We start from the raw sequence: 144179 nt of genomic DNA, 5'->3' as shown, positions 1-144179 counted from the left end.
AGCAGGGGCGGTTTGTTCTTTAGGGCGATTGGGCGCCCACATACACGACTGGGGAACGACTGGGGAATCGCCGACTCATCTGGCTGCCGTCCAAAAACACGAGAACACGAAAACGAAATTCTCCCAGAACCAGCAACACCACGTAGAAGAAAAAAACAATGTACATGTACTCCACATTTTCTTTATTGTTATTTTTTTACCGTTTATACACTCCATAGTCCCAAGTTGCCAGAATTATTGTGATGGGGTAACAGAGGCGGCCAGAGGCAATGGCTGTGCGTCATGTTCTTTATTATCCATGACCAGCAGCGATAACACACAGAAGCTTTTAGGCTCACGAAGAGCAGAGAACCATCAAAACAAAAGGAAAAACGAAGGACTCCTCTCGTGCGACGTGCAACTCGCGGAGGAAGCGCGTTGTCCTCAGGAATGTGCAGCACTGGACTGCACGCCCTGTGGGAAGATAAAGGGAGCACACCAACCATGCACAGGTGTTAGTAATCAGGTGATTGTGAGCGTGGTAGTGGCCTAGTGCTAGGGGGTGTGTGATGTGTCCGTGCACGAGCGGGTACACGCGCCCTCTGGTGGCCACTCGGCCGACCCACCGTAACAGAGCCCCCCCCCCAAGGACCCCTCCAGCCGACGAACCCTCGGTCTCCCAGGACCCCGAGGCGCAGGACGGTCAGGATGAGCCCGGTGGAAGGAGGCGATGAGGGAGGGGCCCAGCACCCGGGAGGCCGGAACCCAACTGCGCTCCTCAGGACCGTAGCCCACCCAGTCCACTAAGTACTCGAGCCCCCTGCCTCTGCGACGGGAGTCAACCAGCCGGTGTACACGATACGCAGGCCCATCCGGAAGCTGCAGAGGCGAGGGCGGCCGCGCGGTGTCGTCTTCGCTTAGGGGCCCCTCCCGCAGGGGCTTTATCGCAGACACATGGAAAGCTCGGGAGACACGGCGATCCCCTGGCAGGCCGATCCTGTAAGTCACCGGGTTGAGGCGCCGCGTGATGACGTATGGGCTGGTGTAGCGATCCCCCAGCTTACCTCTTGAACCCAGCCTGCCATCCCCAGTGGAGACCCAGACCTTGTCCCCGACCTGGTAGGAGGGCGCTTCACTCCTCTTGCGGTCTGCCTGCTGTTTGAAACGTCGGACGGCCTCCTTGAGCCGGAGGTGGGTGTCCGCCCACACACTCTCACTTCTCCTGCACCACTCCTCAACGGCGGGCTGATCCGATGCGGGGGCATTCCACGGGTACAAGGAAGGCTGCCGACCGAACACACACTCAAAGGGAGTCATACCTGTGCTGGCTTGCACGAGAGAGTTCTGAGCATACTCAGCCCAGGAAAGCAGGGAGCACCAGGTGTCAGGGTGTGCGCTGCCGTATGCTCTCAGGAACCTCCCTAGCTCCTGGTTGGTCCTCTCCACCTGTCCGTTAGCCTGCGGATGGTAACCAGACGTGAGGCTGACTGTGATGTTAAGTTTTGAGAGAAACTCCCTCCATACACGCGAAGTGAACTGCGGCCCTCTGTCCGACACGATGTCCTCAGGCAGGCCGAATTGCCGGAACACGTGCCGGAACAGCAGATCCGCAGTCTCCCACGCGGTTGGCAGGCCGGGCAGGGGCACGAAACGCACCATCTTCGAGAAGCGATCTATGACTGCCAGGATTGTGGTGTTGCCCTCTGAAGACGGGAGGTTCGTCACAAAATCCAGGGCTATGTGCGTCCAGGGCTGCGCCGGTACAGGCAGAGGGAGCAGCTTACCTGCAGGCGGAGTGCGGGGCACTTTGCTCCGTGCGCAGTCAGGGCAGGATGCTACATGCGCCAGCACGTCGCGGTGCAGCCCGGGCCACCAGTATCGGGCGCCCAGCAGCTGGGCAGTCTTGGTTGTTCCCGGATGCCCCGTGCCTACAGACGTGTGTGCCCAGCCGATCGGGGCGGTACGCTGGGCAGGAGGCACATACTTTCGGTGAGGTGGACATCTGGGGTGCGGGTTGGCGGCGGCGATGGCTCTGTCGATCTCCCAATCCACCGCACCCACGAAACAGTCGGGAGACAAAACCGGCTCGTCGCTAGTGGAATCCGCACTCCCGGGAAACGAGCGGGACAGGGCATCCGCTCGAGTGTTCTTCGGACCGGGCCGGTACGTCACCTGAAACTTGAAGCGCGAAAAGAAGAGAGACCATCTCGCCTGGCGTGCGTTCATGCGCTTCGTGCTCTTTAGGTATTCCAGGTTTTTGTGATCGGTGATCACTGCAAAGGGGTGTTTGGCTCCTTCTAGCCAGTGCCTCCACTCCTCAAAGGCTAGCCGCATCGCCAGTAACTCCCTGTCACCGACCCCGTAATTGCATTCCGCCGCTGTTAGCTTCTTGGAGTAGAAAGCTATAGGACGTAGCGAGCCGTGCTTCTTGAGGCGCTGCGACAGCACGGCTCCCACTCCGACGTTAGAAGCATCAACCTCGACAATGAACGGGCGTTTGGGATCAGGCTGCTGTAACACGGGAGCCGTAACGAAAGCCTGTTTGATACCGTCAAACGCTCGTGCAGCGGCTTCGGTCCAGTTAAGGTTTTTAGCTCCCCCGCGTAATAAGTCAGTCAGAGGTTTCGCTATCTGGCTAAACGAACGGATGAACCGCCTGTAAAAGCTCGCAAAGCCGATGAACCGCTGCAGCTCGCGCCGTGTGTGAGGCTGCGCCCATCCGACCACCGCCTCTACCTTGCCCGGTTGCATGTGTACGGAGCCTGGCCTGATGGTGTAGCCTAGGAAGTTCACTGCCCGTAGGTGGAACTCGCACTTCTCTAGCTTACAATACAGACGATTGCGCAAGAGAGTGCCCAGGACTGCTCGTACATCCTGCACATGTTGATCAAAGGAGTTTGAATAGATGAGGATGTCATCGATATAAGCGACGACGCATCTATTCAGGTACTCCCTTAGAACCTCGTTGATGAACGCCTGGAAGTACGACGGGGCAGAAGCCAAGCCATAAGGCAGGACCCGGTATTCGTAGTGCCCAGTGGTGGTACTGAACGCCGTCTTCCACTCATCCCCCTCGCGGATGCGGATGAGGTTATAGGCGCTGCGCAGATCCAGTTTAGTAAACCAATTCGCTGACCTCAACTGCTCCAGTGCCGAAGGCACCAAAGGCAGTGGGTAGGAATAGTTGACTAAGAGGGAATTGAGCCCTCGATAGTCTACGCATGGCCTCAAACCCCCGTCCTTCTTCTTTACGAAGAAGACGCTGGCCGAGGCGGGCGAGGTAGAGGGAGTGATGTAGCCCTGAGCTAGAGCCTCTTTAATGTACTGACTCATTATGCGTTCCTCTTCCTGGGAGAGAGGGTAGACTCTACCGCGAGGAGGAGTGGTGCCTTCCTTGAGCGTTACGCAACAGTCCCAGGGGCGATGAGGAGGAAGACGTGACGCTTTGGCCGTGCTGAACACCTCCCTCAAATCCCGATACTGCGAGGGTATGTTTTGCTGAGTCGCGATGTTGGGGCTCTCTATACTGGTTGATTGAGCCAGCACCTTGGGGGGGAGTCTATCCCTACGGAGGGGCGTGACCCACCTTATCAAACGGCCTGTGATCCAGTTTATTATCGGATTGTGCAATCTAAACCAAGGAAGCCCTAGAGTGATGGCGTGACGCGTGACGGGGAGGATGTAGAAGCTAATGTACTCGGTGCGACCCTGAATGCTGAGACGGACTGGTGCAGTGCGCTGTGAGATGACACCCCCACCCACAGGCCGGCCGTCCAGTGTGTGCACGCGCCTCGGCTGGTCTAATCTCCTCAGGGGAACTCCGAGCTCCTCCGCCAAGCTCCGCCGCATCAGGTTCCCCGACGATCCCGAGTCCACTAACGCAGAAACCCCAAGAGAGACATCCCCGTAAGTGATTTGAACACGCCAGGTAAGCAAATTACCAGTCAGGGATATACTGACCCGGGGGCCACCCCCCCGAGAGCCAGGGTCTCGGGCCGGGGCCGTCGTCTCTCCCACTTGCATAGGTTCGACCTGGTTTCTCTCCTGGGTGGGCTCCCGCGTCGGAACAGGCAGCGTAGGCGTAGGTGTGGAAGTCTTGGCTCTGTCCTGCAGGAGACGGTCGTAGGTGATCGCCAGTCTCACCACCTCATTGAGCGACTGTTCCTCGGGACGACAGGACAGTTCGGCTCTTAACTCAGACTTCAAACCGTACAAAAATACGTCCGTGAGGGCCGCGTCGTTCCATCCCGTCCCCGCGGCCAGGGTACGGAACTCCAGGGCGTGCTCGGCCGCAGATCTAGTGCCCTGTCGCAACCGCAGTAGGCTCTGCACGCATGCACGCCCCTGGCGCGGATGATGGAACACCTCACGGAGTCCTCGAATGAACGAGTCATAGTTTAGGGTGAGGGGCGAGTCCCCTGACATAAGCGCCGCACCCCATGTAAGCGCCTTGTCCTTGAGGCGAGAAATGACGTACGCCACCTTGGCCTGGTCCGTCATTTGTGGCTGATACGTGAAATAGAGCCGGCATTGTACCAGGAAGCCCTCACAGCCCTCTGGCTCTCCTCCGTATGCCTCAGGAGGGGAGATGGGCACTCTCTCTCTCTGGGCAGCCCGTGTGTTACGGTCTGCTTCTACTTGTGTAGAGAGAGCCTGGAGACAACCCGTTATGGAGGACATCACATTCCTCAGCTCGTTTAGTTCTTGCTGCTGCTTTCCTATGGCCTGGCCCTGAAAGGCCAGTACCTCTAGAGGCGACGTCTCGCTGCCTCCGGCCGCTCCAGGCTGCACATTCTGTGATGGGGTAACAGAGGCGGCCAGAGGCAATGGCTGTGCGTCATGTTCTTTATTATCCATGACCAGCAGCGATAACACACAGAAGCTTTTAGGCTCACGAAGAGCAGAGAACCATCAAAACAAAAGGAAAAACGAAGGACTCCTCTCGTGCGACGTGCAACTCGCGGAGGAAGCGCGTTGTCCTCAGGAATGTGCAGCACTGGACTGCACGCCCTGTGGGAAGATAAAGGGAGCACACCAACCATGCACAGGTGTTAGTAATCAGGTGATTGTGAGCGTGGTAGTGGCCTAGTGCTAGGGGGTGTGTGATGTGTCCGTGCACGAGCGGGTACACGCGCCCTCTGGTGGCCACTCGGCCGACCCACCGTAACAATTATTACAGTGAACATACAGTATAATCAATCGCACTATTTCTCCAGTGCTGTCACAATAACTTAAACACAGTGTTGTAGTAAAGTTGTAAGAAAGGTGAGGATTTTGTGTGTTTGCTGGGTTATGTTGTGGGCTGTAAACTTCTATCAACCACTATAGCCCAGCGTGTTCGTTTGATGGGAAGGAGATAGCAGGAACCACCATACCAAAATTATAGCAATAACAAAAAAGGCCTTTATTAAAACAGAGATATCTCTGGGGATCTCACATTCTAACATTTTACATCAGAGACCCAACAAGTGTTTGAGCATGCCGTCTTTATATATGATTTCTCCGCCCCCAAACGCTTAGATCTTCTTCTATACCTTACATGGTGTTGTTCTTCAAGCATACAATACTTCTCTTTCTTCTCTGCAATCCCAACATGGACATATGGTTCCTGTCTATGGACTGATAGGCCGGCAAGAGGCCACCATACATGAAGATGCTGTAGATTCATATTTCCTCAGTGTCGGCACAATCAGGCCTACGCCTTCTGCTTTTCAGGTCTCACTCTACAGTGTGGTTTGCTCAACATCCTCTCCCTAGGGTTCACCGCTCGGACACATCTTAGACAATGGTTACATTTTACTTCTACATGAAACAGTGGTTACATTTTACTTCTGTATTATGTTAAAAGAATAATGTTAAAAGAATACTGTATTATGTTAATATGTTAAGAGAATAAAAAAAGCATGTGTTAATTGCTAAGCAAAAAACCCCAAATCACAACAGACCCTCTCTTGATCTCTGAGAAAACAGAGATCACAAAATATCTTCCAATGTTACCCTCTCATCTGACTCCCCATGATACAACAGTGACATCATAGCTGCTTGTCCCTGAGTAAGTTTCTTACGCATGGAATACAACAACAATTTTACAGTTACTATTAAGATAATAAAGGCCTTGACCCACCATGGACCCACATACACAGGGGGCAGTCCCCTGAATGTCCTGGTGAGACAAACATTTTATGGCTTCACATTCAAATCAAAATCAAATCAAATATATTTGTATAGTGCTTTTCACAACACATGTTGTCACAAATCGCTTTACAGGATTTACAAGGTTAACAATCATACGGGTCCAGATCCCTAGTGAGCAAGCCAAAGGCGACAGTGGCAAGGAAAAACTCCCTATGATGGTGGGGAATAGGAAGAAACCTTGGGAGGTCCAAGACTCAAAAGGGAACCCATCCTCCATTGGGCGGCCCGTTAACATTCTGTTACATAGTAATCATCACATTAGTGCCAACTTTAATAATAATGCACAAACAAACAAAAAACAAATAACAATAAACAAAGTCAAATAAACAATGTTAAACTAGGCCTTTAACGTGCCCCAGCTCTAGTGTTATTTTAACTCGTTGTTTGAGAGCTCCGTATTTCTGCGCGCTCAATGGTTCTGATAGTCGGCACTGGCTGAAGTGATACCACATTTCTCCTTTGCCCTTCAATTGGATGGCGTGTGATGTCTTCTCAATGATTTGGTGACTGGTGGATCTGCTCATGGCGTTGATTCTCACTTCTCCTTGCGCCTGGACAGAATAAGCTTCACAGACAGCTTTTTAGTGCATTTTACCATTATTTGTACAACCTTGTGGTTTTCCTGTGGGATGTCGCAAGCGCGTTGGGGGGCCCCCGAAAACTTCTCACTGTCATATGAGTTCATACGGAGTGAATCCTGTAACAAAATTCACTGAAGATCTTCTGGCCAACAATACAAACACATACATTTGTGCACATATCTTTTCCTTTATCCTTTGTTACCATTTATCCTTTCCAATTTACCCTGAGATTGAGAATGATAAACCAACCCATATTTGTGTCTCAAACCCAAATTTTGTTCCACAAATTTTAGCTCCTAGGTAGTGAAGTGCATCCCATTATCTGAGTACACTTAATTTATTATACAATGGTGCAGTATCCAGTAATTTTATCAACATTTTGCAGACCAACTTGGAGTCCTCTGGCCTGGTAGGAAATGCTTCTACCCAACATAAGAATTTATCCACAGTCACTAACAAATACCTTAGTCCCCGTACTGGTATTAACATGTCAGTGTAGTCAGTCTGGATCTCCTCTCCTGGCTCCTATTGCCCAGGAAACTTGCTTAGACCTGGTCTTAAAACACAAGTTATGTGCATTACAGATATTCACATTTTCAGTCCAGTCTGCTATTAAGTCAGTTAGGTGTGGATGTGACCAGTAACACATTGTCCTTCATTTTTGCTACCTCGTGTGCTTCAGACAACACTGAATTAATCAATCGGTCTCACATTAGGTCCTTTCCAAACCTCCGTACCCCATTTACCACCTTTATTGAACCACAACATTTTTCCTGTAGTTAACGTAGCTCTGAATCCTATGGCAGAGGAGACCACTGTCCTCTGCCCTGCAAACCATCTGATGGGCTCCTGTAACATATCCTGCCTTTTTTTAGCACCCACGTCTGCAGCTGCATTAACTCTGTATTAAACTGCCCCCTTTTGATAACTTGAACATTTAATGATAGCAACTCTTACCAATAGTAACAACACCTTTTAAATCTTCTTAGCATTTAATGAATTTACCTCCTGAAGTGGTGTAACCTACTCTCTCTGTACAGAGTTCTACATAAACCACTCCTTCCACGTACGCAGAGTGTGTACAGATGTTAACTTTCTTGCCTTCCACCCACCTTAGTGCTACAATGACAGCCAAAAGCTCAGCCCTCTGTGCTGATTGTACTACCCAGTTTTACCTGAATGTGCTACCCAGAACTCGTCTGCATCTCCCTGAGCTTCCATTACCACCACAAATCCTGATTCAACACCACCATCTCGACTCCTGAATCTGTCCACATGTTCTCTACCCCAGGAATTGGTTCCATTTAGCTGCATATGCCACCTCAGTTACACACTCATGTGCCAGACCTGTAACATACCATGCCATATTAATTCCTTCAAGTGAAAACATTAAGTTTTAAAACACAAAACCTTCTGTAGTGTGAACATTTGTAATTTTACAAAAGCCATGACGCTGTGACTGGTTAGAATATATAATGAATCTCTTGTGACTATGTGTGCTGTTTTATTTATTTAAACAAGTCGATGTAATAAATCAGCACCTTCCTGTCCCCCCCCTTTTTTCTGAACCACAAAAGGGTGTTTCAGAAACATCTAGAGTAATCTGCCTGTGTCTCAAACGCAGCTGGTGGCTGTGAGATGAGGCCAACGTCATGAGGTCCCTCTGACCACAGAGAAGCTGTCATCTGATCTAAAATTAAATTATGGTCAAGATGATCGCAGCATTCTCTCTCCTGGAACCTGCTCAACATATCACATTAGAATAACTTTGACAAATGACATTGTTTTAATAAACCAAGTATTACAAGACTTATCATAGCTCACACATGGAATATTAGTTCTTACCCAATTCTTAGCTATAGTGGCTCTCCTAATCATAGCAGCGTCGCTAAGCAGGTGTCAGCCCCACAGGGACCACCACACCCTCAGGCTCCACCCATATGCCCCTGGTTGCAATCTCCCATACCTTATCCTGTAGCTCTTCCTCAAATTCCTCCCCATAATCTGGATCCCCTATTGGTCATAAAACAAAGTAACATGCAGTGGGTCGGGTGGCAGGACTCAAGGCTCAGAGTGATCCACAGCTCCCAGGCCATGAACACAGAGTGGACGCCTCTCGCAGTGCAGGAGTCTGACTCCAGAAGATGTGAACTGTGGGAGGCCATTCCGTGGAGATCACCAGTCCTAGAGGGCTACATAACACAGTAGCTCCTAGTTTAAAAAATGTCTCTTTTGCGGACGTTATCACATGCAGTCTCTGATATGAGGAAGTTGTGGTTAATGGGCTGCTGGCCACATTGCACAGTCATTGGAACAGCTTTATGCAGGCTTTGGTCCCAGAATCAGCATCAGGTAAAACACAGTTGATTGCTGAATGAGTTGCTCCTTTGTTTCAACCAGAAATGACAACCTTTTGAGTACAGACAGTGAGGGACAGCATGGGGTCTGCCGCAGCTTTGGTTTGGTGCTGGTACATACGGACTTCTGGACCTCCCTTGTCCAACGGCGTTCTGAGGACACTCCCTCGACCAGCAACACTCCTGCCCACAAAGAAACATCCACCCGACATGCCACAACCACAGTTGCCAGGACAACCCTGACCACCGTTGCCCCTTGCCCGACCCCTCCCTCTTAAACTTGAGTTAAATCTCATTGGTGGGTACTCCCACCCCTGTTGCAGATAGAGAACATATTGAGGAGTCTGGGGCGGGCCCCTGTACGCGTACACTGCCTGCGTACACTCTTTTCTAAACCAGTTAAGGTGTGAGCATTGGGACACCCGGATGTATGCTGCTTGGCTCTGATAACTTGTGGGAGTTGACTTATCCAACCATGTGACTTTAGAAATGGCGGATGCTGCATGTACTGGCCATTTAACAGAGGGCCTCACCTTAATGTTCCATTATGTCTAGTGAGGGGTACTTCATGTAGCAGGTGAGTTGTGCTTGCTGCATACTGAAAAGCACTTAACTTAAACAGTAACTTCACACTGTATTCCCTGACAGTGTGGTGAACTCATTAAAATTATTCTATTTGTAAGCAAAACTGCAAAACAGTTCAAACAGCTTAAAACATTAAAGTTCATACAATGATATTCAAGTTTTAATCTCAATAAGCTCAACATTTTAAAGTGAAGACAATCACTAAACTCATTGTTTTTCATTTAATATTTGCCGAGCGTCTGACACAATGCGCTCCTGCATGCCTATTGGTTAAAACCATCTAATTAACATACTGTGATTTTTGAACAAACATGGTGGACAGTGCGGCTGGTGCGGGAAAACTACACTGTAAACCCAGCATTAAGGTTTTGCACTGTCTTAACTTTTTGTTATGTTTTAAGTTTAGATTCCCAGACCTGAAGCCATGACTGAGGTGCCCCTGAGCAAGACCCCTAACCCTCAAGCATTGTAGTATGCAGTACTTAAATATATATATATCTTAAAAAATAATATTTTCCTAAACTTATATTTTATTTAAAGTTTTATTCTTTTTTATTCTTTTTTAAGTTAACTGTACTTAAAAATTATATTACATGAACTTAACATTTCTTAGGTAATCGGTTACAGCAAAACTTTTGAGTTCAGTGAACTTGTTGGGTTTTACAGTGCACTTTAACACTAAGAATATGAAGGTCCACCGTGACTATGCAAGGAAGAGAAATTTATATGTAAGGGAATGTTAACAGAACACAGGGCACAGGGAAAACACCATAAGAACTAAAGCAACTAGCGATACAGAAACAAAACAGAACCTTATTAACTAAACCAGACTGCTAAAAACATGTGTAGCAAGGGAGCATGTCAGTAACTTAAACCGAAGACAAAACTGCTAGACAGGCAGATTCAAACACTAATAATGCATGAACATCTATCATACTCTCAGTAATAACCAGACACCAAAACAAACTAAGGACAAGGAGGCTAGATGAACCAGTAAAAATCCAATACCAGCAAAGCTTTTAAACATTTACCTAAACAAACTTATGACCCAACTGACCAGAGTAACAGAGGGAAAAAACACAAGATCACAAACACAATAACCCACGATCAGAACATATAAAACCAGGAACTAAATCCCAGACAATAATGAGATATAAACTAGAAACAGCTGAGATGGCAAATGAAGGCAGAACTATACAATGAATGTATGACAGTGCATCAACGTGCTACCACACCTCTAACATCTCCCAAAGCCAATATCTTATCAAAACTTATCTAGTTTAACTTGCCAAATACATCACCGTTTCACTCTGGCATGTCTACGTCACTTACTCACTTCGCTTATCCCGGTGTGTGCGCCATCTATACCTATCTCCACCCAGTCCCTATTAATTTGCAGTTAACCCTTACCGCACGACCTGACTTACTTTTATTGTCTATTTGCCTTTTTCTTGGTCCCTTAACTCCCTTCTTGGTCTTTCCTAGTTTAATTCCTTTAGCAGGATTAGCACGTTTTTTATTTTATTTTATTTTATATTTATTTTTTTATTTATTTTACCTCTGCTCGCCTGCCTGTCTTCTGTGTGCAGCGTGTTCTAATGTTGTTCACCACTTCCTCTCTTTCAGTCTCTTCAGAGTGCTCAGATTCACTTCCTCATTGGTCGCAGTTCTCCCCCCCCTGCTTGCTCTCATCTTGTCGAATGACTGAATTTGCATGGGGTTTTTTACACTCTTTATTGGGGGTTTTAACTATTTGGACTGTTCTTGTTTCTACATTAACCACTGAATAGATTCCTTTTACTTCTCCCTGAGTTTTGGTGGCACTCTCCTGTGAGGAAGCTGTGGGCATTACCGAGCCTTGATCATAAGGTGGCACATTTTACTGCTATCTTCCTGGCCTGTTCCCCGATAGCCCAAGCCAACAAACTTATATTTTGCATTGCAATGCTAGTTCTCTTTCACAATTGATTATTTTACGGTTTAACTGCGCTCGCTTCAGTCTTCCTACATTCTCATGTTGCTCTTTCAGTTATTCTGATTTGCAGAGAGACTGTGATGATTTATGGTCAATGATGTCATCTAAAGACACACGGTCGTCGCCTGCCTGTCTTGGTCACCTCATACTTTTAATGTCTCATAACATTGGTTGTATGAATTACTTCACAAGTCACAGTCATTTGTTCCTATAAAATTCTCCACTCACATAAACCAACACCATAAACCAACCATTTTACATCAAACTTTTGCATACATTTCGCATTTCCTCACCAGCCATTGTTGTTGATAAAAAAACTGATACTCGCCTGCAGTCGTCTTCAACCTTACTTTAATAGATTGAGGGCTCTGTTGACACCGTAAGGTTTACCACCCTCAATCAATTCAGGTTCTTGGTCCGAAACCAGGCGATTTTGGGGGTACCTCAAGTCCCCGGGACGCCTGTGACCCAGCTGACTCGAGAACCCCGCTCGGTCTTACCGTCACCTCGTCAGGCAAACGGGAGGGTTTGCCACACCCCAGGAAACAAAGAAACACTTATTAGGCCATTAGGGACTCCAACCCTGTTTTCATAGGGACTCCAACCCTATATTTTCCTTTTAGGGACTGAAACCCTTTTTCCTTTTAAACCATATATTTTACCTTTTAAACCAAACCAAAAAATTTTAAAAAATTGCTATTTAATTTAGCATCGACCAAACACCATTAGTTCATCACAATTTGGTATTATCCAAAGTGCAGAAATTTTGTTGTAACAGGTATTCTGCTTTACCTTTAATTGAGCCGGCTCAGACGAACTAACGGTATTTTAGAAGACGTGTTCCAAAAAATCTATCTCTTCCCATCACGTCGGAAGGTCACCAACTGTTGTGGGCTGTAAACTTCTATCAACCACTATAGCCCAGCGTGTTCGTTTGATGGGAAGGAGATAGCAGGAACCACCATACCAAAATTATAGCAATAACAAAAAAGGCCTTTATTAAAACAGAGATATCTCTGGGGATCTCACATTCTAACATTTTACATCAGAGACCCAACAAGTGTTTGAGCATGCCGTCTTTATATATGATTTCTCCGCCCCCAAACGCTTAGATCTTCTTCTATACCTTACATGGTGTTGTTCTTCAAGCATACAATACTTCTCTTTCTTCTCTGCAATCCCAACATGGACATATGGTTCCTGTCTATGGACTGATAGGCCGGCAAGAGGCCACCATACATGAAGATGCTGTAGATTCATATTTCCTCAGTGTCGGCACAATCAGGCCTACGCCTTCTGCTTTTCAGGTCTCACTCTACAGTGTGGTTTGCTCAACATCCTCTCCCTAGGGTTCACCGCTCGGACACATCTTAGACAATGGTTACATTTTACTTCTACATGAAACAGTGGTTACATTTTACTTCTGTATTATGTTAAAAGAATAATGTTAAAAGAATACTGTATTATGTTAATATGTTAAGAGAATAAAAAAGCATGTGTTAATTGCTAAGCAAAAAACCCCAAATCACAACAGTTACTGTTTTGAAAGCATTCTTGAACGTTTTTTACATTCTTCAGAGGTATCTTCAGCGGTGCCGCGGTTCTCTCTCCGCGTTCCCATTGGCTGTAGCTAGACGCTGCTGCCGACTTTCAGTCGCCGACTGCTAGATATTAAACATGCTAGATATCTTCCAGTCGTCTGCGACCAGTCGGCGACGGCTCGGCGAGCGTCTTTCAGCATTTCACACTACACGACTGAGCGAGCGACGAGTGATCGCCGATTAGCCTCCGACCACAGTTTTTGTCGGCGATCAGTCGGCGACTGAAAGACCAGCCTAAAATCGTGTAGTGTGAACCGGGCTTTAGCGGATTCGGCCCGGGTTCACTGCGTGTTCGGGTCACGACTCTAAGATCCGTTTTACTGATAATAAATCCGCTTATCAGTCGCACTCATTTCACATCTTCAGTACGATTTCAGAGCGGAGTCAGATTCAATATGTAGTTTAGAGTCGTTATACGGATCCGGTCCAGATCCGCGGAGGAACACAGAACCGGCACTAATTCAAACTGAGCGCGAGGACCCAACTGACGGACGGACCAACGGACACTGGTACCACAGCGCTCCGACTCAGCAGTGGTAGGTTACATCTACGGACGTTTATTACACTTCAATGTGTTTTTGTAAAAGTTTAATTTGTGTATGCTGGCGATTTATTTGTGTTTTATGATTTTTCATCAAAATAGCTCCTCTTTAGCCTGTCAGTTCAGGCAGTAGTGTTAGTTAACGTTAGCTACCAAGACAAACAAATTCTGATAACTTCAACTGAGTCTAGCCGCTCAGGTTACTGAGGCACTCTGGCACTATTTAGGGTGAACTTGGACAATTCACACAAGAAGCTGTTGAATGCCCATATCAGAAAATGTTTCCAGCATTAAAAGAATGATTAGAATGTATTGATTGTCTAAATTAGCTATATGTAGCTAGCTATATGAGTTTGAACTTTAAGTTGAGAACTTTTAGCTTATTAGATAAAGCAGTAAATGTGCCAGGTACACACTTGCGTAAAATATATGTAAGATATGAAGAAGTTTGTTGGAAATGTATCACATGTACATTTTGAAGGAACGCTTTACACAGTGATAAATGCAGCTGTACAGTATTAAAAGTGATGTACACCAGGGTGTCCGCGGGATTGTAAAAAGTATTGTCGTGCTTGTGCTCCTCCGTAGGTGAGCTGCGGCACTTTTGTGGATGACGTGAGTGGAAAAACTTCGCACGACAAGGAATCTTACCGTTTTTACTGAAACCTCGGCAGGTCAATACAGAACATTTAGCATTACAGCAATAAGAACAGATTGTCAGATGTACGGGCTCTAGCTCGGGCACAGAACAGCAGTTTGCATGCGATGAGCCGTGAGCGCCGCCTGTTAAAATCATTACCATGGCAACATTTCTAACCGATCAGCATCCTACATGCGCTACACACACACCAACAAAGAGAGAGGAGGGAACAAATTCCTCAATGTGAACTGTCTTACAGTATTAAAAGGTAGTAAATTCAGTTCGCCAAAATTAAGGCCATTAAAAAGTATTAAAAAGTATTAAGCTTCATCTGACGAGGTATTAAATTTTCGAACGCTCATCCAGCTGCCTAGACGTTTTTGAATTTGTGTTAAGTGCAGTATAATTTCTCCTAAAATTCATTAAATTAGATTTATTTATATGTTGCTAGCAGTGATATGACGTGACGTGACCTGATGTTTGTCCGCGCACGCGCCAGTCACCTAAAAAAACTTTTTTTCTAAAAGTGCGGTTTGGCAGCGTTCGCAATTCACGCGCTGTGTTTGTTGGTAGCAACTTGTCAGGTGCTCTCTGGGTCTTTCGCTTTCTTAAAGCTTGTGTTGAGATGTTCAGAAATATTCCGCACTCATAGTGTAACGAGTAGCCCCTCCCTGGGTCTGCCTCTTTTGTTTTTCCTTGGTTTTCCATGCCTTTCATTTAATTTGGGTTGTTATTACTTTCACCTGTGTTGCATTTAATTCCGTGTCCTTCTTCTATTTAGTTCTCTCGCGTTTCTCCATTGTTGTCTGTTATTACGTCTTGGCCAGGTATGTACGTCTGTGTTCACGTAAGAGTTACTGATGAAAATCTGCTAAGATTAACCTGATCCTAGTCACGCTCTTGTCTAGTTATATTTGATGGTTTTGTCATTTGGTCTTTTATGTTTTGTCTCCTTGAAGTAATCAGTGTTCTTTTATGTCCTCTGTTTGAATTGTTTATGTGTATCGGAGTTGTTTTGAGTCGCGGTGTTTTATGTGATTGAGAAGTCTTCAGTTTACTCTCGTCCTGTTGTTCTTGTTTAAAGAGTGACTGTTTGTAATTGTTGTAAATATAAGTGTTCTGTGTGATCCCTATGTTGCTTAAGTAATCGTGTTGAGTGTTCTTTTGATAGTTGTCTCGCCTGATGCACTTGGTCAGATTGATTCAGTTATGTAGCCGTAGTATTCTTTGTGTCTAGTGTATTGTTCAATTGGTGTCCGTTCGTATTAGAATTGCTGTGATGTTGTACATGTGTATATTTTGATTGTGAGTTTTACGTGTGTGTGATTTCTAGGATTGTGTTTGTTGTTGTATATTGGGTTAATCATGCCTCGTCGATCCCGGAAGGGTTCGTCAAGTGTTCGTGTGGGTTATTCGTCTCTCTCCGTTGTTACGGAGAGTTTAACCCCTTGTGTACTGAATAAAAGTAAGCTCTCTTCGCAAATATGTTCGCTCTCCGGTTTTTGCGAGTCTCAGATGTTACACATAGCTTCACTGACCCGAGCTCTCGCCTCGCTGGAGCGGCGAGTAGTTTGTGCCAGCGTTAAACGCGAGGTCAGTGATGAGAGCAATGAATAACCATATAACCATATATATGACAATAAAACAGCTTTATTGTAATGTGCTGTTATGGTAACAGACTAGGAGGGTTTGGGTTAGCTAACGTTTATATTAACGCTTGTCAGAAAGCTCTCTGAAACGTAGTTACATTACTCTCTGGCCACGTCCCAAACTGCAGACTGCTACTACACTGAATGTTTAAAAAATAAAATATAATAAATAAATCAAATAAATAAAAGGACACCATGGTTTGAAGTGCTTTCAGTAGTGCAGTAGTATGTAATGTCCCAGAGTGTGCTGTTTGGGACACAGCCTTACTGTCCAACATTAATGTTAGTCTTGTCTAGTCAGGAAACTTTTAACATACATTTTTTGTTATTTCATTTCAGCATGCCACCAAAGAAAAAAATAAAACCACAGGACACAACACTCCGGAGTTTTTTTTTTTTTTTTTTTTTAAAGAGTGGAAATAGTTTAAGTATACAACAGAGTTTAGAAATAATAATAATAATAATAATCAAACCTGTTATATTATTTTAAATATTATGTATCACCTTATTAGGAGAGTACTGGTACAAAGATACAGTAACAGTGCAGAAGCTGCAGAGATCATTCGTGCTTTGCCTTCAGAGGTACATGGATTATTTGGGCAAGTGGAAGCTCTGGTTGCTTTTAGTAGTCCATGTTTCATCCTCTGAGGCAGAGGGAAGTTTTTTGGTTATATCTGAATATAATCCATACATTGCATGCATAATTTATTTAAAGTTTGTGGACAACAGTATCATGTTGTATTTTGTATATTATTTGCAATTTACCGTAATCCCACAAATGTTCTATGTCACTATACATACAGTGATTAACTACCTTACCTACAGTGGAATCAGTTTATATAAATATTTTAGAGGATAGGGTGGGCTTTGATTTGATAGCAAATGTGTCGTCGTCGTCCCCCCCATGTCAAACCCGCTCCTAACGCCCTTGCGTAATGGTACTCGCCGTATCCCCATGCCATCACCTGTCATAACCCCCCCCCCCCCCCCCCACCCACCAGTCTTCTCACCTTTTTAACCCCTGACCTATTTTCATGCCTGTTTAAAGACGGGTTTAGGCCAGTGGTTAGCAACAACCGAGAGGCCACTTTAGTCACCGCTTTAAGTCATGCTGGTATTAAAAAATATTTTGTAGGTATTAAAAAGGTATTAAATTCAACTTAAGAATCTCTGTATATACCCTGTACACATGCACCTTATGTTTTGCGCAGGTTGTATCTTGAATTGCAGGTGATTGCAGATTGAAGGTAAGGCTCATTATTCTCTTTTTCTGAAACTGCATTAACTATTTTCCTAAACATTGGAAATATAAGTAAGAAGTTTATATGTATGAAGTTTGTCATGGCACAAAAACCTCCATATTTCTGAAATATCTTTAACTGTCAAAAGTGGCAATGATAATAAAGATCTGTCTGTCTGTCTGTCTGTGGAAGTCAATAGCGTATGCATGCATGAGTGATATAGGTTTGTGTTTCAACCTAGTATGCATCATTTCAACAAGTAGTGAACAATATACACGTTCATTTTAAATTAAACATATACAAAAAAGAGATTGAAATGGACAAACACATCACATAAAAATATAAAATCAGTAAAATACAAAGTGAAGTTTAAGAATAAAAGGTAAATGATAAACTAACATTATATACAGTTTATATACACTCCAGGCTTTAGTCTTTTGTCTTACCAACTTCGATTTACCTGCATACTATGTAAATACTTTTAAGGAGCTCTCTTGTGAGTTTCTCAGTAATATTTTTTTCTTTTCTTATGTTTTTTTCAGGTCATCCACAGCTGGCCAAACCACAGACAGTTATTTCATTCTCGTAAAACAGAAAATGTTTAATGTTCAGTTTTCAACAAATGTTAGATTTTACACACTTTTGAATCATTCCTGTTTTTACCTGCTTTTTCATTTTCAATTTTCATGTTGTGTATGAATTCAAGTAAATAAATATATATATATATATATATATATATATATATATATATATATATTTAGTATTGGTACAGCTTATTAATTGACCTTTTTATTAAAGTGTTGACCTAAAATTGACCTGAACGTGTAACGCTTAGTATATTAAAATAAGTTAATAAATAAAAAATTATACAACTGAAGTGTAGACATTAAGTATAATCGCTGTTCGAAGAAATACAAGCGTCTCCAAAATAGTTACTTTACCGAAGACTACAAAAATGTCTTAACTTACAATGCAAGAAAATGTAAAAAAGGTTTTAAGTGATTTTGGTGCATTTCAATTCAACCCTTCATCATAATGGCTGCTTGTTAATATTGTGTGGAATAAAAATGTTAAAATGAAGTGTTAAAGGCTGTCACTTATAAATTATTTATTTTGTATATGCTTGTTTTAATTTAATTAATTGAAAAGTAACATTCATGTTTTAATCTATTTGGAAAGTACTGTGTTCATATATAAAGTGTAGTAGGTAAAATATTGTTGGCATACACGTGCTTCTAAACACCGGCCAAGATCCGTTTTATGGACCCAGCCCAGAAATTATTGTAGAGCTGGGCCAAATACTTTTTGCTATCAGGGCCAGAGGTATGCGCCTCCGGTCCGGAACCGATCCGAATGTGAAATAAGGATACAGAGGTGGGCCGGATGTGTGAAGAAATCGCTGAAACCCGGCCCAGTGTTGGGCCAGTGTTGGCCCAAATCCGGAAACCGGATCTGTACCGGTATTGGCCCACTATGCAAAAGGACAAAGGGCCAGATCCGTTTTACGGACCCGGGCCAGAACTTCTGGATGTTTTGCGCCGGATGCGGGCCAGATAATTTTTGCTGTGTGGGCGACGCACCACGAAATGATGAAAAGGAAGTTTTTTTTTCTCACACATTCTATCACGGTGTTTAACTAGCTATGTCTGTTCTGGACAGCGTCAACCCGGCCAGCGTTCCTTCAACTCAGAACAACTCAATCGTTTCATTAAGAGAAGTGCCATTCTGTCATCGTAATAATCAAGATAAACTAGCAACTAAGGAGTTAGGGCCACCGAGACCAAATTTAAACATCAAACAAGTGAAGTGTCCACAAAGGGAGGAAAAGAATATAACCGAGGATTTTCGCGAAACTGGTATGAAGGGAAAACATGGCTAGCAGGCTGTGAAGTAGCGAGCGCCCTGTTCTGCTTTCCCTGCATTCTGTTACATCCTTAATGCTGTTGCACATTTATATTATAAAACACAACACCTGAAATAAAATACTGTCTGAGGAATACAGAAATGATTGTGAGTGGGAAAGATTCACTTTTAATTAATGGTAAATCTGCGCCCAATCGCCCTAATGAACAAACCGCCCCTGCTAGAACGTGTGAAAAGAGACGGACATTAGCGTGGACTAGATAAAGTTAATTTGGCACATCCTTCGACATGAAGCACGGATAACCTGGTTATTACAAAGAAAGGCAAATTTACACGCGAAACCTTCCTTTTCTATTTCTAAGGACCTTTATTGCAAGTAAACAAAAGGTATACACAGCTTAATGCAGTAATGCAATAAATAAATGCAATATATAGGACACGCTGAAGTATGATGATATTTTACTGTCAAAAGTTTGCACGGCTTTTAAACGATGTTCTTTATACTCGTGTAAAACGCATATGCTCGCTTTTATTCCCTGATCCAAAACTTTACGAGAGTTATTAGCTATATCTTTTGTGCACGTGTGGTGTGGAATACCGAATATATTTTTATTACGGTTGTAGTTTAGTTTATACTCAAGTAAAATCCATTAAACACTATAGCCAACAACTACACCACCCTGGGAACTGCACCCACAGAATTTAACCGAATTTAACACACAATATACAGACCAGTGGCGTGCACAGACATTTTGGGGGGGGGGGCACTTTTTAGCGCACGTGGAACACTTCATTATTAAAATAATTACAAGCACATGTTGAATGAAATTTGACTTCTATTTGTAACATTCTCTAAACGTGAGTTTTCAATGGAAAAAGTCACACCGCCAACTGATAAAATCCATATCCAATATTAACTATATACAGTAGTCATTGTTAAGTCCTTCAGTTAACTTCTGTTTACCCTCCACTGTCTGCAGACCTTGTTGCATATATTTTGCAATTAGTAAATCAATATAGGTCTACAATTAAGACAGTAAAAAGACCGTAAAGTAGGAGAAGGAGTTATAGGCTACTGAGTGTTGTCATTACATGAATGCAGATGGGCATTTTTCACAGGTAATGGGGAACTTCCCGTTTCTTCTTTCACAAACGAATGTGTTAATTTATGTTGCCTAACAAAACCTATACAACAGAAAACGTTCAGCTTTACACACAGATTTGCAAACTCTACCTTAATTATTTGTATGTGGTCGTCATCGCGTTATCTATCATTGATTTGGGCTAGAGCGACTAGTTTATCAGGTGACCTGGCTAAAAATGCTTAGTAGTTTGGTGCTGTATGAGACATTTTACTGCACAAGAAAATGATTTCACGTTGGGCCCCTCAGGCCTGGGTAAATACTATGTTTCTAATTTAATATAATACATTTAATATAATATAATATTATATTATATATATTAATATGATATTAATTATAAGTCCAACAAGAAATGATTTCACTAATGTCACTAGTATTCAACTTTTAAAAATAAATTACTGCTAATATTTCAGTTTATCCAGCAATGTGACCTACTGGCCAAAATCCATTTATACAGAAAACAAACAGCTTGGTTTGCTTTGCTACTTTTAGAATAATACATGTATAGTTAAGGTCAAAATTATTTGGACTTCTGGACGTCCATTTTAAAACAATCCACGTGTGTTGCGTTGTTCCGGACAAATTCTAACTTTCACTTTTGATTTCTGGGCGGCAAGAAATATGAAATGGCGTTCAACAAAGGTAAGGAAACTTCTGTTAAAAGTACATCTGAACGAGATCAGACATTTTCGATGTCAAGATCTTGTAAATGAACGACATATCGAAATACATAGAACGTGTGAAAAGAGACGGACATTAGCGTGGACTAGATAAAGTTAATTTGGCACATCCTTCGACATGAAGCACGGATAACCTGGTTATTACAAAGAAAAGCAAATTTACACGCGAAACCTTCCTTTTCTATTTCTAAGGACCTTTATTGCAAGTAAACAAAAGGTATACACAGCTTAATGCAGTAATGCAATAAATAAATGCAATATATAGGACACGCTGAAGTATGATGATATTTTACTGTCAAAAGTTTGCACGGCTTTTAAACGATGTTCTTTATACTCGTGTAAAACGCATATGCTCGCTTTTATTCCCTGATCCAAAACTTTACGAGAGTTATTAGCTATATCTTTTGTGCACGTGTGGTGTGGAATACCGAATATATTTTTATTACGGTTGTAGTTTAGTTTATACTCAAGTAAAATCCATTAAACACTATAGCCAACAACTACACCACCCTGGGAACTGCACCCACAGAATATAACCGAATTTAACACATAATATACAGACCAGTGGCGTGCACAGACATTTTGGGGGGCAAGTGCGCGGGTGGGGGGGGCACTTTTTAGCGCACGTGGAACACTTCATTATTAAAATAATTACAAGCACATGTTGAATGAAATTTGACTTTTATTTGTAACATTCTCTAAACGTGAGTTTTCAATGGAAAAAGTCACACCGCCAACTGATAAAATCTATATCCAATATTAACTATATACAGTCATTGTTAAGTCCTTCAGTTAACTTCTATTTACCCTCCACTGTCTGCAGGCCTTGTTGCATATATTTTGCAATTAGTAAATCAATATAGGCCTACAATTAAGACAGTAAAAAGACCGTAAAGTAGGAGAAGGAGTTATAGGCTACTGAGTGTTGTCATTACATGAATGCAGATGGACATTTTTCACAGGTAATGGGGAACTTCCTGTTTCTTCTTTCACAAACGAATGTGTTAATTTATGTTGCCTAACAAAACCTATACTACAGAAAACGTTCAGCTTTACACACAGATTAGCAAACTCTACCTTAATTATTTGTATGTGGTCGTCATCGCGTTATCTATCATTGATTTGGGCTAGAGCAACTAGTTTATCAGGTGACCTGTCGGCTAAAAATGCTTAGTTTGGTGCTGTATGAGACATTTTACTGCACAAGAAAATGATTTCACGTTGGGCCCCTCAGGCCTGGGTAAATGCAATTTTTCTAATTTAATATAATACATTTAATATAATATAATATAATATTATATATATTAATATGATATTAATTATAAGTCCAACAAGAAATGATTTCATTAATGTCACTAGTATTCAACTTTTTAAAATAAATTACTGCTAATATTTCAGTTTATCCAGCAATGTGACCTACTGGCCAAAATCCATTTATACAGAAAACAAACAGCTTGGTTTGCTTTGCTACTTTTAGAATAATACATGTATAGTTAAGGTCAAAATTATTTGGACTTCTGGACGTCCATTTTAAAACAATCCACGTGTGCTGCGTTGTTCCGGACAAATTCTAACTTTCACTTTTGATTTCTGGGCGGCAAGAAATATGAAATGGCGTTCAACAAAGGTAAGGAAACTTCTGTTAAAAATACATCTGAACGAGATCAGACATTTTCGATGTCAAGATCTTGTAAATGAACGACATATCGAAATACATAGAACGTGTGAAAAGAGACGGACATTAGCGTGGACTAGATAAAGTTAATTTGGCACATCCTTCGACATGAAGCACGGAGAACCTGGTTATTACAAAGAAAAGCAAATTTACATGCGAAACCTTCCTTTTCTATTTCTAAGGACCTTTATTGCAAGTAAACAAAAGGTATACACAGCTTAATGCAGTAATGCAATAAATAAATGCAATAAATAGTACATGCTGAAGTATGATGTTATTTTACTGTCAAAAGTTTGCACGGCTTTTAAACGATGTTCTTTATACTCGTGTAAAACGCATATGCTCGCTTTTATTCCCTGATCCAAAACTTTACGAGAGTTATTAGCTATATCTTTTGTGCACGTGTGGTGTGGAATACCGAATATATTTTTATTACGGTTGTAGTTTAGTTTATACTCAAGTAAAATCCATTAAACACTATAGCCAACAACTACACCACCCTGGGAACTGCACCCACAGAATTTAACCGAATTTAACACATAATATACAGACCAGTGGCGTGCACAGATATTTTGGGGGGGGGGGGGCACTTTTTAGCGCACGTGGAACACTTCATTATTAAAATAATTACAAGCACATGTTGAATTAAATTTGACTTTTTTGTAACATTTGTAACATTCTCTAAACGTGAGTTTTCAATGGAAAAAGTCACACCGCAACTGATAAAATCCATACCCAATATTAACTATATACAGTAATTGTTAAGTCCTTCAGTTAACTTCTGTTTACCCTCCACTGTCTGCAGGCCTTGTTGCATATATTTTGCAGTTAGTAAATCAATATAGGCCTACAATTAAGACAGTAAAAATACCGTAAAGTAGGAGAAGGAGTTATAGGCTACTGAGTGTTGTCATTACACGAATGCAGATGGGCATTTTTCACAGGTAATGGGGAACTTAACGTTTCTTCTTTCACAAACGAATGTGTTAATTTATGTTGCCTAACAAAACCTATACAACAGAAAACGTTCAGCTTAACACATAGATTTGCAAACTCTACCTTAATTATTTGTATGTGGTCGTCCTCACGTTATCTATCATTGATGAGCGACTAGGTTATCAGGTGACCAGTCGGCTAAAAATGCTTAGCAGTTTGGTGCTGTTTGAGACATTTTACTGCACAAGAAAATGATTTCACGTTGGGCTTAGAGGGCAAACGCTACGATTTTACTTGATGTGTATGTTACCTGGCTGGTGGAGCACGGGAGAAGAAGTCTATCTGTGACCATGCGTACTGTGCTGAAGACGCTTCCTTCCACTCGCTGAACTGAACTGCTGCTGCAGCACATCTGGTGTGACAGGAAGAGAGAGGTCGGGCGTGTGTGAGGTGGGGGCTCATTTCAGGGCATTGTTTTTAATCAGGGTTTCAAAAGATCATTTCAAACCGACCTCAGTAAAATGATAATAATAATAATAATAATAATTTTTTTTTAAAAACCGAAGTTTCAAAAGGGCACTTTCGTTGATTAAGGGCAGAGTTGGTGGTGCTTGATGTCTATGTCTGCACGCCACTGATACAGACCCATTCCAAAAAATTGAATATCTTGCTTGTAATTCCACGCATGCTCCTCCCCTTAAGTGTGTGTTTGGGGGGGGGGGGGGGACGGACCGGCTGTGGTCCCGTGCCACGGGGAGTGGCACGCAGGGCGTCGCTCCTGCGGGAGGCCCTGACCAGGTAAGTGGGGGGGTTCTCCTGATTTGGGGGAGACCCTTCCCCCCTTTGTAGGGGGGGATCAGGGTAGTGCGCATTTATGTTTTGTGTTGGTGTGTGTGGGTGTGTGGGTGCATTTGTGTTTTCTGTGCAGGTGCTTCTCCCTGATGGTAGATTGTGGCGTTCCTGGGCCTTGTGGGGGTCTCCACCTGGCAGGAGCCCCCTTATGTTGTGGGGTGACCGGAGCCCGGTCTTAAAGAGCCCCTCCCTAGAGGGTTGGGGCCCCCGGATGTTTGGGGACCATGGGGCTCCGGTCTGATGAGCTCCTGCACAAGATGGAGACCCTTCCACGGGGTACAGGAGGTGACGTAGCCATGCCCCAGGGAGGTAACCTGCACACACATACACCCCGGACGGACAAGGAGCAGTAGCTCGTCGTCCTTGCACCTGTGGGGCTAAGCGGCTTAATGCCGGTGAGGGTGTGAGGGCCCTTTGACCGACCGGGGTGTGGTTTTGTCTTGTTGACGGCCCAGTCGGTCCAGGGTCCCGCCCAGGTTGGTGAGCTAACATGTGTTTGTTTTTGTGTTGCAGCTCCAGGACTACAGGGGGTGTGTCCCTTGTCCCTGCCTTCCTGCCCCTTTGTTTTGTGTGCTGCCGCTGTGTGCCGCACAGCCGGTGGAGGGGAGTGCGGCTTGGAGGGGGAATCTGTCACGGTACGGCGGGCCCCCTACTGGTCACCCCCGTCTACAGCGGCAGCTTGTCCTGTGGGTGTGGTGTTGTGTTCGTCCCTCAGGTGGGCGGAGCCCGCGATCCATCTCACCTGAGGGTCGTTTGTTTGTCTATATATGTCTTGTCTTTGTACCAGTTGACCGCTGGTTATTATATCCTTAATTCGGATCAGTTCACGGGTTTTGGTTTGCGCACTTTTCATATTAAACCATCCTTTTTCCCTGAGACTCGGCGTGATCGCTTCCATTTATGTTTGCTCACCCTGCCCGTCACAGTTATATAAGTCTAACTTATTATTATTATTATTATTATTATACATATATTTTATGTATAATATATATTTTATTGCACTATTGTCTACTCTGTACACGTATTTTATAATTTAATTTTTACTTAGTGTACTTTTGTGTTTTGTGCTGAAACTTATGAAGGAGAGTAACGTAAATTCGATTCTCTGTATGTCCTGTACATATACAGAATTGACAATAAAACTACTTGAACTTGAATTTGATGAATATATTAAGGAAGCGCTCAAGTGCAAGGCAAACCTTTCGAATTTCGTGGCAGACCGTTGCCTTACTAAGATGTTCTGCATCCGCAACACTGTAAAGAAATGTGCCACTGGCAAAGAAGCGCAAAGCGATACAGACCATTTGGGGTTTGGTAAGAGCTTTACTACGTCTAGTGGTCTTAATATATGGCCCTAATAATTTACAGAGATATATAATACTGTGTCTTCTGAAGCTGTAGCGCTCAAATAAGTAGTCATCCGGAAAGCCCAGTGGATCTGTCCTGTCCTGGAATGACCTTGGAGCTGGTAGCATGAATGCTCTGCGCACTACACACGCTCCCTCATCTACTGGATGTTCTACAAATGGGCATGCCATGGTCAATCAGCCTTCACTGTTAGCTGCTCTTTTATAGCCTACATTTTGGATTATTTGTATCACCTGTATGAAAATCTTGGTAAGGTAGTTGTCTGTATCCATTTCCTTTTTGCACCATTAACTTAACCACACATTTACATTATTTATACTGAACATATGTGAATTGCAGAGTGATATGATTTGCTTGTAATTTGAACACAAAAGAGGAAGTATGGGGATAAATATATACCTAAAAGTATCTTCACCTAAATAACTCAGTTATTATTAATACTCAGGTACAAAGAATTGTATTTTTGTGATATAGAGTTTATGCTAATGTATGTTTGTGGACCATAACTGCGATTAGACACTGTATTCAATTTTACACTGACCTGAATTTAAGATTAAACCAATACATTGAAATGTGCAGAAACCTCACTGAATAACAATGAATATGTACTCTGCAGATCGAAATATAAATTGCACTTGGAAATATAATTATTAAATTTTAATAACCTGCAATCATTCCAAACTAATAATTACAGTACTCAATTAAATGTATAAAGATATGATATGATATGCTACATCCACAGCAATTTAATGGATAGAACTGCAGCGGAACCTTGTTCCTCAATTTTGTTTCCTGGATGGTGTGACTGACATCACACTGCTCAGCCAATAGAAGTGGTCCCGCTAAGCTAAGCCTCAACTCTAGCCTGGTACAGAGCAGGTTTGTACAAACGTATATGTTGCTGTAGTAACTGAGCGAGGCTTAAGTCTAGCCTCTTTCGTGGAACCGAATTTGAGCAAAATGAGCCAGGCTTGTCTTAAAAAGCCTGGCTTACTGAGTTAGCTCGCTTCGTGGAATACCCCCCAGCTCATAAAACCCATGAAGTTAAAGTCAAATTTATTTATATAGCACTTTTCACAACACACGTTGTCACAGAGCAGCTTTACAATTGTATGGGTCCAGATCCCTAATGAGCAAGCCAAAGGCGACAGTGGTGAGGAAAAACTCCCTATGATGGTGGGGATTAGGAAGAAAACCTCGGGAGGACCAAGACTCCAAGGGGAACCCATCCTCCATTGGGCGGCCCGTTAACACAAGTCCGTGGTCACAGGGTGGTTCCACAGCAACAGTCTAGGCTCCTGTTCCCTGGCCAAGCAGCCTCAGTCCTCTCGGTGCAGGCCCCCGAGCCCCTACACCTTACAAGGGGAATATTAGCTGAAGGCTTCATTAAATAGGTGAGCCATAAGTCTAGATTTAAAGATTGGAACTGTGTCAGAATCTCGGATTGGAGCTGGAAGGCTATTCCATAATTGAGCCCTTCCAACGAAAAACCATATATCAGCCATTTCTCTTGTTTGGGAGGATTCCCTTTTTAAAATTTTTTGGACAACTTTCTTACATTAAAAAAACTAAAATGTGCTTCATGTAGACTTACAATTCTTTATTCATAGTGCTTTATATTATTGCTTTTATTTTATAGAATGTGGAAGAACAGTTTATCTCCACTGCCAAAATCAATGCATAGAAAAACAGTATATGTGACTAACAAATATTCAAATTGTTATAAACTTGTTATAAACAAGTAACAAGATAAACGCTGATTGTTTGTGCGTAAACTTAATGTATAAAGAAAGTCACTAGCGCTGTCCTGCATCATGAGGTACTTATATGGTTATTCCACGTACATCTTTCGGTGGATTTTTCCCTGTTTTTTCTTCGCCCTTTCTGGTAATATATGGTTTCCCTGCATTTCATAGCATCTTTCTTTCTTTGTCTTTCCATGTTTTCATTTTTAGCTTTCTTTTTTCCCTATATTTAACCTATTTTCGTCAGCCACACTCAGTACCACTGCTTGACCGGACATTTTTGTCAGCGGAGATAAACGGTTTTTCCGCATGAGCACAATTTAAAGTTTAAAATACGGCCCTAATTCAAACGGAATTGTTGTACGGACTGGATTATATTACATAAAGAACATCAAACAATGCCATGCCATGCCTAAATGATTTTTACAAAAAAATGTCACATATACTGTTTTTCGTTGGAAGGGCTCAATTGAGGGGCTTTAAAGGAGAAAGCTCTGCTTCCGGCTGTAGTCTTACAAATTTTTGGAACTAGGAGAAATACAGAATTTTGTGAGCACTCAGATATTGTGGGGCAAGACCATTTAACGCCTTATAGGCAAAAACAGGAAGTAAAAAATAGAGTACTGTAATTGACCTCCTTGCCTCTAGAGGGACTGTCACTCAGTATTTAAATACCCATGGTGAACACCGCAGACAAGGGCTGACAGGAAGCAACAGTTTTTGACTGTGTCTGTGTATCTTAAAATTGTAAGTGGTTCTGGTGAGGAACATTCATTCATATTCAATATTCATATTCACAGGAAATTGTTCAGCTCAAAATATTTTACACTACAAATGAATTGGTGTTTTTGAGTGTTGAGTGATAGTGTTGACTGAATAAGTAATTAAATACCAATTTTTTGCCAGCGGGTGGCAGCAGGTAGCACAATAATACAGACGGTAAGGATGGCAGGTGTCGTGAAAAAAAGTGATGAGAATGGGAGAATTTTGTGGTAAAACAAGACGTACAACAGCGATGGAAAAGCATTTGAAGAGGAAGACTTCTGATTCCAAACTGGGCCCTGTACAAAATCCCAACCCAGAAGAAGGGCCTAGTATGAGTTGTTATCCAAAAAAAGAAAAAAACAGTGAGGTTGAGGCAATACAGCCAAAGTTATCTTTAATTTGGGTTTACTTTTACCGGGAATACAGCAGCACCGATTCCGTTATGCTTAGTGTGTGGGGAGAAGTTATCTAATAGTGCCGTGGTGCCAAGAAAGCTTAAAAGGGATATCCAAACAAAACACCCTTCAATTCAAGACAAAAACACTGAGTATTTTGTCAGCCTGCGTGAACACTCCGAGAAACAGGTAGCTCTCATGAGAAAAACCACAAAGATTTCATTAATACTACCTACCTGTAAAGCCAACATGAACGAGATGCTCAGCCCTGATGCAGTTACAGAAATCATTGGAAATCGTTTTGTCTGAGAGAAGGATTTTAGACGTATTGATAAAAATTCAGACCCTCCAGAAAGTTGTGATGTTGCGATTTGCAACTTCAACGCAACTTCAAGCAAACCCCGCGAATTCAGGGCGGTGTTGCAACTTCAGCCAATCACCGCAACTTTCCCGCAAATTTGACCAATCACTGATGTCGTCTTGATGTGACGTCGACAAACTACCGCCTTACTTCCGTATATACGTTCAAAAGGAGCAGACTGAAAGCAGCATGTCCACATATCAGCTGTTAAACTGACAGCAACGGTGCTCTGGAGGTTCTTTTAATTTTCTCTTTTTCCTCCTGATATTTCTGGCTCACCAAGTCCTTGATGTCCTAAAAATAATCAAACACACACACATACACACACACATATATAAATAAATAATTATTTTATATTATATAATAATAATAAATACCTTCCTGCTTGGCAGAACATATGAGGGTAAAATAATCTTCAGGAGCTCCCTGAATCCCCCATGTTCAACAATAGAGAGGGGCTGACAGTCTTTGATGATAATGTTGATCACAGCCTCATCCACAGCTTGCTTATTACGAACTGTAAGGAAATATTTTTTGCCTTATTAAAGTACTGAAAAGTTTACAAACAATATTACATTGTTACACAAAGCATTTGGTGTTTAATAAACAATTTTAAATTAAAATATTTTAATTTTATTTGAGAATTTTAACACACCTGTGGTACTCACACCAGTATGCCATGCCGAGCTCTATAATGCCTCTGTGACGGGCAGGGAGTGCAAACAAAAAGGAAGCGATCACGCCAAGTCTCAGGGAAAAAGGATGGTTTAATGAAGAAGTGCGCAAACCAAAAACCCGTGAGTAGATCCGAATTAAGGATATAATGACCAGCGGTCAACTGGTACAAAGACAAGGCATATATAGGCAAACAAACGACCCTCAGGTGAGACGGATCACGGGCTCCGCCCACCTGATGTCAGTACGGGTGACGTAGGAGACGGAATCTTCGCGGATGTTTGTAAGTAAACAAACCCAAGCGCCTTGTCCGTGCACCGGGCGATAGAATACCCACGAGTGGACAGCCACAGCGCGCTGAGATGAAAGAGCTGATACGAGGGAGAAGCGAAAGTAAACGCGGAGAGACTCGCGCATAATAACAGGGGAGAACTGAAAAATAACAGCGGAAATACTCAACGCAAGTAACGGGGGAAAAACAGAAAACAATGGCGGAATAACAACGCTAGTAACGGGGAAAAACAGAAAACAATCGCGGAATAACTCAACGCTAGTGAACACACAGAAAACCAAAAAGGAAAAAACAAGGACACCAGGGGAGGTAGCTGGCTGGCTGGCAAACACCGACGGGCAGGTCCGGAGCCGCCGGGACCACGAGCCTCCGAGAGCCGCCACCCCCGACGGCGGGAACCGCCGCGAACAGCTCTAGCACACCCTACCTGGGATGACAGGGGAGAAAACATTAAACACGGGCACAAGCACAACCATGCACACCGGAACACTGAACATAAAGGGCACAAAAGGGAACGGGGTTCGGGAGAAACACGGGGGCTGACACACAAACAGGAACAGGCAACCACGACAGTGTTTGGGCTGCCTGCCAGAGCGCAAGCGGTGGCGCTATCCCTCCGGGGAAAGCAGGCTGGGCGGGCGCAGCAGGCGGAACAGGCGGCGGAGTCCCTCCGGGCCTCTGTGCCGCGCCTTCAGCGCGCGCTGCTTTTTCCGGTGCGCCCCTGGTCCTTGCGCCCGGGGGCTTCTCCCGAGGAGCGTCAACCCTCTTCTTGGGCGGCGCCGGAACCGAGACTTGGCGCTGGGCTCTGGCGGATTTCTGCCGCTTCTCTCTCGGTGCACAGAACCCCCACCCTGGACCGCTGACCGCGCCGGGTCCCTCTCGCGCTACCGGGGTCACCGACGCTTCAGCCCTCGACGTCTCCATCGGCTCTTCCTCCTCCTCCGAGACGCTCTGGTCCAGGGACATGGACTCCACTGAGGCGGGGGTAGTGTGCCCAGCTCATGCTGCTTCCCTCTGACAGGGCACGAGAGCCCTCCACGCCTAGCGGACACCCCTTCTCCTCTTGCACGGTGTCCACCGAGCCCACCGAGACGCTGTCCTCTCCCTCGCTCCCGCTGTTGAACCCGGAGGGGGTCGAACCCACGGATGGGGGTGGACTGGCGCTGTCCCTCTCCCCGTAACACACTGTCGTCTCAGAGTGTAGGGACGGAGGGGGACTAATGTCCTCCCCCTCTCCGTAGTACACCGTAGACTCGGGGCATACGGATGGGGGAGGGCTGACGTCGCCTTCTCGGGGTGCTCGTTGGCGTCGGAGCAGACCGATGGAGTGGGGCTGGTCTCTTTCTCCTCGTCCGACGTCAGGGGAGCCGCTGACGTGGAGGAAGGGCAGCTGGCTTCACCCTCGCTCTCCTCCTCTCCGGAGTCATCACTCCTGAACTCATCTTCGGGGGGAGTGAGGGCAAAGGCGCCTACCCCCACCATAAACGGCTCACTGGTCTCCTCCTCTTCGGGGAAGACCAGGAGAGGTGCGCTCCTCTCCTCGCAGTTGCACGGACGCGGGGGGGTGTCTCTCCTTCCACACGCGTGCCGCGGATTGGCGGAAGTGTTAAGCCATCTCTGCATCCTCCGTCTCCTGAGCCGCGCAGAGCATGTAAGCGCAGACTGGGTCCTGCTTCATGGTCTGCTCGGTGACGGGGGCTTCGCGGCGCTGGACCAGGAAAGAGCCGTGGTGACGCCGGCTTTTCTTCTTCCCCTTTGGTGCACGCTTGGCGTATCCGGGCATCTGAATGGCTCGTCTTTCTGTGACGGCGGGTGTAGGAGGCAGGCACCACGACGTCAACGTTGAACATACAGGGTTTATTCACTCAAACACGTGTAAGCTCCAGGTGGAGCGCAAGCAGTGAGCAACACACACTCGCGCAGACACGAAACTTTAGACAAAGACGAGCACAAGACACTGCGCGAACGCACATTAAATAGGTGAATTACAACAGACCCACGTGACCTCGAGACAAGGCACAGGTAAAACTAACGAACCTGCTCACAGACGACCCACACCCACGGAAATACAAACATGGACATAACGACACGCAGACAACGTAGCTGCACGCCCACAGGGAAGGGTCCGGAGCTGTTCCGTAACAGTACTTGAAGTAGGCAGGGAAATAAACAAAACAGCAGAAACAAGCAAATGGCAGGGTGGCGAAACACAGAGTCGAGACAACAAGAGAAAAAACGGGCTTGAGGTTGACAACATGAAAGCAGACAACTCAGCGGTGAGGCACTGCGTCTGTCATCCTTATAAACACAGGATGACAGGTGAATGCCATTACCCCTGATTTGTCTGAGGTCTGACTCGCGGGCTCCTCCTGGTGGCAACCGGAGGAGCCGCCCTGGGACCAGCCCTGACACCTGAGGGACGCACACGACGTAACAAAACAACAACAACAGCCGCTGTGGACGGCGGCGCCCGGTAGGGGCAGCCTCAGCATTGATGAAGTGCTCTTGTTGATGTAAGAAAGCTCCGTGGAGCAGAGTCGACACTTCACCTACAATAAAATCAAAAGTTACTTTTTCTGAATACAATTAAAAACTCTTACCAGAAAAGAGTACAAATATATATTAAGTTGTTGACAGGGGGGGTAGCGAACGTAAATTGTTACCGGGAGGATGTAAAATTAACACAAATTAAGTATTATATCGCCAGTGGTTGGCGCCAGAGCGAACTAGTAACTCATTGAAGATATGGATCAGAGGTAAATAAACTAGATTTTTTTTTGCCGTGAAAAAACGGATGTGTGGCGTGTGAAGACAGTCAAATGCGTGTGTCTCACGCTCAATGCGTGAGAGTTGGCAACCCTGCTCATTACTAGTGATGTGTCGTTCGCGAACGATCCGGCTCTAAGAGTCGGCTCTTTGAAGTGAACGATTGGAACCGGCTCCGCAATATGAGCCGTTTTAGGATCCTATTTGGGAGCCACTTTTTCCTTCAGTATTGCGCTTGTGCTCTGCAAGTGCCACAGTTTTTTTCAACATCGTTTTTATTTGTCCTTCGGTACCTCACTGTCTCTCCCTCTCATTGCACGTATTGCTCTGCTTCTGCCAGTGGTAGAGAACGGAGAGTTTATTTCCTCAGTCGGTGCCTAAGCTAAGTTTATACTTGGCGCGTCGCGACCAGCGCGAGGGTCCATGCGCCGAAAATGACACAATCGCGGTGGCTCCGCCCCTGCGTGAGGAGCCCGTGCGAAGCGAGGTCGTGCACCTCTTCAGCGAACAAAGTTATGTATGCGGGGGTTCATACACCTTTACAGGGTGGAATTCAAGCACTTGTACGTCACTTTAAATGTCCATTTTCAATATTTCCCAGCACCTTAAACTAATAAATAAATATTTATACATATACTCGAAATTATTCGAAATAATTTGCTTTTTTTATCACAACAATTCAGTCAGACAGCTGTTTGTTGTGAAACGAAATAGTTACATTTTCAAGCATTTTCAAATACTTTAGCCTACTTTAGCACTTTTCAAACCTGGAACATAATGCAACATTAATTTTCGTCAGGTAAATGTTCCTTCCCCTGTATTTGAGGGGTGTTTCTTTATACTACCACATATCTTTTCAGACAACACTGCAAAGAATGTCTCCACTGTCCGCATGTCAAGCGTGTGCTCCACACATCTGACCAATCACACGCAGCTTTCAGTTAACAATGTGGTGGGAAAACACTGAAAAAAAAGATTATCTCCACTTTTTTTCTGGAAACAGGCAAACAATTGGCCAAGCTGTATTGTGTTCTATTTTGGTGCTATTTTGTGATAATTTAATAATTTGGTTATAATAAAAGTTTTATTTATAAAGCATTGTTAAGCAACATTTTTACTCATCACAAGTGCTTAACAATGTCAATAATGAAACATGTTATATAATGTTGATGTAATGTTATAAAATTAGGTTTAAGCTATTTGTAGGGTATTCTAAACTAAAGTTGTTCGTAGTTCAGAGCTTTGTGGCTGACGCGTGATTCAGGATCCAAAAGAAACAATATCTTCAACCAAAGTCACATTTGTATTTTTATTTGAAACAAAAAATAAATAAATAAAAAATGAATACAAACGAAACTTTGCCTTTTAACTTCCACTAATGTTCCACAGTGTGACTACGTCCACGGTACGGTCAGAAAACCGTGAGGCTCCAACCTTCCTTCTCCCGTGTCACTCTAACAACAATGTCTACTGCCCTGGCCCACTTGTCACTTACGTCACTTCCTAACATTACTTTTAAATCCACATTTAACCTTTTGCGTATATTCTTACAAATAATTATTAAATATATCAAGCATAAATTTAAATCAGTATCAAATCTTATCATTATTACATTATAACATGAAACATGAATATTAAATACACATAATATGGGCAAACTCTGAACTAAGCATAAAATAGGCATCTGGCGCCTACATTACCGGCCCCTAATTGTTCTAACAACAAAGCAACATAGAACAATTACCAAACTTGATTAATATATATTACCCAAGTATGAATCATATCCACGTATAAGAAATGTGCAAATTTCTGTCCCATAACTAAGATACTATTAGTAAAGTATACTAAATGTCCATTGTATACTAACTGTCCAAACTTTCATGGATATAAATATGTAATTGCTCCATCTGCGATAAAGAGAGAAAAGAAAGAGAGAGAGATAAAGAAATAAAGAGAGAAAGTAGAACCAGAGGTTGCTTAGTCTTTACCACTAGCCCAGTCAGACTCCACAAGCAGACAGATCTTTGTAATGGGTTTGTCCAAGACATTAGTCTTTGTCTTTATTTTGACGCTGCGGACCAGACCGTTCTTGTCTGGAACTGCTTCAATGATCTTGCCCATAACCCAGGAGTTTCTAGGCACACAGTAATTCACAAGAAGAACAATGTCTCCTTCCGCAAAGTTCTTGGATGCTGTAGCCCAGCGCTGGTGCTCCTGTAGTTGCGGTAAGTACTCCTTAGTCCATCTCTTCCAAAACAAGTTGGACAGGTATTGCACCTGTTTCCATCTGCGCCTAGAATATAGGTCAGGGGTCGGCAACCTTTGAGACATGGAGTGCCAACTTTAACATGTATAGTCAATGAGTGTGCCGAGTAGCGAGCCAGTTTAAATTATAGAGGGGGGGGGGGGGGGGGGGGGGGGATGGCGGGGTGGCGAACATAAGTTGTTGAGCTTGGGTGTAAATGGACACAAATACAAATTAAGTATTATATCGCTATCGATCGCCAAGTATAAATGCCTCCGCTTAGCAGAGCGTTGAGGAGCGATTTCGATTGGAGGATCGTGTTCTCTGTCTGAGATTTTTTTATTACTAATTTTTTTTTTTGCTGATGCTGGTTCATCATGTCGCGTGCCACTGATTATGCCTCCGCGTGCCAACGGTGGCACACCTGCCATAGGTTGCCGACCCGATATAGGTCGTCCTGATCAAACAATCCTGGAGGCAATGAGGGCATTGTCTTCAGCGTTAGCAAATGATTAGGCGTCAAAGCCTCTAAATCATTTGGATCGTTGGATACCTTGGTGATCGGCCGGCTGTTGATGATCGACTCTGCCTCACAGAGGACCGTAAGAAGGCCCTCCTCATCAAGGATCTGTTTTCTCACAACTGAATTCAGCACCTTCCGGATTGATCATATCAACCTCCCATGCTCCACCGTGATGCGATGCGGCAGGAGGGTTGAATGTCCACTTGATCTCATGCTGATGGAACAGATGCTGAAATTCTGAGGAGTTCCAATCGGCAACAGCTGCCTTCAGCTCACGATTGGCAGCAACAAAATTTGTCCCGTTATCTGAGCGAACCTCTTTCACTTGTCCTCTTCGCGCTATGAATCGCCGAATCGCGGTAATGCACGAATCAGTGTCTAATGACGAGGCCAACTCAATGTGCACTGCGCGAATGGCTAAGCAAGTGAATATGACTCCATACTTTTTCAAGATGGTTCTTCCACGCTTGACCTCCAATGGTCCGAAATAATAGCAACTATTATTGTTGCTTTTAGTAGTTTCAATCCTAAAAAAACGGTAAATGACTGGCAGCAGCGGCTGCCAAACAAAAACTTAAATTAAGTGGAAAAACTATAAATTTACAGAAAAATTCATTAAACATTCTGCAAAGAAATGCTGTTATTTTACAGATTTTGCCTGAATTATTATAATTAAGCACTTTAAAAAAGTGACAGCACTAATATTTTTGCTGAGAAATATCGTTATTTTACAACTTTTCCCTGAACTATTACAATTACAATTATTACAATTACAATTAGATGTGTAGTAACCACGGAAAATCCTAACTCGGGGACCACCTGTATGATGTTTATGTCGATTGAATCGGAGCAATAATGTCTTCGGCACGACCAATCAAGTTGAAAACATAAACTGACCAAAACAAACTGGACTTAAGGCAGGAGCGAGGTAGCTTTTTTACGTAATGTCAGAAAATCAGAAGGCGGGATGACCCGCAAGTCAATCAAATTACACCGCCGTCATCCATCCAGCGCTGATGAGCGCCAGTGAGAGGATCATATTTCGGTCACAAAACAGATAGCACGCGCGTGTGTGGTTTATTATTATGATTTGACGGATTTTTCCCCCCAAAAAAATCAAATGATGGAAATCGTGGTGACAGAGAACTTTAACTCATGCACTAAGCAAACCTTTTTTTTCTCGCGGACATGTCGGTACGCCGGAATTCCGGCGTGGCGCCTGAAAACTATCAGGCCTGTTCAAGGATTCAAGGATTCAAAGCTTTATTGTCATGTGCACAGTAAGGAGCAAGCTTCCCTGTACAATGAAATTTCTACTTTGCTGTAATAAAGTAATAAGTAAGAAATAAAAAAAGAATAAATGAATAAAGGATTATGCAAATATAAAAACAAAGCTAAATACAAAATACAAATACAAAATTATTTACATTGTGCAATGTAGGTTACATTAGTAATAAATATATAAATATATTGCTGTAGCCCGTAGTGTAGTGCAAATGACAGTGCAAAAAAAAGAGTGTTTGTGGGGTAGAAATCAGCTCAGCTGTTCAAGAGTCTGATGGCAGTGGGAAAAAAAGAGTTATTTAATCTACTGGTTCTGCACTTCACACTCCTGTACCTCCGGCCTGACGGTAGAAGTGTGAAAAGTCCGTGTTGGGGGTGGGTGGGGTCTTTAATGATGGAGGCGGCTCTCCTGTGGACTCTGCGTTGATAGATGCTCTGCAGAGAAGGCTATTTAATTTTTTTGTGGCTGTTTTTACCACACTCTGCAGGCGTTTGCAGTCCTTTGCAGTAGTGCTGCCGTACCACACAGTTATGCCGTTGGTCAGGACGGACTCGATGACGCAGCTGTAGAAGTTGTTGAGGATTTGGGGTGACATGCCAAATTTCCTCAGTCTCCTCAAGAAATACAGCCGCTGCTGAGTCCTCTTTAGCACATGTGTGGTGTTCTGTGTCCAGGTGAGGTCATCGCTGATGTGGACCCCCAGGTATTTAAAAGAGCTGACCCTCTCCACTTCAAAGTCCCGGATGAATTTTGGCTGATGAGTTCTCTTTAGTTTCCTCATGTCAACTATCATCTCTTTGGCCTTGTCTGTGTTTAGGGCAAGATTGTACATACACCAGACTTTTCACCTCCTTCCTGTAGGCTACTTCGTTTCCACCGGTGATACGACCTATCACAGCAGTGTCGTCAGCAAACTTCAGGATTACGTTGTCGGGGTGGGAGGCGACACAGTCGTGGGTGTACAGGGTGTAGAGAATGGGGCTGAGGACACATCCCTGTGGTGTACCAATGTTGGTGGTAATACTGGCTGAGGTCCTGTTTCCAATTCTGACAGACTGAGGTCTGCCAGTCAGGAAGTTCAGAAGCCAGCCACAGAGGGTGGGATGTAGACCGAGGGATGAAAGTTTGAGGGTGAGTTTGTGAGGGATGACCGTGTTGAAGGCGGAACTGTAGTCAATGAACAGAATCCTGACGTAAGAGTCCTTATTTTCCAGGTGGGAGAAGGAGACATGAAGGGCAGTGGCAATAGCGTCTGAGGTAGACCTGTTGGCTCGGTAGGCGTATTGCAGGGGGTCTGTAGTATTTGGTATGCTGCTTTGAATGTGGGACAGCAACACTCTCTCAAAGCACTTCATAATGCTTGACGTCTGTAGTCATTCAAGCAGGATGGTGGGTTCTTCTTGGGGAGGGGGACAATGGTAGTGGTCTTATAGCAGGTGGGAGCAGTGGATTGTCTGAGGGAAAGGTTGAAGATGAAAGTGAGAACCTCAGCCAGCTCGTTGGCACACACTTTGAGGGCCCGCCCAGGAATGTTGTCCGGTCCTGCAGCTTTGCTGGGTTTGAATCCTCTCAGGGCTTTGTGTACCTGGGCTGATGAGATGACAGGTGGTGAGGAGTGGGGTTCAGTGGTGTGTGTGTGTTTTGTGGTGGAGATATTGGGGGGCGTTCATGTCTCGAAGCGGGTGTAGAACGCGTTGAGGTCATCTGGAAGGCTGTCTGGGGAGCTGATTGTGTTGGTGGGCCTGGACCTAAAGTCTGTGATTTGGTCCAGACATTGCCACATATGCCTGGGGTCAGCAGTAGAGTAGAATCCCTCCGTCTTCTCTATGTACTGTGTTTTGGCTGATCTTATGGGCTTCTTCAGACGGTACTGTGCAGATTTGAGCTCTACCTCATCACCGGATCTATGAGCAACAGAGCGTGCACGTAGCAATTGCAATACCTCACTGTTTACCCAGGGTTTCTGGTTGGGGAACTTCCTGACCTGTATGGTGGGCACAATGTTCTCAATGCAGGTGCTAATGTACCCAGACACATACTCAGCATAGTCATTGACGTTCACGGAAGTGTCCTCAGTGGTGGCTGCGACTTTAAACACATCCCAGTCAGTTGTTGCAAGACAGTCCTGTAGAGTGCTCTCAGCCTCAGGTGACCACAGTTGAACCTGTCTACAGATGGGATTTGACTGCTTGAGTCTTTGTCTGTAGGCAGGATACAGGAACAAAGAGATGTGGTCTGAGTCTCCAAATGGGCGGGGTGCGGCCTTAAGTCCACCATGCACGTTGCTGTAAACCTGGTCCAAGATGTTCTTGCCACGGGTGGGGATGTTCACATGCTGTTGATATTTTGTTAGTACAGTCCGTAAGTTGCACTTGTTGAAATCACCAGTGACAATGAAAACAGCATCAGGATGAGCCGTCTCCAACGCGCTGATGATGTCATAGAGCTTGCTGAGTGCCATTGTGTAGTTAGCCCGTGGTTGGATGTAGACCGCGCCTAAAAATACACACGTAAATTCCCGTGGAATGTAGAAAGGGCGACATCTCAGCAGTAAAAACTCTAGATCTGGAGAACAGTGCTTGTAAACAGTCTGTACATCTTTGCACCACGAGTTGTTGACATACACACACACGCCCCCTCCAGTTGTTTTACCGGAGGCTGCAGTCCGATCACACCGGTGTAGAGAATGAGTCTCCAGCTGAATGGCGGAGTCCGGGACGTTCTCTAAAAGCCAGGTCTCAGAGAAAATCAGAGTGCAGCACTCTCTTACTTCTCTCTGTGATATGATTCTGGCTCGTAGTTCATCCAACTTGTTTTCCAGAGACTGGACGTTTGCTAGTAATAGGCTGGGCAGCGGTGGTCGACTAGCGCGAGCTTTTAGCCTAGCATGTAGCCCGCTTCTCTTGCCTCGCTTGCGTCGCCGTCTCTGAAGCGCTATCCTGGGGTCCGCGATCTCACGCAAGGTCGATGCTTCGGGGCCTTGACGGGAGTAGCGGTGGTTGCTATAGGAGCGCACAATGAGTTGTAGCTCCGGTGGAATATGTCCAGTAAAGTCTGGTATGTCCAATAATGCCTGTCTGCTGTAAGTCCGTAGTGCATGGCATTTGTGTACTACGTTCAAAACAAGAAATAAAAACATACAAGAAAGGAAAAAAAAGCGAAATAAGTAAGATCCAGGAGCGGAGCAAAGCAAACACGTTTGCCACGGAGGGCGCCATGATGCAGATGCAGGTGGTGTTATATTGTCGATTTACGTTTCTATGCATAAATAAGAGCTAGACTTTTAATTATCCATCACAGCAAACAGCACGGAATTATCTATGTTCAAAGCCACACTGGCTCAAGGGTGTTCATTATTTTAAATAAAATACACACTGGCTATACCGAAGTTCACCTCTGACCACGACTTCGAAGTATTACAGCAGTATTATGTCTAAATATCTAGTTAGGACAAAACTAGAGTGCTCAATGAACTAAGTTATAATCACTGTAACTCCCGAATATCATCTGTAGGGTCTTTATGCGTGTGCAAACGAGGGGAGTCGCAATTTGGCATAACACGTTCATTTGAAATCAATTCTCTGTGCTTGCTACTTGCATGTACTAAATTAAAATGAGCACTTTCTTCTTTGATTTACAACTTTGTCCTACCACCTGATTAACTTTCTGTTCCACCCCTGACGGGTGAAGAAACATCTACAGAAAAGCCGCACATCATTATAAGTCGCATGGTTCAAAGCGTGAGGGAATAAGTAGCAGTTTATAATCTGGAAAATACGGGTAGCAATCGCAGGGGCTCCGCTGTGGCATGTCGAGGTCGCTTCGCTCTTCAGCGCTGTTTGCAGGGTTCATCCACCTTTACAAGGTGGAATTCAAGCACATGTACGGAACTTTCAAGGTCCATTTTCAATATTTTCCAGCACCTTCAGCTTAATTAAGTTAAGCACGTAGTCGTCTGTAACTGCACCAGCCTCAATTTGAGTGTTTATTTCCTCTTTTATTCTGTCGTGAAAAGACATTTCTGCTGCTTTCAAGTCCAACTACGAGCGATTGCTTCTGACTGGAGTCTAAACCCTGTCCCAAATTCAGGCGAGCGTTCCTATTGGACAGTGATTAGATTTAATTCTGGCATGAATACAGCGCTGAAACACACAGTGGAATACAATGACGTTCAGTTGATTGCATTTCAAGGTGGCTTTTACTTTTCATTGTGGCACGTTTTCATCACATCAGGGCTTAATGTGAAAATCTCGTGATCATTACATTTAAAGGAGACATTTATGTCTGAAATACCGTACGGTGAAAAGCAATACCTCTGTGCCGTGATTACATTTCGAGCTGTATTATATTCAATTCTGGCACAAATTCAGCGTTTTGAATGCAAATTCTTGAGTATTGTTTTTCAATAAAGAGATTGAGTGCAGTGAAATGTAATGTAATAGTTTTTTTGCATTTCATTTTGGCACGTATTCTGCATGTTTGTATGGAAAAGCAATGCATTTTGTGGAATGCATTTCCATTTTTGCCTAGTAGGGTTTACTTTTCAAATTGGCACTGTTTCCTCTCCATAGAAATTGTAATGTATTTAGTTTCACAACAAAGAGCTGTCTGACTGAACAGTTTGCTTGTATTACGTTAACAAATAAATTTACAAATAATACTATGCAGCAACACAAACGTAATGTCAGGAGATACTGTAGCGACTACTACTCCTCACGGTGAATTGCCTAAAGCAGGGGTTCTTAACCTTTTTCACTGTGCAACCCCCTTTTAGTCTCCAGTAAATTTAGCGACCCCACCCCCCCCAATTACGTTCGAAAAACTCCACAGCTTTTGATTGCAAACTCGAGTACTTTGTCTGCAAATGGCGTAGCAACTTGGAGGGCATGATACTTTCCGTGGCTAGAACTTTGCCACAAACAAGACACCAGGGTTGCCAACTCTCACGCATTGAGCGTGAGACACACGCATTTGACCGTCTTCACACGCTCTCACGCCACACTTCCGATATCTCACGCCGAAATAAAATCTAGTTTATTTACCTCTGATCCATATGTATGATTCAATGAGTTACTAGTTCGCTCTGGCGCCAACCACCGGCGATTGATCGATCGCGATATAATACTTAATTTGTGTCCATTTTACAGCCCCCGGTAACAATTTACACTCGACACCCCTCCAAGTTCAAATCTCACTCCAAGCGATCTTGAAAAGTTGGCAATCCAGCCTGGACGAGCGGAGCCACAACGTGCATGCGTGACCATGAATCAAGACTCAGAATGAGGCAGTCTGATTCAATAAACTTAATGAATGAAATTGTCTCATTCTGAGTCTTGATTCAGGTTCGCGCATGCACATTGTGGCTCCGCTTGTCCAGGCTGAGTAAAGAATAACAAAGTGTAGCTCCGAACTTGATTCGTCGCACATTTAACTCAGAAAACACCTTAATTTGTGTCACATTCGCGACCCCCCTGGAAGTACGTCGCGACCCCCAGGGGGGTCGCAACCCCCAGGTTAAGAACTCCTGGCCTAAAGGACACTTGGCCACTCAAGGAGTCTTAGCCCTTTAAGTGACACTGGGGGTGGAGCCTGCGTGCGCCAGGGTTGCGTTATCAATAAAGTTTCACTCCTCTGGATTTTTGGATTAAGCAGTTTCTGCCTCGGTTACCGAACCTGCTTCAATACATTGTTACTGTTAAAAATGCACTTCCAATAAAGTGAGTATTGAAAAAAAAAAATTTGCTACTGAATGTAACTACTAAAGTAACTTGTAATCTAACGTAGTTACTTTTAAAATCAAGTGTAACTAAGTAACTAAGTTACTTTTAAAAGGAGTAATCAGTAATCGGATTACTTTTTCAAGGTAACTAAGCCATCACTGCTCACGATCCAACACAGATTGAATAGACACAGTTGAATGATTTATTTGCATATACTTTTGTAAGTGTTTAGATGTCGATTGTCAAACTGTAAGTAGATATCCAATATAATTGGATAAATTATATTATATATTCATGTTTTAAGAATACATGGGTTAAAGTTCTTTTTTGGGGAAAAAATCCGTCAAATCATAATAAACCACACGCGTGTGCTATCTGTTTTGTGGTCGAAATATATTATTCTTATTGGCGCTCATCAGCGCTGGATGGATGACGGCGGTGTCGTTTGATTGATTTGCGGGTTATTCCACCTTCAGATTTTTGGACATTACGTAGAAAAGTGACCTCCCTCCTGCCTGGCTGGATTATACTTTCGCAAGTGACCATAGCGCGTGACTCCGCACACCTCGCGCAAACCTGCGCGAACGCCGGAGGCTAGTTGGCGCGTCATTCTTTGGTAGTATAAAGAAACACCCCTCAAAACAGGGGAATGAACATGTACCTGATGAATTTTAATGTTGCTTTGTGTTCCAGGTTTGAAAAGTGCTGGAATTTAGGCTAAAGTACTTGAAAATGCTTGAAATTGTAACTACTTAGTTTCACAACAAATATCTGTCTGACTGAACAGTTCTCTTTACGTTAATACGAACCTCTTGTAATTCCAGGACGAAACATGAGAGAACGTGAAGACGTTAAGATTGGACGTTTTGAAAATAAACAACCATTAAATAATGTGATAAAAAAGCGAATAATTTCGAATCATTTCGAGTATATGTGTAAATATTTAACTTAATTAACTTTAACGTTGATCCGTGCGTCGTAATCGGAACTTGGTGTTTGGTCTGCGTGGCGGAAGAATACACGGTTATGCGGCTCGGGACCGAGGAGGACGGCATCAGGATAGGATAACTGCGTACAGTACGTTATTCGCATAATCCTGAAAACTCCCCAGTTCTGAAGTCTTTATAAAAATAATGAGCAACATACCCGAATGAGACAGTAAATTGTTACTGATACAGGACTTTTATCTTTTCGTCTAATGAAGTACCTTATTGAACATGAGATCACCAAAACAGTATAGAAGTCAAGTGAGTTTATTTGGAAGCAGTTAGAAGACAGTGTGAACAGTTGTGAACATAGTTTCTCATAGTTTTTTTTCTCCGTCATACCTTTTAAAACTCACCAGGATTCACTAAATTTGACTTGATCTTTAAAAAATTTTCTGGAAGAGGACCCCCAGATAACTCCATTATATAAACATTTATGTACATTTATTGCTCAGGTGTTACATTTTGTCGCTCCTTATAATAATAACAATAATTTTAATAATCTTATTATTAATAAAAATGCAAAAATAATACAAAAAAACTACAAAAATAGAAATATTGTATATAAATATAAATTATAAATATAAAGAACTTGATCAAAGTTGTCTCATAAAGGAAATGGTGCAATGGTGTAACCCGGTTACTCCACAGGACATTTCAAATTGAAACCAAATTTTGCATGCATTATTGTGGACGACTATGTAAACAGTTGACCAGTGGCGGACTTAGCAATTTGGGGGCTCAAGGCAAATTTAGCTAGCATCAACATTAATATGCGAGAAATAAGTCAGCTAATCAGGGGGCCCCTACAGTGGGCTGCAGTGGGCAGGGCCCAAGGCAGTTGTCTAGCCACGCCTCTATGCAAAGACCGCCTCTGCACTATTTTTGAAATTAACTTGAATATTTTATGATGATTTATATTTATTAACATTTTACTGAGGTCATACCATTTGACATGTTCAAAATGGCTCCAAAAAAGGTGGTTACACCAGTAGACATACCAGATGTTTGACTTGGCAGACATTATTCCCCATGTTAATGGAAATATTCAGAACTGCAATGTTTCTCTATTATTATTTGATATTAAAAATTAGGGGTGTGACTAGATCTCGCGTCACGAGATCTTGCGAGATGTAACTCAGCGAGATTTCTCGTTGCGTTCTAAATCTGTCTCGTGGGATTTGTGATCCAGCAAGCAGCCAGAATGACGTTGGAAAATACAGGTATTACTATTGAAGATGCCCCCGCAACTTTCACATTGTTTGTTTGGCAGCATTTTGGGTACCCGGCGGAAATGATAAATGGCAAGAGAGTGACTGATAAGACACGGACCATATGCAAACATTGTATGAAAATAATGCCGTGCAATGCGGTTAATACGAGCACGATGCAGAGACATTTACAGCACCACCACAGCTCAGTACTCAAATAAACACATCTCACTTGAACAGAGGTAGCAGGGACAGAAAGGCGCTTTGGCAAGTTGTGACAGCAAAGGATATCGGGAGCAGTGTGGGGATGCTAATATGCTAATGTTGACATGCTAATATTCTTAACAATGAACATGGCAGTGTAGTTGCAGCAAATTCAGTGACATACTTGGTCAGGCTCTGTTTGCACTATTTGTACTCTGTATTGACAGAGAAGATCTTTTTGTTTTGCACATAATACAGTGAGTCCCCGCTTAACGACGGGTCTGGTTAATGACGGACCAGAGTTATGACCAGAGACCGTATATATAAAAATGCTTTCTGATGGACTTTTCAGTCTCTAACACCGTTGTTAAGTGGAGACTCACTGTAATATTGTTTGCGCTTGAAAAAAGGAGAAATATTTTATTTTATTTTAACTTTTATGAAATTTTACATTTATTTCAATTAATAGAGGAAGAAGTTTATTAAAAGTTCATGCTTACATCTTGCATGTTAAGAGTTATAATAAAACATTTCAAAATGCATGTGCAACTCGGTTAAATAAAAGTCTGTTGTCCAGTCATATAATTTGTCATTTTAGTTTTCTTAAAATCTCGTCTCGTCTTGTTCTCGTGAACCCAGTATCGTGTCTCGTCTCGCATCGTGAGCTGAGTGTATCGTCACACCCCTATTAAAAATATTTGTTTAAGATTATGCCAGTGTATTTCAGAGGCTGTTTAGAATGTCATTACACATTTTTTCAACAATTTATATTCTTGGTGCTGCATTTTTATGGTTACACCATTTAGACAATTTCGCCCTTTTTCTCTCTATTATCTCAGAACGTAATAGTGAGAGGGGGCGTATATAAATTAAAAACAAATAAAGCAGTCTTATTGCCCTTCTTTTATTTGAACATGAATTTTGCCCTAGCGTTCTTCAACACTAGAACTACCAAGCCCCCTGCTTTTGACAGAAATACCTTTCACTCCCAACTCATGTCAAATTACAGGAGTTGGCAGGTGTGAAAAGCCCTTCTTACCTCCAGTGTTATGTAAATGAGGCGTGTGTCAGCTGTGGGTGGTTGCTGTTGACACACCTTTCAATACACATCTTTGGCTACCTCATGAGACTGCAAGCTCTCTTGCAAGAAGTTTGCTCATCTCAGGACCATATGTATGAGATTTGATTTGTGAAAGGTTGAAATAATGTGAAATTGACACAAACATAATATTTGAATTATAGTGGTATATAGGTGGCATATTGATTATTCAAAATGGCTCTGTTTTTTTTTACCTTATTTTAAGTAGTTTTTGTCTTTTGAAAAACTGCCAATAGGTCAGTACTTCTCAAATGGTGAGGAGTGAGGGGGGCGCAAGACGCTGTCAGACTTCAGTATCCATCCATCCATCCATTATTTCTTTAGCCATCTCCTGCCACTAGGTGGCAGCAGTGATCAAACTAATTAACAGGCAGTGTATTTAATCTGGTAGAAGAAGTCAACATACTGCAGCCAGGTACGGACAGAGATGATGGAAGAGGAAAGGAGAGAAGAGATGGAGAACTATGTATTAACGAAAAGAAAAATGACGGAGATGCCAGAGGCACGTAGATCAAGTGATTGTAGCTCTCAGAAAAAGTCCCGAAAATATAATGAAACCCTACTGAAAACACTACTGAAAACACCAAGTGCGCATGCGTTAACTAAATTCCTTAGTACTGTTTACCATTAGCGTATATCAATAAAGAAAAATTAGTTTGTAATAAGTTACATCTGAACATCTGATCTGTGCCTGGAATGAAGGATTTCAATAAAATCTACAGCCACAGAATGAACGTATCTAATTAAGTGATCACTTAGTATAGGGTAGCCAGGAAAAGGTTTTTCAAAAACAATCTGACAGAAGTAGTCACACAACACACTGGGATACGATACTTTGCGTTGTTTATTCAGTTCAGTGTCCACGATGCTTCTCTCTGAGTGAGACATGGGGCAGAATCAGCACACACACACACACAGGCTCTGCTTCTCCCTCGCTCTCTCTCTCTCTCCCGCCAGTTCAGCATTCACGATGCAACTCCCGTTTTTTCTTTTAATACATACAGTATACAGCCGAAAGGAGAAAAGGCCAAATGTATAACTTACCAATATAAACCAGCAATGCTAATTCACTGTCACAATATAAACATATTTTAGTGCAAAGAAAAAAAAAATTCACATAGAAATGTGCATCCCAGCTACTAGCACTTGGCTAGCTAGATAACCATTAACACCGTTGTACGACTAAGCTACGAGCGAAAGCATAAATAAAATGAAATGAGAAAAAAATAAATTACAAGTCTTTCTAAGCGGCTTTTAGATTATAGAACTCCAAATAAACCACTTTTCCCAACAGGAAAACATTCCTGAGTGAGACATGGGGCAGAATCAGCACGCGCACACGCACACACACACACACACACACACACACACACACACACACACACACACAGGGTCTGCTTCTCCCTCGCTCTCTCTCCCGCCTGCACGAGGCATAAAACAATGGATGACTCGACTCCATTGGACGTGTAACGTTTTGCCTTACAAATTGATGAGGCCACTGACAGCAATAAAGACTGTTTATTTATTGCTTATGTCCATTTTGAGATGTCAGGGTCACTGTGTGAAGACCTGCTCTTCTGTAAATATGTACGAATGAGGGCAACAGCTGAAGAGCTCTTCAAGCTGCTGGAGGGTCACCTAAATGAGCACAGACTGAAGTGGGAACACTGTGTTGGTGTTTGCAGTGATGGAGCACAGACCATGGTGGGGACAAGAAGTGGGCCGCAAGCCCTCATCAGGAGGGTCTCGCCAAATGTAAAGTGAACCCACTGCGTCATACACAGGGAAGCACTTGCATAACGGCAGCTCAGCCCCGAACTAAATAAGGTTTTAACTGATGTCATCAGCATCATCAACTACACTAAAACAAGACCACTGAAAACACGACTCTTCTCTGTGAGGAAATGGGAGCAGACCATAAAGCTTTGCTGTTTCACAGTGAAGCACGGTGGTTGTCGCGAGGCAAAGTCTTGTCACGAGTGTATGAGCTCAGAGAGGAAATCAGAATGTTTTTGGAACAGGAGTGCATGTATGAGTATGCAAATAAGTTCAGTGATGAACAATTTCTGCTGAAACTGGCGTATCTCAGTGATATATTTGAAAAGCTAAATGAACTAAATGTGCAGCTTCAAGGCAGAGACAAACACCTCCCTGACCTCGCAGACAAAATCAGCGCTTTCACTCGAAAGTTGGAGACATGGGGCAAGCGACTTGACCAGGGAAATACTACTCCATTTTCAAACATGAGTGAGTTTCCAGGACTAAATGACTCTGATGTGACCACAGTGATTCCATGTCTAAAGCAGCACATCTCATCACTAAATGGACTTTCCTGTATAATTATTATTCTCAGTATAACAATAATAATAAATTTTATTTAAAGCGCCTTTCATAACACCCAAGGACACTGCACAGATAAAATGGGAGAAAGGTCAGGTACAGCAGTAAATAATATAAAACAATTAAGAGATATTAAAAGCAGTCCGAAACAGGAGTGTTTTCAGTGATGTGCAGGAACGAAGGGAAATGGGTAGCGAGTTCCAAAGCTTTGGGCCAACAACACTGAAGGCTCGTTCACCGAACCCTTGTAGCCGGACTGGAGGAGGAGTATGACTGGGTGAGGGATCCATTCAGTGCGACAGCAACTGAATTCAGCTCTGCAGAAGAGGACCAACTGATTGACCTGTCCTCCGACTCCACCCTAAGGCTGAGGTTTGCATCACAGACACTGAGTGAGTTCTGGCTGGGTGTGGAAAGGGAGTACCCTCTCATTGGAGAGAAAGCTGTGAACATCCTATCTCTGCAAGATTGGCTTTTCTGCTGTGGCTGCACTAAAAACAAAGTACAGATCCCAGCTTAACATTGAACAGGAGTTAAGAGTAGCAATATCAAGTTTGATGCCTAGATTTGAAAGGATGTGCAGTGCAAAAAAGTCTCACCCCAGCCATTAAAATACACTGAATGGACTCATCTCCTTACCAAATATTTGCATGTCTTTTATTTTGTTCTACTTGATTTACTGGGCATCTGACAGTGATTGTCAATTTTACTGAAGTTGAATGTGTTCATATAAAACAGAAAAATGCAGTGAAATAAGTTTGTGAAAGTTAATTGTGTTTTATATTTTTTAAAAGCCCAAACTGATGTATCTGACAGTTGTCAGAAATGTTAGATTAAAGGCTTTTTAATTGTTTTCCTCATGGATAAAATGTTCAGAGAAAGTTAATTCAAATTTAATAAATCTTTTTCTGTTCTGATAAGCTAAATAACAAGCAATGTTGTTGCAAATTTTGCACAAACAAATGTTACAAAAATATTGACTGTTTTCAAAAGATAAGGTTATATGCAACCAATGTCGATAGTTTAAAAACTTTTGAATGTTGTGTTAAGATAAAAAATGCACATCCCAGTGAATCATTTGCACTTTTAGTTTGTGTTTTCTTTTATTTGTGTCAGATTGAGCAGTTATACTTGAATAAATGTTATAAATTGAGTTAAACATACTGAAATTGGTAATTGTTTGAAGTTTGTAGCTAATTTTATTCTGTTTTGATAAACAGGTGAGATTATATGCAGAATGGTGGTGCCAGAAAGTAAAACTGCAGTTTGTACAGATAAATAGTTAATTATTATCAGGTTCTCAATAGTGTTTCAATTCAAGGGGGGTCGTGAAAATTTTTATGTTCCCTAGGGGGGGCATGACAGAAAATAATTGAGAACCACTGCATTAGGTAAAGATATTTTTACATAAATGTATACAAAAAACCCTCAGCTTGAGCAATTTTAACTTATTAAAATGGTACTTTTTGCAGTGTGTCTCTTCCAAAAACACAACACCCCCCATCTTTGGAGGACAACTTTATTTTTATGTAAGGATCAAAAGAACAAATAACAGACCGTGATGTATGTGTATGTGTGAGTGTGTGTTTATGTAAGTGCAACATAGGATAAATGTACAGAATGTACTTACCAGCAAGGGTAGAAAGTTGCGACAACATTCCCCCAGAGGTAGGCAGAGAAAGACCAGGGAATCCCACCCACCCACGGCCCCTCCAGGAGCAGTGGAGTCCCAGGGCCGCACTTCCTTGTGTGTAGGTGTTGGTGTATATGAATGTATGGTATGGAATTTTCTCTCATTTTGTAAGAGCTGCTGCTCCAGCCTGCTGATATTCAACATGAACCGAGTTATGTTGGAGGTTCACGCAAGGTGGGCAGAGTCGTGCGCTACGGTCACTCGCGAAAGTATAAACCAGCTTTAATGAACCGCAGCTGACTGACACTACCAACAAGAGTGGGTGTGTCCAACAAGAGTGGGGGTGTCCAACAAGAGTGGGTGTGTCCAGGGCGCAGAGAGCTGCGCCCCTGTAGAAATGCGCCCATGGTCATGGTTCATAAACTGTTGTTTAATTGTTTATTTGTTTATTTTTTTAATTCAAGTGTCTGATCTGAGAATTGTTCTGCTGGGGAAGAATGTTCTAGAGACCAGCAAAGTGGGAAACTTCATCCTGGGAAGAGACACGTTTGAGACTGAAGCTCCTCCTCCTTCAGTAGAACATCACAGTGAGAGAGTCAGAGGACACGTGGAGGGGAGATACATCACCATCATCAACTCACCCCTCCTGCTTCAGACTGAACTCACTCAAGAGGAACTGACTCAGAGAGTGAAAGAGTCTGTGTCTCTGTCTGATCCTGGACCTCATGTGTTTTTACTGGTGCTCCAGTCTGATAAATTCACACAGAAGGACCAGGACAGAATCAGAAGTGTCCTGGACTCTTGTGGTCCACTGGGTCTGAAACAGTCAGTAGTGGTGACTACAGGTGAAGACCAGGACACAAGAGGATGTTTATCTACATTCATCAGAGAATGTGGAGGGAGACATCACATATGTGAGGACACATCTACATCTAATGAAGATCAGGTTCTTCAGCTTCTGAAGAAGATAGATGAGGTGATGGAGCAGAACAGAAGACATTTGACCTATGAAGTGACTGAAGCACCTACACTGGAGGAGAAGCAGTCAGGACCATCTGGGAGAGGACCAGACCAGACCACTGAACCAGACCAGACCACTGAACCAGACCAGACCACTGGATCAGACCAGACCACTGGAACAGACCAGACCACTGGATCAGACCAGTCCACTGGAACAGACCAGTCCACTGGAACAGACCAGACCACTGGAACAGACCAGACCACTGGAACAGACCAGACCACTGGAAAAGACCAGGCAACTGGAAAAGCACAGGCACATGAAGATGGAGGTAGGGGAAGTGGGGAAAAAGGAAGGATTTAAGGGTTTAAATCCATCTTAAACACAGATCAGAGTACATTAAAGCCTTAACTGTTTTTGAAAAGAGTATTCAGTAAGCAGTGATGTCTAGTTGGTAAATTGAACATTCAATTTATTTAGCACCTTTTAGGGACCCAAGGTCGCTTTACAATTTATTAAACTGATTAGGTCAACTGATATTTTTATAGTATAATCCATATAATGATATCAACAAACACATGTACAATCGCTAAAAGAACATTTTAAACTGTGTATCTGCCTGTTGTATGTTGCATGATAAATGAGTTTCCATTTGATGTTGATCATCTGGAGATGTGTTGTGTTCTACGCCGGGACAAAGCCAGAACATACTCAGATTTGAAGCTGGTGTATGCTTCAGAAATACCCTTGAGAATTAGAAATTGAGTTTCCACAGCAAACACTGAATACCAAATATTACATGAGCAACAGATTGCAGATACCTGATACTTCTGAGTAGTTGTAGGTTTTTAGCCATTTATAGCTTGTTCATCACCATATGATGGTGAAATAAAAAAGTTTATGGTGAAATTCTTAGCTATGAAATATTTAAAATACATCACTGTTATTTAAACAGTATTCAGGTTATGAATCTCGAATACATACTGATACAAAAATATCTGAAATCAGAGTCTTTGTTTACTACATTATACACTTTTGTTACGTATGTATTGATCTCGGATAAGAAATTCCAATATGAAACATCAGGTGAAAGGTCTGTGGACATGTAAATAATAAAAATGTCAAAATGTTTTCCCCCTTGTTATATAATGCATGTTTCCTCCCATGATCTTGTAGTGTCTGATCTGAGGATTGTGGTTCTGGGGAACAATGTTCCAGAGACCAGCAGAGTGGGAAACTTCATCCTGGGAAGAGACGTGTTTGAGACTGAAGCTCCTCCACCTTCAGTAGAACATCACAGTGAGAGAGTCAGAGGACACGTGGAGGGGAGATACATCACCCTCATCAACTCACCCCACCTGCTTCAGACTGAACTCACTCAAGAGGAACTGACTCAGAGAGTGAAAGAGTCTGTGTCTCTGTCTGATCCTGGTCCTCATGTGTTTTTACTGGTGCTCCAGTCTGATAACTTCAAACAGGAGGACCAGGACAGAATCAGAAGTGTCCTGGACTCTTGTGGTCCACTGGGTCTGAAACAGTCAGTAGTGGTGACTACAGGTGAAGACCAGGACACAAGAGGATGTTTATCTACATTCATCAGAGAATGTGGAGGGAGACACCACATATGTGAGGACATATCTACATCTAATGAAGATCAGGTTCTTCAGCTTCTGAAGAAGATAGATGAGGTGATGGAGCAGAACAGAAGACATTTGACCTATGAAGTGACTGAAGCACCTACACTGGAGGAGAAGCAGTCAGGACCATCTGGGAGAGGACCAGACCAGACCACTGAACCAGACCAGACCACTGGACCAGACCAGACCACTGGATCAGACCAGACCACTGAACCAGACCAGACCACTGGAACAGACCAGACCACTGGATCAGACCAGTCCACTGGAACAGACCAGACCACTGGAACAGACCAAACCACTGGAACAGACAATTCCACTGGAACAGACCAGACCACTGGAAAAGACCAGGCAACTGGAAAAGCACAGGCACATGAAGATGGAGGTAGGGGAAGTGGGGGAAAAGGAAGGATTTAAGGGTTTAAATCCATCTTAAACACAGATCAGAGTACATTAAAGCCTTAACTGTTTTTGAAAAGAGTATTCAGTAAGCAGTGATGTCTAGTTGGTAAATTGAACATTCGATTTATTTAGCACCTTTTAGGGACCCAAGGTCGCTTTACAATTTATTAAACTGATTAGGTCAACTGATATTTTTATAGTATAATCCATATAATGATATCAACAAACACATGTACAATCGCTAAAAGAACATTTTAAACTGTGTATCTGCCTGTTGTATGTTGCATGATAAATGAGTTTCCATTTGATGTTGATCATCTGGAGATGTGTTGTGTTCTACGCCGGGACAAAGCCAGAACATACTCAGATTTGAAGCTGGTGTATGCTTCAGAAATACCCTTGAGAATTAGAAATTGAGTTTCCACAGCAAACACTGAATACCAAATATTACATGAGCAACAGATTGCAGATACCTGATACTTCTGAGTAGTTGTAGGTTTTTAGCCATTTATAGCTTGTTCATCACCATATGATGGTGAAATAAAAAAGTTTATGGTGAAATTCTTAGCTATGAAATATTTAAAATACATCACTGTTATTTAAACAGTATTCAGGTTATGAATCTAGAATACATACTGATACAAAAATATCTGAAATCAGAGTCTTTGTTTACTACATTATACACTTTTGTTACGTATGTATTGATCTCGGATAAGAAATTCAAATATGAAACATCGGGTGAAAGGTCTGTGGACATGTAAATAATAAAAATGTCAAAATGTTTTCCCCCTTGTTATATAATGCATGTTTCCTCCCATGATCTTGTAGTGTCTGATCTGAGGATTGTGGTTCTGGGGAACAATGTTCCAGAGACCAGCAGAGTGGGAAACTTCATCCTGGGAAGAGACGTGTTTGAGACTGAAGCTCCTCCTCCTTCAGTAGAAAATCACAGTGAGAGAGTCAGAGGACACGTGGAGGGGAGATACATCACCCTCATCAACTCACCCCACCTGCTTCACACTGAACTCACTCAAGAGGAACTGACTCAGAGAGTGAAAGAGTGTGTGTCTCTGTCTGATCCTGGACCTCATGTGTTTTTACTGGTGCTCCAGTCTGATAACTTCACACAGGAGGACCAGGACAGAATCAGAAGTGTCCTGGACTCTTATGGTCCACTGGGTCTGAAACAGTCAGTCGTGGTGACTACAGGTGAAGACCAGGACACAAGAGGATGTTTATCTACATTCATCAGAGAATGTGGAGGGAGACACCACATATGTGAGGACATATATACATCTAATGAAGATCAGGTTCTTCAGCTTCTGAAGAAGATAGATGAGGTGGTGGAGCAGAACAGAAGACATTTGACCTGTGAAGTGACTGAAGCACCTACAGTGGAGTTTAAGGAGGAGAAGCATTCAGGAACATCTGGGAGAGGAGCAGACCAGACCACTGGACCAGACCAGACCACTGGAACACACCAGACCACTGGACCAGACCAGACCACTGGACCAGACCAGTCCACAGGAACAGACCAAGCTCATGATGATAATGATGGAGGTAGGGGAAGAGGGAGAAAAGGAAAATTGAGTGATTACAACCTTTTGATCATAATATCTGAATTGAGACCTTTTAAATCTTTGAAAATTATAAATTCTGTAAACTGATTAAATGTTAAATAAAGAAATGAACATTTTCAAGTATGTTATATAATGTATAAAAATCTCAATATTAATAATAACAATATTAGTTTATTAAATCTTATCTTAAATATCAGAGTATCTTAATATCAGAGTATGTTGTATGTCAGAGTATTCATGCCTGTTGTTGTTGTGTTTAAGGTAACAATATGTGTTTATATTTTATGTTTTTGTCCATTAAAGTGGTCAGGATTCACAAACGAAGTCCAGATCTTCAACATCCCAATAGTAAGTAGTAAAACGTTTTTAGGTTTTCTAACGATTCTGTTGCGGACTTGGGTGAAGTAGGACACAAACGCGTAGAGACCAGGGTTGCACTTGCAGTAGACTGTATATTTAATTTAGAACCCAAAGACAGATGACCAATTGACAAACTCCCGACACGGTGACGAGACCGACGAGGCATTCTGGACAGACCACGTAACACTGGGATTACATCAACTCACTATAATACCTAGATATAACAATATTAAGACAGAACAATGACATCTCTTAACATGGTGACTTGATGAACGAGGCAGTACATAATACATGTAACATGGCCAGTAACACTCTTTACATGATGACCAGATCACCGACAGTACATAAAACACATGTAACATGGGCAGTAACACTCTTTACGTGACGACCAGATCGCCGACAGTACATAACACATGCAACATGGGCAGTAACACTCTTTACGTGACAACTAGATCACCGAGGCATTTAAATAAACCACATAACATTATGGGCGGTAACAACTCTTGAAACGGTGACCAGATCAACAAGACATTAGAAACAACCACGTCAGTAGTCTTTGATAATTCGCGAGTGAAAGGGAGAAAACACCTAGATTTAGAAAAGACAAACGAAACTTTAAGTATTCAACTACACAGGACTTTGCCCACGTAACTCAAAATTAGAACACACGCGGACATGAACCTTAATATAGAAACATTGACAGACAGGGAAATCAAAGGAACAAACACGGGGAACGACCAAATATAACAGGGTTGCGAACTAGAAGGACAACGTTTCACCAAAGGCAACGACCAACCCCGAAGGAGACAGACACACGATAACCATAACAACATCACTTGTAATAACCAGAGACAGAACAGACTGATAAAGACTGAAACGAAGACTAAAGTGAATCGACTAAAATCTAGAGCACTGACAGACGGCACTGGACTGGACTGGACTGGACTGGACTGGACTGGACAACCTGGAAACGCGGAGGGCATGAAACAACGATCGCCAAAGACCGTGTCCTAACTAAGGATTTAAATACCCACTTATTTAAACAACAATGAGGTACAGGTGAGACCCATAATACCAAGGGCTGGAACTAGGCGGTGCAAAACACTAAAACCGACGAATAAACGCAAGTAAATGGGGGGGGGGGGGGGGGGGGCGGAGTAACGCGTTACAGGTTTAATGTGATTTTATGACCAAGATATTAACAGCTTACAGTTCTTATGGATGGTGGCTTAAATATGCATCTATTATGAGAAACACGTACATGGGATATTCAAGGCAAAATTTACAATGGATGACTGTGTCCACTTTGTACAGTAACAGAAGATGAGGTAATGAGATGTATCCACATTGTCCAGTAGTAGTGAACCCTAATCTAGGGTTTAACCTACCTGAACCTGCACATTCAGATAACATGAAACAGCGAACGGATACTTTACAATCTGACAGACCAGTGCAAACACAGCTTATTCCTTTAAAATTATTAAACACTATCATTTCATGCTTTAATTTTATGGTTTTGTTTCTTTAATTTCAGTGTGTCCAAAGTTGAATCTGGTTCTGTGTGGGAGTGATGCAGCAGTGAAGACCTCCATATCAGACCTCATACTGGGCCAGAGAGAGCAGAGTCCAGATCCCAGATCAGTGTGTGTGAGGGAGGGAGAGGTGTGTGGACACCTGCTCACCCTGGTGGAGATGCCAGCTCTCTACAACACTCAGCTCTCAGAGGAGGAAGTGATGCGTGAGACTCTCCGCTGTGTCTCTCTCTGTCATCCTGGAGTCCACGCTTTCATCTTCATCACTACTGTTGGTCCCCTCAGCGATGAAGACAAAGGAGAAATTGAGAGAATACAGAGGATCTTCAGCTGTGAGATCAACAACCACACCATAGTCTTCATCACTACAGAGACCCCGTGTGACACTTCACAGCTGTCTGAAACATCTCAAGAGTTTATTGACACCTGTAGAGGACGCTACCATGTGATATCACCCAGATCAGATCCATCAGAGTTACTGCAGAGGGTTGAACAGATGGTGTTGGAGAATAAAGGAACCTGCTACACTACAGTGACGTACCTGAACACACAGATGGAGGCAGGACTGAAACACCAGACAGACATGAGGAGGCACATCTGTGAACTCAACAGTGAGATTCAGAGATTGTCTCAAGGTAACAACAATATTAACATATTCTATAAATGTGACTGAACAGTACTGGAAACTCTACGAAGCACTAATAATTCTAATACATCACTGTGAGTGGAGAATCTCATTTTAATGCAGTAAAATACTCTAAAAAGAACTGAAATTGTAATGTGTTCTTTTAACAGGCATTTTACAACCGACTTTGTTTTGATTAATTAATGCTCTTAGTATTTCTTTTTATGTATTGTGCCAACATTGGAGTGTTCTTTACAAATTCCTCACAGCATTAAGAGCCAGCAGTCATAATCTCCGCATCGTTCTACTGGGGAAGACTGGAACAGGGAAGAGTGCTACAGGAAACACCATCCTGGGGAGAGACGTCTTTAATGAGGACACAGGATATGAGTCAGTTACCAGAGTGTGTCAGAAAGAGACAGCTGAGGTTAATGGAAGACTGATCAGTGTGATTGACACTCCAGGACTGTTTGATACTGAGTTGGATAATGAGAATGTAAAGAGAGAGATCAGTACGTGTCTCTCTATGATATTACCAGGACCTCACGTCTTCCTTCTGGTGATGAAGTTTGGTCAGCGGTTCTCAAAAGAGGAGAGAGAGACTGTGAAAATAATCCAAGATATATTTGGTGAAGGATCTGTAAGTTACACCGTAGTGTTGTTTACCAGAGGAGATGATTTGAAGGACAGGAACATTGAACAGTATTTTAGAAAACCTGGATCTGAGATTCTGAACCTCATTGAACAGTGTGGGAACAGATACCATGTGTTCAACAACAACATCAACTACACCAGAGACCACTCACAGGTCACCACACTCCTGGAGAAGATAGACGCCATGGTAACAGAGAATGGAGGGAACTACTACACTAATGAGATGTTCCAGCAGGTAGAGAGAAAAATAAAAGAAGAACAGGAGAGAAAACTGAAGGAGAGAGAGAAGGAGAGAGAGAGAGAGAAAGAAGAACTGAAGATCAAATATGAAACAGAGATAGAGAGGATGAAGATAATCATACAAGAGGAGAAACAGAATCAGTATGATGAGAGAAAGAGAAGAGAGGATGAGTTTAGTGAGAAAGAAAAACGACTCAGAAGAGAAATGGAAGAAAAAGATGAACAGCAGAGACTTGCTGCTGTTAAAAAAGAAGAAGAATATGAAAAAAGAAGGAAGGATTATGAGAAAAAGACTGAAGAAAAGGAGAAAACATTGTACACAGAGATAGAAATGCAGAGGGAAGAGTTTAAAAGACAAACACATGAGGATCAATTAAGAAGAGAAAAGGAGGATGAGAAAAGGAGGGAGAGAGAAGAGAGAGAGAGGATAGAAAGAGAGAAGAGGGACAAGAGTCAGAGGAAGGAAAGAGAAGAACTGAACGATGAGATCCAGGAACACAAGAGAAATCTGAAGGAGATACAGGAACAGAGTGAGAGAGAGAAACAAGAACTGAAAGCTACATATGAAGAAGAAATTACAAGGTTAAAAAACACTTTACAAGATGAAAGACAGAATCAGTATGATGAGAGAAAGAGAAGAGAGGAGGAGTTTAGTGAGAAAGAAAAACAACTCAGGAGAGAAATGGAAGGAAAAGATGAACAGCAGAGACTTGCTGCTGTTAAAAAAGAAGAAGAATATGAAAAAAGAAGAAAGGATTATGAGAAAAAGACTGAAGAAAAGGAGAAAACATTGTACACAGAGATAGAAATGCAGAGAGAGGAGTTTAAAAGAAAAACACATGAGGATCAATTAAGAAGAGAAAAGAAGGATGAGAAAAGGAGGGAGAGAGAAGAGAGAGAAAGGATAGAAAGAGAGAAGAGGGACAAGAGTCAGAGGAAGGAAAGAGAAGAACTGAACGATGAGATCCAGGAACACAAGAGAAAACTGAAGGAGATGCAGGAACAGCGTGAGAGAGAGAAACAAGAACTGAAAGCTACACATGAAGAAGAAATTACAATGTTCAAAAACACTTTACAAGATGAAAGACAGAATCAGTATGATGAAAGAAAGAGAAGAGAGGATGAGTTTAGTGAGAAAGAAAAACGACTCAGAAGAGAAATGGAAGAAAAAGATGAACATCAGAGACTTGCTGAAGAAGAATATGAAAAATGGAGGAAGCATTATGAGAAAAAGACTGAAGAAAAGGAAAAAATGTTATTCACAGATATAGAAATGCAGAGAGAAGAGTTTGAGAGACAAAGACATGAGGATCAATTAAGGAGAGAACAGGAGGATGAGAAAAGGAGGGAGAGAGAAGAGAGAGAGAGGAGAGAACTGGATGAGACACACAGGAGGGAAAGAGAAGAATTGAAAGCTGAGATCCAGGAGCTGAAGAGAGGAGATCAGAGTAATGAGAGGAGGAGAGGAGAGGAGGAACAGAAGAGATCTGATCTAGAGGAGAAACTAAAACTTACAGAGGACTCACACAGGAAGGAGAAAGAATCAAATAATCAACTACTGAAAGAGCTGGAGGTGAAAGTTCAACAGGAAGTAAAATCTAGAGAAACACTCGTGATCAAACATCGGGAGGAAATGGAGGCAATGAGGAAGACTATAGAGAAGGAGAGACTGGAATCAGAGATGAACAGAGAACAAGAGAGAGAAACCATAGAGGAGGAATTTAGAGAGAAAGAACCACAACTGATCCAGCAGAAGGAGGAAAAGGAGCAAATCAGAGAACTTGAGACAGAAATAACCAACTCAAGAGCAGGTAATACTTATATATTATTATATTATAATAATAATAATAATCTCTTATTAGTCTTTGATACTTTATATCGCCACGTTAAGAGCAGGTAGTAATATGTAAGCACTAATGTTGGAGATCTTCTAATATCCTCCAACAGCTGGTTCCATTTAGAAACTGCGTAATATCTAAATGCTGTTGTGACGGTGCAGAAGCAGCAGGGGGCAGTAATGGTGTTGTCAAGGCTTTATTGTCCATAACAAGCAAAAGGCGTAGACACGCAGATCAACTAAGAGCAATAAACACAAGTGAAGCACTCGAGGTGACAGACTCACAGGGGGCAGCACTCACAGGTCAGGATGGAGGAATATGCAGCACTGGATGACAGGACCTGTAGGCACTTATAGGGAGGAGAGGAATGTGAAGAATGTGACACAGGTGTGCTGCATTAATACTCCAGTGACAGACAGCGGGAGTGGTGTAGAGGGGGTGTGTCGGGAAATGGGCATCAAAAATCCACCACCATCTCTGCAGTGTTTCCAGTGTTTAGCAGCAGGTGGTTGTTGATGCACCAGGACACCAGCTGCTGGACCTCGTCCCTGTAAGCAGACTCGTCCCTGTTGGAACTCAACCTTGTGGAACTCCAGTGCTGAGTTTTAAGAGGTCTGAAGTGTGTTTCCCCCAATGGCACCTGCTGTGTCCTGTCTGTCAGGAAATCCACTGACACATGGAATCTGGCACTGACAGCTGGGACAGTTTGGTTTGAAGTAGTTGCATCACAACGGTGTTGAAAGCCGAGCTAAAATCCACAAAAAGAACCCTAGTGTAGGTTCCAGGACTGTCCAGATGTCATATGAATTGAAAAGTCAAGTGTACCACGTCATCAACAGACCAGTTTGTACGCAAACTGCAGTCTGTAATAGCGTTCAAAGATCTTCATCACTACAGAGGTCAGGGCGACAGTCTGTAGTTATTGAGTCGAGTGATGGTGGGTTTCTTGGGGACTGGGATGATGGTAAGTTTTGATGGTGGAGGTTTTAAAACAGGCTGGTACGTAGCAGACATCCAGTGATCTGTTGAATATGCCAGTAAAGACTGGTGCTAGTTGGTCACAACAGTGTTTAAGGGTGGATGGAGAGATTGAGTCAGGCTCCTCACCTTCTGTCTGCTGAAGAGTCTGCGGACATCCTGCAGGCTGATGGAGAGACACGCAGAGGGTGTAGGTAAGAAACAGCATGGGAGAGGAGGGGGTGATGGGGCAAGAGACAGCATGTGTGTGTGCGGGGGGAGGGGTAATGGAGGGAGACAGTCTGCTGATTGTCTGTTGTGAGTTCAAATCTGCAGTAGGACTCATTCAGATGGTTGGTGAGCTGTCGTCATTCAGGAGGAGGGAGGTATTTCTCACCCTGGAGCATGTGAGAAGCTGAAGACTGTTCCAGGCTGAATATGGGTTGTTAGCTGTGATGTAGCTGTTCAGCTGCTCTTAATACTTTCTCTTCCCAACTGTAACAACTCTGTCCAGTCTGGACGTGGCCTTTTTGTAGGCAGTTCTGTCTCCACTCCTGAACACAGTCTCCTTTTTCCCTCCTAAGTTCTGCAGTAATCCAGGGTTCACTGTTGCTGTATTTAACTCGTGATGTTGTTGAGATACAGCTGTCTTCACAGAAACTTACGTATGACAACACATCTGTGTATTCATCCAGTCTGTCTGTCACTTCTTCAAACACTTTAAACAGCAGTTAAGTTGGCAAAGTTACATCTGCAGAAGATCTCTGCAGCTACACTGTAAAAAAAATCAGTCCATCTGGTCCCACAGTTATGGAAATATTATACAGTCATGCCTATCCCCAAGAAGATTACAGCCAAGTTACTCAATGACTTTTGACCTGTGGCTCTCACCTCCCTCATGAAGAAAGCCATAGAGAGGATTGTTAAATATCACATCATCGACATCCCCAACTCACAGATGGACCCTCTCCAGTTTGCTTATCGCACGAGCAGAGGCATTGATGATACCAAGGTATTCATTATGGATACAGTTCATAAGCACATGGAATGTCCCAACACTTCAGCCAGACTTCTGTTTGCAGATTTTTCTTTAGCTTTCAACACCTTTCAACGAAAGTTGTTGGGGGGGGGGGGGGGGGGGGGGGGGGGGTGTGCGAGTGTCAATTGCTAAGCAGGAAGACCGCTAGCAACCGCGGACAATCTCTAATGCTAGCTAAAACGATGAAGCGCTTTGGTGCGTGGCACCGTGGGCACCACGTTGGTGACCCCTGCACTAGAGGATCTGAAAAGTCGTGAAATATAGCGCCAAAGTCGCTAAGTTAGCAACACTGCAAAGACAGGGAAACCCCGTAGAAAACACTACTGAAAACACCAAGTGCACATGCGTTAACTAAATTCTTTAGTACTGTTTACCATTAACGTATATCAATAAAGAAAAATTAGTTTGTAATAACTTACATCTGAATTTCTTGAAATTACTCAATAAAATTGTATTGTTTACATTTTAGAATAATATGCCACCGAATAATTTATTTTAGTTTAATTATATTGATGGTGCCTGGAATGAAGGATTTCAATAAAATCTACAGCCACAGAATGAACGTATCTAATTAAGTGATCACTTAGTATAGGGTAGCCAGGAAAAGGTTTTTCAAAAACAATCTGACAGAAGTTTTGGTTTGCAAATGTAGCAGACATTAACCAGATGATGGACTCCGGGCGGATGAAGTAGTCACACAACACACTGGGATACGATACTCTGCGTTGTTTATTCAGTTCAGTGTCCACGATGCTTCTCTCTGAGTGAGACATGGGGCAGAATCAGCACACACACACACACACACACACACACACACACACACAGGCTCTGCTTCTCCCTCGCTCTCTCTCTCTATCCCGCCAGTTCAGCATTCACGATGCTACTCCCATTTTTTCTTTTAATACATATACAGCCGAAAGGAGAAAAGGCCAAATGTATAACTTACCAATATAAACCAGCAATGCTAATTCACCGTCATAATATAAACATATTTTAGTGCAAAGAAAATAAAAATTCACATAGAAATGTGCATCCCAGCTACTAGCACTTGGCTAGCTAGATAACCATTAACACAGTTGTACGACTAAGCTAAGAGCGAAAGCATAAATAAAATGAAATGAGAAAAAAATAAATTACTAGTCTTTCTAAACGGCTTTTAGATTATAGAACTCCAAATAAACCACTTTTCCCAACAGGAAAACATACCTGAGTGAGACATGGGGCAGAATCAGCACACGCGCACACACACACACACACACACACACACACACACACACACACACACACACACACACACACACACACACACACACACAGGGTCTGCTTCTCCCTCGCTCTCTCTCCCGCCTGCACGAGGCATAAAACAATGGATGACTCGACTCCAATGTTAAAAGCGTCGTCTAACTCAGTTTAACTTAAGAGTTTAGAAAGAGAGGTTCATATACATGTCAACTAGCGATGTAACTTCACACAGAGAAGTTTATATTTCCTAAACTTACTTAAAAGAAAAACTTCTACACCTTTAAAATGAGAAATTTACGGGACAGTGCAAAACACCTGCTTAAAAGTTCAGCATTCAGGATGCAACTTTTAATGAAATTATGTCCTAATAAAGCTGAACCATCTGTACATCTGGGAATGATAAAGGGTGCAGCGCAAGACAGACAGGGAGTTAGTTATTTGATCTCCTTGACAAACACAGACATGTGTATGTGTGTGGACATACTGGACTATATGGTGTGTGATGCTTATTGTAGACAACAAAACCAGGAAACAGAAAATGTCATTGTATAGTGAAAACATTTTAACCAATACAAAGGAGTCATTTTTCATTTCTCCTTAAAAAACATAATAGTTTAAATAACTTTTAAACATAAATTAAATCAAGTAGTAAATGGCTCCAACAGTTTATGTAATATGGGTATGTTGTGGATGTGTTGCTTATGTGTTGACAGACAGGGAGTTCGTTATATGATTTTATTTACAAACACACACACACACACACACACACACACACACACACACACACACACACACACACACACACACACACACACACAACCCAATCAACCAGGGTTCTAGTGTGTGAACATACTGTACTAGGCTATAGGCCTATTGTTTGTGATGCTTATTGTAGATAAGAAACCTGTAGAGCTGTGATGTAGTATAATGTGTGAGATTTAAAACCCTTGTGTGGTACTGTATTTTAGACCAGAAGCTCCCAGATCTCACTGTTGCGCTGTTTGGAATCACATCTGCAGTCCACTGTGGAGATGAAAACTTCCTACTTGGACAAGAGCGAGGACATCTAGAGAGCTGCAGTTCATCTGTGTTTGTTCCTGTACAGAGAAACATATCAGGACGTGATGTTACTGTTATCAGCATACTCAGTTTACAAGAGGCTGAACATGATCCAGACTTGGAACAGGTCACTCGACAACTTGTTGAAGAAAATAAAATTCATGCCTTCATCTTCGTTCTCCCACTGGACCAGTTAACAGATGCTGATAAGCTGGGGTTAGAGTGGCTACAGAGCAGGTTTGGTGAAGGTGTTCTACCGTATGTGATGATTCTGTTCACTTATGAGAGAGAGGAGGACTGTGACACCATCATAGACGACCTGAAGAACAACAGTGTTCTAGAAGAACTGCTGAAGAAGTGTGGAAACAGATATCACACCTGCAGCAAGAACATGAACAACCAATCAGAGATGAGGACGCTGCTGGAGAAGATTGATCATCTGGTTTCTGAGAAAAACCAACACGGCTACACTGCTGAGATGTACCACACAGGCCTGAAGCTAAATAGAAATATGCTGGACAAGGAGATTCAGGAAAAAGGTGATTTTTTTTTTATTTACTTTTACATTTTATATATATATATATATATATATATATATATATATATATATATGTAGGGGTTTCACCTACTAATCCTTTAAAGTAGATATAATTTGTTTTACCTTAATTATTAATCAGTCTCATATTCTAATTATACCAGAACCATAACATTTAGTTATTAACTAAGGGTAATTAATGGTTTGGTATCTGAAGGATTTAACTATGAATTCTTTGGAGGTTTTGGCAACAACCACTTTTGAATGACATCAACAGACAATTTGGTGAAAATAAAGGATACATTTATTTTAAACCAACTATTCTAAAACAAACAGCATCAACAAGGATCAGTATATTTACAGTGAAGACTCAGCATCTAGTGTGTGTGTGTGTGTGTAAAAAAAGGGGAGGAGTAAGTGTGCGCGCTTGTGCGCGTGTGAGGAGGCGGAGTTGTAATCTCAGTTCTCCTATGGAGAACAAAGCAACTAAAATGGCACCGACTTTAAACAGTAGAGCAGCGCGACTATGTTAATGAGCTCAGCTGATTTATTCCAACGTGGTCAGAACAAAGAGTAATGGCGCTGGCTTACTAACTAAAAATTAATGTAGTGTGTCTGAGAATGGGAACTACAAGTTGTCAAATATTCAGAAGATAAAACATGGAGATTGCATGCCAGGTGGAGAACTTGTGTCTACAAATCTTAACGAAGTTTATGAAAATAAAGTTAAACACAAACATTCAGAATGTATTAACAAAAAAACTTAGTTAACTCTGTAGTTCAAATAACTATGCCCTTTGATGAACTATGCCCAGCGGTAAGAGTCTCACGTGTTGAGGATTTGGGGTTTTGTCGTCCTCCCTGAATTCTCCTGGAATTAGGAGGGAATTTCCACCGCAGGCTCCTCGTTGATTAAACGACGTCGTCCAGGTGTGCTGGGGAATCGTCCAGGAACGCGAGTCTCGTTCACGGTTTAACAACAGGGAGTTGATCGCCTTTGTTTCAGTCCGTGTGGCCGCGTTAGCAAGCTTGTTTGAAGCAAATCGGTGAATCTGTCGTCACGGTAACGTTGATCGGTTGATTGGTGTAACTCGGGCTCGTTAATGAGGTAATACGACATTCAGCTGTTTGCTGTTAGTCGTATCAAAATTTGCGTGCTCTCAGTAAAGAAAACTGGAGAGAGAGAGAGGAGTGGCGGAGCCTCTCTTTAATAGGTCTAACCTATGTGTCGGTCAGACCAGAGAGAGAGAGATGAATGGCTGTTCAGGGTATTTAAACACCTGAACTGTAGACACACCCTTACTTCCGTCAAAGCAAGCTTGTTCCATGTGTTGCCAGCAGGCCCGTTGACAGTCTTGCTAGGGCCCGGGACAAGAAAGTTTAATGTGCCCCCCCCTCCCCTCATTTGAATTTCGTCATTTGACAATTCTTCTTGCACCTCTTGACTTTTGTAACTTCGCGCGCTACGCGCTTCAGCGCAATGAACAAAGTCATGTTTGCAGGGTTCATACACCTTTATAATGTGGAATTAAAGCACTTGTACTTCACTTTAAAGGTCCATTTCAATATTTTCCAGCACGTTAAACTTAATTAAGTTAAATATTTATACATATACTCGAAATAATTCGCTTTTTATCACATTATTTAATGGTTGTTTATTTTCAAAACGCCCAATCTTAACGTCTTCACGAGAACTGTTCAGTCAGACAGCTATTTGTTGTGAAACGAAGTAGTTACTTTCAAGCATTTTCAAGTACTTTAGCCTAAATTCCAGCACTTTTCAAACCTGGAACACAATGCAACATTAAAATTCGTCAGGTAAATGTTTTCCTTTCTTTTCTGCGCTCCAGATTTCTGTATTTACTTTAACTATCCACCACTGTATTTCCCGCTGTTGTGGGGGTACCAGCCGGTTACGGTCGGTGCTGGATCAAACCATTTTCCAGTGGGATGCGGGGGTGTATGCACTTAATGGAAAATATGCAGATAGTTTAAAAAACATATATATTTTAGCCATTGAGTTTATTTTGAGTACAGAATTTTATATTAATGAAAGTTTTCAAGATTATTTAAAAATTATAGACTTTAAATAAAAAATAAATTGCTGGGCTCTTTGATGGGCCCCCCTGGCCCTGGGGCCCGGGACAACAGACCCGGTTGTCCCCCCCTGTCGACGGGGCTGGTTGCCAGTGGTACTGCCACCTGCTGGTTTAGCATGGTACCTACATATATATGTTACGTTGAGGACCCCGGCCCCTCCCTTTTGGGCGTGTGTTTACGTTGTCCACGTGCATCGTCTGCGGATCTTCGTGGTAGTGGTTATGTCCTGTGATAATATGTCTCACCTGTGGCTCGTCTCGTAAATCACATGGGGCTAATGTGGTTTGTCTATTTAATGTGCGCTCGCGCAGTGTCCTGTGCTCGTCGTTGTCTGAGTTACACGTGTGTGTATTTCCATGTTTGATGTGCGTTGTCTGCGCTTTATCCATGTCATATATTAAAAGTGACGTTCATTCTGGAGGGATTCGTGTCTCGTCCTTTGCCGACCCGCGAGCGTCACAATATATATATATATATATATATATATATATATATATATATATATATATATATATATATATATATATATATATGCATATAATGAAATATAATTATTTCATTATGAGTGTAATTCCTCATGTAGTTTAATGTGTGAGATTTAAATAGGTGAGTCTTAAGTCTAGATTTAAAGATTGGAACTGTGTCAGAATCTTGGACCGGAGCTGGAAGGCTATTCCATAACTGAGGGGCTTTAAAGGAGAAAGCTCTGCTTCTGGATGTAGTCTTACAAATTTTTGGAACGAAGAGAATGTGTTACTTTAACTCCAAGGTCGGTTCAGAGCATTACCACAGAAGTTTAATTTGGATACCTGTCGCCCTCTCGTGTGTACACCAGTCACTGCAGCTAGTCAGGTATGCATATAATGAGTTTCACCTGTTTCAGTTTGTGTGACTAGAGGGGGAAGTGGTTTGATTTTCAACCGCATCGCCTAGAAAGATACAACGATCCTTGCACTCTAGCTAAATGTGTGAGTTTGTATTCATAATGCTATTGTGTACAATGATCATTTCAAAGCTTGGATAGTAAATAAACATGACAACAAAAGGAAATGACAGAGTGAGTTGGAACCTGTAGTGCTTTGTTATCCTTGAGTGTTTCCCTTCAAGTCTGTTCTCCCAGAAATGTGTCCTTGTGTAGTGTTGTGTGAGCCCTGTGTGAGAGTTGAAATAATTGTATTTAGTCACTGTGTAGGCAGTGCAAAAACTGGAAGTTATCATGCCAGTCTCAGGGAAATGGAGGATGAATTAATGAATAAAGTGCACAAACTCAAAACAGTGTGAAGGTTCAATTAGCAGGGTAAGATCAGTTTTGCTCAAAATATTGCAATGCACACAACATTGAATGACATACCAGAGTTCAAATGAGGACAAATTGTTGGTGCACGTCTTGCGGGCGCATCTGTGACCAGAGGTGTCAATTCCAGGTTCAGAAAGTAAAAGTCCTCATCAGGATTTTGCTCAGGCTTCCTGGATTGTGTTGATTCCACTAATTTTACCTGGATTGCACTAATTAGAAAATCTAGCAAGCTTGAGCAAAATCCTGGTGAGGACTTTTACTTTCTGAACCTGGAATTGACACCTCTGTCTGTGACCAAGATAGCAAGTGTTTGTGATGTATCAAGAGCCACGGTATCCAGGGTAATGTCAGCATACCACCAAGAAGGATGAACCACATCCAACAGGATTAACTGTGGACGCAAGAGGAAGCTGTCTGAAAGGGATGTTCGGGTGCTAACCTGGATTGTATCCAAAAAACATAAAACCACGGCTGACCAAATCACAGCAGAATTAAATGTGCACCTCAACTCTCCTGTTTCTGCACTGTACTGTACTGTCCGTTGGGAGCTCCATAGGGGCAATATACATGGCCAGGCTGCTATAGCCAAACCTTTGGTCACTCGTCCCAATGCCAAACAGGAGTGCAAATTTTGGGCTGTGGACAATGTGAAACATATTCTTCTCTGATCAGTCCACCTTTACTGTTTTCCCCACATTCGGGAGAGTTACGGTGTGGAGAAGCCCCAAAGAAGTGTAACACCCAGACTGTTGCATGCCCAGAGGACCATTTGCATCCAATGGTTCAAACATTGTATCCTGAAGGTGGTGCCGTGTATCAGGATGACAATGCACCAATACACACAGCAAGACTGGTGAAAGATTGGTTTGATGAACATGGAAGTGAAGTTGAACATCTCCCATGGCCTGCACAGTCACCAGATCTAAATATTATTGAGCCACTTTGGGGTGTTTTGGAGGAGCGAGTCAGGAAACGTTTTCCTCCACCAGCATCACGTGGTGACCTGGCCACTATCCTGCAAGAAGAATGGGTTAAAATCCCTCTGACCACTGTGCAGGACTTGTACATGTCATTCCCAAGACAGAATGATGCTGCATTGGCCGCCAAAAGAGGCCCTACACCATACTAATAAATAATTGTGGTTTCAGTTTCATTGTCCAACTCCTGTATATAGACATATATATAGGACAGGACAAACATGAAATACTATCGCTACTGACGGAGGTGGCCAGCAGGGGGCGACACACTGGATGTAGGGGGTGATGCCTTTTTGTTAGGAACTTTGTGTTTGTTTCTTTATAGGGAGATGGATTATAGTTGTATTTTATTTTTTAGGTTGGTGATATCAGAATTATTTTCTAGATCGGGAGGGGGAATCTTGTTTGGTAGGCAACACAATCACTCCTGATGCCTTACCAATGTTTATTACAATATAAAATCAATTGTTAATCAATAATAAAATCTATTCAACCACTTAGAAACATAGCAACTACTTGGGGTACTATAGCAACCGCATAGCAATCTCCTGGAATGCCATAGCAACCACTTAGCAGTTGCATAGAAGTCACCTGAGATAACACTGCATCCACCAACACCATAGCAACACTTAAAAACACCCTAGCAACTACCTAGCAAGCATTGTCCTCAGCTTTTAAACTATTATTGATTTTTGTACTGGTTGTTCCCAACAAGACTGTATTTAATCCTAAATTTGGTATTTCTTTTTTTTTTTTTTTTATAATTTTATTTATTTCAAAGCAGGAATAACAGTAAAACAATACAAAACATTTCAATTGAAACATTGGCAGTGAGATCCATCTCCTGCTTCACATTTTCATCTTTTCTCCCAAATTAACAAACAAAATGTAAATTAAACAATACAAGTAAACCCCGTCATATCCCCATCTTGCGTTCATACAAAAAATAAATAAATAAAACAAACACAAGCACCCCACCCCACACACATAAGAACACAAACACACAAACAGACAAGATTAGAAGGCAATACTAACAGAAATTAAAACATATGGTAAAACAATCAGGGCAATATATAAATGAATGATAATGGTACAGTTGTATTTGTAGGGCAAAGTCAGTTGGTGGGCAGTGTGGAGAGTGACTCAACATATGAGAGGAAAGAGTTCCATTTGGTGAAGAAGGAGTTAGTATTTCCTTTTAGAGTACATGATATTTTCTCCAATTTGAGAAAGTACATCACATCTTGTAGCCACGACAGAATAGAGGGTGGCCTCGAGGATTTCCAGAGAAGCAAAATTCGGCGTCTTGCTATTAAGGAGGTGAAGGCTAGAACCTCTACTTGGCTCCGACTAAAAGTGGATGATTGGGCAGGGAGACCAAATATCCCCACCAAAGGACAAACATCCAAATCAACTCCTAAAATGTTTGACATGGTGTCAAAGTAATCAGTCCAGAACTTCTGTAGCACTGGACAATGAAAAAACATATGACTCAGATTACAAGGGGACATCGAACACCTGTCACACCGATCATTAAATATGTTGGGATAGAATCTAGATAGCTGAGATTTGGATCGGTGAACTCTATGTACGACTTTGAACTGAATCAACTGAAGTCTCACGCAAGGCGCACATGTGCGCGTCAAATGACAGGCCCTGTTCCACCACCCATCTGAGATAGAGAGGTCCAATTCCCCCTCCCAGGCAAGTTTCGGTCTATTTGTGTGCGTGACGTCCCAATCCATAAGACGCAAATACACCCTAGATATAAGAGACTTGAGAAATGGGTTCCAAGACAATAGGTCATCCCATGGTTGACGCATAGGGGGAGTCAAAGCATCACAGAAGAGAGAGCGAGCACAATGTCTAATTTGAAAATATCTAAACAGATGTGTAGAGGGTAAATCAAAATCTACAGATAAATCAGCAAAAGTCCTGAAAACACCATCTCTAAACAGGTCATTGAAAGACTTTACACCCCTTTCGTGCCACATAGCGAAAGCGGCATCACGTAATGATGCAGTAAACAGATGGTTGTTTAGAATGGGCATCGACATGGAGGGGGCAGAAAACTTAAAATGTTGTCTGAACTGAGACCAAATGCGGATAGTAGATAATACTAATGGGTTTTTGGATAAATTTGAGGCTTTAAACGGAAGAGGAGAGGCAAGTAGCGCAAGTGGTGAGGAGAGAATGAAAGACTGGATTTCTAACTTACACCACAATAATCCTGGAGACTGAAGCCAAAAAAGTATTTTATGAATATGCGTGGCCCAATAGTAGAACAGAAAATTTGGCAGAGACAAACCTCCATCCGTTTTAAACTTTTGTAGAGTTGGTTTACTTACCCTTGGGCACTTTCCATCCCAAATAAAAGTGATAACCAGTCGATCTAATTCCTTAAAGAAAGATTTGGGTAAATAGAGAGGAATACATTGAAACAGAAAGAGGAATTTAGGCAGGACGTTCATCTTTACGGCGTTGATACGGCCCAATAAAGAGAGAGGAAGAGATTTCCACCTCTGTAGATCTAACTTAACCTTGTTCAATAATGGAGTGAAATTGTTATGAAAGAGAGAGGGTAAAGTACGTGAAACCTGTATTCCCAGATACTTAAAACCTGTCGAAACAAATTTAAAAGGTATTCTAGACTGATCAAGTGACAGTGCCAGTGTGTTGACTGGGTAACATTCGCTTTTCTGTAGATTTACCTTGTACCCTGAAATGAGGCTAAAATCGCTCAGAACAGACATAATAGGTTTCAGGGAAACAGATGGATCGGTCACATACAGTAATAAATCATCAGCGTATAATGACAATTTTAACTCCACCCCAGTACGGATAATACCTCTGAAAAGAGGGACAGATTTCAAAGCAATTGAGAGAGGTTCAACAGCTAGGGCAAAAAGCAATGGGGAGAGAGGGCAACCTTGTCTAGTGCCGCGAGTTAATGGGAAATAGTCAGAACGAAGTTCATTAGTGTGTACGCTGGCTAGAGGGGCAGTATACAACACCCTTATCCATGAAATAAACTTCTCTCCAAACCCGAACCTCTGCAAAACTATAAACAGATAATTCCATTCAACACGATCAAATGCTTTTTCTGCATCAAGTGAAATGATCAGTTCTGGAGATGATGTGGAGTGGTCCATAAAGATAGCATTTAGGAGTGTCCGGGTGTTAAAGAAGAGCTGACGTCCTTTAATAAAGCCATTCTGATCGCATGATATAATATTAGGAAGTGTGTTCTCTAATCTCAGCGCCAAGGCCTTAGCCAAAATCTTTACGTCCACGTTCAAAAGTGAAATTGGTCTGTATGATCCACACAAGGTGGGGTCTTTGTCTTTTTTCAGTATTAGAGAAATGGATGCCTGAGTCATGGTTTGTGGTAAGGAGCCAGCAGTTAAAGATTCTTCAAAAGCTGCTAGAAGAAGAGGCTCCAATTTATCCCTGAACTTTTTATAAAATTCGACGGGAAACCCGTCTGGACCAGGTGTTTTATTGTTCTGCATGGTCTTAATAGACATTTCTATGTCCTTCTGAGTTAGTGGTGCATCAAGTTGATCTTTGTGTGATGGGTCTACGACAGGGAGGTCCAATTTGTTTAAGAAGGCAGAAACTTCATCATCAGATGCAGCCTGCGAATGGTAAAGATCAGAGTAAAATGATTTGAAAGCTCCATTGATACCGTGTGAATCTGAATAATAATGGTCGCCTCTCTGGTCTTTAATGCAGGGGATTAAACGAGACGCTGCATGTCTCTTCAATTGATGGGCCAATAACCTGGATGCCTTTTCACCATGTTCATAGTAGTTGCTGCGTGAGTGTAGAAGAAGTCGTTCTGCGTTAGATGTTGAGATCAGATCGAATTTAGCCTGAAGGTCTAAACGACGTTTCTGCAGGACTGGGGTTGGGTTCTTGGTGCAAAGGCCGTCAACCTTGGTCATTTCTGAGAGAAGATCTTGGATCTCGAGTTTCTGCATTTTATTGCGATGGGCTGTAAAGGAAATAATTTGTCCTCGTAGGAATGCTTTGAGTGATTCCCACAAGAGGGAAGCTGAAATTGAGTCATTTTTGTTATTTACAATAAAATCCTCTAAACATGTTAAAATGAATGAGTTGAAAGTTGAATCCGATAATAGTAATGTGTCGAATCTCCACTGTGGTGAAATAAGAGGACGACCAGAGAACTTCACATCAGTGGTGAGAGGGGCGTGGTCTGAAATAACTATTGGGTGATAGTTAGAGGAGGTAACTTTCGGAATAAGTGAGTGGTCCATAAACATATAATCCAGCCGAGAATAACTTTTGTGTGGGTTTGAGTAAAAGGAAAAAACCTTGGCACACGGGTTACGAAGTCTCCAAGGATCTACTATAGCATTGTCAGACACAAAATCAGAGAGGACTTGAGACATTTTTGAGCAGGGTCTAGTGTGGGGAGAGGAATGGTCTAAGATTGGGTCCATTACACAATTGAAGTCTCCACACAAAAATAGAGAGTGTGTGTTTAAAGATGGTATAGCTTTAAATAGCTTATGCATAAAATCAGAGTCATCAAAGTTTGGAGCATAAACACTTACAAATAACACTGGAGTATGAAATAAAAGTCCTTGTACAATTAAATACCTGCCATTCGTATCTGCTACGATGTAATTTTGAACAAATTTTATTCCTTTTTTAATTAGAATCGCGACCCCTCTAGTTTTTGAATTAAATTTAGAGTGGAAGAGTTCACCGACCCAAGGAAAATTCAATTTGTGATGATCTGTGTTGTTAATGTGTGTTTCCTGCAAAAAGACCACATCTGCATTTAAATATTTCAAATGGTTGCTTACCCTTGAACGTTTAGCTGGATTATTCAACCCTCTCACATTCCAAGTTAAAAACCTTACGGGATGCCCACCAAGTGACATCTGTAAATTAGGACTAGCCATTTAACATGTTTTGATAAATGCAAAGCAAGTGGTACCAAACAGAGAGCTGGAGAGCAGAGAAGGAAAAAGAAGAAAAAACGATAATTGCCTTCCACATACAGACACTGACAGACACAGATATATACAGGTATAAGACAATAACAGACAGACACCCCATAACATACATTAACATACTCCAACAGGAGTCATATCTACACAAGCTACACCCCCGAAACAACAGTATCAGACTTAAAGTCTGGGCTCCACACATGAATTATTCTAAACAGTTCGCGTATGTACTCACACACAAACACACGAACCAAAAAAAAGTTCAATCATAATGAACTAATATAAAACAATTCCAGCCGTACACTTGCAGTATAAACACACATGTTTACGCACGTGCACGTGAGAGAGAACTCAGATAGCACATTTCTCTTCATATTATAACCACCGACTATTGAACATTCAAATAAAACTCTATGGGACATATGTGCATCTTCTATAAACCAAAGTATAACCGGATCGTATTAAATAAGCAAGGTTTAATTAGCGTGTAGATTGGTGGCAAAACTGTTCGGACAAAGTAAAAGTATTCAATGATCAGGCTCACCAGGTAGACACTGACTAATTATTTAGACTATATTGAAATAACACTGGTCGTGGATTCAGACAAAACTCCCATTAAACAAAAAGGAAGCATTAAAATATATATTCTAAAGGTAACCATAGGGCACGAGTTAACCAGACATTGTGGCTACGAACCGCTCTGCTTCGCTTGGAGAGATAAAATCCTGTGACTTTCCCTGAAATGTAATCCGAAGTCGAGCAGGATAGAACATGCCGTATTTAACCCCGTCCATTGTACGTAGTTTTTTGCGGATGTCATTGAAAGCCGCCCTGGCCTTCGCTACTTTAGGCGTTAAGTCAGGGTAAACGAAGAAGCGTACATCCGAAAAAGTAATTCGCTGGCGACTCTTGGCTTCTTTAAGGATCCGAGCGCAGTCCTCAAAATAATGGAACTTTACTATTATCGGACGCGGTGGATCATTAGGTCCTGGGCGGGCTGCTAGTGACCGATGGGCTCTGTCTATTAATGGGCTTTTGTCCAGAGAGAAGGCCTCCTTCAAAAGTTCAGACACACCGGAGTTGGACAAAAGAAATCGTGGGTCATTCTCTGGAATTCCAATTATCCTGATGTTTTGTCGGCGTGAACGAGCTTCCAGATCCTCACACCTAGCGTCGGTTTTAGCCAAATCTCCCATTAGAGACTCAACTTTAGCCCTGAGATCCACCATCTCGTCCGAAAGTCCTGATAGAGATGTCTCGACCTCAGTAACAGTGCCCTTAACTGAGCCGAGCTCGGCCCTGAGTGAAGCATTGTCTCGAAGCAGTTCTGATCTCATCTCTTGCAGTTCCACCTGGATCCTGGAATAGTATTCCTTAGATATAGTGTGAAACTCGGCTGTAAGAGCGGCCGTAAGAGCACGCGTAACCTCCGAGGACACGGACTGAATAATTTCAGACTTCATGGCAGCTAGCTCTTTGGCTAAGTTCGGAGTAGCAGGCCCACCGCGGGGAGGCGAAACAGCGGTCGACGAGGAAGCGGCTAGCGCTGGGCCGATAAGAGGTTGTGAAGAAGCCGGAGTTTTAGTGCCTTTTGGTGGCATGTTAGCGAAAATACGTGTCGTAGAGAGTAAAACAAAGTTGAAAAAGACGTCTGGCATAAAAAATAATCGATTTGTGAGTACGAAAATTATTTATTCGTAATTGTGCTATGCGGAGCCCGCGAGTTCTGCGACTTACGCCATACCGTTCGAAACCGGAAGTCCATTTGGTATTTCTAACATGCTCTGAGTATTTCAGTTGGTTTCTCTTAAATCTTCTATTTGTATATTTTTATTCCCAGACCAAAGAATTTACCAGCAGCAAGATGAGGAGATTACACACACAACTCCAGAACCAGAAGGCGGAGTGCAGGTATCTGTTGTTATACAGTTATTACATGACGTGTTATCTTTGAATACAAGACCATGTACATGAATTCCCTGTTTCCAGTTTTTGCCACAACAGTTTACTGAACAGAGCAGTGTTGAGTAAATGGTAAAAGCAGGTCACAAGTGCATTAAAAAAAAAATTTCACAACGATGATTTGTTGTTAGGACATTAATTCCATTTGTACTTTACAGGAACAAATGTCACAGCTCAGAGTAGCAAATGATGAATCAACAAGTGAAGAAAAGCAAAATGCTAAAATAAAACAACTCTTCATTAGGCTTAATCTCACTGAAAAGTATAAAAACAAAATGAAGATTGCAGATATTCTTCAATTAACTGGACTATATTCATGTTCTGATGATCTCTGTAGAGAGAAAGATAAGATTTGTAAGATTTTCTTACAAAGACTGTTGACGATGGATTACAGAGCAAGATACATTAATACAGAAGAGGCAGACAAGACTAAAGATGACACTTTATTAAGAAAAAGAGATAATGTTGTCTGTGATGCATTTGAAGACTTTTTCTCCAAAGCCTCAAAGGATTCTGAAAAAGAAAGCCATAAACATCCCATCCACCCCATGGATTTCCAGATGGCAGTGTTCCACTGCTCAGACAGCTTCCTAAAGCAGCTCATAGTGACCAAACTGTCCCAGTGTCAGTACGCTCTACCTCTGTTAGTGCCTGATCCCTTCACCAGAGAGATTGAGTTTCCTCTGTGGACATTTAGACAAATCAAGAAGAGCTGGAAGACCATGGAGGCATCTGGTAAAGAGACTGATTTAAATAACACCTCTGGTAAAAAGACGTCTTTTACTAAACCAATTCATGCAGCTGAAACTCCAATGGTGGCGTTCTTCAGGCTGGGCTCTGTGTCCTCATCCAAGTCTCAGCTGATGAACAGTTTGATCAATGAAAAACACAACACATTCTTCCACAGACATTGCCCAGGCAGCAGCAGAAACCGTCTACTGATGGATGGAGTGGTGGAGATCGCCTGGTACCTCCCATCTGGGAAAAGCACTGATCATTTCCCTGACTGTGTAGCGTTCTGCAATCTACATGGTGATGTAGAATCTAGTCAGAAACAACTGGACCTTCTAACTGAAATGGCCACTATAAATGTTGTATTTCTGTCTAATCAAAGCACAGGGAATGAAACACTGAGTAAACTCTTTCAGGGCCCAAAGCCACTCATCTGTCTGCTCTCTGAGGATGACTGTAGTGTCACTGGGACACCAAACAGAAAATACAAAATTGGTCTTAAAGACAGAAACCAATCAGATGTACTTAATGAACTCAGATGGACAATCAAAGAGTGTCTCAGAACCTCGAAACCTTCATTTACACTTGAGGATGTGAGCAAATACAAAACAGTCACCACAGATGAGAACCAATCAGAGTGCCAGAGAGGGAAGGAAGCTGCAATCCAGATTAAGAAACTGCTGGAGGGAGATGAACTGTACAAGCTAAAGGAGAAATATTTGCCCCAACAAGGGAAACTGTGGCATGAGTGGTGTCAGAAGAACAAAGAACTACATCGACCTCGTGGAAACCACCTAGAAATGTATAAAACTGAAAAAAAAAGGGAAATGACAAAAATCCGTGAAAAGCAGAAAGAATGTGGCCAGAGTCACCTTATTCAGATTTTTGCTAAGGTGTTGAATTCAGGTGAGAATCTGTATTTTCTTAAATGGCTTGAGAATTTCATTAACCAATTAACCTTGAATGACCTATCTAAGCTTCATCAAAAATATGATGAAAAGTGGCAAATAGTTTTGAAGCATAAAAAGAACACTGAAAACATGGATCAACAAATACATGAACAAAAGGAACTTAAAGAAATATCAGAAAAGATGAATTCTGCATCTTTTGGCTTAGAACACATTCTGAGGGAGATGGGTCAGGAATTTGAATCATGTCAGGACTTGAAAAAGGAAAAGTTAGTTACATCTCAGTCAGACACTTCACTCTATCCTAGACTTGCTGCAAACCTCATTCTTGCTGGGTTTCCACTGGAGCTGTTGGATGGAGATGCTGGTCATGTTCCTCTGGTCTGGGTTTCAGCAGTTCTAGATGAACTCATCAAGATCCTGGGAGACCAGAGAGTGTTTGTGCTGTCAGTGTTGGGGATCCAGAGCTCTGGTAAATCCACCATGCTCAATGCCATGTTTGGACTCCAGTTTGCAGTCAGTGCAGGCAGGTGCACCAGAGGAGCCTTCATGCAGCTGGTCAAAGTGTCAGAGGAGATGAAGGCAGAGCTGAAGTTTGACTACATTCTAGTTGTTGACACTGAAGGTCTCAGATCCCAGGAGTTGGACGACGTTTCAACAAGGCACCACGACAATGAATTGGCAACATTTGTTGTAGGTCTGGGGAGCCTGACCTTGATCAACATTTTTGGAGAAAACCCTTCTGAGATGCAGGACATTCTTCAGATTGTAGTTCAGGCCTTCTTGAGGATGAAGAAGGTTAGACTGAACCCCAGCTGTGTGTTTGTACATCAGAATGTTGGAGACATCAGCGCTGGTGAACAAAACATCGAGGGAAGGAGACGCTTACTAGGGAAACTGGATGAGATGACAAAATTAGCAGCCAAAGAAGAAGACAGTCAATCTGAGTGTTTTAGTGATGTCATAAAATTTGATGTTCAGGAGGATGTGAAGTACTTTGCACACCTGTGGGAGGGCAGCCCACCCATGGCTCCACCAAACCCATCATACTGTGAAAATGTTCAGGAAATTAAAAAGACCATCATTAGACGAGCCAAGGAGTCTAATTTAACTGTGTCTAGTTTAACACTGACACAACTTAAAGACCGGATTAAAGATCTATGGGAGGCACTTCTCTCTGAGAATTTTGTTTTCAGTTTTAGAAACACACTGGAAATAGCGCTGTATAGGAAACTGGAGGAAGAGTATGGGAAATGGACCTGGAGTCTCAGGAGAGAAATGCTAAATATTCAAGACAAGCTCCACACTAACATCAATAACAGACAACTGTACAGAATTGAGTACAGAGACCTTGTGAAAGAAATGAAGGAAACACTTACCAAAGTGCAAGAATCAATGAAGACTTACTTTGAAGAAAAACAGGAAGGGAGTGAAATTCTCCAACAGTGGAAAGCATCTTTTGATAAGAAGGTTCACAGTCTACATGAGGAAATTGTGTTGCAAGCAAAAAGAGAGTTGGATGAAATTATTATGCAGAAAGATGCATGCAGAAAACTAGAAGAGGAAAAATCTCAATATGAGAGAAAATTCTTTGAGAAGAGCAAAGAGTTTGCATTAAAACTTAAAAACAAAGATAACAGTGAAACAGAGTTGAAAAGTCTATTTGATTCAGTGTGGGGAACATGGGTCTCTGATTTGACTGCAAAAAACAGGCCTTTAAAGGAAATTAACATTGAAAATGATATTTTTCAGATCTTTTCTGAGATCTACGAAGGACAACTTGTGAATAATAGAAAATTCACAACGTATGGGGAAATAAGCATGGCTGCTGATTACACTAAGTATGTAAAATTCCTGAAGAAACAACACTGGTTTTTCTCAAAAGACGCATTACTACCAGAGGATCAAAACTTAATAAAACAACTGGTACATACAGTCATTAACAAAACTAAGGACCTGGTGAAGTCAAAACCAGTAGCAACAATGGGCTACAGTTCAAGCTACATTCAAGAGATTGCTCAATATGTAAAACAACACTTGGAAGAAAACAAATCACCAAAAAACAATAAAGAAAAGAAGGCGCCAACATTTGAGCTCAACAAAGATTTCTCAGTGGATCTGTCACTGTATGTGTGTGTGTGTGTCGCACAAAAGGAGTTTGCAGAGCAACACCAGAAATTCAGAGAGGGAAATGATCCTGTGATCTATCTAGAGAAGATGAAACCAGAATTCTACAGTGTCTTTAAGAAATACTGCCACGGTGCCACAACTGCAGTAGTTTTGGGAGGTTTAATCTGCAGCAAACTTGGTGAGTCCATCCTGCAGAGCGTCTACAACAGAACTGCCAGTGATCTGGCTGGAGAAATGAGGTCAGTACACCCAGCGTTTAATGGAAACAGGTCAAACCTGGAAAAGCACATTCTAAAGTCACTGGCAGAAATGGAGAACTTTGCTGATTTCAAGATTTACCTGTTAAATCCTCAACAACACTTTGAGAACTTCATTAAAGCTGAGGTTCAAAAATACATAACGAAAGATAATCCCAGAGCCATGGAAAAAATTGCAGAGATCATTGCTAGCAAACAACAGTGTGTTATAACTGCAGCAAATACTGCAACACGTGTGGTGACTGAGGACAAAGGAAATGCAAATATGTGGCTGGAGATATTTTCAGAGGGCCTCAAAGATGAGCTGGAATATAATACTGATCATCTGAGTGTTGATGAGTGTCAGGACATCAGTGACTTCCAGTTACTCACAGATGTGGTGAAAAAAGAAATCTGTGTAATTACTGAAGACCTGAACACAAAAATAAACAGAATGTCTGACCTTAAAATGGAGAACTTCAGAAAGAGGCCAGATGAGATCCTGATTGAGCACTTCTGCAGGTGCTGCTGGGTACAGTGTCCATTTTGTAGAGCCATCTGCACCAACACGATGGAGGACCATGATGGAGACCACAGTGTCCCTTTCCATCGAGTAGATGGAATCTGTGGCATGTACTACAGAAATACAACAAATCTCAGTGCTGATTTCTGCACAACTGTCGTGCAAAGTAATAAAGTGTTTTACCCCAATGAATCAGATTGGTCAGTACCCTACAAACAATACAGAACAGCAGGAGGAAAGTACGCAGTCTGGAGCATCACTCCTGATAACTCTGAACTCTCGTACTGGAAGTGGTTTGTGTGCAGATTCCAGAAGCACCTGGAGGGACATTATAATAAAACATTTGAGGGAAGTGGTCAAATTCCTGATCAGTGGAGAAAGTACACAAAGAAAGATGCCATTGAGAGTTTGGATAAATATTTTAAAATGTAACTATAAAGATACTGTGCAGTATAACTACATAAATCATACATCAGGATGGATTGTATTGTGATGTATTGCTTTGATATTTTTTGTTATTTTGCTAGAATGTTGAACTAGTGGTCTTTTATTTTGTGAGGCAGGGGAATGTCCACCTGGGACTAATTAGTTAAGTTAGGAGAAGGATCCTAACAGGCTGTTTCATGCTATTAAAAGAGAGGGGAACATCCAGCATAAAACAAAGAACTCCAATCATGTGGGAAAAGACTTGGAAACAGACAGTGGAGATGTGGAAATGCACTTCAATACTTACTAGACTAATTTAACAAACGTTTAATGTGGCAGTTAATCAGGTTTTAAAGAGTGTAGAAATGAATCAAGAGGAGAAAATAAAAATGAGGTGATATTTATAATAATCTAATAAAGCAATATAGACAAATCATTCAAGACAATTTTATTCCCTTTATTAGCCCTTTAGTCTTAATTAATCCTTTTGTGTTATCCAACTTTTTATTCTGTTTAATCATTTTGATCTGACTCAATCGGTTTTTCAGTCTTGTAAATTGAATATTTGAATAAATTCAGTGTATAAACTTTGGCTTCTTTACTCTACATGTATACTTCAAAATGTTGAATTGTGAGTAATAGTGCAAGGGCCTCCTTCTCTATAGGTGCTATAGTGACACTGATGAACTTTGCTGAGAAATATGCAATGGGGTAGTCGACATACGAAGCATCATCCTGTGACAACACGGCTCCACAACCAGTCTCACTGGCATCAACCTCTAGTTTGAAGGGCTTTGTGAAGTCGGGAGCGGAAAGGACAGAAGAAGAACACAACAAACGTTTTACGGCCTCAAACGCTGACTGACAGGTGGGGGACCACTCAAATGGGGTGGACTTACGTAGTAAATTCACAAGGGTAGGACCACATTTCTGCAGAAACTTCTGTAGTATCCAGTCATATCAAGAAAACGCCTAATCTCCCTATTGGTTTGTGGGATAGGAACTTGTTATGTAGCTCCCTTTTTATGCTTATCCTACAACAGTTTGCACAACACATAGGGATACGCAGACCATAGTTGGCTGATTCACTTCTCATTTCTTTATTGAATAACTGCTCAAAACTATACCGCTTTTACAAGCTCTCTTTTGGCTTGGTGCCCTCTACTGGAGGATACTATATAAATGACTTACGAACTAGGTTCATACTAGTGCTGTCAATTCCAGGTGCCGCGATTAAAAGTCCTCACCAGGATTTTGCTCAGGCTTCCTGGATTGTGTTGATTCCACTAATTTTACCTGGATTGCTAATTAGAAAATCTAGCAAGCTTGAGCAAAATCCTGGTGAGGACTTTTAATCACGGCACCTGGAATTGACAGCACTAGTTCATACGTAACATTTCCTCCCCACTAAGATTTGTTGTCAATCAACACAAAAGCTCTTTTCTCAAGCACAACTCAAAAGACAATATTAAAAGAATTTCCAATGTTAAACAGCAAATAAGATGGCAATGTTAAGCTACCCTTTTAACTTCAAGATTGGCAACAATGTTGCAGAACTCAAACATTCATACATGGCAACTATTCCTATGTGCTTACTCATCACGGTAACGTATGGGTGGTTTTGTGACTCACAGGATAACGTCTTACATTCTCTGTTATTTGTGTACACTCAGTTTGTGGCGGTTCAGTGGATTGTTGTGTCTTAGGTAGTGTGGTGTTTGCAGGAACTTGATCTGTACTCTCCTCACAATGAGACATATCAGGGTTGAATGTGATGCACGTATTACTCTGAGGGAGTAACATGGGAGAACTCACAGAACTATCCTCTATAGTCTGTTGAGGCACTGACTCAGGGCGAGTCAGCACCTGGTCCACATGTCGTTTCCATACCCCTTGTGTTCCCACATTTACCTCGTACGACACTGGTCCAGTCCTCTCCGTCACTACACCTTGTGTTCCCACATTTACCTCGTACGACACTGGTCCAGTCCTCTCCGTCACTACACCTTGTGTCCACTTCTCTTCCCCCTTCCTGTAATCACGCACCATGACAGACTCTCCAACATCAAACTGTCTGGCCTTCGAACGTCGCTGCCGGCGTTGCTGCTGTGCTTCCTGTGACTGATGCACTGTTCCAGCAACACAGGGTTTCAGGTAATCCAGCCGAGAACGCAGCCTGCGTCCCATAAACAACATAGCTGGTGTGTCCTTTGTGGTTGCGTGTGGGGTGTTGCGGTAAGTCAACAGAAATGTATCCAGACGCTGCTGCACTGATGTTGTTCCTCTTGAAGATTTCAAGGCGTGCTTGAACGTCTGTACAAAACGCTCAGCCAACCCATTGGTGGCAGGATGGTACGGCGCCGACCGGATGTGTTTGACTCCATTGCACTTTAGGAATGTGCTGAATTCTTCAGAACAGAACTGTGGTCCGTTGTCACTAACCAGAACGTTTGGAATACCATATCGACTAAAGAGGCCCCTTAGAACTTGTATGGTTTTACTGGCTGTAGTGCTATCCATGACGCACACCTCAGGCCATTTGGAATGTGCATCCACCACAACCAGATACATATGTCCTTCAAACGGCCCAGCAAAGTCTACATGTATCCTTTCCCAAGGACTAGATGGCCACATCCAAGGGTGTAAAGGTGCTAGCCCCGGGTCCTTTTGCTCGATTTGAGAGTCGATGCCTGGCCACCAAACATAACTGCATGCTAATCCCTTCATCCTGACTACACCTGGATGTGCTGAATGGAGCTCTTCCAGTACACGTGGGCGCAGCTTAGGGGGCACAATCACTCTCCCACCCCACATGAGGCATCCCTGCTGTACCGAGAGGTCATGTCGTCGCAGCAAATAAGATGACAGCTCTTCACCTGCGTCCTTTGCTGTCGGAAATCGACCAGTTGTGACCATTTCCAGGATACGACACAATGTTGAGTCAGACATGGTCTCACGCCTAATCTCTGCGTCACTGACTGGTAATGTGTCCAACTGTGATGTGTAGAACACCTCTAGTGCATCTTGCTTTTCCTTATGAGCATGAGGAAGCGGTAACCTCGAAAGTCCATCAGCATTGGCATGTAATGTACCTCTTTTGTACTGAATGGTGTAATCATGTGCTGACAGAAGGAGTGCCCAACACTGCATTCGTGCTGCTGCCATTGGTGGTATGCCTTTTTCTGGGCTCAGTATGGAGGTTAATGGACGATGGTCCGTCAGTAAGGTGAACGTATTACCACAAAGGTACTGGTGGAACTTACGTACTCCAAATATGATAGCTAATGCCTCTCTCTCGATCTGAGCATAGTTTCGTTCTGCCTTGCTGAGAGTTCGTGATGCATAGGCTATAGGTTTTTCTTCACCCTTGGGCATGATGTGTGAGAGCACTGCTCCGACCCCATAGGGTGAAGCATCACAAGCCAGGCGAAGAGGCAGCTCAGGATTGTAGTGGGTGAGTACTTCCTGAGATATGAGGAGTCCTTTCGCCCTGTGGAACGCTGACTCACAGGCTGGCATCCATTTCCACTTCTTCTCTTTATTCAGAAGTTCATTCAATGGATTCAGGATAGTGGCCAGGTCAGGAATGAAACGTCCATAATAATGCAGCATCCCTAGAAAAGAACGTAACTGGCTGACATCCCCTGGTGCAGGTGCTTCCACAATGGCACGTACCTTCTCCAGTGATTTGTGGAGCCCAGCTGCGTCAATAATATGGCCCAAATATTCCACAGACTCCTGGAAAAACTGACACTTCTCTTGCTTAAGGTGCAGACCATATTCTTCCAGCCTGCCCAGGACAGCATCCAGCGTTTGGAGATGTGTCTGTTCATCAGGACCGCTGACAAGGATATCATCCAAATAACAATGCGTGTATGGCAGTCCAAGGAGCACTTGGTCCATAGCCTTCTGGAATAAGGCAGGAGAGGATGCTACGCCAAAAGGTAACCGATTGAAACAGAAAAGACCTTTTTGTGTTGAAATTGTCAGCAGCTCCTTAGAGCTCTCTTCTACTTCCATCTGTAGATATGCATTAGAGAGATCTAATTTACTAAAGCGCTGACCTCCTGCTAGGGAAGCAAACAAATCCTCAATACGTGGGATTGGGTACTTGTCTATGCAGAGTGCTGAGTTGAGGGTGACTTTAAAATCCCCACACAGTCTCACGGTGCCATCCTTCTTACTGACAGGCACCATGGGCGTCGCCCAGTCACTATGTGCCACGGGTGAGATTACCCCAAGTTCGGCCAAACGTTTAAGCTCCGCCTCTACTCGCGGTCTAAGAGCGTAAGGCACATTTCGTGGTGTGCAGAATTTAGGAACACTGTTAGGTCGTAGGGTCAATCTGGCTTTAATCCCCTTCAACGTGCCTAACTTTTTAGAGAAAACAGCTGGGTGTCTCTTTAACACTGCCCCTAAACTGTCTGTCTGTCTTTGCTCAAGGACATGCACCATCTTTAAATCTCTCCAGTTCAGCTTAATGACTCTCAGCCACTCCCTACCAAACAATGGGGGTGCCTCCACTTTCACTACATATAGGGGCAGAACAGCACATTGCTTGTTTAATTCGACTTTCACTTGAATGACTCCTTCCGGTGCCAGTGGTTCACCAGTGTATGTCTTCAGTATGATAGTAGTGGGTTGCAGTGTCCCTCCTTGGAACCGGGAGCGGTCTGCCCAAGTGTGTCAATTCACACGGCAAGTGAGCCAGATGTAAATGGAGAATGTGGGCCTGATCTGGGCCAGAATAGTTTTATTGTCTGAAATGAGTCTGGTGCAGATCTGTTCCAGATATGGCCCACACCTTGTAGTCCGCTTGTGGTCCACATTTGGCCCAAATGTGTGCTTCTCTTGTGGCTGACATGTGGCCCTAATCTGGTGATTATGTGGCCCAAATCTGGCAACCGGGAGTGGTCCGCCGTCCATCCATGTGGCAAGTGGGCCAGATGAAAATGGGCAATGTGGGCCGGATCTGGGGCAGAATAATTTTGCTATCTGGGATAGCTGTGACGTTAAAAGTTGTTTCGCAACAAGACACAAGTATAATCATAAATATTTCGTTAAATGCGCTTCGCCAGCCGTCCTATAGGCTACTTAAAAATATGTTGACGTCCTCAAGATTTATCACGAGTTTCTGATTTTTCTTTCTAAACAGATGAGGCAGGCTATGACCTGAATAAATCGAACACTGCATTATTACTGTACTGGTAATTGTAGAATACAGTCAGGCAATAAACGAAATAAAGCGAACAGAGCCCGTTTACCTCCGCTTCCAGTGCCGACCCACGTCGCTATTAAAATCAAAGTATCCTAGTGCCCAAGGATATTTATTCACTGCGGTGGGTGAATCCTTGAAATCACGTGGTCATTCCTCTCCGGTGGGCGATTCTTTGAAACCACATGGCCGTTTCATTACAGTGGGCAATTCTTTGAAATTGCATGGTTAATTTGAACTATCATACCATCAAAAACTAAATAAAATATTCTAAAATATTCTTATCTTCAAAAGGGAGGCAATTGCAGGAAAGGTTTGGGAACCACTGTTGTTATGAACAGTCATTACATCATTAAGACTAATTTCATAATAGGAATTGTGGCTTTTACTACACTTAAATGACCAAAGTGATATTTACCGTAGCCCATTATTTCTGATTTATACATAACATGATTATTATTTAAAGACTATATTCACTACACTGTGGCAACATCTTATTTCTGGATTACAAATTCAGTTTTTTCATATCTGCTATAGATTATTGACACAAATTTTGCGTTGACTCACTTATGAACAGAAGCAGGAACAAGATAGTCTTGAAGTTCTAGTGTCATTAGAGATCCACGAAGCTGTGTGACCCCTGTACTGAGCAACAGCTCCAACCTTTACAACTTCAGTGGAGAAAAAGTAAAGGCCAGAAACCACAGCGTGCAGCGTCTGTGAAATCAAATGTATATTGATCATGATTAAATGAGTAATGCCAGAAATTTGGAGGAGTTGAAGTTGTTGAAGAATTTTATGTGAAAAAGAATGCTAAGGTATATTTTAACCACAATACTCGAGAATGAAAACTCGTATATTCTAATCAAATAGCTCTTTATAATCCTTATATAATTTGATTAGCCTTAAAGTATTAACTAGATTTCTTATATTAATCACTTTATATTTTGCTTACAGTATAGTATTAATAGAATTGTGTATTATCAGGAATGTCTGGGCGAGTGCTGGTCTGCTCTTCTTCTAGACTCTAGGGTGCCTGCCGTCCTCCTTCTAAGGAGGAAGGAAGGAAGGAATGTTCGATTTATATAGCGCCTTTCCAAATTCCCAAGGCGCTTTACAATTTAACACAGGTACAAGTCACAGACAACCGATCACACACACACACCGGCGAGAAGCGGCAGCCAATTGCGCACAGCGCAAGGATGGGAAAAATAAGCCTCTGTAAGTTAATTTGACAAGAGCAGCAAGCGAAGAGTTTGCTTCCAAATTAGGGGAGAAAACAGCTGTAGGTTTCACGTATGGAATCTTTGTGCAGCTCCTATGTCCAAAAACAGGGAAGGGAGCATGTCTGGAATCATATAAAATGGAGAGAGACGCAGACTGGTGTTAGAGCTGCACACTGGGTGACACTAGGCTGTCACTTCTGTGTACTCTCAGAGATCTCTTTATTATTTCTGGTTTGTATTAGCTTTAATAAGTAATTAAAAGACACAAGACTGGTGACATTCTTTTTGCATCAAACGGACACGCTGCGCTAAGACGGGAGAAGAGAAAGCGCTACAAAGTCAATACATTTAATTCTTTACGTTGTTATGCTTCATTAAGTTTCATTAGGTTAAGCTTCATTAAGTTACAGAATGATGTTTCACAAAACTAACTTGCAAAATTGAGGAATTGTGAATAACATCACTCTAAAATGTTATTTATGTTGACTTTATATATAATATTCTGCCCTTGCTGTACTTGGATGTCCAGTTATGCAGATAGATAACAGTTCTTCAAAATAAGAGGTAAAGGTTTTCCATCATCGTTGTAGGGTTTATTTGACTCTCTAATGAAGGCACTGTAAAACTACAAACATAAGAGAGAAGTATAACAGTATAACACGCATAGCCTATAGTCACATAATATACATATTTCACGATCTAAATTAAAGCTCCACTGTCCCATAAAGGATAAACACTAGGTAGCATGCATCCCGCTAGCTCGATGCTAACATATAATGGGTTTTCCCATAGACAAGCTAACGCGATTAGCATTGATGAGCGCGACTGCGTAATAACATAAACAAGACTACAAACTACATTACATCACTCTACATGAACTAAAAATGCACTCATACTTACAGGCATATATTTCCCATGCTCTGTGTAAAAAATAACTTTGAGAACAACAACCTGCGGGACGCTACCAGTTCAGACTCTCTTCACTTGTTTTCTTATTCAATAGGCCCTTTTCACAACAAAGCGGAAATACGTCACCGCCGGGTAAAACAAGTTCCGGTACTCGCAGAAGATAGTTGTTGTCAATTCACCTCAGCATGGAGCGTGTGTTTACTTCATCCCTGTCGTCGCTGCCGAGACTGAATTTTAAATGTTTCCAGTATCGTTGGAGAACATTCAACAACGAACGGTTCCAAGTTAAATAGAGGCTACAAATTGTTTGTAGAATAATTTATTCACTTATACCAGGGTAAGCTAACACCAGCTAGCACTAGCTAGGTAACTAACTATTATTTAAGGTATAGCTGTCACGGTGAGGCGGCCCCCTACCGGCCGTCTCTGTCCACAGCGGCTGTTGTTGTTATTGTCTGGTGACGTCATGTGCGTCCCTCAGGTGGGCGGAGCCCGTGATCCGTCTCACCTGAGGGTCGTTTGTTTGCCTATATATGTCTTGTCTTTGTACCAGTTGACCGCTGGTCATTATATCCTTAATTTGGATCTATTGCACGGGTTTTAGGTTTGCACACTTTCTATTAAACCACCCTTTTTCCCTGAGACTTGGCGTGATCGCTTCCTTTTTGTTGCTCACACCTGCCCGTCACAATAGCTAGTTCCATTAGTCATCCTACGGAGTGGTAAAACAGTCTATATTATTATGATATATATTATAATATTACATATGATACTGACAGCTTTAGTTAACAATATCTAGCTAGGTTAAGCTGGGCGTACACTGTGCGATTTTTGGCCCATTTTCAGCCGATTTTTCACTCGTGCGACTATTTTTGCGATCGGGCTGAGTTTCGGCTCAATCGCGTGTCGTGCATCGTATAGTTTACACGGGTTAACGAGGAGCGATTCACACCTCACGACCAACTCCCGATCAGAAATCGCAGCGTCGCAAGAATATCAAACATGTTTGAAATTCAAATCGCTCCTTGTGAGAGTATCGCACTGTTGAAGCAGCTCCACGAGCCGACTCTCCCTGCGATTTAGTCGTAGTTTTAGCTGGAGCTGAGTACATGATTTAAAATATCGTACAGTGTACGCCCAGCTTTAGCAAGCCAAGGGACGTCAGCTATTGATTGTTTGGTTTACATCAGTATCAATAAAGTTCATGACACACACCAAGTTATTACGTGTTATTGTTTATTCAGTGTCCAATATAGTCGACAGCAAAGTGATGGTCAGAGCTGGATGCTACCGAGCAGAGCTGGATGCTAGCGGATCACAGCTAGTTTCAGAGCCCGTTTCAGTGGAACAGTTGCTGTCCGCATTTGAAAGAGCAAACTCTCGACTAGTAGATGTTCGTGGTGTACTGCCAGCCGAGAGCTTGCTCTTTTCTAGCTAGATGCTATCGAATCACGGCTAGAAGCTAGCGAACCGGGGCTAGAAGCTATCGGATCGGGGCTAGAAGCTATCGGATCACGGCTAGAAGCTAGCGAACCGGGGCTAGAAGCTAGCGAACCGGGGCTAGAAGCTATCGGATCACGGCTAGAAGCTAGCGAACCGGGGCTAGAAGCTAGCGAACCGGGGCTAGAAGCTATCGGATCGGGGCTAGAAGCTATCGGATCACGGCTAGAAGCTAGCGAACCGGGGCTAGAAGCTAGCGAACCGGGGCTAGAAGCTAGCGAACCGGGGCTAGAAGCTAGCGAACCGGGGCTAGAAGCTAGCGGATCACGGCTAGAAGCTAGCGGATCACGGCTAGAAGCTATCGGATCACGGCTAGAAGCTAGCGAACCAGGGCTAGAAGCTAGCGAACCGGGGCTAGAAGCTAGCGAACCGGGGCTAGAAGCTAGCGGATCGGGGCTAGAAGCTAGCGGATCACGGCTAGAAGCTATCGGATCACGGCTAGAAGCTATCGGACCGGGGCTAGAAGCTATCGGACCGGGGCTAGAAGCTATCGAACCGGGGCTAGAAGCTATCGGACCGGGGCTAGAAGCTAGCGAACCGGAGCTAGATGCTAGCGAACCGGGGCTAGATGCTAGCGGACCGGGGCTAGAAGCTATCGGACCGGGGCTAGAAGCTAGCGAACCGGGGCTAGATGCTAGGGGGTCACAGCTAGATGCTAGCGGATGTACGTGTACTCCCAGCCAAGAGCTTGATCTTTCAAACGCGGACAGCAACTGTTCCACTGAAACCGGCTGGGAACAGTAACAGTACCGGGGACAGTAACAGTACTGGGGACAGTAACAGGGAACAGCACCAACTTTTAGCCGCGAGCTTCCTGCTATGTAGTCTGCAGCAGTGAAATGCTGGCTACACACAAAGATGCTCCGTATCACAAAGTTTTCCCCTTCATCCCTCCTAATTGCACAAACCCATTTTCTTTTCTGCTCGTCGTCAGCCGGAAAACCGTAGAAACTGAGATACGACTGTTTTTGCTTCGAGATCGAGCACCCTGGTGTACTGCAAAAGCTCTTGTTATTGGACTCTGCCATTGTTTAATGTGTAACGGAAGTAACTTTACCCTGCGACGAGAGCTTCCGGAAGAAAAAATGCGGAAGTGTGAAAAGGGCTTATTGCAGAAACTTAAGTTAACCTGCCCACCTGCTCCCCTAGTGGGCTGGTGGCGCCACTGCACTCCAGCAGTGGCAGCACATATAATGTGTATAAATAATATCATATGCTTTGAATCAGAAGCACTTTATTTCTCCAGGATGTGACATATATGGCATATTTATCTCGGCAAGTGCACCAACATCTCATGTGCAACATTCTAAAAACAACAGACAGCTCCACAGTTGTATTATGGGATAGAATGAAGCCTGATACATAGGATGCATTGGACATGTAGGCTGCTGTATTCAATATAACAATAGTATGCTAGAATGCTAGGCGCTATCTGTTGAGTCTAAGAACTACAGTGATCTTCCAGAGAAAGAGAAGAACAGCGTGACATTCAACTTACAGGAAAAACGTGATAATACACAATACATGACAGTACACAATACATGACAGTACACAAGACGTGAAATGACGCAATACCTAATATTAATTTATAAGGTCACAGAATTAGCTTTCTAGAGCTTAGAAGGTGTTTACAAAACCATTTGGTGTTTTTCTGTGCTCTGCTATAACTCACAGAGACTCTTAATAGCTGCATCTTTAGTGTAATTCCTCCATTCAGGTGGAATCGCCCCATTACCCATGAATCTTTTTTTGTAATGGTTTTCCAGATTTTCCTGAAACCTGCACACAAACCACTTCCAGTATGGCATCTCTGAGATGTCAGGAGTGATGTTCCATCTGGCATGTTCTCCACCTGCTTTTCGGTACTCTTTAAAAGGAAACACTCCAGCAGAGGTGCGAAAAAGCAAATCACTTGAAACAGCAGTTGTGCAGAAATCAATTCCGAGGTTATCTGAGAACTTGAAAGACCACCCATTGATTCCACAGTTGCGATGGAAACGGACCATGTGATCTCCAGTGTGGTCCTCCATTGTGTTGGTGCAGATAGCGTTGCAGAATGGACACTGCTCCCAGCAGCACCTGCAGAGATGTTCTATCAGAATCTGATCAGGTTTCTTCCTGAACATTTCCAGATTGAGGTCAGATACACATTGAAATCTACTGCTTAACTTTGAGGTGATGTCTTTTAGACCATTTTTTACAACCTTTTGAAGGAAACCCAGGTCTGTAATTTCTTTCTGATCAACACATTCTTGTTCTTTGAATTGAAGCTCATCTTTTAGCTTAATGGATAAATGCTGTAGCCACGTGTCCACATTCCCTCCACAGTCCTCCACTGTTGCTTCATTCACAGCAGCCATCACACACTCTCCTTTAGATGAGATGTTCTTTTTCAGTGTTTCTGTAACCTCTGGACACTTTTCAATAAAGTTGTTGACTTCCTTTGTAATGAAGTGGTTGAAATGCTCCTTGGGTTTGTGAATGTATTCTATATAATTCTCAAAGTTCTCCTCTTCTGCTAGGGATGTCAGAATGTATTTTTCTAGATTTGACCGATTTCCACTAAATGCAGGAACATCACGTTTCATTTTCTCAGTCAGATCAATGGAGGTTTGGTCGTATGCAGCCTGCAGGATAGAAGGCTCAAGTTTCTGCACTATGAACTGAGCAAACACAGCTGTAGAAGTCGCACCACTGCAGTAGTTCTTGAAGACCTTCAGGTACTGAGGCTTCTGTTTCTCCAGGTACCCTTTCACATCATTGGCTTCCTTGAATTTTTTGTGTAGCTCAGTAAACTGTTCAGCTGCAAAGTCACAGACATAGAGGCAGAGATCTACTGTGAATTCTTTTTTGAGCATATATTGAGACTTTAGCCCTATCCGGACGGGATTAGTTTCTCAGGGGGTCCTGGGGTAATTTTCACTTTTACGGGGGGTCCTCTGTGATTTTAATCCCGTCCGGAACGAGCATGTCCGTGTTTTTCTCAGACGTCCTCAGAGAAAATTACAGGCGGAATTACCTACTGTTTTTCGCTGTACTCCGTGGTCGTCTGGTAATTTTAGTCCCGTCCGGATCCACATGTCTGAGTTTATACATGCAGACATCACCTCGCGTTTAATAAAACAGCTATATGTCCACTGCCACGCACCGTAGTTACACGTTGGGCGCGCGTTTTCACGGAGATCCACGTAAAGACAGCGGCGAGCGAAAATGGATTTACTGGATTTTTTAATGGATTTATTTTATTTTATTTAACGGATTTATTTAGCTATTTACATTCATTAGCGATTTTTTATAATGTGTTTTCTGTATTGGTTTAACAAAATAGCTTAACTTAAACGGAGATCTTAAATGCTGAACTGAACAGTAGTAAAGTTAAAAGTTAAAAAGGAATCATCAGAGTTGGCAGTGTGACATTATTAAACATGCTATCACGTGACAAGGCGATGTCATGTGACCGAGAAAGCCAAAAACTCACGGGTCCTCCTGTTTTTTCAATTGCTGTCCGGATGCAAGAGTTTTATCACTGAGTACAAGGGTGAAATATTTTTCACAGACGTCCCCCTGAAAAACTAATCCCGTCCGGATAGGGCTTTTGATTCATGTGCAATCACACTGATTTTAACAGATTCGATAATTTGTTGAATGTAGCTATGATTGTACCCGACTTCAGAACTGGAGATACCCTGAATTTCTTTTTTCACTTTTTGGAAAGCATTTACAGCAAGGGCCCTTAAGACATCATCATCATTATAGTCACTGTCATTGTCCTCTGCTGATAACATCTTTGCTTTTGGCTCATTTTCAGATTTTTTATTCTTCCTTGGGAGCTTTGAGTAAACCCATTTTGCAGCACCGTACATTTTATGGCCCAAGTGAAGAAACACACCAGTGCCTTCCTCACTGTCTACCTTTTCACACTCTTCTGTTGGATGCTGACTTGCTTGAAGAGGTTCTTGAGGCTTTTTATAAATCACATAGTCTGAGTAATTACCCAAGACATCAAACTTTTTGTAGTTAACCTGGTTCTGTCGCTCACAAACAAGAGATAGTTCATAGGTTTCAGTCAAAATGTTTATAACATCACCCCAAATATCAATGTCACCAACTGATGGTGCATCCTGGGTCAATTCCGTGACCCACTTGGACCATATATCGTTAAAATTGTTCTCAAGTGCATTTTGATCAGTTTCCTCTTTTTTCAAACTCAGTGCAAGCTCTTTGCTTAATTTAAAGAGCTTGTTTTCATACTTTATCTTCTGATCATCTATGTTCTGTTTTGCAATTTTCTGTTGACAAACATTATCCAGCTTTCGTTTAGTTCCTTCCACAAGTTTGCTGTACAGATCCACTATTTTTTTCTCAAATCTGTCACGCCACTGGATCAAAATGTCTTTATCATGGTCTTCACTGAAGAAGAGATTCACTGATTCATCCACCTCTTTCTTTGTCTCTTTCATTTGTAGCACAATATAATTTTTCTCAACCTTTAAGGACTTTTCATTGGCGACTCTGTTGTGTAGTTTGTTCTCAAGTGCCATCATAGCACTCCTTAGGCTCCAGGTCCATTTACTGTACTCATGCTCCAATTTCCTGTATGCTGCCACCTCTAGAGTGTTTCTGAAGCTAAACACAAAATTTTCATTCAGAAGTGCATTCCATAAATCACCAATGCTTGCTTTGAACTGTGAGAGTGTCACACCTCTGTTTGTGGAGATTTTAGACAGTATGTTTCTCTTCAGCTCATGAATGTTTTCGCTGTATGAAGGGTTTGGTGGAGCCATGGGTGGACTGCCCTCCCACAGCTGTGCAAAGTACTTCACATCTGTCTGTACATTGAATGCAATGATGTCGCTGAAACACTCAGCTTCACTGACTTCCTCTTTTGCGGCTAGCTTGGTCATCTCATCCAGTTTCCCTAGCAATCGTCTCCTTCCTTCCATGTTTTTCTCTCCGGCTGTAATATCTCCAACATTCTGATGTACAAACATACAGCTTGGGTTCAGTCTGACCTTCTTCATCCTCAGGAAGGCCTGAACAACAATCTGAAGGATGTCCTGCATCTCAGCAGGGTTCTCTCCAAAAATGTTGATCAAAGTTAAATTTCCAAGACCTATGACAAATGTGGCAAGTTCATTATCATGATGTATGCTTGCTATTCCAGTCAGTTCAACTGCTCGAAGACCTTCAGTGTCAACAACTAGAATGTAGTCAAACTTCAGCTCTGCCTTCATCTCCTCTGACACTTTGACCAGCTGCATGAAGGCTCCTCTGGTGCACCTGCCTGCACTGACTGCAAACTGGAGTCCAAACATGGCATTGAGCATGGTGGATTTACCAGAGCTCTGGATCCCCAACACTGACAGCACAAAGACTCTCTGGTCTCCCAGGATCTTGATGAGTTCATCTAGAACTGCTGAAACCCAGACCAGAGGGACATGACCAGCATCTCCATCCATCAGCTCCATTGGGTATCCAGAGATAACAATTTCTGCAGCTCTCTGAGGGAGGGAGGAAACATTTAGTTGCTCACTCTTGTTGTCTTCTGCGCTTTTTATTGAAGTATAAGATTCATATATTTGACCCATTTCTCTAATGATGTGTTCTACACCAAAGGTTGCAGCATTCATGTCTTCTGAAATTTTTTCAAGCTCTCTGTGATGAGATGTGAGTAATGCTGATTTATTGTGTTTTTTCAAATCCAAAACTATGGACCATTTCTCATTGTAAGCATGATGAAGTTCAGACAGGTAATCTGAAGTAAGTCTGTCAAGTAGAATTCCAACCCACTTCAGAAAATACACTCTTTCATTTTCTCTTAGCATGTTCAGACTATCAAGGACCAGTTTCATAAAGGGACTAAAAGCACACTTTTTCTGCTGACTTCGAGTTTGATACATTTCATGTTTTATGGAAGTTTTATGTTTTTCCAGGTGTCCCATTAAGCGGTATAAATTTTTGTTCTTCTGACACCAGTCATGCCATAGTTGTCCTTGACAGGGTAAGTGTTCAGCTTTGATGTTTGCCAGTTCTTGGTTTTGCAGAAGACTCATGATCCGGGTTGCTGCTTCTTTTGCACTCTGACATTCTCCCACGTCTTCATCCACTATTACTGAATGTTGGCCAACATTCTCAAGTTTAAAGGGATTTGATTTTGTGCAACATTCTTGAATTGTTCTTCTTAATTCTTTAGCCACATCAAACTGACTTCTGTTTTTTACACCGAGTTTGTACTTTCCTTCCCACATTTTCTGAACAGTTATGTCATCATCAGTGAGAACAAAAATAAGAGGTTTTGGAGACTTCGAGAGATCCTTCACTATTGTCATATTACTGTCACCCTTGCCAAGTTGTGGTAATAGGACAATGTTTACTGTAGACATGTTTAGCAAAATATCACGCTGGATGCAGTTGACTCCAGCATCACCATGAAGATTACAGAACGCTGTGCAGTCTGAGAACCCATCAGAGTTCTTAACAGATGGGCAATACCAGGCAATTTCAACAACTCCATCCAGCAGAAGTCGGGTTTTGCTGCTCTGTGGGCAGTTTCTGTCAAAAAATGTACGGTGTCGTTCACTTATCAAGCTGTTTATCAGTTGTGATTTAGATGATGACACAGAACCCAGTCTGAGGAAAGCCACCATCGGAGTTTCAGCTTCATACATTGGTTTGGTTTTGCTTGTGACACCCCTACTGTCCTTTGAATTCCACGTTTTTTTGATCTGTCGTAGAGTCCACAGTGGAAATTCCAGTTCACCGGTGAAGGGGTTGGGAACAATCAGAGGCACAGCGTACTGGCACTGGGACAACTTAGTCACCATTAGCTGTCGAAGGAACTGGTCTGCACTGTGAAAAGCAACCATCTGAATATCCATTGGGTGAATCTGGGGGGAGCTGTGCTGGCCTGTGTTGGTCTGTGTTGGCCTATCAACTACTAGAGTCTCCTTGCCAAACAGGGCAGCAAAGACATCTATGTCATCAGCGGCTTTCTGTTGTGTGCTGGTATGAGTGTCCTGCTCTCTCACTGAGATGTACCGTGCTGTGTAGTCCATCATCAGCAGTCTTTGTAGGAATGTATGAGCTAAGTCTTTCTCCTCACAGAGTTCATGGCACGTTAATGAGGGGGCTGTTATTTTGAGAACGTCGGCTGTTTTCAGTGTATGCTGGGCACCAAGGTTGAGTCTGTGGAAAAGACTATTTATCTGTTGAAGCTTATCTTCTTCCCTTGGGCCTGGTCCATCTTCTGCTGCTCCCAGATCTGCCACGGCTCCCTGTGATGTAACAATACCATACACACAAGGTGAACATCCTGTGGATAACATCTTTTGTAATATTAAGATTCAATTTATCACTGCAATGAAATGCATGGAAATGCATAGAAAATGTAGAATGTAGTAGAAACATAATTATGTAAATTAATGACACAAGCTCACATTCAGCTCAGGTATTTAAAAGTCTGTGTTTCACGGTAGCACCCAACTACCTTGAGAGCCCTCTTGAGAGAGAGTACATTCCTTGAGCCTAGAGGAGTGAGCGTGTGAGCTGTGTCGTCTGCCTGCCGTCCCTCCGTTCACCAAATTACGGACTCTGCCCCTACTGCACTATTAGTGGTGATCGCCCTTCACTGTGTGCGTCTGGCTTTACTCTCTTGGTTTTGAGTGTTATTGTGATTGTTGTGTGATGGACATTAGAGATTTCACGGCACCATTCTCCACGTCTGCTGCTTCTGTCACCCCGTTACACTGTGTTTATACATGATATGTAACATGAAATAAATGACCTTTCTGGGTGTATTTGGGTCCAGTTTGATGGCTGGAGACCCTACATTATCACCTTGATGCTGCACTTCAGCTGAAGTTGGGGGGGGGGGGGGGGGGGGATCAATAATAAAGAATGAAAATTAGTAGAAGTCATTTTGATGATACTCAATACATGCTTTTCTAGAAGTCCAAATCCATTTTAAGATCAACATGTCTGAAATACTATTGTTCAATTAGAATGGTTAACAAGTTTCACTGACAAGTTGGAGTTATCTATACAAAATGTGAGCTTCACAATACTGGACATTTTTCCATGACTTGGAGTCATAAACAAATGTACTGTTAAGGTAAAAAATTGCTTTATGTTAGAATGGAATTATATGGCATAAATCTACTTACACTAATTATATATTACATTTCTTTAAAGCATTCTTACTGATTTTGCTGAACGATGTTCTACCAGAACCTGATGGATCCGGTTCCTCTTTGTTCTTTTCAGACTTCATGTCACTGTCACAGATGGTGTCCTCTTGTGCATTAGCTTCAGGTGTCTTGTATAGAGAAAAGTGCTTGATTGCCTGAATTATTTAGCAAAATGTACATTAGGCTATAGTATCTTCAGATGCTGTTTTAGTGAAACTTTAAAGCACATTTATTCTACAATTATCACCTCCGTGCTTGTTTCTACCTCCTTTGGTTCTTCAGACTGTTTCAGCACATTGATATTGTTTGTATTGTCACTGTACTGAAATGAAGACTGATGCTGATCTGGAAATGAAACCAAAACAGAAGACAAACAGTTTCAAAATGTCTGATGGAGATCACCGGTCAAACATTTCATGATAATCTCCAGACTGCCACAGAGATTGTGTTCTAACCATTGACCGTATAATGGACGGTACGTCACCGTTGACTTCCATTGTGAGTTTTTGAAGCCACCAAGATGGCCGCACGGACACCGCCATTTTGAAAATTGGAGCCAGAGCATGCGCATTAGAACCGGTAGGCAGGACAGTATCTCCGCCAGAGACCGTATCTCCGCCCCGACATTCGTTAGGATACGCCCACCAGTATAGACACTTTTGACGTTTTACAAAATAAACAAAGGTAAAAGGTTTTAATACTGCTGTCGAGAGTTTTGTTGTCGAGAGTTTCGCGTTCACGTTTGAGCGTCTGGTATTAGATGTCAACCAACGCAGCTATTAACTGTCAATCACCTTATCGCCACACCCCTTTAAGTAACACTTAATAACTTCTATAAAATCTGTTTATCGTAGAGAAAAACACCGGGAGAGATACTAATGCAATGGGGTCTTATAGAATTGACAAAATATAATTGCTCAAAAAACTTATTTTACATGTAATAAAAATTCAAAGTTTGTCGTTCGGCCCGTCCACTTACATGGGAATGGGCGGGGTTAAAAGTTGTACTGCAGCCAGCCACTAGAGGGCAGCTGACTCACGGAGGCTTCATTTTTCACTCGCGTCGTCCAGTCCATTATATATACAGTCAATGGTTCTAACCAAAGGCAGATCATGTGTTGTTTTTTTCTCCATGGACTGTAGTGTCTTATTACTTAGTGACTGTAGTGTCACATCTGATCTGTATGTATATGACAGTAATGTGATTGGTTAACAGAATTTTTTTTTCCTGTTTTTACTATTTAAAAAACAAACATTTATTAGTTACGTGGCCCCTAACATGTTGCTTTTCTGTGCACTTTAATGAGGTGTGATACCCTGAGGATTTTTTAAATGTAATTTTAAAGTAATTGCTATCAACAACAAGGAAAAAAATATTCTCACCAGTGAACTTCAGTCCTGTGTGGTACATATCAGCAGTGTAGCAGTGCTGGTTGTTATCAGAGACCAGATGATCAATCTTCTCCACCAGTGTCCTCATCTCTGATTGGTTGTTCATGCTCTTGCTGAAGGTGTGATATCTGTCTCCACACTTCTTCAGCAGTTCTACTAGAACACTGTTGTCCTTCAGGTCGTCTATGATGGTGTCACAGTCCTCCTCTCTCTCATAAGTGAACAGAATCATCACATACGGTAGAACACCTTCACCAAACCTGCTCTGTAGCCACTCTAACCCCAGCTTATCAGTATCTGTTAACTGGCCAAGTTTTAACGCAAAGACAAAAGAATGGATGTTGTTTTCCTTCAATAACTGATCAATTACATCATCTACAGGGTCCAGGTAAAGTTCTCCCTCATGTAAATCAAGCATGTTGATCACTGATATGATTCGTCCTGAAACAGTTCTTTGTATGGGTAAGTGGGCCTGATCTGGAGGAACGTGCTCTTGTCCAAGTAAGATGTTCTCATCTCCAAAGCAGACTGCAGAAATGTTTCCAAACACCACAATGGTGAGACTCTGACCTTCCTGATCTTGAACAGAAAAGCAAACAATTACTATCCAATGTAATTCTATACAATAGAGGAACGATTTCATTAATCTAAATCGTTATCATTCTTACTCATTTCACTAGGAGGTGAAATCCTGCAGTCTGATGGTTCATGTGCTGTACTGATAATTTCTTCAGGTCCATCAGCTTGTGATGATTCGAGTATTGTACTGTTTGATCTCTTGAGCACGTCCAGTTTTAATGGTTCATCTGACTCTGTTTCTGGTTCCATCCTGGTCTTCTCTGTGCTGAAATCAGGCTGGGATGATTTAGGAGTTGTTCCTGTGCACCCATCAACACCTACTCCAATACCTCCTCTCTTTTTGAAAGAAAGAATGTGATCATGTGATCAAAATATGTCTTTGGGTAATATCCTCTGATAACATTATTTCTGTGTGTTTGTTTAGTAATAATGTAATCTCAGACACATACTCTCATATCTAATTTCATTGTAGCCAGTACCCACCTCTTGTTCTGCTGGTGTTTGTCTTTCTGCACTGTTAGTAGGCTGTTCTAAACTCTTATTGTGGTCTGCAGTTTGATGACACAGAGATGAGAATCAGTTCAGAGTTTTATCAATTTAAGGTCACCCTTCATAACAGTGCAAATGACGCTGACAAATCTTTCAGTGTTTAATTACCTCATTCTGCATTTTCTGTGTGAGCGTGGTAGTAAATAATGCAAATGAAAATAATTCCAGTTTTCTATTTTTAAATTCCAACTTTAGTTATTGTATAAAGTTTAACTAAACATCAACTTGATTTTTTCCACAATAATCACCTTTATCTTCATTCTCTGGGTGCTCAGTAGTTTCTTGGTCGGATTTATTGCGAGTCTCTTCTGTGTGCCTATCAGGGCTTGTGATTCCAGAATCATCTCCCACCTCACAGATTCCTTCTGAGACAGAGGGGTCATGGGTCACTGCTAGGGTGTCCATTACATCATCAGGTCCTGGATCTGACATGAATTCAGCCTCCAATAGCGGAACAGAAGGATTAAAATATTACAACAGAAGTTGCATGTTCAGTAATGAACAATAATACTACTTGACATTTTGTAGCTAGAATTCACTAGAATGTGATGAATACAATGACCATCAACACAAATATTACAGAATGGTGTATACCAACTTGATTGTGCAGGATATTTTATTTGTTATTGTCACGGTAGGCCGGTCCAGCTCCACAGGGGAGCCGCCCACTTTACAACACTCCTCCTCCTGTTCACTCCCTAGATCACAATCCCCGCCTACTGATCACTGCTCATCATTCTGTGCACCTGTTACTCATTTCCGGTCACCCACAGGTCCTACTTAACGTCGTTGCTGCCGTCGTCTGACGTCGCGCTACCTGTTGAGGTCATGTTAACGTGACTCTCTTCAGGGTGCTGTCTGCTCCTCTGTTCCCTTAAATTTGTTTAGCATTTACCTGCTTTAAGTTGAGCTGTATCTATGATGGAGATGGACATTAAAGTCGACCCAGCACCACCTCCTGTGTCTGCTGCTTCTGTCACCCATTATTATTATTCCCATGTGTAAATGAGTTTTCTAATTAGAGGCCTTCTGATACTCATTGGTTGTTACAAGGCTGTTCTCTAACATGCCCATAAAGTTATCTTCATAATTCAGACTTCACCTTGGTTGCTAGTGTCACTACCCTGGCTCTATCTTACTCTAAGTGATTTCTGTCTATCCTCAACTATAAGATTTATGGCCACTTTTCTTCTTCTTCTACTTTCAGTTTTCACATACACCACCCTTCCCATGTCTGGATCTCGGTTAGAAGGAAATACCAAGGCTCTGTATTCTTTATAAATGCATATTTCGGTGATTATTCATATTTTCTGTTGATTGTCTGCTCCAACTCTGAAGAGAGCACGAGCCCTGCGTCTCTCTGTGTGCAGCACATCGCTAATGTAACTGAAGTAATGTGGCACACACGCTTTAAAGAGTCCGAGCCTGTTTTTTCTTCTGGTTACAAGTTATATTAATAAATAACTAGGTAATATCTGTTTACGATGTCTTCACGCAGGTAAACATATAGACACAACAATATAGGCTACAATTCGTAAACACGAGTACGGCAAAGAGAAATCTCTTACGGAAATAAACACAAAACTAGCCTGAACCTTTTACACGTTTACGAGTTACAAAACTGTCGACAAACTACGCCGAAATTATAAAAACCTACTGCTGTCCACCAAATGTATTTTGTTCGTCTATGGATACAAACGCCTGTTTTCCTATTGTTTTGTAGCCTTGACGGCTGTTGCTAAATATTACGGGTCTCTACGGTTAACATTGGTGTGATTTTTTTACTAAACGTTTCTCAACGGAATCTATTAAATAGCGTAATCACTTGTATTTAGAGTGACTATTTCAAAATAAAATGCCATAATATGAACGAGTGAGCAGAAGTCCAACCTGAGAAAGATTCATCTGCGCCTCTTCCTGGCAGTATGAAAACGAAAGCAATACACTTTTATTCACGGTTTAGAGCGATTGTTTGAAATCACATGACCTTCAAAACATCATGAGATTTGTTTCTATTATTAATGTTACTCAATTTGTTTGATGATTCTATATGCTCTGTTATTTTGACGGTAGTGATTTGTATTTCTAAGATTAACTGATATACCTTTGCGAATCTACGAATAAACGACGTTGGTTACTTATTCGCAGTTTCAGATTCGTTTGGTTACTTATTCGCAGCTCCGTATTCGGCGGCTGAAGTTGGTTCCTATTCATAAAGGGTGTGTTCACGATGCGTGTTTGCTGCGCACTTTTAAAAGAGATAGATTAAACAAACGAGCATAGGAACATACATTTAAGAGGTTATTGTATACCATACCGATTTTGTGAATGTAGAAAAAAATATTAAAATATAATGAAAGCATTCCTTATGTAAAATTGTCTCTATTTCAAGTCTTTCCAATTGTATTCAATTTGTACATGATGATTGAATTCGTCAGCATTTCTGACGTAAGGAAACATATTCTTAGATTTGAAAACTAAAAACACAGAAATGCTGTTCTAGAACACAAATAATCGGAAGAAGAAATACCAGCACACAACATGACATATTGAGCAGTGGGCAGATAGGTGAACGCATTTAAAGGGGCAGGTTCAGAGGCTTATTGAAAGCCTTATTGATGGCGGGCCAGAGAAATAACAAATGTATCACGAAGAACAGGTCGCTCCCTAAGAGAGAAACCTGATTTTAGCCTGTTTTCAAATCTAAGAATATGTTTCCTTACATTAGAAATGCTGACGAATTCAATCATCATGTACAAATTGAATACAATTGGAACGACTTGAAATAGAGACCATTTTACATAAGGAATGCTTTCATTATATTTTTATATTTTTTCTACATTCACAAAATCAGTATGGGAAACAATAACCTCTTAAATGTATGCTCCTATACATTGTAAAAAATAAAATGGACACAAATTGAGTGTTATATCGCGATCGATCGCCAGTGGTTGGCGCCAGAGCGAACTAAGCGAACTAGTAACTCATTGAATCATAGATGTGGGTCAGAGGTAAATAAACTACATTTTTTTTTTTTTTGGCGTGAGAAATCGGATGTGTGGCGTGAGAGCGTGTGAAGACGGTCAAATGCGTGTGTCTCACGCTCAATGCGTGAGAGTTGGCAACCCTGCATTTCTTTGTACAGCGTTAATAAGTCATTAAGACAGTTGCGTATATCTGCCACCAGATGGTCAAAGGCACCAATTGTACTGTTTATTCTATTTCTGTTTATATATAATTGGAGATTATACATCTCATATCTGTATTTGTGTTTTCAGACCACACACACATACACAGATTTGCACTATACACAGCCTGGAACACACACCTCACATTGATATCCCTGCCTTGAACTGGAGAATAAAGAGTTGAACGCATCCTGGACTCAAGTGGTGTTCTAGCCGACACACTGGGGTTGAATACAGTGAAAGGGGGTAGACCAGTGACCAGCTCTAACTCTCAAGTTTAGTCTTCACTACACTTGTTTTGTTTAATCTATCTCTTTTAAACAAAGTGCGCAGCAAACACGCATCGTAAACACACCCTGTTTGAATGAGGAACCAACTTCAGCCGCTGAATAAGGAGCTGTGAATAAGTAACCAAACGAATCTGAAAATGCGAATAAGTAACCAACTTCAGTGTTGTGCAGAATAATGCGTCTTATTCAGGTCACATGGTTGGAGCAGTAGCTCTGCTCTAACGTTAATAAGTCACAACACTGCTGTAGGCACTTACACCGGCAGTGTGTTTGACACAGTGCATCAATGACATTTGTTTATCCATGACACAGTGCAACCCTATTTAATTTCCTTGGCCGTTGAATTTAGATGACTTAAGCATTTATGTGATTATTGTGTAATTATGTGTATCGTTGTGATACTATGATTTGGTGGTGTGTGTGTGTGTGTGTGTGTGCGTGTGTGTTTGTGTGTGTGTGGAAGGGGGGTTTGGTGTGTGTGTTGGGTCCACAGTTTTAGTTTATTTGTTTAATTGTAATTGTTCTATTCTTTCATTTGTGTACATAATTTGTGTACTTCTGAGTATCTGAACACTCCAGTGTCACACTGGGCTTCCTGCTCGTCATCTTGAGCCTTGGTTGTGTTTTCTGTCATAATACAGGTGTTCATTCATGCTTTACTCATCTTCTCTTCACAACATTCAGAACTGCGAGTATCATGTATAGATTATAGATATGTTATTGTAATTGTTGTGGTGGTGATTTTTAGCCATAAAGAGTGTTAGTAGCAATACTAGTTGTAAGTCAACTGATGGACTCGAGCAGACCAGACACACTGTTGTCAACAGCCAGCTGAGCAATGACTGCTGTAGCTGACCAATCACCACTGTCGCTGCTGTAGCTGACCAATCACCACTGTCGCTGCTGTCCCTGTAGGTGTGGCTTATCCCACCCACCTGGAACAGAGCACCAAACAAGTCACCCACCATCCCACCTCACCTTTGTATCAGGGACAGTGGTCTGTATCTGCTGTCCCAGCACGTCCTCACCAGACCACCCAATAGGAGCAGGGGACACCAGGTTCAGACCACCCAATAGGAGCAGGGGACACCAGGTTCAGACCACCCAATAGCAGCAGGGGACACCAGGTTCAGACCACCCAATAGGAGCAGGGGACACCAGGTTCAGACCACCCAATAGGAGCAGGGGACACCAGGTTCAGACCACCCAATAGGAGCAGGGGACACCAGGTTCAGACCACCCAATAGGAGGAGGGGACACCAGGTTCAGACCACCCAATAGGAGCAGGGGACACCAGGTTCAGACCACCCAATAGGAGGAGGGGACACCAGGTTCAGACCACCCAATAGCAGCAGGGGACACCAGGTTCAGACCACCCAATAGGAGGAGGGGACACCAGGTTCAGACCACCCAATAGGAGGAGGGGACACCAGGTTTGCTGACAGGAACTGTCCTGTCCCTCCCACCTTCTTTCCAGTTGCCTGTTTTTTTCTGTCCTTCTTTGGAGCTGTTATGTGATTATGTGATTAATGATTGAGATTTGCTATCAGTGCGTATGTCATTCACCCACCACTGACTGGTAGCTGCTGTCCTTGGGCATCAGGCCAGTGGGAGCACAGGACTGCAAACAGCTAACGGCTATGACCAGTGTTTCTCCTTCATCTGCGTGTGTGTTCCCTCCTACTGTACTGTTATTAATGCCCTTGTTTTGGGTTCTCTCACTCATTCTTCATCAGACTGACATCAGATCACATCTCCTCGCTCTCGTGATGAAACTCCTCGTGCTTGGGTTCATACTGCAGGTGTTCGGCTATGTGGCTGTTGGGAGGGTCGTAAACTCTTTTAAGGAATCATGTCCACAGTTCTTCATCGCAAACCCATCAGACCAAAACGTCCACTACCCTCCCACAGTACTTCAAGATGGCCAAAAACCAGAGCGGTACAAGCAGATTTGCCAGTTGTTTAAGAATGTGTACAGATATGCCACTCTGTATGACACACAGGGCAGGATCCCTGTCTACTCTGCTTATTACTATGATGGGTCTCAAAAGACAGAGAAAGTTGCATGGAAAATTGAGCCACAGGTGAGTCTGCTTACTAGAAGACTGTTATCTACATTTTACCAGTTCCTTCTGTCAATTAAATTTAATTGTATTTAGTATGTCCCTTCTTCTTCATCATAGTATTGTTTTTGTTGTTATGGTATATTTATTTTATTGTTGTTGTATTGCAGCAATGTATATAAATATGTCTCTTCCTCAGACATTTTATTCAGGATGAGCTTAATCGTGGAGAAATGTGTAAATAATTGCTCTGTGGTAAAACTCCATGTATAAAAAGTTCTTTCAAATTTAAAGTACTTTTAAATTTAAAGTGCACACAAAGTGTCACATAGGGCTACGCCCCCCTCGCTAGCTGTCACTCTGGTTCCCTGTTCCACGTGCTTGTGTTTTCCTTTGCCTGTTTATCCCGCCTCGTTATCTGTTGTCATAGTTCCCTCGGTCAGTCACACCCCTGTCGTCAGTGTTCCCACCTGTGTCTTGTTAGTGCTTGTTAGCATTGTGCTTTATAGTCCCCGTGTTTCCACAGTCTGATGTCAGTCATTGTATTCATGGTTTTCAGTATTCATCTTGTTCTTGTTCTCTGCCTTTCTGTAATTCGTGTTTTTGTAAGTACTCCCCGTTTCGCTGCCCTGTCGTTGTATCCCATCTCCTTGTTATCAGGTTTGGTTCTGCGTTAAACCCGTGTTTGTTTTATGAGTATTTTGTGTGTGTGGTTAATTCTCTTTCCCGTGTTCGCGTCATGTCTCCTAGAGTTGATTCTGTTTCAGACAGCCTAATTGATCTGATGTATGCCTTCCTGTTTGACCCCGAGTTCGGTATTCCCTTCATTACATCTCACTCTCCTCAGCGTTTGTGTCCGCCTCCTCGATCCACAGAACACGCTGCATTACACAAAGTACATACAAAATATTTGTCCTAAAATATTCAAAGTACTAAAATTCTGCACAAGTTACTGTGCCCATTTTCTTTATGTATGTCATTTAATCTGAAAGTGATGCCTTGATACCTTGTTATATTTATAGAAATATTCAAATGACTATGAAATATCTTCATAATTCACTTTCCTCTTGAAACACACAATGACAAACATAGTTGGGAACACAGTGTGGTGAGTTGTGGATAAATAGAAGCTCTATCTGGCTTCTCATTGGTGGTGGACACTTCCTGATGGAGAGACAGAGCTTGCCAGGTGTGGCAAGGTGCGCTGGATACAGGTTTTCTACACCTGCCACCATGTACAACCATGTCAGTGTCATGGCTGTATCCCCACTATGGTGAGAAACGGTGGGAGGTGAAGATCTGCTATATCATCCTTCTTGATTAACTGCAACCTTTTCAGGTATTTTTATGTTGCTTCAAAACCAATATTTTGTTTTACAGCTTGATGATCTCAATCTGGGCCCTGAAATGGCCATAGAGGCCACCATAATGACCCCAGAAAAAGGCAAAAAACAGGCACTAAAACAGGACTATGTATCTCACTCACAAGAATACACAAGAGGCCACGTGTATCCCCGCAGTTACACTAAGGATCAGGACAGTGCCGATGCGACCTACACACTCACCAATGCTGTGCCACAAACTCAGAAGGACAACGTTGCCTGGGGTGCAAAGGTGGAGATGAAGATGATGAAATTCATAAATGACAACTGTGATAAGAGCGTCGGACATGTTGTGACTGGAGCAGTTCCTGGCAGTTCCTGGATGGAGATCAAGAGAGATAATGTCCTTGTAACAGAAGGAGTCAACATCCCTGAACATTTCTGGACTGCGTTCTGCTGCCATGACAAGAACACTCCTGCTCTCGTGTCCGGCGCCTGGCTGGCCAGCAGGGGGAGTAAAGATCTGCAGGTGCGAAAGAAGACTGTGAAGCAGCTGGAAGAAGACCTCACCCGTCTCTATGGCAACCCACAAGGGGCTTTCAGCATGTTTGGAGGTCTGTGCCAGGGGAGTGTGATGAGCCGCTTTTACTACGCTGTGACCAACTTCTTGTTAGACATATTTACTACGTAAACGTGAACCTTCATGTCTTCACAACAGTCTAATTCTGCTTCTCTCACCTCATCTCTCACCCTCACTGGATCAATTTAAGTCTTTACAGTTTTTGACGACTGCTAACGTGCATTTCCCAATACTTGTGATACATTGTCAAAACTCTAAACACAGCAACACATTGACCTCACACAAATAGCCAAATAGTTAATATCGTGTTCAAAAGCGCGTTTTCTTAACTAAATAACAACTCTGCATTTCACAATGCAAACAACTTTGTTAAAACACAGCAAACCTGGTTCAGTATCCAATCATTCTTTCAAACACTAGCACATATTCTCTATTCAAGATGAACATAGTCAATCACTGCACAACCACTGTAAAAAAACTAACATTTGATGGCAATACAGAAACAGTATTACATGTAATATTTTACCCTCTCCCAGCAAACAACAGACATTTTACAGTAACATCTGCTGTTTTCTCAGTCAGTTCATTTTTACTGTAATCCGCTTCATTTGGACTTTTTTTTCAAATGTGTGCATTTTTGGCAACATACTGTCTACACAATGAGTGATATTTACTGTTAGGTACTATATGGAATGTAGATTAGACAAAAAAGGAGTCAGTAACAGTTTTGCAGTAAAGGGTATATTTTACTGTATTTGGGACATTACTGTAAATTGTGGCCTAACCCAAAAAATAATTATCGTAATTGTAAACATAATTAGCCATGGTCCCATATGTGTAAAAATACACATATACAAAAAAAGCCACACAAGGGGGAAAAACAGAATACAAAACTGAACAGTCTTGTTAGGTCTAATCTAAACGGTCTTCAGTTGGCAGTTGGCCACATGTTTTCATCCATATCACATCTGATGTTGGCCCTTGCCATGCACCTGGGATAGAAAAGCTTGGTATGCCTTATTCACCCCTGGCAGTCTTCAGCTGAAATGTCTCTGCAGCCGGGATCCATTGCATCCAGGAGGGACATTTGGTCATGGGGCCGATGATCATACACCTTCAACCTCCAGACTGAAAAAAGTTCCTTAGTGGGGTTGAGGAAAGGCGAGTAGGGTGGGAGGAAAAGGGACATCACTCTTGGATGGTCTATAAACCAGTTTGTGATGACATGAGAATGACAAAATGCTACATTGTCCCATCACAAATGTCCTCGTGTTTCCTCTCACCTGTTCCCTTTCTGCTTATGGAACCAGTTGTTGGTAGAATTCATTCAAAAACGAAAGAAGGAGGTCACTGTTATAGGGACCAATCTGGCATTTGTGAAGGACCAAACCAGCACTTGAGATTGCAGGACAAATTGTTATATTTGTTCCTCTCTGACCCGGTACATTACTGTACTTCATTTTATTTCATTGATCTATATGTGCAAAAAATATGTATTACAGTAATAGCTTTTCAGCTGTCTTTGTTTTTGCAGAACTTTGCATTTTATACAGTATTTAAGGTTTTGAACCTTAGGTTTTCATTTTTGACATGCTGTGTGCAAGCAATTGTAAATAAGGCAAAAATGATCCAGAATTTTGTTACTGGATAACCCTGTGTGTATAGAAAATTTATGCATTATAAAAACATGTAAAATGACTGCATTTTTTGCCATAACAACATGAATTGAACTAATAGTATAGCCACTGAAGACTGATGTTGTGTTCACTGTGTTTGGAGTTTTGAAAATGTGACTACAGATTGGACAAACGCACGTTAGCAGTCGTCAAAAACTGTAATGTGATGTTTAAGATGGTTTGATTTGAACCACATACATAATGCTTTGAAATTAATTAATAATATGTTTGACACAAAGTAAAATCTCTAGATGGCAAAATGAATATGCATGACGTCTTTAATATCTATGAATCACAAAACAAATAAACACTCAAAAATCAAGAATGTGGTAGCAATGACAACTCACACAAGCACAAAGTGTACGGTGGTCAAAAGAAGGTAATAAACTCTAGCAGTGCTTAAACACAGGGCTTTAAACACTACACACACTGGGCTTTAACCACTACACACACTGGGCTTTAACCATTACACACACTGGGCTTTAACCACTACACACACTGGGCTTTAACCACTACACACACTAGGCTTTAACCACTACACACACTAGGCTTTAACCACTACACACACTAAGCTTTAACCACTACACACACTAAGCTTTAACCACTACACACACTGGGCTTTAACCACTACACACACTGGGCTTTAACCACTACACACACTGGGCTTTAACCACTACACACACTGGGCTTTAACCATTACACACACAGGGCTTTAACCACTACACACACTGGGCTTTAACCATTACACACACTGGGCTTTAACCACTACACACACTGGGCTTTAACCAATACACACACAAGGCTTCAGTCAGCGCACAGTACTGGAGGTCCGGACCTGTGGGTATAAATGGTGTGGAGAAAGGCAAACAGAAAACAGGTAACAGGTGCAGGATCTAATGAAGGATGTGTCAACAAACAGGGAAGTGATTGAGGGAGTGGCTTGGTGTGTGTGTGTGTGTGTGTGCGTGTGTGTGTGTGTGTGTGTGTGTGTGTGTGTGTGTGTATGTGTGTGTGTGTGCGTGTGTGTGTGTGTATGTGCGCGTGTGTGTGTGTATCTGTGTGTGTATGTGCGTGTGTGTTTGTGTGTGTCTGGCTGTGTGTGTATGTGTGTGCGTGTGTTTGTGTGTCTGTGTGTGCTTGTATGTGTGTGTGTGTGTGTGTGTGTGTGTGTGACTGGCTGTGTGTGTATGTGTGTGCATGTGTTTGTGTGTGTTTGTATGTGTGTGTGTGCCTGCATGTACGTGCGTGTGTGTGTGTGTGTGTGTGTGTGTGTGTGTGTGTGTGTGTGTGTGTGTGTGTGTGTGTGTGTGTGGGTGTGGCCGTGTCTGCTTCTATAGGTTTAAGCCAAAAGTACAAGTGAGGGATTTTTAACCTATTTTTTATTAGAATTTCTTTGTATAGGACCAAATGAAATAAATAAATAGTTTATTAGTACATTTTATGTGTGAACATAGAACTAAACTTTGCTTCTACCAAATAAACACAACTTGGTCTGGGTCAGTAATGATTTATAAGGGTACTTTGCTAACTCCATCCCATTAGATAATATCACATAAAACGTTTATCACATAAATGACAGTGTTGAATGAAGCTACTACAAAGAAGGAATTCATTGGAGAGGAGAAAGGGCGGTATTGTTAACAAGAGTCACACCAGCTTCCTCCAGACCTTAACGACAGTGAGTTATTATGTTGTTATAATGGTGTTATAATAACAGATGTTCAACCCACCACCTGGCAGCAGAAAAGTCATACACTGGCTCATCTTTCTCCTACTAAGTTTAAAATAACAAGTCAGAATATCATGAGGCGAATGCAATATGTCTATCATGGCAGGCAAAATCACAAATAAACTTAAAGTGCATTCAACTGAAAGTTTAACATGTCAGATTCTCCTGAGATTCTCCCGAGGACTCTGTAAGAGGCAAAAGAGAACGGTGAGTCACACTTGTAGTGAAGTATTATGTAGTATATGAAAATCATCTAATAATTTAATCATTTAGTGTAACTGGCTGGAATATCTCCAGTGTAATTGGTTGGAATGTCTCCAGTGTAACTGGTTGGAATGTCCCCAGTGTAACTGGTTTGAGTGTCCCCAGTGTAACTGGGTGGAATGTCCATGTAATGTGAAACATCCCTTTATAAATGAGTGCAATCCTTCTTGCCTGTATTGGGTTTAAGGTCAATATAAAAGAGACCTACATACAAACAGTTAACTCTGACCTAGGTGACATTCCAGTATAAACACTCACAGACTTAGGTGACATTCACACACATGAGTGTGTACACACAGGTGTAGGTGACACTCAGGTATAAACACTTACATTACACACAGGTGTAGGTGACACTCAGGTATAAACACTTACATTACACACAGGTGTAGGTGACACTCAGGTATAAACACTTACATTACACACAGGTGTGGGTGACACTCAGGTATAAACACTTACATTACACACAGGTGTAGGTGACACTCAGGTATAAACACTTACAGTCCACACAGGTGTAGATGACACTCAGGTATAAACACTTACAGTACACACAGGTGTAGGTGACACTCAGGTATAAACACTTACAGTACACACAGGTGTAGGTGACACTCAGGTATAAACACTTACAGTACACACAGGTGTAGGTGACACTCAGGTAAAAAGACTTACATTACACACAGGTGTAGGTGACACTCAGGTATAAACACTTACAGTCCACACAGGTGTAGATGACACTCAGGTATAAACACTTACAGTACACACAGGTGTAGATGACACTCAGGTATAAACACTTACAGTACACACAGGTGTAGGTGACACGCAGGTATAAACACTTACAGTACACACAGGTGTAGGTGACACTCAGGTATAAACACTTACAGTACACACAGGTGTAGGTGACACTCAGGTATAAACACTTACAGTACACACAGGTGTAGGTGACACTCAGGTATAAACACTTACAGTACACACAGGTGTAGGTGACACGCAGGTATAAACACTTACAGTACACACAGGTGTAGGTGACACTCAGGTATAAACACTTACAGTACACACAGGTGTAGGTGACACTCAGGTATAAACACTTACAGTACACACAGGTGTAGATGACACTCAGGTATAAACACTTACAGTACACACATGTGTAGGTGACACGCAGGTATAAACACTTACAGTACACACAGGTGTAGGTGACACTCAGGTATAAACACTTACAGTACACACAGGTGTAGGTGACACGCAGGTATAAACACTTACAGTACACACAGGTGTAGGTGACACTCAGGTATAAACACTTACAGTACACACAGGTGTAGGTGACACTCAGGTATAAACACTTACAGTACACACAGGTGTAGGTGACACGCAGGTATAGACACTTACAGTACACACAGGTGTAGGTGACACTCAGGTATAAACACTTACAGTACACACAGGTGTAGGTGACACTCAGGTACTTGTAGGTGCCTTCACATGGTTCAGGGAAGTAAGTCGTTGAAGCCTGAACTACACAACTCTTCTTACCTTCACACCTTGAGATCAAATAACAAAAGGGATATATATATATATATATATATATATATATATATATATATATATATATATATATATATATATATATATATATATATATATTTATAGAGAGAGAGAGAGAATATTGTTTTTTTTATAGTTTATCTTTTATAAATGACTTTATTCAATTTTAAAGCTGAACTGACCATGTTCTCACTGTGGAGAGTGAGTTGGGTGCATGACAGTTGGTATTCTGGACCTGACCTGCAGGTCTACCTGCTGAGCACGTAGTGGAGCTCCTCCTGCCATAGTTAGCGTCGATGATGGATATAGTACCATGACCTAAATGAAGTGAATGGAATTAAAATACAATGCAAATAAGTTCATCAGTGGCTGTGCTAATGCACTGGTGTTGGTCGGGGGTCCCAGTGTGGGCAGCGGGCTGTACTGGTGATTAGAAAGACTCACACTTACCGCAGGTCAACTCACTCTGCTGCGACTCACAGGTCGCACTTGTTTCTATAAGGGAAAAAAAATCTACATCAGAATGTCTTAGAGGAACAGTGTAAAACTGTCCACTCGGTGTAAAACTGTCCACTCGGTGTAAAACTGTCCACTCTGTGTAAAACTGTCCACTCGGTGTAAAACTGTCTACTCAGTATAAAACTGTCCACTCAGTATAAAACTGCCCACTCAATGTAAAACACTCAGTGAGGATGTTGTTTCTTGTTTTCTTTCTGTTTAGGTTGGGGTCGTAGGTCGTGAGGAGATGAGGAACTAACTGGGAGTGTCTACTCACGTGTCCCCGAGCAGACACAGTAATAGGAGACGTTCAGGTACTTGTAGGTGTCGCTACAGGGGTCCGAGCTGCTTGATGCCTGCACTAGACAACTGCTCTGACCTTGACAGCTTCAGGAGAGAGAGATTGAGATGGAGGGATGAGAGAGATTGAGATGGAGGGATGAGAGAAATTGAGATGGAGGGATGGGAGAGATTGAGATGGAGGGATGAGAGAGATTGAGATGGAGGGATGAGAGAAATTGAGATGGAGGGATGGGAGAGATTGAGATGGAGGGATGAGAGAGATTGAGATGGAGGGATGAGAGAAATTGAGATGGAGGGATGAGAGAGATTGAGATGGAGGGATGAGAGAGATTGAGATGGAGGGATGTGAGAGATTGAGATGGAGGGATGAGAGAGATTGAGATGGAGGGATGGGAGAGATTGAGATGGAGGGATGTGAGAGATTGAGATGGAGGGATGGGAGAGATTGAGATGGAGGGATGAGAGAGATTGAGATGGAGGGATAGGAGAGATTGAGATGGAGGGATGGGAGAGATTGAGATGGAGGGATGAGAGAGATTGAGATGGAGGGATGGGAGAGATTGAGATGGAGGAATGAGAGAGATTGAGATGGAGGGATGGGAGAGATTGAGATGGAGGGATGAGAGAGATTGAGATGGAGGGATGAGAGAGATTGAGATGGAGGGATGAGAGAGATTGAGATGGAGGGATGAGAGAAATTGAGATGGAGGGATGAGAGAGATTGAGATGGAGGGATGGGAGAGATTGAGATGGAGGGATGAGAGAGATTGAGATGGAGGGATGAGAGAGATTGAGATGGAGGGATGGGAGAGATTGAGATGGAGAGATGAGAGAAATTGAGATGGAGGGATGAGAGAAGTTGAGATGGAGGGATGGGAGAGATTGAGATGGAGGGATGAGAGAAGTTGAGATGGAGGGATGGGAGAGATTGAGATGGAGAGATGGGAGAGATTGAGATGGAGGGATGAGAGAGATTGAGATGGAGGGATGGGAGAGATTGAGATGGAGGGATGAGAGAGATTGAGATGGAGGGATGAGAGAGATTGAGATGGAGGGACTTTACTTTTACTCAAGTAAAAGTACAGTTACTTGAACCAAATGTTACTCAAGTAAAAGTAAAAGTATGCATCCCAAAAATTTACTTGAGTAAAAGTAAAAAAGTACTTTGATTAAAAGCTACTCAAGTAGTGAGTAAATGCATGAGTACTGTCTCGTGTCAGTAAATTACATCATGGGAAATTGAATTACGGGAAACAATGACTTTTAATGATAACAAAAATAATTTATTATAAATAAATATTATATATATAAATTATTTATTATAAATAATATGTATTTTTGTTTGTTCCTAATTATTAGGCCTGTGTAACTTTAATGTGTTCCACAAAGGCACTAACTGATGAGACTGTCAGCCAACACGTGTAGCTACAACTTGACGCCAACTGAATCAATTTGTAGCAGACTTAATGATCCTATATTGCTAGTGTGTACAATCAGTGTGAGAACTGGTTTTTAGTATTGCACTGCGTTACATTTAATAATTACATTATACAAACGTTATGCCTCAGAGATATAGCATTACACAAAATTATACATACAGCAAACAAATGTCCACACGTTTGCAGACACAATTGACAGCGCCAAGGTTGCAAACTCTTCACACGTTTACACGCCACACATCCGATTTCTCACGCCGAAAAAAATCTAGTTTATTTAGCCTACCTCTGATCCATATCTATGATTCAATGAGTTATTAGTTCGATCGATCGCGATATAATACTTAATTTGTGTCCATTTTACACCCCCCCCCCCCCCCCCCCCCCAACAATTTACGTTCACCACCCACCGGTTTAAATCTCACTAAAAGTGATCTTTAAAACTTGGCAACCCTGCAGCGCATTATACAGCTGTACTTTTTACACGTTTGTAATATAAACATTGGCTGTATGTGAGGTCAGGGATGCTCGGTAGGTTTTGCTGTCACTTTCTTGCTACGGTGGAGAAAGTTTGCGTATGTGATCACGTGATTGACCGGCTTTATTTGATTGGTCACTCATACTCGGGTGACGAGACGTTGGTCAGTCCAATGATCTTACTATAATATATAATACTATATTACTAGTAATATAGATCAATCAGTCTTCTCACTGAAAAGACGAATTATTTACAAAACGAAAGTAACGGTAGCGCGCGGCGCAAATCCGATTGTAACGGAGTAAAAGTCGCGTTTTTCTCACCACATATTTACTCAAGTAAAAGTCGTTCATATTAAAACTACTCTTACAAGTACATTTTTGTCCAAAAAGCTACTTGAGTAAATGTAACGGAGTAAGTGTAACGCGTTCCTACCCACCTCTGGTAATTAATGTGTAATTAAGTAGTTTAATGTAGCTCTGCATAATTCAAAGCTGTTTACAAATGAGAGAAGGAAAATGAGCTTCCCAGTAACTGTATGAACTGACCTAGCAAACACTGTGGGGTAAGAACAGGACTACAGGTGAACTAACCTAGCAAACACTGTGGGGTAAGAACAGTACTACAGGTGAACTAACCTAGCAAACACTGGGGTAAGAACAGGACTACAGGTGAACTAACCTAGCAAACACTGTGGGGTAAGAACAGGACTACAGGTGAACTAACCTAGCAAACACTGTGGGGTAAGAACAGGACTACAGGTGAACTAACCTAGCAAACACTGTGGGGTAAGAACAGGACTACAGGTGAACTAACCTAGCAAACACCGTGGGGTAAGAACAGGACTACAGGTGAACTAACCTAGCAAACACTGTGGGGTAAGGACTACAGGTGTTACAACTGGTGTTGGAGAGCTGTGATGGATCCTTCTGAACAGAACACGTGGATGAATCAGTCCTGCCATATTTAACACCGGTGATTATTATTTGTCCAGCTCCTAAAATGGCAAAATGTTAAATATTAATAACATCATAATAAAAAATAGAGGACTTCTGAGCCAGGATACTGGATTAAAATGGTTAATTTTCTAAGTTTTGTTTCAGAAGAGTTTGAAATGATTTATAGTAAGATTATGCTCAGACATGTCATTTCTCTTCTGACCACTAGATGGAACTATTAGTACAGTTTTATACCGACTTCCAGAGAGACTGTATGTCCATGACTTTCAGCATTATTGCAGATTAATCATTTAAAATTAATTTTAATTGTCAAACATTCAAATAGTTTCTCGAGATTACCAAGATAATTAGTCTAATTTAACTTTAACTGGTAATGTTTAATTCTTTCAGTCAGAAAATGTTTTTTTTTTCAGTCTTGTGAATCCTCTTCCCTTAACATTTCTTTTATATTTCTTTTTGCATTTAGAGAATCTATTGCAAAATATATTCAGCTTTTAACTGAGACCAGAAAACAAAACCACAGGAGTCAGAGGGAGACGAGAGAGGACGAGGACCTCACCACAGCTGATTTCAGTCTTCTCATTTTGACACGTCAAACTAATGTCTGGGGAAGGGGAAGTGGGTTGTGTTAATAAAAATGTTTATTTCTCATCTTGCACCAGTCATCTGATGTTTTATATTTTTCCCTTTCAGAATGCATTTAGGCCATGTCTGTAACTTCATTAATGTGTAATTTAATCATGATATTTTACCTGCAGATGCCAGGAACACAGAAACTGCCAACAGCTGCACTGAGAGACAGAAGCAACACCTTAAATCATCTCCGAGATTATGGTTTATAAGACTATACACCTTAAATCATCTCCGAGATTATGGTTTATAAGACTAAACACCATAAATAATCTCTGAGATTACTGTTTATAAGAGTAAACACCTTAAATCATCTTTGAAATTGCTGTTTAACAGGCAGATTAAACACCATAAATCATCTCTGAAATTACTGTTTAACAGACATACATAATAAAATTATCTTTGAAATGATTTTGTGTAACAGAATAAATCATAACTGAAATTGCTTTTCACACTATTTAAAATCTTTTTAAATTTTAAAATTATAGCAAACCTACACTGGTTGGAAGAGGAAAAAAAGACATATTACTTATATCTGATGTTACCATATGAAAGAGGAAAACGTACATGTTCTTACAAAAAGCTTGAAGGAGAACATTGCGCTGTCTGTATAGAGGAAATCACGGCTGAGGTTTTGAACGTTGCCGTCACTGGTGTGTTTTTATATCCAGCTCCAGGAATGAAGGTGTAATGAGAAACACAGTCCCAGTTCAGCTCCAGGAATGAAGGTGTAGTAGAAACACAGTCCCAGTTCAGCTCCAGGAATGAAGGTGTAGTAGAAACACAGTCCCAGTTCAGCTCCAGGACTCCTGTGTGGCAGCACCAGTGTAGCTGCAGATTTGCTTAATTACGTTTTCCTTTGATTCTTATTTGACCACATTGCAGAAACCACCCAAATAAACATGAGCACATTAAATAATGTTAACATGGGAAAAGTGACAACCTAGAACACTCTGGCTTTGAAAAATGTTTTCTTATACTTTTTATTATCATATAAACAGTAAAATAGGCAGTCACACCATGAAATGAAATTCTTAATTGGCTAGTCCTTCAAATGAAAGTGAGATGTATAAAATAAAAACATATAACTAAGTACAGGATGCAAAAAGCAAAAGAAGTAGGTAGTGTACAACACTAGAGAAGAGAGATCTTGTTATTGATCAGTGTGTTCAAAGCAGAGACCTACACACACGTTCTCAGAGGCTAAAGCCCAAACCTGGTCATCCTGTCCTGACAAATGTGAACCCTGTCTGGAAGATCATCACGCAGCACAGTCTTGGTTCTTATTTAATGCATTCAGCAATAATGTTCAGTTTCACTGCATCCCCTACAGTCTACAGCCATGTTTTGTTTTAAAGATACAGTGCCTAATATCTTCAAACTTCAGATTCCTCAGTGGACATCACACACTGCTACAGCTAGATGAAAACTACATTAACAAAGCCACTTCATCCAAAGGTTATTTTAAATGCGTTCATATGAATATAGTGATGTAACATTTAGGTTAGATGATTCTCCTAGTTGATTCTTCATCTGAGTCAGGTAGCACTAAAGCTTTGTATAAATAAGGCAAGAACAAGACTCCTGATGTAGGACCAGGTTAACTCAGATCTACCAATGCAGCTGTCAGTGGAACATGTCAGTGGAAGATGTTTCAATGTGTATTTATTCCACGTGTTTATAACAGGGCTGGTCGTGGTGGTGTGTTTATAATGTAACAGGGCTGGTCGTGGTGGTGTGTATATAATGTAACAGGGCTGGTAGTGGTGGTGTGTTTATAATGTAACAGGGCTGGTCGTGGTGGTGTGTTTATAATGTAACAGGGCTGGTCGTGGTGGTGTGTTTATAATGTAACAGGGCTGGTCGTGGTGGTGTGTTTATAATGTAACAGGGCTGGTAGTGGTGGTGTGTTTATAATGTAACAGGGCTGGTCGTGGTGGTGTGTTTATAATGTAACAGGGCTGGTCGTGGTGGTGTGTATATAATGTAACTGGGCTGTTAGTGGTGGTGTGTATATAATGTAACAGGGCTGGTCGTGGTGGTGTGTTTATAATGTAACAGGGCTGGTAGTGGTGGTGTGTTTATAATGTAACAGGGCTGGTCGTGGTGGTGTGTTTATAATGTAACAGGGCTGTTCGTGTTGGTGTGTATATAATGTAACAGGGCTGGTCGTGGTGGTGTGTATATAATGTAACAGGGCTGGTCATGGTGGTGTGTTTATAATGTAACAGGGCTGGTCGTGGTGGTGTGTTTATAATGGAACGGCTGGTAGTGATGGTGTGTTTATAATGTAACAGGGCTGGTCGTGGTGGTGTGTTTATAATGTAACAGGGCTGGTCATGGTGGTGTGTTTATAATGTAACAGGGCTGGTCGTGGTGGTGTGTATATAATGTAACAGGGCTGGTCATGGTGGTGTGTTTATAATGTAACAGGGCTGGTTGTGTTGGTGTGTTTATAATGTAACAGAGCTGGTCATGGTGGTGTGTTTATAATGTAACAGGGCTGGTAGTGGTGGTGTGTTTATAATGTAACAGGGCTGATAGTGGTGGTGTGTTTATAATGTAACAGGGCTGGTCGTGGTGGTGTGTTTATAATGTAACAGGGCTGGTAGTGGTGGTGTGTTTATAATGTAACAGGGCTGGTTGGGGTGGTGTGTTTATAATGTAACAGGGCTGGTAATAATGGATCACCTACACGCTGAGGCGTACACATCCAAACACATGCAAACTCTCCACACTGATATACTAACATGGGTGATTGTGAATTGTGACTTTCAAATCAGGGAAACACCACATTATATTGTTTGTGGGTTTGACCAAATGTATTTAGATGTATTTACCTGTGTATGCAAAATTAGAGCTGTCAATTCCAGGTTCAGATATTAAAAGTCCTCACCAGGATTTTGCTCAGGCTCCCTGGATTGTGTTGATTCCACTAATTGTACCTGGATTGCTAATTAGAAAATCTAGCAAGCTTGAGCAAAATCCTGGTGAGGACTTTTAATCTCTGAACCTGGAATTGACACCACTATGCAAAATACAGAGTTGTCATGTTAATTTAGCTCCAACAAGACCATTTACCAAGACTGAAATGGTTCTTGTGACAGGACCTTGCATGTTCTAACAACAAGGTGTGACAGAGAGAGTGAGAAAGGAGAAGACATAGAGGGATTATCTGTCTAGAGGACAAAATGTCTGGATTATACAGCAGTAATTTTGTTTTAGGTTTTTTTTTCTTATTTTTATTTCTCTTATGTGATCTTACATTTTTCAATTGAAGTTTCTCTTGAATGTTTTTGAGACCTGAACTCACTACAGCTACAGAAAACATTTAGCACATGCAAAAACGCCTCATTTAAATATGTTGTTTGCACATAATGATATTCAAACACATTTTCTTTGTAAGCTATTCAGAAAATACGTGTGACTTAGTGGACTGTCCATGCCAATCAGCTGGGGATTCTTAATAAATCCTTATTGGGATTTCAGTAAATCAGGATCTGACGGGTTCTGTTATTTTGTGGTGGGCTACTGAAGATGCGGTGAACACAGATACTCTCATGTTTCTCTTTTCAAACTGAGAAATGACGTTCCTCCACTACTCTCCACGCTCTGGGAATGAGACTGAACATGTAAATGGCACAAAAGGGATTTTCACACAGACAAATGTTTCAGTCAAATCGCTTCACTTTTGCATATGCAGTTGTAGGGGTTTCACCTACTAATCCTTTAAAGTAGATATAATTTGTTTTACCTTAATTATTAATCAGTCTCATTAATTTTAGAATCAGTCTCATATTCTAATTATACCAGAACCACAAGTTTAGTTATCAACTAAAGGTAATGAATGGTTTGGTATCTGAAGGATTTAACAATGAATTCTTTGGAGGTTTTGGCAACAACCACTTTTGAATGACATCAACACAGACAATTTGGTGAAAATAAATGATACATTTATTTAAAACCAACTATTCTAAAACACAAAGAGTATCAACATGGATCAGTATATTTACAGTGAAGACTCAGCATCTAGTGTGTGTGTGTGTGTGTAAAAAAAAGGGGAGGAGTAAGTGTGCGCGCTTGTGCGCGTGTGAGGAGGCGGAGTTGTAATCTCAGTTCTCCTATGGAGAACAAAGCAACTAAAATGGCGCCGACTTTAAACAGTAGAGCAGCGCGACTATGTTAATGAGCTCAGCTGGTTTATTCCAACGTGGTCAGAACAAAGAGTAATGGCGCTGGCTTACTAACTAAAAATTAATGTAGTGTGTCTGAGAATGGGAACTACAAGTTGTCAAATATTCAGAAGATAAAACATGGAGATTGCATGCCAGGTGGAGAACTTGTGTGTACAAATCTTAACGAAGTTTATGAAAATAAAGTTAAACACAAACAAACATTCAGAATGTATTAACAAAAAAACTTAGTTAACTCTGTAGTTCAAATAACTATGCCCTTTGATGAACTATGCCCAGCGGTAAGAGTCTCACGTGTTGAGGATTTGGGGTTTTGTCGTCCTCCCTGAATTCTCCTGGAATTAGGAGGGAATTTCCACAGCAGGCTCCTCGTTGATTAAACGACGTCGTCCAGGTGTGCTGGGGAATCGTCCAGGAATGAGAGTCTCGTTCACGGTTTAACAACAGGGAATTGATCGCCTTTGTTTCAGTCCGTGTGGCCGCGTTAGCAAGCTTGTTTGAAGTAGTTAGGTGAATCTGTTGTCGCGGTACCGTTGATCAGTTGCTGGTTAGATTACACCGTAACTCGGGCTCGTTAATTAAGTAATACGACTTTCAGCTGTTTGCTGTTAGTCGTATGAAAGTTCGCGTGCTCTCAGAGAAAACCGGAGAGAGAGAAGTGGCGGAGCCTCTCTTTAATAGGTCTAACCTCGGTGTCAGTCAAACCAGAGAGAGAGGGAGATATTACGGAGCCTCTCTTTAATAGGTCTAACCTATGTGTCGGTCAAACCAGAGAGAGAGGGAGATATTACGGAGCCTCTCTTTAATAGGTCTAACCTATGTGTCGGTCAAACCAGAGAGAGAGGGAGATATTACGGAGCCTCTCTTTAATAGGTCTAACCTATGTGTCGGTCAAACCAGAGAGAGAAGGAGATATTACGGAGCCTCTCTTTAATAGGTCTAACCTATGTGTCGGTCAAACCAGAGAGAGAGAGATGAATGGCTGTTCAGGGTATTTAAACACCTGAACTGTAGACACACCCTTACTTCCGTCAAAGCAAGCTTGTTCAATATGTTGCCAGTGGTACTGCCACCTGCTGGTTTAGCATGGTACCTACATTCCCCCCTTGGTCTTCAGACTGGGGCTGACGTCACAGTCCTGAAGAGCACAAAAGGTTATCCATGCAGTCCTTGTTCCCTGTAGCATCCACTGGGAGGTGATCAATTCCATGAGTCAAGTTGTCCATCCCACCCATAGCATTATCCATGAGATGGCTGGGAGACGCTGTAGAGACACATCTGGGCAACAAGTTCACTACTGGGCAGTTCTTGAACAGTAACTAAGGTTAACCAAATCAAGAAAAACAATGAAAGGATACTAATGCATGGCTTAGATTTCTCTTGGCTTTACAATAAGAAAACAAGGTCACATGCAGGATTAAATGTCTTTGATGGAAAAGAGGAAATACATCAGGCATGGAGAAAGGTGTGGAGTTAGCACATGTTGGTGTTAGTCTGTTGGCTGGAACAAACCTAACAATGCTTTAAAGGAAAGATCTTGCTGGACTAAAACATTTGGGTTAATGTCCAGTTAGAGTGTGGCTTCTTGTGAGATCTAGTAAAATGTAAATGGGGGTTTAACTGAGGTGTAATGCCTCATCCTATCCCATGATAGACAAGTATTTAAGTATCTCACACTTGCTATACTGGTAGAGGAGAGAATAAGATCTGTGTGAGGGGTAAAATGTAGAAGTTAGGAGGTAACGCCGGGTACACCCCCCTTAGTAAAGAACCTATTGCATTGAGAATGCAGAACTGTGAGCGGAGATGATGCCAGGAACATCTCCCTTTAAAGGGTTAGAGATCTGGAAACATAGCTACATGTTTACAGGCTGAAGGTTTACATGTAACTTCATATAAAGTCAGTTCTACCTCCCCCCTGGCTCAGGCTGGAGGTCCACTAACTGATCTTTATCTATGGCTGTCCCCCCTTCCACTGGTTCTGCCTCTCTTTCCACCTCTTGGCTCTGTCCCTGTGGCGAGAGTAGTGAGAGGGGCCTGCAGAAAGAACAGTGTCTGAATTTACAGGGAAAGCATAGGGAGGATCTTGGAGCTCTTTGGAGTCTCCTTCAGGCAGACTGGGCTGCACAACAGTCTCCCAAACTGTCTGCGTGGTCTTTCTGATCTCACGCATCGACAGGTCACCTTGGCGTGCTAAAAGTGTGACATGGGTTCTCACACAAGGGTGGAGATTATGCAAAAATAGGGATTTGAAGGTTCGGTCTTCTGTGAGACCTGGTCCATTTCTTCCCTGGAAAAATGTTTGTTTCAAGCGATTAAAGTAATCTCTGGGATGCTCTGAACGCTTGTGCTTAATTTTAATGGCCGACATGAATGCTGACGCTTCGTCAAAGAAAGGGGAATACTCCTCAGCGAGGGCTTTGCATAGCTGAGTGTAACTGTCCCTAATGGAAAACGGCTGTGATTCTATGAATGTGCGAACTGATCTAGAGGTGGTTTTCCAAATCAGCTTCACTTTCTCTCGTTCTGTTGCATAAGGCAAGTCCGAGAGGCTACACTCAATTTCTTTGAGGTAGTCTTCAACATGGTAGTTTGACCTTGCTGGGTCGAATGGCTCCATGTCCTTGGCTAGTGAATCTAGTAACTTTAACCGAGGGAAATGTTCAAGGACATGTCTATTAGAATAGGAAGGTGGACCTTCACTATCCAAGTGGTGTAACTCTTGGTCAATAGGATGCCTACTGCCTCCTGTCTCTCTGTGCCTAGGTGGCAGTAATGAGCCTTTATGCATCTCAAGTTGAGAAATATCTGTATTTCTCCTTGAGGAAAAAGCTGTAGCATGTACGTCACTGTGCCAGCCTGTGCGTGGGTCAGTGGAATGATGCTCAGCGTTTAAGTAAGGCCTGTTATCTGCTCTACCTGGTGAGACGTCCCTTGTCTGTACGTTCTGCCAGTGGTGTACATCAGCATGCCTTCTGCCGTCCTGCTCTGTGTCTATAGGGGGCAACAGTGAGCCTTTGTGCATCTCAAGTTGGGAAATTTCTGCATTTCCTCTTGAGGAAACAGCTGGAGCATGTACGTCACTGTGCCAGCCTGTGCGTGGGTCAGTGGAATGATGCTCAGCATTCATACAAGGCTTCTTAACTGTGGTACCTAATGAGATGTCCCTGGTCTGGACATCATGCGGAGGATAATGGTCACCAGCATGCTTTCTACCTTCCTGGTCTCTGTCCATAGGGGGCAACAGTGAGCCTTTGCGCATCTCAAGTTGAGAAATACCTGCATTTCTCCTTGAGGAAGAGGCTGGAACATGTACGTCACTGCGCCAGCCTGTGCGTGGGTCAGTGGAATGATGCTCAGCATTTAAGTAAGGCTTCCTAGCTGTTGTACCTGACGGGATGTCCCTGGTCTGGACATCATGCAGAGAATAAGGAGGGCCAAAAGACATAGCAGGATTAGTATTACTCTCTTTGTTACTCAAGAGTAAGGGGGCAGAAGCTAGGGACGAGTAAAAGGGCTCTGCTGACTCGTAGCAAGATGATGCAGACAGGGCATCTGCTCTAGGAGGGTGATTCTCCACAGAGGCTTCACTTTGAGCTTCAGAAGCTGAACAGTCAGTAGTATCATATGGATACTCTGAGGAAGAACTAGTTACATCTAACCTAAGGCTCATGGGGACTGGAGCCGGGGCCTTAGGACGTACAACAGGTGCATCATCACCTGTGGAGTGCTGACTATATTGGCTTTCTACTGTAACTAATTTAGAAGGTCTAGAGGTGTCGGACCTAGTTACAAGGAAATCCTGCGCTCTTGCACGGGCAAGTTCACTCTCCCTTTGGAGGCGGGCAGTTTCTGTTAAGCCCGTGTGACGTTCACTTACGGTGAGCACGTCATTCAGCGCATGAGTGGTCAGTTGGAGGTTGTGGCGAAGGCGCTCAACCTCAGAACTGAGCTTAGCAGTGTCCTGTTTGAGGAGTCTATTTTCCTTGCGTAGTGCCTCTACTAAGCGAGCCTGCTGCTGACATAGAAGGAACATTTTAAAAACTACATCTGGAACGGTAGGGGTCTCCTCAAAGGAGTCCTTTAGAGGTTTGTCAACTTCCTTTCTACCTTGTTCAAGCATCTGAAGGAGCTGAACAACCAGAGATGGACAAGTATTCTGCTTTAGAAAAGCCATGGTTAGTCTAAATGTACTTATAGACTAGTTAGAAAAGGGACAAAATCAAGTCAGCTTCAGTACAATCTTGGCTTAGCTAATGTGCCGCTATCCTGTGTCTGGCGAGTGTGGGCAGGTAAAAGGGTAATACCTAGATAGGCAAGCCAAAATGAAACTGGGGTAAAAAGAATTGTGCAAAAGATGATTATGGTACCGGCAACTAAACACTAGCACACTGGATAAAAGACTGCAACAGTGAAGTCTGATAACTGTGCTAAATAATTATCCTGATACTTCTGCAGTACAGGGGAAATCAGTGGGATGCCACACAAGTTAAAGCAACTGAATTACTATTGAAGTAATCAGAAATTAAATGAGTGAAATAAATATACTGATCTTCAGTTGATTGCTCAATGAATGTGAATAGTAACCAAATGGTAAACAAATTAGAACAAGGTATCACCAAACTGTAGTTACCAAATATTAGCTTTCCTCTATAGGAAGACTTGGGAAGCGCTCTGGCGCCCTCTTCTGGCGAATTTGGAGATGGTCCTATTCTAATGGCTTGAAAGCCTGTGATATGAAAAATATGGTTGATATCAAACAAATATGGTTGAGCCAGAAATCTCCCTCACACGGGGCACCAATTATGTAGGGGTTTCACCTACTAATCCTTTAAAGTAGATATAATTTGTTTTACCTTAATTATTAATCAGTCTCATTAATTTTAGAATCAGTCTCATATTCTAATTATACCAGAACCACAAGTTTAGTTATCAACTAAAGGTAATGAATGGTTTGGTATCTGAAGGATTTAACAATGAATTCTTTGGAGGTTTTGGCAACAACCACTTTTGAATGACATCAACACAGACAATTTGGTGAAAATAAATGATACATTTATTTAAAACCAACTATTCTAAAACACAAAGAGTATCAACATGGATCAGTATATTTACAGTGAAGACTCAGCATCTAGTGTGTGTGTGTGTGTGTAAAAAAAAGGGGAGGAGTAAGTGTGCGCGCTTGTGCGCGTGTGAGGAGGCGGAGTTGTAATCTCAGTTCTCCTATGGAGAACAAAGCAACTAAAATGGCGCCGACTTTAAACAGTAGAGCAGCGCGACTATGTTAATGAGCTCAGCTGGTTTATTCCAACGTGGTCAGAACAAAGAGTAATGGCGCTGGCTTACTAACTAAAAATTAATGTAGTGTGTCTGAGAATGGGAACTACAAGTTGTCAAATATTCAGAAGATAAAACATGGAGATTGCATGCCAGGTGGAGAACTTGTGTGTACAAATCTTAACGAAGTTTATGAAAATAAAGTTAAACACAAACAAACATTCAGAATGTATTAACAAAAAAACTTAGTTAACTCTGTAGTTCAAATAACTATGCCCTTTGATGAACTATGCCCAGCGGTAAGAGTCTCACGTGTTGAGGATTTGGGGTTTTGTCGTCCTCCCTGAATTCTCCTGGAATTAGGAGGGAATTTCCACAGCAGGCTCCTCGTTGATTAAACGACGTCGTCCAGGTGTGCTGGGGAATCGTCCAGGAATGAGAGTCTCGTTCACGGTTTAACAACAGGGAATTGATCGCCTTTGTTTCAGTCCGTGTGGCCGCGTTAGCAAGCTTGTTTGAAGTAGTTAGGTGAATCTGTTGTCGCGGTACCGTTGATCAGTTGCTGGTTAGATTACACCGTAACTCGGGCTCGTTAATTAAGTAATACGACTTTCAGCTGTTTGCTGTTAGTCGTATGAAAGTTCGCGTGCTCTCAGAGAAAACCGGAGAGAGAGAAGTGGCGGAGCCTCTCTTTAATAGGTCTAACCTCGGTGTCAGTCAAACCAGAGAGAGAGGGAGATATTACGGAGCCTCTCTTTAATAGGTCTAACCTATGTGTCGGTCAAACCAGAGAGAGAGGGAGATATTACGGAGCCTCTCTTTAATAGGTCTAACCTATGTGTCGGTCAAACCAGAGAGAGAGGGAGATATTACGGAGCCTCTCTTTAATAGGTCTAACCTATGTGTCGGTCAAACCAGAGAGAGAAGGAGATATTACGGAGCCTCTCTTTAATAGGTCTAACCTATGTGTCGGTCAAACCAGAGAGAGAGAGATGAATGGCTGTTCAGGGTATTTAAACACCTGAACTGTAGACACACCCTTACTTCCGTCAAAGCAAGCTTGTTCAATATGTTGCCAGTGGTACTGCCACCTGCTGGTTTAGCATGGTACCTACACAGTAGACGGGCCACAAACTCCATTACCATCACCTGATGCTCTGGTGGTGATGCTCTCTCTCACACACCAAGTCCTGGACACTTCATAATCCCACTGCTACGAACCTCATCTGTGACTGTAACGTCCACAGTCACCTTCAGAATATTTAATCCCATTGCTACAAACCTCCTCACCTCACTGTAACGTCCCAGGTCCATATTAACTAATAACTAATAACTAATGTTATTTTTACTTCTATCAATTTTTCAATTTATTTATTTAACTTCTTCATTTTATTTTACCTGTTTCTCCTTTTATTTATTCAAAATCTTTGTTTCGTCTTAATTTTTAAATTTAATTTTTAAATTCTTGTTTTAATTTTAATCTTGTTTTTTAATCGTCATCATTGGTTGTAATAAGCTTCTTCTATTGTGTATGAAACGTGCTGTATAATTTACGTTGCCTTTCTTATTCACCTTCACAGTATTTAATCCCACTGCTAATCATAATCTGTGACTGACTTTTTCCTCCAGTCACCTTCGAGTGCTTGGGGACGACAAGCTCTTTGCTTACAGATTATTGCAAAGGAAACTGACATGAACTGACCGTCTTATTGATATGAAGCACCAGTTTATACTTTATTCACGCATTTTTCCAAAGGACAATTTGCCATTTAACCCAGCTGGGATCAATTTGGCACTTCTAATTGTCCCGGTGCGCGCGACTCGGGTGCGTTTGTGTGTCTGCGCGTTTACGCTCGAGTGGGTTTTTGGTGTGCATGTGTAGGTGTGTCCGTTCGTGTTTCTTTTCGTCTTTCGTTTTTGTCTCGTTTGTCTTATTTATTGCACTTGTGTCTTGGTGTAAGATAATATTACCATTTTAAACACAACGCGCTGCAAAAGAAAAACGCGTAAATACACAATGGAAATTCATCAAATTCATTAAGGACAACGCGTACACTACAACTCAAAAACGCCGTAACGCTATTTGGACAGAAACTAAGTTGTGTTAAATGGGATTTTTATCAGGGGTTTTAAAGTTTAAAGTTTTTGTCTAAATACCTAGCTAGCAACATTTAAAGCATTTATCTTACCCGTGACTCTCTTGACAGAATAAAGACTCTGAGTATTCCTGATCCTGTCGTGGAGAATAAAGAATCAGAATAAAGACTCTGAGTTTTGCTGCACCTATACCGTATTATTGATAGAAAGGTGTTTAAGTAGCCTATGTGTATTTCATCTAATGGTGCAGAAATGCTACGGTACTGTACCACTGTAAATACAAGAACATGCAGGACCTTTGGTGTGTAATATAAGATGTGGTTGTAACTGGCAGGTAATGCGCTGATTTATGGTGGTGTTAGACATTTTAAACTTTGAATATTGAGCTATGCATTAATTTTCAGTCTTCATAATATTTATTCAGGTCATATGAAAAAAAAATTACATTTGGCTATGTCTACATCCTTTTCAGAAGTGATTCAATCCTGGATGGGTCCTGATTGTATTGTGTCTGTGTTCTCTGTGTTAGATCTACACAGTAGCTGTGTGACTGATCACACTGGCCTTAGTCAGTAGTATTTTGACTATATATGAATATAATATATAACATCTGTGTGCACACAGCTACACAGTACAGGACCTGGTGATTGGACATGTGTATAGGGAAATTGCATTACTAGATGTTGCTATAGCAACACCGTAACGATCAAAGAATCAAAGCAAAATAAGTGATCTACACCCCGTGGAGTGAGTGTGATGATTTAAACATCTACGCTTTCTAACAAAAACAAAATCCTCCTCAGAAACGGAAAAAGAAACTTCGTCCTTGGATATATACACAGGTGAGTGATAAATAATAAAATATGTATAATATAAAACATGTAGCCTATATAGAGATCAAATTCAACTTTACGAACTACTAGAAAGTAATAGGTTGCAACAAGTACCGTTAGATAACACCGTTTCAACGTAGATGTAAGTATCGGTTTTGATTTAAGTTCGTCTATCGGAGAGGAAAGATCACGGACCCTAGCCGGCCTATCAGCGGAGGCTGTGCGCGCATACTTAGCAGCGCCCTATTTCTACGGTGGCCTAAAACCCATCGCGCTGGGTACACAAAGCAATTTCAGAAATGTGCTACAAATTCAGAAACGCTGCAAATCGATTACCAGGATTGTAACACGGGTAAGCCAACGAACGTAGTATATGATACAGAAGAAAAACTACCTTATTTGTGCACTGCATTATTGCTTCTTTCTGCTATGCAGCCTTAAAACCCTGATTAAAATCCTATTTAACAGTATGGAGGGCGAACGGTGAAATCAATCAATAAATAAATATGAAGCATTAAAAAAATCAGTATAACAATTAAGTCAATAAATAAATGCATAAATATTCAACATAAATTATATATTTTATTTATGCATTGATTTAAGAATTTATTTATATAAAATAAAACAAATAAAATCAATATAACAATACATGAAGTAAATAATTAAATGCATAAATATTCAACATAAAATTGTATATTTTATTGATGTATTCATTTAAGGATTTATTAATTTCCGGATTTACCCTCTGTTAATTAGGTGGGTGGGACTATTGCAGTTCTAATGAGCTATTGGTCGAGGGTGGGTGGGCGGGGCTGCAAGGCGGACCAGAGATAACTAAATTATGTAACGTGAACTAATAGGAAATTGGCACGTGGGAGGTTGTTCAGGTCCTGCTGGGAAACAGATGAGCTGGACAAGCATCGGTTTCTTGTTTTGTTCTTCTTTGTTGATTATCAAAAATGCATAGTCATATGCATAAATAAATAAAATTGAGTATTTATGCTGAATACCTACACATTTGTTTATTGATTTTTATGATTCAAGGGTATTTATTTCTTTATTATTGATTTATTACCTTTTGCCTACATACTTCTCAGCCACTGTATTATATTTTGGATTAGCAAAATAAAAAGTCACACTACCAGTCAATTGTTTGGACACACTTGACTATATGCATGTCCTTAATAGCAAAGATCTATATCCAATAGCCATTTAATCTAATAATTATGCTAAAATTTGTTTATAAGACAAATTTAATTTGGGAAAAGTGATCTTATATATGAACTAATTCTCAAAACACACGGACAAATTTAAATGCACCCTTAGCAGTTTTATTTCAGAACTGTAGTTCCTCACTCTACAGCAGGGATGTCAAAGTCAAATGCACCGAGGGCCAAAAAACCAAATTTGCTACAAGCCGAGGGCCGGACTGGTTCAATGTTTATTAAAACATTGAAATGATTGCACATAGCCTATTGAACCAAGACCTAACACAGTGTTTATTATTTAATGCTTAAATGAATAAAGCAATACTTTCTTATGGATCTGTCAGTAATTTCAAGTGAAAAAATTTTTCAACAAGCAAACAGATAAAAACAAACTTCCTTCAAAGAAAACATGTCCTGTACATTAAATGAATAAAGTAATAAAGGTTTGAAAAGTGCTGGAATTTAGGCTAAAGTACTTGAAAATGCTTGAAATTGTAACTACTTCGTTTCACAACAAATATCTGTCTGACTGAACAGTTAACAAATACGAGCCTCTTGTAATTCCAGGACGAAACATGAGAGAACGTGAAGACGTTAAGATTGGGCGTTTTGAAAATAAACAACCATTAAATAATGTGAATAAAAGCGAATTATGTCGAATCATTTCGAATATATGTATAAAAATTTAACTTAATTAAGTTTAACGTGCTGGTGCGCACAACGTTACAAAATTCGAGAGGTGCACGACCTCGCGAATCGACAGCGCGCGACGCCCTCGCCCACGGGCGGAGCCACTGCGATTACGTCATTTTCGCAAAGCGGACCTTTGCCGCTTGTGTGCGCTGCAGTGACTTCGCGGGCTACCGTTGCATTGTGGGGAATGTAGTGTTTGTGCGTGCAAAACACCAGCGGGCGGCTGTGGCCTGCGGGCCGGTTCTAATAGTAATTAAATATCATCCAGGGGGCCATAGATAATCAATTCGCGGGCCAGATCTGGCCCGCGGGCCTTGACTTTGACATATGTGCTCTACAGGGTCTCTGCATGTGTGAATGTCTTCAGGACTGATGGAGAAGCATCACAGGTGCTGCTTCATGAGGCTGGTTAAAACCAGAACACCATGAGTGTGCATCTAAATACAGTGTCATCTAAATACAGAATACTTCAAAGAATCTAGGCCTATAGAGTATATTAACATGATTTCTTTAATTGGTATGGCATCTTCTGCTTTTTTTATGATGAAAATGATCAAAATAAACATTTGTCCAAACTTTTGACTTGTAGTCTATATAATTCCAAAAAAGGGTCAATGCTACAGTTGAATTTACTGAAATCTCAGTAATGCTGAACATCTATCCTGTTGTGCAAGTTTGGTGGCTAATGCTAGCACTTCCTTGTCCAGTGATCTCGCTAATGCTAACACTTGTGCCATAGTTCTGTTACTCTGGAACTCTGGAGTTCAAATTCAAACGAGTTTGCTGTGCTGAAATGCTTGGATCCCTGTTCAGTCAGGGTTCCATACTCAACACTGAATTTGGCCTTTGAAGAGTCTAAATCAAGCGTCTGCTGGCTGCTGATAATGGGGGCGTTAACATCCCCCTCTTGATCTAAGTGCAGCACTCTCAGTCAGTTATGATGGAGTCCTTTGTCATCTGTCCTCAATCAGCATATTGAGGACGGCAGTTAGACAGATTTTATTCCTACCTAACAGACGGACAGAAATATGTCATTGATATTTTCCTCATTTTCATTATTTGTGTGAAACTAGCTAAACTGGACAAAAACTGTTTTAATTATCTAAATCTCCATTGCTATGCTGATAAAATCCTCCCACTTCTGACCTTCCCGGTTTTTTTTATAAGACCAGGCACTCTGTGTCTCTAGAAACCCACACTCCCCTTTAGACCCATACTCCCCTATAAACACACACTCCCCTATAAACACATACTCCCCTATAAACCCATACTCCCCTTTAAACACATACTCCTCTATAAACCCATACTCCCCTTTAAACACATACTCCCCTTTAAAAACCTACTCCCCTTTAAAACCATACTCCCCTTTAAACCCATACTCCCCTATAAACACATACTCATGTTTCATCCTCCAAGTGTCTTTAAAACTCGTCTCTTTCAACAACACTTTTGTCCCTGATCCTTGTTGCATTGTAACAAGACCCCTGCTTTGGGAAATACGCTATATAAATTAATATGTTTATTATTATTATCTGTGCATTACCATGCTATGTTGTCCCTGCTCAGCAAAATGTCAGATATATCTACTGAACAAAAGCACTACAGTGAAAGCCTGTTAGTATGTGAAGGGTTGGTGTAGATGACTTTGATAGACTGTGTTCTTACATGCCTTTCTTACTATTGTATAGTATGAGTAGTGTTGTGAGACTTGGACACTCTCTGAATGAGGCTGAGAGACAACATGTGTCCAGCAGGAGAGAGACTGTCCAACAGTGTCTGCAGAAGCACAATATACCCTGCACTCTGGTAAAGTAGATTCATAACTATATTAATCACTTGTTCTGCTCTGTGCTACATTTTGATTATATGTGTTATATCTCTTTCTATCTTTCCCCAAGTTAGCAAAATGGGAGTGAAATGTATATAAGAATTGAAATACGAAGCATGTTTAAGTTTAAGATCAGTGTGGGTGGGACACCTCTGCAGCACTCACAGCTGATAGGCTGCCCGCACTGGAGCTTGGACCAATGATATACAGATTCTCAGAGCTGTACAGCATCTTTACATATTTCATAACATTGTCCATCAGTGTTAAATCTGTGCATATACTGGTCACCAATAATCCTGCAGTCCTGCAGACTGTGTGTAGCTGCTGTGCTGGTAGGTTCTCCCCAGCTGTGTGGTGGGTTTAGGGTGTGTGTTCCTACACCTGCAGGACGAGGTGCCCAACATTGCTGTGCTGGTAGGTTCTCCCCAGCTGTGTGGTGGGTTTAGGGTGTGTGTTCCTACACCTGCAGGACGAGGTACCCAACATTGCTGTGCTGGGCTCTGGTGGAGGGGAGAGAGCTATGATTGGACTGCTGGGGTCTCTGAGTCAGCTGGGTGAAGAGGGACTGCTGGACTGTATCATGTATCTCAGTGGTGTCTCTGGATCTACATGGTACTGATCCTGAACGTCCAGATATTTATACATCTTTATTATGTTCACACACAGAACAGCACCTCACACGCTCAACCTCAATATGCCTCAACATTCATGTCTATGGAAAACCTTATTCTTTCAAAACATGCACAGACAAATATTTGTACACATATTCAACAAAACAATATTATACATATTTGTCATCTCTATTCTTGAGGAGGAAAATCCAACTATTCCAGTTTGTTTATAATGTAAACACTGTGTTTCTCCTCTGAAGGTGCATGTCATCAGTGTACAAAGAACCAGACTGGTCCACCAAAATGGAGACAGTGGGAAAAAGCATCATCCAGAGACTCGTTAGTGGCCACGTCAGCCAATCTGAACAACACAAGAAACTAGAGAAACTGTTTAAAAGAGACAACTTCAGTTTAACTGACATCTGGGCATCCTGCATTGTGCCTAGTGTAGTGAAGGAGGTAAGAACTGTGAACATATCCTATAGACAGATATTTAAAAAATATTTAAAAGAAAAAAATTATCCTTGAGTGGAGTGGTACTATACTGCATGTCTACAGGTAAATATACATCAACATCAAATTTAATCTACAATACTTATTGAATTTTGCAAATGTACTATATATAAACTGCTTTGAGAGTGAGCCATTCAATGCAAGAGTTGACATTTTAAAGTATGGAAAAGAAAAATATAACATGAACATTCCCACAAGCAAATATTGTATGTATGTAATGCTGTGTGGTGTTTAGTGCCATGGAAATTGCAAATATTATTGTTATTGTACAGAATACACATTTTCTTCCCTCAATATTTATGGGGATATGACCTTCAGGGGTGCGTTTTCTGATAACAAACAATCATAGAAATTTACGAACAACTTACGTAACAACTTAAAGTTACGACGTAACTTTAAGAACGCCAAATTTACGAGTGTTTCCCAAAAGCCTTCTTAGTCTCCAAATTTACAAATGAGTTTTAAGTAGTTCTTTGTTAACTCCACCACTGCATCTGCACTGGAAAAGCTCCGCTAGTCGAAAACTGAACAACCAATTTACATACATTTCTTAATTATTACGACACAAAATCATCATTGGGAAAATGACAATCATAAAACCTAACAACTAATAGGTGTTGAAATGTCAAGTATAAGAAAAAAAATAAGATATTATATAATATTATATAATAATATATATATAGATAATATATATATATATATATATATATATATATATATATATATATATATATATATATATAGGACACAATTAACCCTTCACATGTCATTCAAAACCATGGCTAACAATCAAAGGAAATGAAACTTTCTGTTGAGGGAACTGAGCTAAATGGTGGACGAAGTGGAAAAAAATAATGGGATGATGTTGCAAAGGATATCAGTGTTTGTACTGGCATTAAGAGATCGGGCACAGGGGTAAGGGACAAGTGGCATGACTTCTCTAGTCAAGCCAAAAAAAGGGGGTACAACTCAGAAAGGAGAGGGCTAAGACTGGTGGAGGTCAAATGTCCACAAGTTCCCTTACTGTTGAGGAGGAGAAGGCACTGGGATACTGGGCCCCACAGCTACTGAAGGGATACCAGGGGGTATAATGTGTCTGGGTGAGATTCCCTCTACCCCGCCTGGACCTACATACCCAGGACCTTCACATATCAGCAGTTCTGAGGCATCTCCAGAGCCTTCCAGAGGGAGAAGCACCACCAAGAGTAACAGCATGCACACATTTAGATACTGCAGCTTTGCTTAGTACATGGGCATCACCAACAGTCTACAGAAACCCACCTGTGGCATAAAATCGGAGGGCTGTCTAACTACACTGTGGGGCTAAGGGCAAAATTTCTCCTTGTTCCTCTAACCAGCTTCTCCTGCGCAAGTTCAAGGAGAGCCATGATCTCCCCCCTACGTAGCCGGTATCTGTCACACAGCACATCATCTGGAAAATTTAGGGGGTTCATATTCAAACGCTGTGCTGCATTCAGTTGAACTGCATGGCTTCGTGGATTACATCGTCTTCTTAAATGTCTCCTATTCAAATCCAATATCCTTTGAAGAGCCGCCATGTTCATCACACAAGCGCAATTGCTAGCCAGTGGAGGATCTAGGATTTTTCTGAGTAAGGGGCCATCAAGGGGCCACAATATTCATAGAGGGGCCAATATTCATAGAGGGGCCATAGAGGGGGATTTGTCTAACATCCTTGCACACAATAGCACACAGTCAATTGTTAATATCCCTCAACTTTTAACTTTCATGGCATTCAGCAACAGTAAGTGAATGAGTGCATAATTCACTGAAATTTAAAGACTATTTACAGAATGAAAACCATACCATCAGGTCCTACTGGAGCAGAACAATCATTTGACGTCTGCACAGGATTCTGTGCACCACACTGGAAGATGTCTGAAAGCAGCAAATGACAAATTATTTAACATAAGCCTAGTGTCACAATACACACGCAATCAGTTATTACTTTCCAAGATAGCCTCTTACCATCCGATCCTGTAGGATTAGCACTGATTGGTGACTCTGGTGGCTCAGTAGAATGGTTAAGTCATCAACTTCACTCTGCTTGTCCTCATCAGAGAGAGACCTGTCCCAGTTTGTGGCTAAAACACAAATATATGTCACAAACTATTCAGCAGAAACCATGTTGTCTACAAGACCACATTATTATTTATTTAAAACTGAAGGAAAGACTTGAAAGCTTAAAATATAAAGTGATGTGGTGATATATGAACCAATAAACATTTAAGCCATTACATTAAAGTTATGGTAAATGATCACTATGAGGTGTACGAATTCAGTGAACTTATGTGCCATTTCACAAGTTACAATATCATACATTACAGCATTAACTGTTGTTGATGCTCCTGACCAGCCTCTGGTCTAGTCTTCTGCTGCTCTCTCTCTGCTCTGTTTCAGCGTCTGGCTGGCTCAATCTTTTGGCCAAAAACTGCTGAATTCTTGTCTGACACTGACCCTTTCTTTTTATACTCTCTATCATTGCCAAACATTTTATTTAATGTTAACACAGAAATGTAAGTTACAATGAAGAACGTGAATTCGCATTACATTTATTAGCGAAATGCTAACGTTCATGTCTAAACACAAGTAGGGCCTCAGTTAACACTACTGTTAACTAATGTTAGCTTTGCATCTTAATTTAATGTTAATCAGACTTAAGCTACATGACAGCTGTGAGTAAACAGGGATTTATGACTTCCCAACCAACTCCTCAAAAGTGCCATCGGTTGTGGATAGAAAAACTTTCTCCGCGGGATCGCGCAAATCTTCTTGTGTAAGCTTTATTCACGCTGGGCATTCAGATTTGGCGCCACTAGTGTTTGGGTATGGAATTGCATCCACCTATAATCTGATGATTATCGCTCTCGGGCAAAGGACAGATGAGTGACAGGACAGGGGCACTTCAGGGGGCCAATCAGATTTCAGCTGGGGCCAATGCCCCTGTGGCCCCACCCCTAGAACCGCCACTGTTGCTAGCCTTATTCCAGGTTACTTATATGTGCTACTGATTAATCAGTCAATTTGATTGTTTAAGTTAAAACAATCCTAATAGGCCAACATGTAGCCATTTCTTTGTAAAGCATAAATTAATTGTGAAAGTCTGATTAACTACACGATGATAAATGGAGATATTTAATTAAATATAGGGAACATATCAGCTAATGATAAATAATTGAAAGTACATTTGAATAATGTGGTATATGCAATGTAATTACTTCAAAAGAAAATACTAATACACATAAACACAAACGTTGTAATGGCGTGCTTCAAACCAGCACGACTGAAAGTAGCAGCCTCTATCCTTTTTGAGGTAGAACAGCACGTGAGCTTCAACTCAAGCTTCAAGTAGTTTAGAACTACTTAGTGAGTTACGAATGGGTCCGAATATTCTTAAGTTATGAACTACTATAAGTACCACGTAAGTTACAAAGAGTTTCGGGAAACACTCATAAATTTAAGAATATTCGTAAGTACGAGGTTACGAAGTACTTAGAGTTATGAACGTTTTGGGAAATGCACCCCAGATCTGTTGTGAAATCTACACCTCTGAAGAAAAAAAAATTACAATATTTTCAGGATATGTAACGTGGGCCCTGGCCATATTAGGTGGTACAGCAGAGGCCCAATGGGGAAACCACCACGGCTGCTTTTGTGATAGTGCTGAACTCATAAGCCAATCGGGAGGCAAGGAATAAATAAACACTTAATAGGTTGAAAGTGGCATTAGAACCCAGATTGTTATCTTAACAAACCAACACTCTACCACTAAGCCAAAGAGAACAAATTAAATATGAGAAGAGGGAAAACTGGCTCTCTCAACCACTGAGTAAGGATCACCTTAAGAACCGACCGATTTCCCAACCAAAAGATCAATAAGATTCTTGCATAAGACAACACCAGGGACTAGCAGAGGGAGATCAAACATGGGATAAACAACCCAAAGTAAAAAGAAAAGTTAAAAAACTCAAGTAGAAAGAGAGAAAGGAGCTCAAGGGAAAATCCCCCAAGGCTCCTATAAAAATTACTGGCCGGGTTGATTGTCAGAACAATGAACAAAGACTCAACAATGCGAGTCTGATTTCCCAGGCTCTTTAAAGCCTGACCACCTTATTAGGCTTGATTGCCTCCCAGGCTCCCTCTGTTGGTCGGTGGTGGTATGGCGCTGCTGCCAACCCTTGCAGGATATTATATTTGCTATAAATTTGTCTTTACTTGTCTTTACTACATGTACTCAGAATATCATAGTGAATAGAGCTATTTTCACTGAGTGATTTCAGAAGTACACGTAAATGTTGCCATCTGTAATATCTCTGCAGATTGATGAACATGTTCTCACAGAACAGAGGGGTCAGCACACCAGAGACCCTTATCCCATCTATACGGTGATTGACAAACAGTGCAGCCATGATAGACTGTATAAAGGTATTTTTACTTGTATGTATTTATCTGTGTTGTGTGCAAATGTGTGTATGTCTATATGAATGTATAATTAATTAAAGATTTAAAGTATGTTGTGTTTGAAGATGTTTGGTTTGAGATCACCCCAGATGAGTGTGTGAGTAATTAAAGGTTTAGAGTATGTTGTGTTTGAAGATGTTTGGTTTGAGATCACCCCAGATGAGTGTGTGAGTAATTAAAGGTTTAGAGTATGTTGTGTTTGTAGATGTTTGGTTTGAGATCACCCCAGATGAGAGTGTGAGTAATTAAAGGTTTAGAGTGTGTTGTGTTTGTAGATGTTTGGTTTGAGATCACCCCAGATGAGTGTGGCTACTCCCTCACTGGAGCCTTTGTGGATTCCAGATGTTTGGGAAATCAGTTTAAGAATGGAATAAAGATCAAGGAACAGCCTGAGATTGACATGCTCTACCTACAAGGTAACGCCTGGGAAGGGGGCGGGGCTTACCCTTAGCATCCCTAGAACTCCAGTACGTGTTAAACTTTTCTCTATGGAGTAAGATTTACACCAGCCTTGTTTATACAGAAAGCACACAAAAGAAAAACTCAATGTTCAACAAACCAATACCAGATAAATTACGGGATACATTTGACTTAAACATTACAAATGGATCAGGTACCACTTTTCTATCAGTGTCCAGTTTTGATGCTGTTCAATTTAGTTAGAAGTCTATGGGACTGTCATATGCACTGGAATCTGAGACACCAAAGGGTAATGCCCAAGCATCAAAATATGATGATTACCACACATGATGATTACCTCACAAGATGATTACCACACATTATGATTACCTCGCAAGATGATTATTTCACATCATGATTACCTTACATGATGATTACCTAGCATGATGATTACCTCACATAATGATTACCTAGCATGATGATTACCTCACATGATGATTACCTCACATGATGATTACCTAGCATGATGATTACCTTACATGATGATTACATAGCATGATGATTACCTCACATGGTGATTACCTAGCATGATGATAACTTCACATGATGATTACCTCACACGATGATTACCTCACACGATGATTACCTAGCATGATGATTACCTCACATGATGATTACCTTACATAATGATTACCTTACATAATGATTACTTGATGCTTTGAACCAATTAACCAATGGTGAAGATGTGACTAGTGGTGAAATTGCTGCATGTTGAAGGAATCTCTTTTGTTGCAAATTATTGTTTGTTGCATTAAGACAAAAAGGAGCATTGTTTGTCAGTGCTTACATGTAGTGGGACTTAACCGCTGTATACTGAAGTAGAGACTGTAATTGTGATGCTTCACTAATGAGATGCTTCACTAATGAGAAAAGTTTCACAACCACTATTTTTCAACTGGAAAAACTTTACATGGTCCACTTCCTGCAGAACCATCTTGGCCAAAAGTGATAATTTCAGAAACAGTGATGATTTAGAGCAAAAGTGATCATTTAGAGCATAAGGTTCACTGAGCAGTGTCATTATGGCCTGTAACAATGGGATGCATCACTATTGTTTCTGTCAAGGAAGTCAACTTAACATTCAAATGTATGATGCAGACACCTGGGAAACACTATAATGTACTCCCACTAGACTTAACCAGACTCCTACTATACTTAACCAGACTCCCCTACACTTAATCAGACTCTCCCTACACTTAACCAGACTCCCCTACACTTAACCAGACTCACCTACACTTAACCAGACTCACCTACACTTAACCAGACTCACCTACACTTAACCAGACTCCCCTACACTTAACCAGACTCCCACTATACTTAACCAGACTCCCCTACACTTAACCAGACTCCCACTATACTTAACCAGACTCCCCTACACTTAACCAGACTCACCTACACTTAACCAGACTCCCCTACACTTAACCAGACTCCCCTACACTTAACCAGACTCACCTACACTTAACCAGACTCCTTCTATACTTAACCAGACTCCTTCTGTACTTAACCAGACTCCCCTACACTTACCTAGACTCCCCTCCATTTACCCAGACTCTCCTACATTTACCTAGACTCCCCTACATTTACCCAGACTACCCCTACACTTAACCAGACTCTCCTACATTTACCCAGACTCCCACTACACTTAACCAGACTCTCCCTATACTTCACGAGACTCCCGTACACTTAATCCGACTCCCTTACTCATAGCCCAACACCTCCTACCCTTTGCCAGACTCCATGAAAAGTTGCATACATTTCCTGTCATTTAGAAACAGCTAAATAGAATATATGTTTTTATTGTAACTGAGCTGAGACATTTGACTGACATGTATAATGCAGTTTTGTCTTGCTGTCTGTGCTATATATATTGTGTATTTAATCTCTGTTCATTTCTCTTGAATCTCTGAAGGTCTGTGTGGTAGTGCACTAGCTGATGAAGCTGAGATTAGAAAGTGGATTGGTAACGAGCTACAACAGTTTTTCAAAAGTATGAAAATGAACTAGTAAAAAAGTTAGTTTGTTTATGTTAGTCATAACAAGAAGTATAGCACATAAAGTTACTTTTTCTTTCATTTCTTTAGTGTCAGAGAAACAAATGGTACCAAAAACGAAAGAAGGTCACCAGATCTTGTGTGCCCTTCTGGACCTAATTCATCATTTCTTCAGAGAAGAGGATATAAAAAAGCACATAACCAAGATTAATGAGTTACTGAAAGGTTGTGTTCACCTAACTATTCCATAATGTAAAGAACAGAGCATGCATTATTTAACCTGACATTATGAATCAGTACTTTATTGAGAATAGTGGAGTCCTATTGACCTAATATTGAAAATGTTTGTTTCTGTGCATCTATACATTATTTTTGTTTATTATTATAGCAATAGTTTGTACTAGCATTTAAGACATGCAAACTAAAAACATTTCTCTTTAGGAAAGTTTGATAAAGAAGGAAACGAGCTCAAACTTGATCCAAATGTCTCCAAAGAGCAGTTGAAGAAGCATGCCATGAGTGTCTGCCATTGTTTCCTGGACTGGTTCTCAGAGCATAAGGGTGAGTCATGCCCCAGGGTCTCCTGATGGATTTTCAGAACAGTGATCCAATCATTTTAGTATGTATTTATTTATACACATTTGAATAAGCAGGAGAAGACAGACATTATTTCACACTGGTTCTGCATTTAATTTCCCTAGGATGTTTTCTACATGTACATGGCAGAAATACTGACTAATATCTGTATCTTCCTTTTTTAATATTCAGTTATTCTGTGTCACTTCTGGATGTGAGACATTAGAGAATGAGTGTTGTTCCTGTTTTATCTTAATGTTTCTTCACAGGAATAAAATAAGACAGCAGCCGCACACACTAAGCAGAAAATGTTTTGCAGTAATTCTTAATTCACTGTTACATAATAGTCTGATTACTCTTTTACACTGAAAGATCTTCCTAAGTAATTCCTAAACAATCTTACTCAGAAAGTCATACATCTGCTTGATGAATGTTAATTTCCTTTTATTTTACTAGTACAAGTAGTGTGTGTCAGGGCTGAGATACAGCTCCTCCAGCTGCCACGGGAGACTCCCGAGTCAGTGCCAGACTCAATAAGTGCAATCAACAGTGATCCATCACACCTGTCTCTTTAGCTACTTAAAGAAGTTTGTTGTGACGGATCACTGGTGAATCGTTATGGCTTGCCGTCACATTCTCAGCCTCTCTCACGGCTTCTCTCAGCCTCTCTCTCGCAGCCTCTCTCTGCTCATTACGTTGCGTTCCTGTTGCAATGTGTCTCACCGTCTTTGCCTTTCTCTCTTTCTCTGTATTTATCCTGCCTCTTATTCGAGTATCTATCTCCTGCGTCGCTTCCTGGTCCTCCTCAAGTTTTCTTCTAACTGATTCTCTTCCTATCCGTTACACGTTTATTTTGGGAAGGGTTTTTGTTTGTTGCGGTATTTGCCTGCTGCCCGTTACTTCCCCTGGCGTTGTTAGTTTCATTGTCACGTGTTGAGTTTTTTCCACATAATTTTAGTTGCCTTTGTTATTTTCCTCTCGTGTCTCTACGGTTGAGTTTTCTTTTTTCACGTGTTGAGTATTCCGCGTCTTTTGTGTTTCGTTTGGCTACTGTGTGTGTATGTAACGTGCACGCAGATTAATTTCACCGTCACTGAATTCTGTCTGCTTTATTCTGCACTTGGGTCTACTTCGCCCTCTGTTTTCGTCCGCTGTGTGTACTTGTTTGTACACTCATCATCACAGTGTGGTCAAACGCACATTATGTTAGTTCAGTAAAAGTGGTGACAGGTCTGTCCAGATGTTGTTTGTGTTATAGGGTCTCATTTTGTAGAACAGCTGAGATCTGTGTTAATTTCTCTATTTTATCTTGTCAGGACTTGGGATTCTCCATTTAAAATGCATAAAGAAACTTTGTCAGTGGAACTGGGGAGCAACATACAACTTCCTGTATACGATGGCAGGTGGGAAATGTCCCAGTATTATCAAGTGTTTATGTGACCACAATGAGTTTGGCCATTTCATATTTAAATACACTTGTGCACTTACAATGGAATTGAATGTTTCTACTACAGTGTGATTTAAACGCTTCAACGATTTGCCATTCCAATTAGGAGTTCAAACACTTTGTAGTCATAGACATTTTGTAGAAACCACTTTGAAATGTCACTACAAATAATAAATTAAGAATAATAAACTTTAGAACAGAATTTCAAATATACAAATACACTTTGGCCAATGGAAACGGGAACACAAGGCCCTGGAAATAACTAACACTGAGTATTTGCTTATCCAAAAATATGCTCTGCTAGGCAGAGGAACTCACACTAGACATTGTGGTAGTCTTTGAAACAATTTCTCCTTGCACACAGCACATCAACGGCAATTTTCCTCCGTGACAGGCCAATGGGTGATTTGGTCAAAACGAACATCTGCACTCC

General features: G+C 41.8%; 5 protein-coding genes and 1 long non-coding RNA gene across 11 annotated transcripts in view; 3 read left to right on the top strand and 3 right to left on the bottom strand.

Moving 5' to 3' along the window:
- The first annotated feature begins 50572 nt into the window (after positions 1 to 50572).
- Positions 50573 to 81635, top strand: LOC143517644 (uncharacterized). Of its 2 annotated transcripts, XM_077010371.1 has the most exons (9): positions 50573 to 51394; positions 52240 to 53082; positions 53928 to 54659; positions 54983 to 55027; positions 56574 to 57206; positions 57466 to 59901; positions 64135 to 64764; positions 75957 to 76027; positions 76237 to 81635. In XM_077010371.1, exons 1-9 carry the CDS (start codon positions 51085 to 51087, stop codon positions 81037 to 81039), a joined length of 10503 nt encoding a protein of 3500 aa, XP_076866486.1. In that variant the 5' UTR covers positions 50573 to 51084; the 3' UTR covers positions 81040 to 81635. The 2 variants fall into 2 exon arrangements, with proteins under 2 accessions (XP_076866486.1, XP_076866487.1); XM_077010372.1 differs by lacking the exon at positions 64135 to 64764.
- A 4706-nt stretch (positions 81636 to 86341) lies between these two features.
- On the bottom strand, positions 86342 to 90168 carry LOC143517673 (uncharacterized). 3 transcript variants are annotated; one of them, XR_013132010.1, is made up of 4 exons: positions 88375 to 90168; positions 87414 to 87596; positions 87204 to 87298; positions 86342 to 86965 (listed from the first exon to the last, which is right to left on the bottom strand). It is a non-coding gene; the product is annotated as an uncharacterized LOC143517673 (long non-coding RNA). The 3 variants fall into 3 exon arrangements; XR_013132009.1 differs by having other exon boundaries at positions 87204 to 88099; XR_013132008.1 differs by having other exon boundaries at positions 87204 to 87596.
- Positions 90169 to 90317: 149 nt separating this feature from the next.
- LOC143517651 (interferon-induced very large GTPase 1-like) lies at positions 90318 to 102780 on the bottom strand. 3 transcript variants are annotated; one of them, XM_077010382.1, is made up of 10 exons: positions 102480 to 102637; positions 100838 to 101030; positions 100524 to 100588; positions 100130 to 100376; positions 99453 to 100040; positions 98317 to 98414; positions 98083 to 98224; positions 97667 to 97737; positions 93477 to 97157; positions 90318 to 92750 (listed from the first exon to the last, which is right to left on the bottom strand). In XM_077010382.1, the coding sequence occupies exons 1-10, from the start codon at positions 102492 to 102494 to the stop codon at positions 91545 to 91547; spliced, it is 6306 nt and encodes a 2101-aa protein (XP_076866497.1). In that variant the 5' UTR covers positions 102495 to 102637; the 3' UTR covers positions 90318 to 91544. The 3 variants fall into 3 exon arrangements, with proteins under 3 accessions (XP_076866497.1, XP_076866495.1, XP_076866496.1); XM_077010380.1 differs by lacking the exon at positions 102480 to 102637 and adding an exon at positions 102694 to 102780 and having other exon boundaries at positions 92744 to 97157; XM_077010381.1 differs by having other exon boundaries at positions 92744 to 97157; positions 98083 to 98197.
- A 3056-nt stretch (positions 102781 to 105836) lies between these two features.
- Positions 105837 to 109818, top strand: LOC143516393 (endonuclease domain-containing 1 protein-like). The gene is made up of 3 exons (XM_077007943.1): positions 105837 to 106151; positions 107258 to 107404; positions 107511 to 109818. Exons 1-3 carry the CDS (start codon positions 105837 to 105839, stop codon positions 108141 to 108143), a joined length of 1095 nt encoding a protein of 364 aa, XP_076864058.1. The 3' UTR covers positions 108144 to 109818.
- A 1143-nt stretch (positions 109819 to 110961) lies between these two features.
- On the bottom strand, positions 110962 to 119036 carry LOC143517667 (L-rhamnose-binding lectin CSL3-like). The gene is made up of 9 exons (XM_077010409.1): positions 118106 to 119036; positions 117661 to 117699; positions 117468 to 117512; positions 116811 to 116946; positions 114010 to 114119; positions 113685 to 113729; positions 113417 to 113552; positions 113124 to 113230; positions 110962 to 111622 (listed from the first exon to the last, which is right to left on the bottom strand). Coding segments are annotated over exons 1-9 (651 nt in total). The 5' UTR covers positions 118137 to 119036; the 3' UTR covers positions 110962 to 111620.
- Positions 119037 to 133528: 14492 nt separating this feature from the next.
- Positions 133529 to 144179, top strand: part of LOC143516392 (cytosolic phospholipase A2 gamma-like) — a 14195-nt gene continuing 3544 nt past the window's right edge. The window contains exons 1-9 of the mRNA XM_077007942.1: positions 133529 to 133645; positions 134137 to 134279; positions 134539 to 134737; positions 139132 to 139237; positions 139549 to 139689; positions 141642 to 141719; positions 141814 to 141948; positions 142165 to 142284; positions 143616 to 143702. Coding sequence (XP_076864057.1) covers positions 133529 to 133645; positions 134137 to 134279; positions 134539 to 134737; positions 139132 to 139237; positions 139549 to 139689; positions 141642 to 141719; positions 141814 to 141948; positions 142165 to 142284; positions 143616 to 143702 — 1126 coding nt within the window. The remainder of the gene's footprint in view (positions 133646 to 134136; positions 134280 to 134538; positions 134738 to 139131; positions 139238 to 139548; positions 139690 to 141641; positions 141720 to 141813; positions 141949 to 142164; positions 142285 to 143615; positions 143703 to 144179) is intronic.

Source organism: Brachyhypopomus gauderio, chromosome 6 (genome assembly GCF_052324685.1).
Source record: "Brachyhypopomus gauderio isolate BG-103 chromosome 6, BGAUD_0.2, whole genome shotgun sequence".
NCBI lineage: Eukaryota > Metazoa > Chordata > Actinopteri > Gymnotiformes > Hypopomidae > Brachyhypopomus > Brachyhypopomus gauderio.
This window is presented reverse-complemented; position numbering and strand designations above follow the sequence as displayed.

Excerpts from the sequence above, each read along its gene's own strand:
- LOC143517644 (XM_077010371.1), top strand. The coding sequence starts at position 51,085 with ATGGAGCAGAACAGAAGACATTTGACCTATGAAGTGACTGAAGCACCT. Across the intron at positions 55,028-56,573 it reads AGATCTTCAACATCCCAATA|TGTGTCCAAAGTTGAATCTG; the intron begins GTAAGTAGTAAA and ends CTTTAATTTCAG. Across the intron at positions 59,902-64,134 it reads AATAACCAACTCAAGAGCAG|ACCAGAAGCTCCCAGATCTC; the intron begins GTAATACTTATA and ends ACTGTATTTTAG.
- LOC143517651 (XM_077010382.1), bottom strand. Across the intron at positions 100,377-100,523 it reads AAACACCAGCAGAACAAGAG|AGAGGAGGTATTGGAGTAGG; the intron begins GTGGGTACTGGC and ends TCTTTCAAAAAG. Across the intron at positions 98,415-99,452 it reads CACAGGACTGAAGTTCACTG|ATCAGCATCAGTCTTCATTT; the intron begins GTGAGAATATTT and ends TTTCATTTCCAG.
- LOC143517667 (XM_077010409.1), bottom strand. The coding sequence starts at position 118,136 with ATGTTCTCCTTCAAGCTTTTTGTAAGAACAT. Across the intron at positions 113,730-114,009 it reads CTGTGTCTGCTCGGGGACAC|AAACAAGTGCGACCTGTGAG; the intron begins GTGAGTAGACAC and ends TTTCCCTTATAG. Across the intron at positions 113,231-113,416 it reads CTCTCCACAGTGAGAACATG|GTGTGAAGGTAAGAAGAGTT; the intron begins GTCAGTTCAGCT and ends TTTGATCTCAAG.
- LOC143516393 (XM_077007943.1), top strand. The coding sequence starts at position 105,837 with ATGAAACTCCTCGTGCTTGGGTTCATACTGCAGGTGTTCGGCTATGTG. Across the intron at positions 106,152-107,257 it reads CATGGAAAATTGAGCCACAG|AAGCTCTATCTGGCTTCTCA; the intron begins GTGAGTCTGCTT and ends GTGGATAAATAG. Across the intron at positions 107,405-107,510 it reads ATGGCTGTATCCCCACTATG|CTTGATGATCTCAATCTGGG; the intron begins GTGAGAAACGGT and ends TTTGTTTTACAG.